The 121,896-nt window shown below is 41.1% G+C and overlaps 1 protein-coding gene across 1 annotated transcript; it reads left to right on the top strand.

Moving 5' to 3' along the window:
- Nucleotides 1-1,778: 1,778 nt before the first annotated feature.
- Nucleotides 1,779-59,371, top strand: FAM199X (family with sequence similarity 199, X-linked). The gene is made up of 6 exons (XM_059679624.1): nt 1,779-2,312; nt 13,720-13,939; nt 48,872-49,021; nt 49,267-49,428; nt 50,917-51,177; nt 53,248-59,371. The coding sequence occupies exons 1-6, from the start codon at nt 2,116-2,118 to the stop codon at nt 53,416-53,418; spliced, it is 1,161 nt and encodes a 386-aa protein (XP_059535607.1). The 5' UTR covers nt 1,779-2,115; the 3' UTR covers nt 53,419-59,371.
- Nucleotides 59,372-121,896: the final 62,525 nt, after the last annotated feature.

Raw genomic sequence — 121,896 nt, 5'->3', positions numbered from 1 at the left:
GAAGAGATCAACCAATGAATTTGTATGCATATATGAATAACCCATGGTGAAGACCTGGGGAGGGGGGCCAGCTGGGAGAGGTCAATGGGGGAAAAAGAGGACATATGTAATACTTTCAACAATACAGATTAAAAAAGAGAGATACTAGAAACTGTGTTTATTCTGTTAGGTTGATGATTTGCATGGGAAGCTGTCCGATCAGAAGAAATGATCGGCCTTCCCGAGATTAAGTATATCTGATGATTTATTGAGAGATTATGTGTGCCCTTACTGTAAATGGATGGCCTCTGGCGCCATTTCAAATGCCAACAAGAATCCCAATTTGGGGTGTGGTGGAGAAGGAAACTTGATTTAGTGTGAACAGCTTGACAGTAACATAGCATGGCTGTGAAACAGCACTGCAATAGAACGCCTCCATAACGTTACAGCGTGGCTGCTGTGAAAACAGCATGGTCTCTAAAGCCAGGGAGAAGTCTGTAGCGCTTCAGCTTCAGCAACTCAATTACAATCTTCAGTCTTCAGGGGAAAGCACTCAAGATCCTGAGGGGAGCGGGCTATATAGAAAGAAGTCCCGCCCTCTGGTCCCTGATTGGTCAAAATAGAGTTTCTCTGATTGGTCAAACTGCAAAGCTCTGATTGGATGGGGAAAGCCACAGGCCTATTGGTTGAAATAGGATCCCAGGAACTCCTTTATAAGGACTAGCTCAGCGGGCAGAATGTGCAGGCAGGAAGTTTAGTGGTGCCCAGTCAGGCAGTGTAGCACAGAGCCTTCTCTGCGAAGTACAATTTGAGTGGGAGGCCCCTGTGCAGAAATGGCTGCAAGGCTCTGCTTTTATTTATTTATTTTTTTTAAATCGTAGCCCAGATCACCATAAGGAGCCATTCTTAGATCTCAGGGTTCATATACTTTTATATGGAAATGTGCTTCTTTTTACAAAATAGATAATTTTGAAAATTGTGTTCAGTTGGCAGAATAAGAAATTGGCATCTTGTGTTTTCCTCTGAATATTTTAAAAAATGTATGCACCTAAAATCTGGAACCCCTTGTCTAGAATACAGATAAAAGGAAAAAGAACAGTATGTGACACCTAGTAAATTGATTTGACTTTAACAAGGAAAGCGCCCTTTTTACGAGAGCATTGGCAGGAATACCTGTCTCCTTTGAGAGTCAGGGAAGACTTCACAGAGAAGGTAACGATTTAGCTGGGGCTTTAAGGATTAACAAGGAAGAAATGGCAGGGCATTCCAAGCAGAATACATAATGCAAGCCACAGCACAGAGCACAAAAGAGCTCTACGTGTTCAGCAGCTCTGAGTACCCTGGAGGCTGTTGCCTGTAATTCTCAGGGTTTGGTGAGAATATAGGCAGGGACGATTTTTCCCTGCTTAGCTCATTTTCCCTAAAGCGCATTGCACTGTGCTGGGCACACATCTGCAGGAGCTCAATAAATACTGTTGAATTGGGACAGGGTGATCGAGTGTGCTGGGAACCAGGGTATCAGGATTCTTTCTCACACAACCACAGTGTTACCTTGGCCAAGTCCCTTTTCGAAGGCCTGTGCCTGCGGGTGCCAAGTGGAGGAGGGCGTTGGCCTGAACTGCTGGGCCTTTTAGCGCCTGGAATCCCTGATTGGCCACAGGGAGGGCGGGGTGGGCAGTGCGGCTGCGGCTGCGACTGCGGCTGCGGTGCGACTTGCGGAGGTTCAGTTCCTCCTCCGCTCCAGCAGGGGGCGCGGGGAGCGGCTTCCGGCTGCCCTTCTAGTCCGGGCCGGCGCTGGGCGGACTGCAGCAGTTAGGGGCGGCAAGCGCAGTGGGCGGGCCTGGCGGCGGCGGCGCTGCGCTGACGAGGCCGGGCTGAATAGCAGCGGCACCGGCGACTGAGGCGGCTGCGGAAGCCACAGGGGAACCGACTCGGGGGCCAGAGGGTTGTGGCCGGGAGCAGCCTCCTCGTGCGGCGCCGCACTCCCGGGGCAGCGGCGGGCGTTTAGCATCAGGTGAACTGCGGCGGGCACACCCAGGCGCGGCGGCGACGGCGGACAGTTTAGAGTGGGGGCAGGGGCGGACGTGCGAGCAGACCGGGACCAGAGAGGTAGCCCGCGCTCGGCCATCTCCAGCCATGTCTGACGAGGCGTCGGCCACCACTTCGTACGAGAAGTTTCTGACCCCTGAGGAACCCTTCCCGCTTCTGGGACCCCCTCGCGGGGTGGGCACCTGCCCGAGCGAGGAGCCGGGCTGCCTGGACATCAGTGACTTCGGCTGCCAGCTGTCCTCTTGCCATCGTACCGACCCGCTCCTTCGCTTCCACACTAACAGGTATGAACCACGGCCGGGGACAGGGTTGACTGCCCACATCCGCGCCTCAAGTCTGGGACCTCTGGTTCGCCCCCGAGCTTCGCGCTCCGCCCAGGGTCTGCACTTCCATTCGCCCCTCCCCCATCTTTCTCTGCGATTAGTGTGCTTGCCCGGGCCCCTTCCCGCTTCCCCTCCCGCTTTTCACCCCTGCCCTCCCGATTTTCCTTGGCCGGCATTTTACTCTCCCCATTCATCTTCTGATTGTAGCTGCTCCTCCTTCTCTCTCCCTCCCCCCATCTGTCCCCTGAGAATCCCAGACCCCCACCTTTGATTTTTAGCTGCTCCCCTGTTTCCTTTCACCCGCAAACGTTTAACCCCTTCCATTTCTGACAAGTGGGTTTCAGGTTTCAGATGGCGCAAAATTAATCCCCGGATCTTTTGAAAGGTGGCACTTTTAAAGCTATCTTATTTTTCCCAATTTTTAACCTGTCTCACAACTATATCCCCCCCCCCCCATTTTGTAGTGAAGCTCTAGGAAACCAGACAGTTTTTTCTCTCTCCTTTATGAACTCTGCCTTCGCGCTTTAGGCCCTTCCAAAATGTATAAGCTTAAATCTGGAAGATTCCTTCATGTAGCACACGCCTTGATTTGCTCCCCGTTGGAAGGATGGAACGAGGCTTTGGAAAGGCTTGCTTAATACAAATTTATTCAGGGGGTGCGTCCTTTAACTAGTTTTATTAGAAAAGACTACTTTGGAGAATTCTCTAAAGCAGGCATTTAAGTATTATACGGAATGGTGGGGATTTGAAGATGTTTTACACGTGGCCCCGACCTTTGATATAGGTGGATGTTTGAGATACATACACAAAGGCCTGGGAGGGTGTGTGGAGAAAAAGGAGAGGAGTTCAGCTATAGAAAATACTGGAGTTGAATTAAGGAGTCTAGTTTTGATTTCTGATGCAGTTTATAATATGAGCATGAAAAATCCTTTCACATTTTAATGTCTTTTGTATGTTCCTGGCCATCTCTTAAAACAGTCTACAGATTTATTGAGCTTCTACCAGATACAAGGAATGTACTGGTATAAAACATGATTCTTACCTAAAAGAAAGTTGTCTGGAAGCAGGGTACTATAGTTAAGCAACCATCCAGAACATCAGTACAACATAATTGAAAAGGAAATGCTGGTAAACTGAGGCCCAGAGGGAAAAGACTGAGTTCAAGGTCATAAAACTGAGTTAGGCAAAACTAGGGACACTCTTTTGGAGCCAGTGCTAAAACTTGGAACAGAGTTATTGGCTCCAGTGTAATAAATGGTTGTTAGAGTTTCTTAGACTAACTCACAGAAGCCTATTTAACCCATGCAGTAACTTTAACATTAATATCACATATGCATGAAATCTAGTGTGCTTAGAATTTTGGGCATTCTAAAATAGTGTGAAAATAGTGTGAAATAATACTTTTGGACATATTTGCATTTTGCAACATTGGATCAAGTTAAATACACGGAAAAGTGAAATGATTTCAGAATTATCTTACTCTGATAATGAGGGCAAGGGAATGTAGGGACAGAGGCTGAGGGCAAGCACTGCCAAAATGGACTGGGGTGATGGGGGAGTGAAGCAAGGAGAACAGTACATTCCCTACAGCTTTCTCCTCCCCATTTTTTCCTTGTGTTTTTCTATCCCTTTTCTTAGAGACCATGGTAAAAGCAAGGTTGTTTTGCACAATGGGGCAGTGAAGATGGAGGGGGAAGTTCCTGTTCAGCCCTACTTTTTCCAAGTCAAGCATTTTTTTTCCTAGTTACTGCCTGCTTTTTAAAAACCTCCCTCTCCTCCCCCGCTTTTTGCAAGGCTTGGAATGGCAGTAGGAGATCTAATATATCTTTCTCCGTATTCTTTTCAGTAGAGATTAGGGAAAGTAGAATTAGCAATACTTACAGCAGATGATGTTTCTGCCTTGGGCTACCTTTTTAAATCTTTTCTCCTTCTTGAATGTTCTGCCTTCTTACCCCTCCCAATGATGGTGTTTGAGAGGACCATATGCTTCCAGTCATTTCTTTTCAGGGAGAAGCAAACAGCTAAATCATATAGATCGGTAAAGTTTAGGAAGTTCTTTTATTTTGGAGTTTTATGTGTCACTTTTTTTATTCACATCACATGATTCACCAATTTGAGCAACAATCCAAAAAACATATCTGTATAGTTGAGTACAGATATTCTGCTTTGGGTTTAGTCATTATAAAAAAATTTTTATTGAAAGTAGAAAGCATGTCAGTGGGTAGACACTTGATTTACCTTTATTTTGCTTGTTTCTTGTTGCCTGTTAAAAAAACTGGAGAGTGTTTAAATAATGCTGTTGATAAGGGCCTTAGGATGATGACATTTCTACGCCTGTTCATTTATTGGATTCTGGGCACCATTACTTATGATCCCTAAGGTTGAATGTTTGTAGTGTTCATGTTAGAGTCACCTGTTATTTAGGTTGGTGTGTCACTGGTCTAAGTTTAGTGGAAAGTAACACATAAACACAGCCAGTTTCCTAAGAATTTATACTTTTCTAGTAGTATGTTAGGATTTTATGGCTAAGTGGGGTTTGTCTGAAATTTTGGGAGAATAAAATAAATTTCAAAAAACAAATATTTTTAAATTGAAATGTCAATATGGAATACACACACACACACACACACACACACACATATATAGTGTTAAAGACATGTTTTTGGTTTTGGGGACAGCATTTTTCTGATGTAGTTGTGGGTTTTGTCTTAGTAGTTGTCCACCACAACCTCTACTATAAAAAAGGATGTCATTTAGCAAAGTACATTAGTACTTTGACATTGAGAATTTGTGAAAGGCCTGTGGGAGGACAGTGCCTCACATGCTATTGGCAGGATAGGAAATGAACTGTTGTATAAAGCAGTTATCAGTTATGTGAACTTAGAGCCTTGTTTTTAGTCACAGTAACCAGAAAAACCCCAAGACTACTGTGCACTTTTTGTATCACCCGTAGTTTTCCTATCTCAATATAGAAATAGAGGTGCAGAAGAGCTGTGAGTTGCAGGTGGGAGAACCATGTTCCATGAACAGAGAGAGGCAAGAGGAATTTGGTTTGGGGACTTGAGACAAGTTAAAAATGGGGCTAAGGCTTTAGAAAACTATCCAGGCCAGAAATGTAGATTTGGGAGCAATCAGAATAGAAATTCCAGTAGCGTGACACGAGTGGAACTGTGGGTTACAAAGGTTGAGACAGAAGATAAAACTTTTCAATAAATTTAGGGAAAGGAAGGAGAGGAGATTTGGTAATATTTGAAAGACTAAAGCGAAGATTTTTTTGGCTTTGTTTAGTTTTTCTTTTCCAGGAATAGAGATTTTAGCTCCTTAGGAGCAGCTCACAGGAAAGAGAAATTGAAAAGAAAAAAGAGTATGGTAGGAGACGGATGAGATGAACTCAGAAGCCAAAGTGGAAGAAATAGCCCTAAAAATGACCTGGAATGTTTTTATTTTCAAGACTGTAGAGGGGGTAGGAGGGATGTGTAATGATCCCAAGGCAATTGAGGTCACTTAGAGGAGAGTTAGGGGGGTTGTACCATCTTCTCTAACTTGTGACTTGGGCTCCAGAGGAGTAGCCCAGGTCAGGGTTGCTCTATGGGGGATTCTGGCATGGAGTTAGTGATGAATACTCATTATATTAGGGGATTGTACCCTGGGAATGAATGGCATAGATTTGGAATGACTTTCATTAGCCTCACAGTAGGACTTACTCCACAGTGCTCATTGACTGGATTTTCATCCTGAGAGGTAATGATTAGGTCTACCTCTAAAATGTGTATATGGTTCACCTGCTTTTCTGAATTTTACCAAAATGCCATTGAAAGTCCTTTGTGTATTCTTAGTGAAAAAGCCTTGCAGATAAATTTTCTTGGCTTTATTGTTTTTTAAATTAAAAGTTGGGCAGCGAACCTAGTTGTTGAGTTAAATCCCATTTTATTGAGATTTTTTTCCATGCCTTTCTTTTACGGTGTGGAGAAAGTCTCCTTTGTGAATAATTTTATGGTTATAGGTAGGCTATCAGTTTTAGGTAGCTTTCTCTTGGAATAATGTAAAGGCTTTATAAACTTGAATGGTTCACTGCTGAGTGCATGCATACAGTGATCATTTGTTACACATTTAAAACTGACAGAACAGTCTTAAAGAATCACACAAATGTTTATTATGAAAGCTCATGATAGAAGATTGTGGGCATATACAAAACTGTATGTAATACCCTTTGTAATACTTTAAGCAATAAAACAATTTAAAAAAATAAATTAAATTAAAAAAAACTATAGACCAGTGGCCAGCAAATTGTGGCTTGCAAGCCACATGAGCCTCTTTGGCCCCTTGAGTGTGGCTCTTCCACAAAATACCACGTGCGGGCGCACATGTACAGTGCGATTGAAACTTCGTGGCCCATGCGCAGAAGTTGGTATTTTGTGGAAGAGCCACACTCAAGGGGCCAAAGCCGCATGTGGCTCGCGAGCCGCAGTTTGCAGACCACTGGTATAGACCATTTGTGATACTTTTCACTAAAGATAACTTAACATTTTGATGTGACTTTTAATGTTCTTTTTATGTACAAATATAATTTTTTATTTTTATTTTTTCTTTATTGATTAAGGTTTTACATATGTGTCCTTATCCCCCCATTGCCCCCCCCCAAACCTGTTCATGCCCTCACCCCCCTTGTGTCTGTGTCCATTGGTTAGGCTTATATGCATGCATACAAGTCCTTTGGTTGATCTCTCCCCCTTACCCCCACCCTCCCCTACCTTTCCTCTGAGGTTTAAGCATCTAATCGATGCTTCTCTGTCTCTGGATCTGGTTTTGTTCATCAGTTTATGTTGTTCATTATAATCCACAAATGAATGAAATCATGTGATATTTATCTTTCTCTGACTTAGGATGAGGCCAAATATATCATTTGTGACCAGGTTATTTGCACTTATATTAATATATATATTTTTATTGATTTTTTACAGAGAGGAAGGGAGAGAGATAGTCAGAAACATCGATGAGAGAGAAACATCGATCAGCTGCCTCCTGCCCACCCCCCACTGGGGATGTGCCCGCAACCAATCTACATGCCCTTGACTGGAATCGAACCTAGGACCCTTCAGTCCGCAGGCCTACGCTCTATCCACTGAGCCAAACCGGTTACGGCTATTTGCACTTATATTGTGAATGTTTTCCTTTTCAGTAAATAGTCGGAAAATAAGATTTTTAATGGTTATAAAAACACCTATTTAATTGTTCCCCATGCTTGGAGTAATTTATTTTCCCTTTTTTGGCTATTGTAATACTGTTTAGACATGTTTGCACATACATCTTGTTTCAAAATTTCTATTTGGGAAAGGGGATAGATTCCTAGATAACTGAGTCAAAAGGAATGAACATTTTTTCTTTTTTGAAATTAATTTCTTATTGCTTAAAGTACTACATATGTCTCCTTTTCCCCCTATCATCCCCTCCCTGGCCACTCCCACCCCCCAGGATAAGCCCCCACTGCCCCAGTGTCCATGTCCATTGATTATGCTAATATGCGTGCATACAGGTCCTTTAGTTGATCTCTTACATCCCTCCCCCACCCTCCCCTGCCTTCCCTCTGAGGTTGGACAGTACCTTCTGTGCTTCTCTGTCTCTGGATCCATTTTTGTTCATCAGTCTATGTTGTTCATCATATTCCACAAATGAGTGAGATTATATGTATAATCTGTTTCACTGATATAAAATACTTTACCTTTAGCTCAGTGGAAAAGGTGCCATAGAATTTGCTGGATTGCCTGAATTTTGTAAATTAAGAGCTTTGGAATTAAGGTTAGTCATACAAAATAAGAGGGAGGAGTTAAAAAATGAAAAATACAATTCAAGAAAAAACTGGATTTAATGAATGAGAAACAACCTAATCAGAGGTAAATAATAGGCTTTTCTTCAGAAGTCATTATTTTAGTACCTTATTAGTATCTGATATACTAAACCATTATTTTAAGAATTAATTCCCTAGGGTGCTGCCAAAGCAATGAAGATTATCCCGTTACTAGTATACAGCTACTGGAAATTTACAAAAGAAAACATATTTGTAGATTTTAAGACCCAAAAAGAAAAAAGAAAGAAATTATAACCCTGCAACAAATATTATTACAAATGAAATGTTAATATCCTTAATGCATAAAGAACTCTTTAAAAAATCAATAAGGAAAACATTAACACAGAGAAAAACACTGTAGCAAAATAGCTAATAAATATTTTTAATTTTGATCTTTCCAGTAATCAAAGAATTAAAAATTGATGTAAAAATATTTTCTCCCATCAGGTAAAAATTTTAAAAATGGAAATTCCAGTGCTGCTAAAGTTGTGGTGAAATGACCACTTTTATATACTGCTTTGGGGAGTGTAAATCAGTGCAGCCTTTCAGAATGGTATTTAACTAAGTATACTATGGTCTTTAAAGTGTTTATATTCTGTGACTCAGTACTTTCCTTCCATGTAATCTATCCTGAGAGATTATATATTTGGTTAAATAATTATAAACAAAATGTTTTATCTCAGTATTATTTGTAATACCAAAAAAATCGAACAGCTTAAGTATATATTACTGAAGGAATAAGATTAAATAAACTATGATACATTTAATCAATGGGATATTGTATAGGCTTTCAAATGTTTTCAAGTAATATACATGGGGATATGTTCACTATATAATGTTAAGTGAAAGAAAGCTGGTTACTAAAGTGTATGCAGAATGTTGACTCTGTGAAAAAAAAATATATTCATGCAGAAAAAGTACCAAAATATTATGGACTAGAGCATCAGTGGGGTCCCTCGGCCTGGCCTGTGGGGATCAGGTCGAAACCGGCACTCCAACATCCTCTAAGGGGTCCCAGATTGCGAGAGAGTGGTTCTCAGGTGATGTACCCTGGAATCGGGCTCCCTCCTCTCTGGTTCCAGGTCCATCACCCGAGAACCACAGTTGCCAAGTCACCGCAGTTCAGCAGCTCCTGCATTGAGCGTCTGCCCCCTGGTGATTATTGCTTATCATAGCTACGGGTTGGATAGTTGGGTGGTCGCTTAGGCTCTTATATATAGACTAGAGGCCCGGTGCACAAAAATTTGTGCACTCGGGGGGGGGGAGGAGTGGGGGTGGTGGTCCCTCAGCCCGGCCTGTGTGCTCTTGCAGTCTGGGACCCCTCAGGAGATAACGACCTGCTGGCTTAGGCCTGCTCCCGGGTGGCAGAGGGCAGGCCTAATCCCTAGGTGCAGCCCCTGGTCGGGCTCAGAGCAGGGCCGATTGGGGAGTTGGGGCGCCGCCCCCTGTCACGCACAGAGCAGGGCCCATCAGGGGGTTGGGGAGCTCCCACAAGTCACACACAGAACAGGGCCCATCAGGGGGTTGGGGAGCTCCCCCCTGTCACGCACAGAGCAAGGCCCATCAGGGGGTTGAGGAGCTCCCCCCTGACACTCACAGAGTAGGGCCGATAGGGGAATTGGGGCACCGCCCCCTGTCATACACAGAGCAGGGCAGATCAGGGGGTTGGGCCGCCGCCCTCTATCACCCACAGAGCAGGGCCAATCAGAGGGTTGGAGCGCCGCCACTGTCACACTCAGGTCAGGGCCGATGGGGAGGTTATGGCTCTACCCCGTCACACACAGAGCAGGGCCCGTGGGGTGGGGGGGTTGGGGCACCACACCCTGTCACACACAGAGCTGCAGGGCAATCAGGGGGTTGGGGCGCCTTCCCCTGTCACAAACAGAGCAGGGCAGATAGGGAGGTTGTGGCCCCACCCCCTGTCACACACAGAGCTGCAGGGTGATCAGGGGGGTTGGGCGCTGCCCCCTGTCATGCTGATCCCGGTGCCGGGAGGCCTCGTGGCTCCGCTGATCCCGGTGCTGGGAGGCATATTACCCTTTTACTATATAGGATAGAGACCTGGTGCACATGTGGGGGCCGGCTGGTTTTCCCTGAAGGGTGTCCTGGATCAGGGTGGGGGTCCCCACTGGGGTTCCTGGCCAGCCTGGGTGAGGGGATGATGGCTATTTGCAGCTGGTCACACACCCTTCAGGGTGGGGGTCCCCACTGGGGTGCCTGGCCAGTCTGGGTGAGGGGCTGAGGGCTGTTTTCAGGCTGGCGGGTGACTGAAGCTCCCAACCGCTCCTTTTTTTCTTTTTTTTAAAATTCTGGGCCAGCTTTAGCTCTGAGGCTCCAGCTCTTAGGCCTCTGCTGCCGAAAGCAGGTATCTGGTTTGTTTTCGGTTCTATAATCGAAACTCTGTATCACTTCCAGCTCTGAGATCCCGGCTCGCTGAAAGCCGGTTTCTGGGGTTTTGTTTAGCTTCTATATTTGTAACATAGTTGCTTAGAGTTGCAGCTCAGAGGCCAGCAAGGCAGGCAGGGAACGTTGGAGTCCTCCGTCACTGAAGCAAGCAAGCCTCATGTTCAGTTTAAGCTGCCTGGCTGCCGGCCGCCATCTTGGCTGGCAGTTAATTTGCATATCGCCCTGATTAGCCAATGGGAAGGGTAGCGGTCGTACGCTAATTACCATGTTTCTCTTTTATTAGGTAGGATTAGTTAATGCTGGGTATTATCCTATATAATAAAAGCTTAATATGCTAATTGCCCAGTTGTCAGTTCAGCCAATCAAAGTGTAATATGCTAATGATATGCTAAGGCTGCTCAGATGCTCCAACTGGTAGGTTAGCTTGCTGCTGGGGTCCGGCTGATCAGGACTGAGTGAGACAGGTCGGACATGCCCTGGAGCCCTGCCATGGTCCCTCTCCAGCTGGCCAACCTTCCGCATCCCTCCCCGCTCCAGTCGTGCACTAGTGGGGTCCCTCGGCCTGGCCTGCACCCTCTCGCAATCTGGGACCCCTCGGGGGATGTTGGAGAGCCGGTTTTGGCCTGCTCCCGCAGGCCAGACTGAGGGACCCCACTGGTGTACGAATTCATGCACCGGGTCCCTAGCTGGTTATAAGCAACACTTTTTTTTAAAGACTTTTATAGATTTTAGAGAGGAAGGGAGAGGGAGAGAGATAGAAACATCAATGATGAGGGAGAATCATGGATTGGCTGCCTCCTGCATGCCCCCCACTGGGGATCAAGCCCGAAACCTGGGCATGTGCCCTGACTGGGAATTGAACTGTGACCTCCCGGTTCATGGGTTGACTCTAAACCACTGAGCCACGCCGGCTAGGCATATAAGAAACACTTTTGAGCTTCTACCTGTGTACTTTGTTGGTGCTTTTCTCTGCCTTGCAATGGCTACCATCTTCCTTTAATGATAATAATAGCTGCCATGTATCGAGCACTTTTTATGTCTGCTAAGCGTTTTGTATGCATTTTTCACCATAGCTGCATTTAAAAAATAAGGACACAGGCTTGGAGAGGGTGTTTTTGCTTAAAATCAAACAGCAGGCAAGTGACAGAGCAAGAATTTAAACTCAGTTTGACTCCAGAGCTTACTCACAACCAGTATGCAATATGTTTTGCTTATGGATGAAGGTTTTACTTTATCCCTAACTTAAATGCATTTTTTCTTTTAAAATACTGTATTATAAAAATTTTCAGACAGATACATAGAGACTAATGTAATGTACCCAATATATCCATCACCCAGTGTAATAGTTATTCACATATGGCAGTGTGCTTTATTAATACCCCTACTCATTTATCAATCCCTTCCTTATGTTGAGACAAATTCCTGACATATTTCATTCATAAATATTTTAATACTAGAGACCCAGTGCACGAAATTAGTGCACTTGGGGAGGGGGTGTCCCTCAGCCCGGCCTGTGCCCTCTCACAGTCTGGGAGCCCCATGATTGATTGCCCCAAAGAGGGAGGCCCTGCCCACCTGGACAGGACTCCGCAATGGATCACCCCCATAGAGCGGGGCCCTGGCCACCCATCACAGCGCCACCGTGAGGTAGCCTGGGCCTCCCTTTTTGGGGCGATTGATCGCGCCCCACAGAGGGAGGCCCCACCCACTTGCTGCAGCCCGTTGGTCAGTGGCCTGGGCCTCCCTCTTTGGGGCAATTGTGGAGCCCCCCGATTGATCAGTCGCCCCACCCACGGGTGGCCTGGGCCTCCCTCTGCAGGGCGATCATGCGATCAATTGTGCCCCGCAGAGGGAAGCCCTGTTCACCTGCTGCAGCCAACCAGTCAGTGGCCTGGGCCCCCTCTTTGGGCGATCATGGAGCAATGGCTGGGCTCTTGACCAGTTGCATCGCACCCACCTTGGCTGGCCTGGGTCCAGTGGGTGTCATAGCATCGTCGTCTGGAAGGTTGTCCAGAGGGTTGTTCTGCTGTTCGGTTGTTTGGTCGATTTGCATATTATGCTTTTATTATAGACTAGAGGCCTGGTGCACAAATTTCACTCAGCCCAGCCTGCCCCTTCTCACAGTCTGGGAGCCCTCAGGGGATGTCCTACTGATGGCTTAAGCCCATTCCCCACAGGGAGTGGGCCTAAGCCGCAGTCTGGCCTCCCTCTGTGGGAGCTGACTGGCCGATGAGAGGAAGGCACCGCCCCATCACGCCTCTGCTGCTGCCACTGCCGGCCATGAGGCTGCCTGAGCTTTGGTCATCGCAGCCACTGTGGCTTGCCTGAGCCTCACCTGGCCCTCATTGCCTGAGCCTCGGGCCCTCAAAATGGCAGTGGCCATCGGCGGCTTGCCTGAGCCACGGACCGGCCCTGGGCAAGCGGCAGCAGCCATTGGGAGTGCTCATAGCCATTGCCGCCATGTGGGGAATACAGGCTGCCCTCTGCCAGGCCCTGCCTTCCCCGCCCCCATCCCCACTGCTGCTTGCCTGAGCCCTGGGCCAGCCCTGGGCAAGTGGCAGTGGCCATCAGTAGCTTGCTGGAGCCCCAGGCTGGCCCTGGGCAAGCTGCAGCAGCCATCGGGAGTGCTTACAGCCGCTGCTGCCATGTGGGAAGTACAGGCCGCCCTCTGCCGGGTCCCACCTCCCCTGCTGCTGTCCCCGCTGCCACTTGCCCAGGGCTGGCCCCGGGCAAATGGCAGCGCCTATTGGTGGCTTGCCAGAGCCCTGGTTCGGCCCTGGCAAGCGGCAGCAGCCATCGGCGGCTTGCTGGAGCCCCGGATCGGCCCTGGGCAAGTGGCAGCCACCATCGCATCCCCAACGCTGGAAGTCCCTGCCCACCCGCTGTGCACGCAGCCTGTTGATTGGTCGTTACTGTGATGGCATCCCAACCAATTTGAATATTACCCTATTATTAAATAGATGTAGCCTTAAAAGATAAGGGCTCTTTTGAAAATAATCACAATGTCATTATCATACCTAAAATATACCCCCATTTCTCATAAATCTATTATTAATATCTTTAAATTGGGTAGATTCTGTAATTCCTGTTGTGATTTCTTTTGTTCCTTTTTTTAAGGTGGAACTTAACTTCTTGTGGAACAAGTGTTGCCAGCTCAGAATGCAGTGAGGAGCTGTTTTCATCAGTTTCTGTTGGAGATCAAGATGATTGCTATTCCCTGTTAGACGATCAAGACTTCACTTCTTTTGATTTATTTCCTGAGGGGAGTGTCTGCAGTGATGTCTCTTCTTCTATTAGCACATACTGGGATTGGTCAGACAGTGAGTTTGAATGGCAGGTAGGTTTTTTTCCCCCCTTAAATTGCCATCATTACTTCCTAAGTAGAAGTATGAATTTCTGTTGTGATATTTTCATCTCTACCTCAAAACAAATTTCTCCAGTGTTTATCCAATCATACAGATTCTCTGACAACATTAAGAATTTGATGAAATATGTATCCTATATTTTTGTTGATGTACCTTTTAGGCTTCTGATGCTGCTAATATCCTTTTGTAGATTTTCAAGTAATTTAATACTTGTAAGATGTTCCCATTATTATGTATCTTCAGTACCTTTCTATGCATGAATCTAGCAAATTTACTCTTCCTACATTATAATAGCTTTCATGTCCTTATAGGCATAATATCCTTATATCAGGGTCATGTTATATATCTAAGGTCACAAATCACTGTTATCATAATACATAATTTTGAATCATGTTATCAGAAATATAATTTCTCATTTTGCATTCTCTTTGTAGAGTTGCTTTTTTCCTGGTAGTGTTTTTTTTTTCCTCCTTGTAAAATGGCTTTGTGGCAAATTGTTTGGAAATGATGCCTGTGATAATGAGTACAATCTATCAGAAAATGTAGGTTGTGCTATTGCAGCATCCATTTTCTGATTGTAAAAGACAATAATGTTTAAAGAAGCTTTCCTTACATACTGCACATGTTATATTCAACAGATAACTTGAATGCTTAATGTGTTTGAAAGCCATCTAAATACTTGAAGTTGTTATTCCAAAAAGGAATGAAATATTACTTTTTTTTCAAACAAATTTTTATTAAAATAATATAGGATGACATAAAATTAAAACTTAAGAGTTTCCAATTTTAATTCTGCTGTGGTTAGCACTTTTAAGAGCTTGTGCAGATACAAGTACGTTTGCATAGCATTAAATCATACTTCAGCCACTGTTTGAACCTGTGCTTTTTTCAACTAACATATATCAGTCTTTCTAATAGCTGCATCATAATTTAATAAATTTCCTAATGGATATTTAGATTGGTTTCAGGTTTTTTCTTGTTATAAAAAATGCTACATTGAAATTTAAGAATTTTTGAAGAGGACAGAAATAATCCACAACTGTGTTTTTATGTTTTATACTAGAGGCCCAGTGCATGAAAATTCATGCACTGGAATGGGGGTTCCTTCAGCCCGGCCTGCTCTCTCACAGCCCGGGAGCCCTCAGGGGCAGGAGGCAACCCGGTGATCAGGGGAAGGCAACGCCCCCATCACACCTCTGCTGCTGCCACTGCTGGCAGTGCAAGCCTTGGCCAGCCCTGGTTACCTGAGCCTCGGGCGGTCCTGGGCGGCTGGGCAGCCGACATCTGAGGTTTGTCTGCACCTCGGGCCGGCCCTGGGCAGCTGGGGAGCTGAGGGAACTGTAGGACTCCGGAGGCATGCACGGGGCAAGGTCCTAGGGGCGCTGAGGGGACTGGGCGCTGCCATCTTTGAGGGCGTGACAGTCAATTAGCATTCCCTCCTTATTGGCTGTGGGTGCCACCATCTTTGAGGGTGGGGCAGTCAATTAACATATTCCCTCATTGGCTGTGGGTGCCACCATCTTTGCGACGGCGTGAGGGTCAATTAGTATATTCCCTCTTTATTAGATAGGATAATTTCAAAGGCTTCTATTTTATATGTATTTATAAGTATGATTTGGATGAAAATTATAATTTTTTAAACTTAAAAATTGAGACAAAACTCACCATTTAAATAATTTACAGTGTGTATTTCAGCAATTTTTAATATATTCACAATGTTTTGCAGTCATCACCACCAATTCTAGAACATTTCCATCACCCCAAAAAGAAATCCATACCTCTTAAGAGATTGTCCAATTCCCCCAGGCCTCATCACCTAGCATTCACTAATCTACTTTCTCTATGAACTTGCCTTTCTGAATATTTCATATAAATGGACTCAGATATGTAGCCTTTTGTTTCTGAATTCTTTTACTTAACGTGTTTTCATGGTTCGTCCGTATTGTAGCATGTAACAGTACTTCATTTCTATCTTAGTCAGCTCAAATTGCTATAACAAATACCATAGCCTGGGTGGCTTAAACAACAAACATTTATTTCTGCAGTTCTGGAGGCTAGAAGACTGAGATCAGAATGCCAACATAGTCAGGTTCTGGTGAGAGCCCTCTTTCTGGTTTGCAGATGGCTTCCTTTTTCTGTCTTCATGTGGTAGGGGGAGAGAGAAAAGCGTCAGACCACACGTAAGCTGTGATCTCTTTATCCCTTTATAAAGTCACCATTCCCATCATGGGCACTCCACCCTCATGAATTATATAAACCTAGTTACCTCCCAAAACCTCACCTTCAAATAGTATCACATTTGTGATTAGGGCTTCAAGATACAGAGTTTGAGGGGAGGCACACAAACATTTAGTCCATAGCAATTTCTTTCTATGGCTGAATTTCTTTCTATGGCTGATTGTATGGATATACCACATTTTGTTTATCCATTTATCAGCTGATGGACATTTGAGTTGTTTCTACATTTGGGCTGCTATGAACATTCAGATATAAGTTTTTATATTGATGTATATTTTTAATTCTCTTAGATATACACTTAGGAGTGCAATTGCTGAGTCATGTGATGACTATGTTTAACTTTTTGAGGAACTGCCAAAATGTTTTCCAAAGTGGCTGTACCATTTTCGCCAGTAATTACATTCATGTCCCACTTGACAAGGATATGTTTTGAGAAATGCATTCTTAGGTGATTTTGTTGTGTGGACATCATAGAGTGCGCTTACACAAACCTAGATGGACCTGGTATAACCTACTACACACCTAGGCCAATGGCTGGCAAACTGCGGCTCGTGAGTCACATGCGGCTCTTTGGCCCCTTGAGTGTGGCTCTTCCACAAAATACCACATGCAGACGTGTACGTACAGTGTGATTGAAACTTAGTGGCCCATGCACAGAAGTCAGTTTTCGGCCCGGGCGAGTTTATTTTGCAGAAGTGGGGGGTGTCAGTCCTTCGGGCGACGGGAGACGCCGCCGGCGCAGGCGAGCCTCGGGATATGCAGCGCAGGGGAGGCACATGCGATTCATGCACGAGTTGAGTGAGCCAGTCAGTCATCAGTCTCATTGTGCAGTGGTTAGTGTTAGTCGTATCCGCAAATCGTGCGTGGGTGACAAAAGTACCTACTCGAAGCATAAAATTACCTGTATTTTTCCAACCAGCTGCAAATCCTACAGGTATTTTTTGTCATCAATTTAAGAATAGACGAAACAAGTATACAAGACGAGTGTGGATGGGAGAGTTGGAAGGGGTCGACCTCAACGAACGTGCCTCAATCAGATTGAGGATGTTTTTAGCAAAGGCCAGCTTAGGAGTACCCTAATTAAGTTAATAACAATGTACCTACCTATATAGTTTAAGTTTAAAAAATTTGGCTCTCAAAAGAAATTTCAATCATTGTACTATTGATATTTGGCTCAACAGTTTGCTGACCACTGACCTAGGCTATATGGGACAGCCTATTCCTCCTAGGCTACCAGCCTATAAAACATTTTACTTTATAAAACAACACAAGATTAAATCTACCAAAGACAAAATAATGCAATCAAGATGCATGATAGACACATGATGATAGACACATATTACTGCTGCTGGAGTAATATGACACACTGTTTGACAGCACCCTTTTTTTAAAACTATGTATTTTTTATTTATTTCAGAGAGGAAGGGACAAGGAGAGGGATAGAAATATCAATGATGAGAGAGAATCATCGAATGGCTGCCTCCTGCATGCCCCCCACTGGGGATCAAGCCCGCAACCCTGGCATGTGCCCTGACTGGGAATCGAACCGGACTTCCTGGTTCATAGATTGACACTCAACCACTGAGCCCCGTGGGCTGGGCGACAACAAATTTTTTTTTAACAAACTTTTTTTAATAAGTAGCAAGTACTCTAAAATTCTATATAATAAACGGCTAATATGCAAATCAACCAAACAGCGGAACAACTGGTTGCTATGATGCGCACTGACCACCAGGGGGAAGATACTCAATGCAGGAGCTGTCCACTGGTGGTGAGTGCACTCCCACAGGGTGAACTTCACTCAGCCAGAAGCTGGGCTCACAGCTGGGAAGCTCAGCGGTGATGGCAGGAGCCTCTCCTGCCTCCATGGCAGTGCTAAGGATGGTCAGTGCGCATCATAGCAACCAGTTGTTCTGCTGTTTGGTCGATTTGCATGTTACCCTTTTATTATACAGGATGGGACCACCCTCACTGAAACATAATGTGGCACATGACTATATGAAAATTCCAATTTCTCCACATCCTTGGAGACAACACTTGGTATTGTTTGTCTTTGGGTATAGCCATCCTATTGTAAAGTGGTATCTCATTGTGTGTTTTTTTCTTTAAATATATTTTATTGATTTTTTACAGAGAGGAAGGGAGAGAGATAGAGAGTTAGAAACATCAATGAGAGAGAAACATCGATCAGCTGCCTCCTGCACATCTCCTACTGGGGATGTGCCCGCAACCCAGGTACATGGCCTTGACCGGAATCGAACCTGGGACCTTTCAGTCCGCAGGCCGATGCTGTATCCACTGAGCCAAACCGATTTCGGCTCTCATTGTGGTTTTAATTTGCATTTCCTTAATGACTAATGATGTTGAGCATCCTTTCATATGCTTATTGGCCATTTGTATATCTTTTTGGAAAAATGTATATGCAAACCTATTGTCCTTTTTTAAATTTTTATTTTTTATTGTTTTATATAAAGTTTTACATATGTCTCCTTCTCCCCACCCCCCATTGACCCCTCCCTAGCCATTCCCATCCCAAGCAAGCCCCCAGGGCCCCAGTGTCTGTGTCCATTGGTTATGCTAATATGCATGCATACAATTCTTTTGGTTGCTCTCTAACTCCACCCACCTCCCCTGCCGTTTGTCTCTGGATCTATTTTTGTTCATCAAATTATGTTATCATTATATGCCACATATACATCAGATCATGTATATTTATCTTTCTCCAACTGGTTTGTTTTGCTTAGCATAATGCTTTCCAGTTCCATCCATGCTGTTGCAAATGGTAAAAGTTCCTTCTTTTTTATAGTGGGATAATATTCCATTGTATACATGACCACAATTTTTTAATCCATTCATCTGCTGATGGACACTTAGGTTGTTTCCAAATCTTAGCTATTGTAAATTGTGCTGCTATGAACATAGGGGTACGTATATCCTTTCTGATTGGTGTTTCTGGTTTCTTGGGATATATTCCTAGAAGTGGGATCACTGAGTTAAATGGGAGTTCCATTTTTAATTTTTGAGAAAACTCCATACTGTCTTCCACAGTGGCTGCCCCAGTCTGCATTCCCACCAGCAGTGCACAAGGATTCCTTTTTCTCCATATCCTGGCCAGCACTTGTTTGTTGATTTGTTGATGTTAGCCATTCTGACAGGTGTGAGATGGTATCTCATTGTTGTTTTGATTTGCATCTCTCAGATGATTAGTGACTTTGAGCATGTTTTCCTATGTCTCTCGGCCTTCTGTATGTCCTCTTGTGAAAAATGTCTGTATAGATCAGCCGTGGGCAAACTACGGCCCGCGGGCCGGATCCGGCCCGTTTGAAATGAATAAAACTAAAAAAAAAAAAAAAAAAAAGACCGTGTACCCTTTTATGTAATGATGTTTACTTTGAATTTATATTAGGTCACACAAACACTCCATCCATGCTTTTGTTCAGGCCCTCCGGTCCAGTTTAAGAACCCATTGTGGCCCTCGAGTCAAAAAGTTTGCCCACCCCTGGTATAGATCCTTTGCCCATTTTTTGATTGGATTGTTTACCTTCCTTTTGTTAAGTTGTATGAGTTCTCTGTAAATTTTGGAGATTAAACCATTATGTGAAATAGCATTAACAAATATGTTCTCCCATGCAGTGGGATTTCTTGTTGTTTTGTTGATCATTTCTTTCGCTGTGCAGAAGCTTTTTATTTTGATGTAGTCCAATTTGTTTATTTTCTCCTTAGTCTCTATTGCCCTAGGACAGTGATGGCGAACCTATGACACGCGTGTCAGAGGTGACACATGAACTCATTTTTTTGGTTGATTTTTTTTGTTAAATGGCATTTAAATATATAAAATAAATATCAAAATTATAAATCTTTGTTTTACTATGGTTGCAAATATCAAAAAATTTCTGTATGTGACACAGCACCAGAGTTAAGTTAGGGTTTTTCAAAATGCTGACACGCTGAGCTCAAAAGGTCGCCATCACTGCCCTAGGAGCTGTATCGGTAAAGATATTGCTACGACATATGTCTGCTATTTTGCTGCCTATGGAGTTTTGTAGGATTTTTATGGTTTCCTGTCTTGCATTTAAGTCCTTTAGCCATTTTGAGTTTGTTTTTGTGTATGGTGTAATTTGGTGATCTAGTTTTATTTTCTTGCATGTATCTGACCAAATTTCCCAGCACCATTTATTGCAGAGACTGTCTTTACTCCATTGTATGCTCTTGCTTTCTTTGTCAAATATTAATTGAGCATAATGGCTTGGGTCAATTTCTGGGTTCTCTGTTCTGCTCCATTGGTCTATATGTCTGTTCTTGTACCAGCACCAGGCAGTTTCGAGAACCTTGATTTGGTAATATAGCTTGATATCTGGTAATGTGATCCCTCCAACTTTGTTCTTCTTTCTCAGGATTGCTGTGGCTATTCAGGGTCTTTTTTTATTCCCGGTGAATTTTTGGATAGTTTATTCTAAATTTTTGAAATATGCCATTGGTATTTTAATAGGGATTGCATTGAATCTGTAGATTGCTTTGGGTAGTATGGACATTTTAATGATGTTGATTCTACCAATCCCTGAACATGGTATGTTCTTCCATTTGTTTATGTCTTCCTCTATCTCTTTTTTCAATGTCCTGTAGTTTTCCGGGTACAGGTCTTTTACCTCCTTAGTTAAATTTATTCCGAGGTATCTTAAATTTTTTGGTGCTATGGTAAATAGGATTGTTTTTTAATTTTTCTTTCAGTAAGTTCATTATTGGTGTATAAAAAAGCTATAGGTTTCTCGGTGTGAATTTTGTATCCTGCTACATTGCCAAATTCATTTATTAGGTCTAGTAGTTTTTTGATGGAGTCTTTGGGGTTTTCTATTTATAGTATCATGTCATCTGCGAATAAGGACAGTTTTACTTCTTTTCCAATTTGCATGCCTTTTATGTCTTCTTGTTTGATCGCTCTGGCTACCACTTCCAGTAATATATTGAATAGGAGTGGTGAGAGTGGGCATCCCTGTCTTGTTCTTAGGGGAAATGAATTTAATTTTTGCCCATTGAGTATGATGTTGGCTGTAGGTTTGTCGTATAAGGCTTTTATTATGTTGAGGTATGATCCCTCTTTTCCCACTTTGCTGAGAGTTTTTATGAAGAAAGCATGTTGGATTTTGTCATGCTTTTTCTGCATTGATTGATATGATTATGTGATCTTTGTCTCTCGATTTGTTTATGTGATGTATCACATTTATTGATTTGCAGATATTGTACCATCCTTGCATCCCTGGGATAAATCCTACTTGGTCATGGTGTATGATCTTTCTAATGTAATGCTGAATTCGTTTTGCTAGAATTTTGTTGAGGATTTTAGCATCTATGTTCATCAAGGATATTGGCCTGTACTCCTCTTTTTTTGTGGTGTCTTTATCTGGTTTTAGGATTAGGGTACTGCTGGCTTCATAGAAAGAACTTGGAAGTGTTCCTTCCTCTTGAATTTTTTGGAATAGTCTAAGGAGGATAGGTTTCAGTTCTTCTTGGAATGCATGGTAGAACTCCCATATAAAGCCATCTGGACTAGGGCTTTTGTTTGCTGGAAGATTTTTGATCACTGATTCAATTTCTTTGGTAGTTATCAGCCTATTCAGGTTTTTTTTTAATTATTCCTGATTGAGTTTTGGGAGTTTGTATTTTTCTAAGAATATGTCCATTTCGTCTATGTTGTCCATTTTGTTGGAATAGAGTTGTTGATAGTATTTTTTCATAATCGTTTGTATTTCTATGGGATCAGTTGTTAGTTCACCTCTTTCATTTCTGATTTTGTTTATTTGGGTCCTTTCTCTTTGCTTCTTGTTGAGCCTGGCTTGTGGTTCATCAATCTTGTTTATCCTTTCAAAGAACCAGCTCTCGGTTTTTGATCTTGTGTATTGTTTTTCTGGTCTCTATTGCTTATTTCTGCTCTGATATTTATTATTTCCTTCCTTCTGCTTACTCTGGGCTTTTACTCTAGGCTTTTCTTGTTACTCTAACTCTTTGAGTTGTAGGGTTAGATAATTTATTACCTTTTTTCCTTGTGTTTTTGAGGTAGGCCTGTAGAGCTATGAAATTCCCTCTCAAGACTGCTTTCACTGTGTCCCATAGATTTTGGATTGTTGTGTTTTCATTTTCATTTGTAGCCATGATGCTTTTTATTTCTTCTTTGTTCTCTTTGATAACACAATCATTGTTTAATAGCATGCTGTTTAGCCTCCTGGTGTTTGTTTTTTTTCATAGTTTTTATTGTAGTTTATTTCTAATTTTATGCCATTGTGATCTGAGAAGATGCTTGATATGATTTTTGACTTCTTTAATTTGAAGAGACTTTGCTTGTGTGCCAATATGCGGTTTATCTTTGAAAATGACCCATGTGGACTTGAGAAGAACGTATATTCTGTGGCTTTGGTGCTATGGTAAGCATCACATTCTGAAGATGTCAATTATTCCATCTGATATAGTGAGTCATTTAGGATTGATGTTTCTTTCTTGATTTTTTGTTTAGAGGATTTGTCCAGTGGTGTTAGTGGGCTATTACAGTCCCCTAGTATGACTGTATTACTGTCAATCTCCCCCTTGATATCTTCCAGAAGATTTTTAATGTATTTGTGCTCCTGTATTGCATGCATATATGTTTACCAGAGTTATATCTTCTTGTTGAATTATTTCTTTTAGCATTATGAAGTTGTCTTCCTTATCTCTTGTTATGGCCTTCACTTTGAGGTCTAATTTGTCAGATATAAGTATTGCTCCCCTGCTTTTTTTTTCATTTCCATTTTCCTGAAAAAAACCTTTCTCCATCCCTTCCCCATCAGTCTGTCTGAGTCCTTTGTTCTGAGGTGGGTCTCCTGTAGACGGAGGATATATGGGACAAGTTTTCCTATGCAATCAGCTACCCTATGTCTTTTGATTGGGGCATTTAATCCATTTACATTTAAAGTTATTGATAGGTACTTGTCGCCATTTTTGTTCTTTATGCCTGTGTTCCTTTTTCCCTTCCTTGTATTCTTTTTATAACAGATCCTTTAGCATTTCTTGCATTGCTGGCTTGGTGATAATAAACTCCCTTAGTCCTTTTTTTGTTTGTTTATGAAGCTGTTGATTTCACCCTCAACTTTGATTGATAGCCTTGCTGGGTACAGTATTCTTTGATTCAGACCCTTCCTTTGCATGACTTTTTATATTTCATTCCATTCCCTTCTAGCCTGATGTGTTTCTGTTGAGAAATCCATTGCTAGTCTGATGGGAGATCCCTTGTAGGTAACTTTCTGTCTCTCTCTGGCAGCCTTTAGGATTCTTACTTTGTCGTTGGTGTTTACCAATGTAATTATGATGTGTCTTGTTGGCTTTTTTGGGTTCATCTTGATTGGGACTCTGGGCTTCTTGGACTTGTGTGAGTTTTTTCTTCCCTATATCAGAGAAGTTTTCAGTCATTATTTCTTCAAATAGGTTTTCTAATCCTTGTTCAGCTTCCTCTCCTTATGCCCCCCCTATTATGCAGATGTTGTTTCCTTTCATGTTGTCCCAAAGTTCTCTTCGGCTCTCCTCCTGTCTTTTAATCTCAAATTGTTTATTTGCGATTATTCTTATTTCTTGAGGTAGCCTTGTATGCTATAAATTTGCCTCTTAGGACTGCTTTCACTTATCCCATACATTTTGGGTTGTGTTTTCATTTTTATTTGTCTCAAGTTATCTTTTCATTTCTTTTTTGATCTCATTATTTACGCATTAATTGTTTATTACCATGTTATTTAGCCTCTTTGTATGTTTTTTAGGTTTATATTTTTTTCCTTGTAAATGAATTTTGTTTTCATACCATGGTGGTCAAAGAAGATGCTTGATATAATTTGTCTTTTTAAATTTATTGAAACTTATTTTGTTGCTTAACATGTGGTTTTTCCTGAAAAATATTTCATGTTCACCTGAAAGGGATGCATATTCTGTGGCTTTCAGGTGAAATGCTCTGAAAATTTCAATCAAATCTTAATATGTCATTTAAGGCTACTCTTCCATTGTTTATTTTGTTTTTGTTTTTGTTTAAATATATTTTATTGATTTTTTATAGAGAGGAAGGGAGAGGGAAGGAGAGTTAGAAACATCGATGAGAGAGAAACATCGATCAGCTGCCTCCTGCACACCTCCTACTGGGGATGTGCCTGCAACCAAGGTACACGCCCTTGACTGGAATCGAACCTGGGATCTTTCAGTCCTCAGGCCAACACTCTATCCACGGAGCCAAACTGGTTAGGTCTATGCTTTCATTGTTGGTGGTCAGTGCATGTCATAGCGAGCGTTTGAGCATCATTAGCATATCATAGGCATATTACGCTTTGATTGTTTGAACATCCGATTGGTCGACTGGACACTTAGCATATTAGGCTTTTATTATATAGGTAACCAGACAGGCATGAGGTGATATCTCATTGTGGTTTTAATCTACATCTCTCTGATGATTAGTGACTCTGAGCATTTTTTCATATGTCTATTGGCCATCGGTATGTTCTCTTTGGAGAAGTGTCTATTTAGGTCCTTTGCCCATTTTTTAATTGGATTGTTTGTCTTCCTTTTGTTGAGTAGTATAATACGTTCTTTATATATTTTGGAAATTAATACCTTATAAGATGTATCATTGGTAAATATAAGGTTTCCCCCCAAAATGTATACAAACTTTGATTACAAAGTCAGTGTTTATTAACATACAGTTGATTTTCAAAATTTAAGAGAATCTTAATTCATCAGAAATGAATAATTTTTTTGTCAATGCCTGTTTTCAAACTGATGACTGTTCTGGTCCAGGCACTGCTGATAATGTGAAGCAAACATCCAAAGCATTTTGTTTGGTATTTGTGCATCCTCAATTCGACCACTGTTTTGTACTATAAACTTTTTTATGTACCCCCCCCCTTAAAAGTCTAGTGGATACATTTTCTGTGTTCAAATCTTAGTCTGGATTCACCTATTATTTCAAAACAGTCAAACCTAAAAAGTGAAAATCAAGTGAGTTATCAGCTATTAAAATGTATATATACTTTGAATAAATATAAAGGCAGTGCTTGTACTTCAACTGCGTTTTTGAACTTCCAGTAGCATTTTAGGATATATTCCTTTGTTCAAAGCTTATTCGGGCTGAAAAGAAAGAAACATCAGTTGAGCTACCAGCTGTTAAAGTGTGTATACAGATTTTTGGGTCACTGCTGTGACCTGCACGGTGAGGTTCAGGATCTGAAGGAGGGGCCGACACACAAATTAGAATTCTAAACAAAAATATGAATTATTAAGGGGTGGGGGACAGATGGAGCCTCTTTCTTGAAGAGACACACAGAGTCCTGGCTTAGTCCTCTTTTATTCAGTTTTAGATACACATCTTCTCAGGCAGGCACGTAGCAGACACACAGTCTTAAAGGTCAGTAAAGATCAGTAAGGTCCAGTAAACATTTACTTGGAGGCTATCAGGTCAGGAAATTGCTTCGAGCCATGGCAGTCTCAACACAAACAATTGGTGCCTAGCGTAAGCCCTGCTAATGCTCAAGGTCCATTGGCCTCCCGCGTTGGTGCAGGCTCATGACAGTGTTGGCATGCAGTGGCTTCCCCACATCTCCCCCTTTTTGCTTTCTCAATAACTCTTGAAAAGTGTATGCTGTCTGTAGGGCTCAAGTCCTTCCAAGACTCTTCAATCCATATCTGCAGACATCCCCCACTTCATCTCCGGACTATTTGTCATCTGTCTTGTATTCCTTCCATTCCTTATCTTCATCGTGTTGCTTGGGGCTACTGCTATCTGTGGCTGGAGTAGTAATCTGTCTGGGGCCACGGGTACAAGTTAAGGCTCCAGGTGTAAGGTCCTTATTAGTTTGGTTCATTTCCTTCCACGGCTCCATGTTGGAGCCCGATGTTCCTTGCAGGAATCCACAGGGGCTTGGAGGAGTTTTCTGGAAATAAACAAGCATACTCTCGACCAAAGGTTAATAAAGGGTTGGGTTCTTTCCATAAACCAGACTCAGGATCCTTCCATTTGATCAAACCATTTTCCTTTGGCTTACTATGTCACAAAATTTAAATTCCATTGGTGTCTTGCCATCACCGTTACAAGTAAAAATACTTAAGGTAATTAAGGCTTTGTGTAGTCTACCTACAGGAGATTTCTCCAGCATCACTATTCCCCCTTTTTATTTTTCAAGTTGGGATTTAGCCACTGATGTTGGCACTCTATAATTGCTTATCCTTGGGAATTGTATGCTATTCCTGTAATGTGCTGAATTTTCCATATTTTACAGAATTGTTTGAAATGACAACTTGTGTATGTAGGTCCATTATCAGTTTTAATGAATTTTAGAATTCCCATGACCGCGAAAGCAGCTAGGCAATGATTGATGACCTATTTAACCATTTCTCCTGTAGATGCAGTGGCCCATAGAACCTTTGAAAAGGTATCTACAGAGACATGCAATGCCCCAGGGCATCTAAAAGGAGTATAATGTGTTACATCCATTTGCCAGATATGGTCCCTTATCAATCCTCAACGGTAATTCCTGTATTAGGCCTTTGAAGTAGATGTAACATACAAGTGGGACATTCCTTGATAATCTGTTTTGCCTGCTATTGAGTGATTGAAAATTGTTTGGACAACATTTTGGCAGGCTGATGTAAAAGCTGATGAGATTCTGTGGCCTATTAGAATAAAGCAACTAACTGATCGGCATATGCACTTCCTTTCGTTAAAGGACCAGGCAGGGTGGTATGAGCCCTAATGTGAGTAATATAAAAGCGATATTGTCTTTGCTGTACAATTTGCTATACCTGTTTAAATAGCATAAGTAGACTTTGGTCACAGCCATTTTGATCGAGTAGTTTCAATTCTGTTTACCACGCCAGCAGCATAGGCAGAATTAGAAATAATATTAAGAGGCTTTTGGAAATCCTGCAGTGCAGCCTTGATAGCTTCTAATTCAATTCTTTGCACAGAAGTGTGACTGGTCTGGATGACTTGATCTGAATCAATTGCATGATAAGGCACTTTATCATTAGATGAACTATCAGTAAAAACAGTTAATGCTCCAGGAATAGGTTCCTGTCTAGTATTTTTTGGTATAACAATAGGGGTGTAATATAAAAACTATAGTAATTTGTTTATTAGTGGGTGACAACTAAGTTCCCCCGAATATTTATTTCAATTTGCCAATTCAAATAAGTTTGAAATAAGGTTTATTTTCTAACTTCATTGTCCTTGGGTATGGACAGTCTGCTATCAGTCTTCCTGAATACATTTACATAAGCTATTTACCCTCTGTTTAGAGAGGCAAAATGCAAATAATTTACTTTGAACACATTGCGTACCGCATAGAAATCTCTAAGACATACACCAGGGACCGGACGTTTTTGTGCAAACTGCACGTTATTTAAATCATCATAACTACAGATCATAATGCACTTTAGATGTTGTTTTTCAATAATTATAACATTTTTATTTACAAAAACAATTAAACAATTAAAGTTCCTAGTACTTTTTTAACGTATGGTACTGTGTAAAACATTTTCCTCTATGAAGAGGGACCAAACAAAATTTACATAAGTATCTAGATTCGCTCCTTTTTCCATGGGCAGCACAAACTCTGCAGGCTCTCGTAGGAAATTTTTTCTTTCCACTCGCTGGAATACACATAGGTTCATGCTGCTTCATATCACCTGACAACCTTTTGTGTGGATCTTTACGAGGTGCTCTCCTTGCACCCTCAGGGGAAGGGCTGGACAGATTTGTCTCTGGTTCCAGAGAGCCTTCATTATTGTCATCCGTTATCCAGTCTCTCGCCACCGATAGCAGAAACTGTTTATACTTCATTTTTGCTTGTGGATTGAGGACATTGTACACTCTAAATGAATTGAAAAGTCCACAGTTTATAAGGTACAGCACTACTTTTTTTGTCCATGTCATCATTTTCCTTAGAATGGAACAACACGAAAGGAATTGATCCGCACGGTCAACGCCTTTCATGTGGGCATTGTATTCCTTAATGCAGATAGGTTTTACAATATTCTCTCCCATTTTTCTATTTTTTTTTCCTGTTGTCAAGACAGAAGTGTCATGGATTGTTGATATCATTTGGACAACCTGCTTGTCTTTCCACGCTAGGAGAAGAATATCGCCTTTTCTGGAAAATATTATGTCACCTTTCTTCATTCTTGATGTTTTCATTTTCAAATTTGGCGGTAAACCTCTACTCTCCCTAATAGTCCCACAGACTCTAGTTTTGTTCTGTAGCAGCAATTCAGCAGTAGATGTAGCATTGTAATAATTATCCTGGTAAATATGGTGCCATATGCCAAGATAGGGTCCAAGGACTGAAAGAACAGTTTCTTGCAATTTCCTTCCTTCAGCAGTGTATATCTCCATATTGCAGATATAGCCGGTGTCACTCTCGCACACCATCCAAACAAGTAAACCGTATTTTGTTATTTTCGCTGGGTTGTACGTGCAAAATTTTAAACGTCCTCTCCATGGAATCATTCCCTTGTCCAAAGACAACAGTTGCTTTGGTTTGTATATTGTTCGAAATTTATGCAGGAAATAATCCAGCACAGGTTGGATCTTGAAAAGTCTCCCCGAGAGACTGTCCATTTTGGCGTTATCATTGAAATGCCAGAATGTCCATATTTGCTCAAATCTATGGCGACTCATTGTCTGTGGAAATACAGGGGTATATATCAAAGGATCTGTTGACCTATAATCTTTCAAGCTATCTTTTCTTGTTTGACCCATCAGAATAATTAGGCCAAGGAATTTCTTGATGTCCTTCTGTGTAACCAGAGACCACTTTAGGGCTCTAGAGGGTGTTTTGCATTTCATTGCAGTTTGATCGTGATAGTTGGACAGTTCTTTGCACAACATCTCAAACAATTCATCACCAAAAAAGAGATTGGTCACAGAGGGTACAGAGTCACACTGAGACAGAAATGTAGTGACCCCAGCATGACCTTCAAACATTTGTAAGCATGGTAGTGTGTCAATTTCAGACCAACAATTATCAGTAGCTTCCCCAGTGTCGGAATCACTTGAAAGCACTGCCACCTTGCACTTCCTTACAGGTCTAATAATTTCACTGTCAGTAGAATCAGTAGAATCGTCTCCGGAATCATCAAAATAGTCATCCGCATCTTCGATCTCACTAGGAATATCTGATAAATTATCGTTAAATACTTCCGGAAGTGTATCTGTTTCGTTGGTTTCCTTCCTTTTTCTGAGAGAGGGCATTTCTAAAAGCGCCAGGAACTTGAAGACGAAGACTATTCCAATGACCAAAATACAATGTAACTGCAATGCTTTATGGGTTCATGCAATTATATAGTTTTTTGTAGATTGACCTGCACGGTTTCCACCAATGAGATTGCTTCATTCGATGTGGACTGTGCAGCGCCAGCACAGCCAAGGGTGTCTCTGAGTTGGGGGGGGGGGGGGGTGAAAGGATTAAGGAAAGACAGACAAGAGAATAATAGCTGGGTCTTGGTGGGACGCTGCTCCCTGAAGAGGAGACAATGCCAGCGCCCACAAGCCGTGTCTTTATTTTATAGCAGATGCCACGAGGCAAAGTAGGGGCGTGATCACGTTGTTTACAGCATTCTCGTGAGTCTCAACCTCACTTAACTACATGCACCCTAACTCTATCACAAGGCACATGGGGCTACGTGTTCGGACCATAGGTTCAATCTTACAACCATAGCCGGTGGCTATGATTGTGCTGGGAGGGCCTTGCCCTCCAGCTAGGACTTGCACGTGTCAGTGAGAGGACCCTGTCCTTTCATTAGTCCGAGGCTTGAACCTGGCCAAAACACTGTAACCGCGCCCCACAGTGGACAAGACAGTGTATTGACATCTAAGGTCCATAACAGATGGTGCGCGAAACACGAGAAAACTCCTGAGCCGTAAGCAATGTGTTAAGTGTTCTTGATGTAGGGAAGATAGGATTTACTAGATGGCCCCACACTGCTTGGCATCTGTATTTTCTAGATGGTTGTAAATTGCTGTTTCATGCTGTATTTGCCATCTCACTGCTTGAGTGAGGCAAGCCACAAAGTCAGAAAATAATTCCGTAGGTCCCTGCATACACTTAATAAAAGCTTTCTCAGGATTCCCTAAGTATATTAAAATAAGTTTTTAATTCTCCTGTAGAGATTTTTAGATAAGGTTTTAACCAATTAATTTCCCCTAATAATTTCTGAAAGTCATTCAGGATCTTAAGGCAATTTTTTTTGTATTTTATTTTTTGAGGCCTAATAAATTGATATTCAATATGGTTCCTAGATATTTGAAGGGCATTTCTTTCTGTACCTTTTCCAGAGCATTCTTTAAGCCCTATTTAGGGATTTTCTTTTCTAATTGGATAAACATTGCTAAAGTCTACTTTTCCTGTGGCTTGCCATAAGTCATTACATTAAAGACTTTTATTTTTAAACAGAGCAACCAACTTGGTTGCCTTTCAGAAAAGCAGGTAGGAGAAAGACATGCTGGCCAATATTGCAATGCATACATCTCAACTGAAAGTAACTTTCTTTTTACTTATGGTGTCTCATTAATGGTGAGATTTAATGCTTGAATAAAAATTCTTAATTTGTTTTGTAAGTAGTAGTGGAAGATATTTTTTCTTTTTTTTTTTTTTAATTTTATTGCTTACAGTCTTACAAAGGGTATTACATATGTGTCCCTTTTTTTTCCCCCGCCCTTGACAATCCCCTGGCCTCCCCTACCCCCCAGTGTCTTATGTCCATTGGTTATGCTTATATGTATGCATACAAGTCCTTTGGTTGATCTCTTACACCCCTCCATCCTGCCCCCCACCCCTCCCCGGCCTTCCCGCTACAGTTTGACAACCTGTTTGAGGCTGCTCTGCCTCTGTATCTATTATTGTTCAAAAGTTTATAATGGTCTCTATTATCCATGAATGAGTGAGATCATGTCGTATTTTTCCTTCATTGACTGGCTTATTTCACTTAGCATAATGCTCTCCAGTTCCATCCATGCCGTTGCAAATGGTAAGAGTTCCTTCCTTTTTACAGCAGCATAGTATTCCATCGTGTAGATGTACCACAGTTTTCTAATCCATTTATCTACTGATGGGCACTTAGGCTGTTTCCAGATTCTAGCTATGGTGAATTGTGCTGCTATGAACATATGGGTGCATATATCCTTTCTGATTGTTGTTTCTGGTTTCTTGGGATATATTCCTAGAAGTGGGATCACAGGGTCAAATGGGAGTTCCATTTGTAGTTTTTTGAGGAAACTCCATACTGTCTTCCATAGTGGCTGCACCAGTCTGCATTCCCACCAGCAGTGCACGAGTGTTCCTTTTTCTCCACATCCTCTCCAGCACTTGTCGTTTGTTGATTTGTTGATGATAGCCAGTCTGACAGGTGTGAGATGGTACCTCATTGTTGTTTTGATTTGCATCTCTCGGATGATTAGTGACTTTGAGCATGTTTTCATATGTCTGTTGGCTTTCTGAATGTCTTCTTTTGAAAGGTGTCTATTTAGGTCCTTTGCCCATTTTTTGATTGGATTGTTTATCTTCCTTTTGTTAAGTTGTATGAGTTCCCTATAAATTTTGGAGATTAGGCCCTTATCAGATATGACATTGGCAAATATGTTTTCCTATGCAGTGGGTTTTCTCGTTGTTTTGTTGATTGTTTCTTTTGCTGTGCAGAAGCTTTTTATTTTGATGTAGGCCCATTTGTTCATTTTCTCTTTAGTTTCAAGTGCCCTAGGAGCTATATCAGTGAAGAAATTGCTTCGGCATATGTCTGAGATTTTGTTACCTTTGGCTTCTTCTAGAATTTTTATGGTTTCATGTCGTACATTTAAGTCCTTAATCCATTTTGAGTATATTTTTGTGTATGGTGTAAGTTGGTGATCCAGTTTCATTTTCTTGCATATATCTGTCCAATTTTCCCAACACCATTTATTGAAGAGACTATCTTGGCTCCATTGTATGTTCTTGCCTCCTTTGTCAAATATTAATTGAGCATATTGGTTCGGGCCAATTTCTGGGCTCTCTATTCTATTCCATTGATCTATATGCCTGTTCTTGTGCCAGTACCAGGCAGTTTTGAGAACAGTGGCTTTGTAGTACATCTTGATATCTGGAATTGAGATCCCACCTACTTTGTTCTTTTTCAGGATCGCTGCAGCTATTCCGGGTCTTTTTTTATTCCAGATGAATTTTTGGAGAGTTCGTTCTAGATCTGTGAAGTATGCCGTTGGTATTTTAATGGGAAGTGCATTGAATTTATAGATTGCTTTGGGTAGTACAGACATTTTAATGATGTTGATTCTACCAATCCATGAACACGGTATGTTCTTCCATCTGTTTATGAGTAGTGGAAGATATTTTTTCCACTTTTTCTCCTCTTTAAGCTAAATTTATTTCTAAACAGCATTTTTTTTGGCTAGTGCTCATTTGCATATATATGCAAATTTAATTTGGACTTTACTAGAACCAGTTGCTCATAAAATATTGGCTTCTCATATAAATGAGTTTATATGAGACCTTGATTATATTGTGAAAAGCTAACTTATTAGGTAATTAAAGGAGACACCTTTATTGAAAAAGCAAAGTAAGCAAACTTATACATTTGACCCATGAAGTATAGATGCCACCTCACCCCCCCCCAGCTAATCTGAAGAGCAGGCTGGGTGGGGGTCTGAGGCATTATGTATGCTCCTGTCTTAAAAGTCCCCTGCTGAATATTCTGGTTTTGGTTGAGAAGTATTTAGTAACCTTCTCCTGCTAAGCTTAGAGGCTGAAACCTGTATAACATTTAAAATACATGTCTATAAATAGAACAGTTATTAATTTTTATTTGACAAAGCTTCTTAAGTGATTTCAAGTATATTAGATCGGCCTAATTTAGTTAAAAACAAACAAACACGTGTTTTTCTTTTTTTTCTTTTTTAAGGAGAATAAAACCTTGAATCATTCCAGGGCCCTTGAAATGTCCCAAAGCTATCTCAACTTGGAAAGACTATCAAGTATACATAACCCAAAGATTATATTACACACTTTTTGTAATTATTCTAAAAGACATCAGTTAAACTTAAAACAGTTTTAATATTAAAAATTTGGTTTAGACTATAAAATTTGTTTGAGACTATAAAATTAATTCTCTTTTTTTAATGAGGCCAATAAAATATTATATCCTGGGGTGAAATTTTACCACATGTAGTACACAGATACACATACACATAAAGACTATATTTTCTTCCCTTGGTCACGTGCCTTCTCTTAAGCTAGCCCTTTTCTCTTCATGAACTATTAACTTTTTCAGAGAAAACACAAGAATTATTTTCCTCAAAAGTGAATTTTCATACTTCATACATTCTGTTATTATAACCATATAATTTCTCCCAACTTACTTTGAACTTTTAACTCTTAGAAGACTCAAATTTTAGGTGGCAAGTTAAGTACTTAGCATTTCTCAGATTAGTAACATATTCATATTTTAAGAAATATTTTAAATAAAATACAAGACATATTCATTAATAGATTAAAATCTATCCTCTAGATTTTTCATATGAGGCAAACAGATTAATTAATGTTTCAGTATTCTGTCATTTCAAAATATCTAGATATTTAATAATTTGTATTATTTAATTTAGCAAACTCCAAAGTTTTAAGTTATCAAAGACTTTAGAAAACTATGTTTGGGCATATATAATTACCACTGAAAAAGCTTTATCATATATCCTTTATTTTATATTTATTTTGCCTTAACAACTTTGAGATTTTAAAGCCAATTATTATTATCCAAGGCATTTTCCGTGGCAAATTCTATAACAGACATAACTCACTGGCTTTCAGTGGCTTTAATGTTAAAGTACTGTTTTATTTTCTTTTTCTTCATAAAAACAGAAGTGCCCCAGGACCTGGGAATCAACCTTGGAATGTGATCCATTATTATTCAAGAACTTCCCATTATCATAGAAACATTAACCTTGTTTCCCAAATCCAGCCTGTATATTTTCCTGTTGTCATTTTTACCATCTTTCAAAGAAAAACTTTCTGGGGCGTGTTTTATAGCATTCCTGAAAAGATGGGGTTTAAGCCAAGAGGCCACCCAAAATCAGGAGGGGCGTGCCTTCTCTTAAGCTAGCCCTTTTCTCTTCATGGGTATAGAAGTCCCAGACTTGTCCCCAAATTGTGAAAAATGGCTCATCTATTTAAATTTCAAATGATGAACTGGGAAACAAAAACGTGGAGAATGAGACTTTTAAGAACATTCACAAGAGTGGGCGCCCATTTTACAGTTACCTCCCTTTGGGGAATCTTTCTAGGACCTGTTCTATTGGCCAGTTGTACCACTCATATTCTCTCTTTCCCCACCCCCACATCCTGTTTGCTCTGGAGAAATTCAGTAATGGTCTGGCCACCTACTGTTTCTTTTTTTATGAAAAAAAATCAGGGATGCTTAATAGACTAACAATAAACAAATTAAACCAAACAACAAAGACAGAAGACAGATAAAACAACAATCAACAGACAACCACACATAACATAGAGACAAGACTTAATAAACCAGGGTTCTTTTTTTTTATCTTTAACTTCTTTATTGGTTAGGGTATTACAAATGTGTCCTCATCCCCCCATTAACCCCCAACCCCCCCACCCCACTCATGCTCTCATCCCCCTGTTGTCCCTGTCCATTGGTTTGGCTTATATGCATGCATACAAGTCCTTTAGTTGATCTCTTCCCCTTACCCCCACCCTCCCCTGCCTTCCCTCTGAGGATTGATAGTCTGATCTCTGTTTCTCTGTCTTTGGGACTGTCCCTGTTCATCAGTCTATGTTGTTCTCTATATTCCACAAATGAGTGAGATCATGTGGTATTTATCTTTCTCTGACTGGCTAATTTCACTTAGCATAATGCTCTCCAGTTCCATCCATGCTGTTGCAAATGGCAAGAGTTCCCTCTTTTTTACCGCAGCTTAGTATTCCATTGTGTAGATGTACCACAGTTTTTTAATCCACTCATCTGCAGATAGGCACTTAGGCTGTTTCCAAATCTTAGCTATGGTGAATTGAGCTGCTATGAACATAGGGGTGCATATATCCTTTCTGATTGGTGTTTCTGGTTTCTTGGGATATATTCCTAGAAGTGGGATCACAGGGTCAAATGGCAGTTCCATTTTTAGTTTTTTGAGGAAACTCCATACTGTTCTCCACAGTGGCTGCACCAGTCTGCATTCCCACCAGCAGTGCAGAAGAGTTCCTTTTTCTCCACATCCTCTCCAACACTTGTTGTTTGTTGATTTGTTGATGATAGCCAGTCTGGCAGGTGTGAAATGATACTGCATTGTTGTTTTGATTTGTATCTCTCGTATAATTAGTGACTTTGAGCATGTTTTCATATGTCTCTTGGCTTTCTGTATGTCCTCTTTCGAAAAGTGTCTATCTAGGTCCATTGTCCATTTTTTTATTGGATTGTTTATCTTCCTATTGTTAAGTTGCATGAGTTCCCTGTAATTGTTGGAGATTAAACCCTTATCGGTGATATCATTGGCAAATATGTTCTCCCATGCAGTGGGCCTTCTTGTTTTTTTGTTGATGGTTTACTTTGCTGTGCAAAAGCTTTTTATTTTGATGTAGTCCCATTTGTTTATTTTCTCTTTAGTTTCCATTGCCCTAGGAGCAGTATCAGAGAAGAAATTCCTTTGGCATATGTTTGCGATTTCACTGCCTGTGGATTCCTCTAGTATTTTTATGGTTTCCCGTCTTACGTTTAAGTCTTTTATCCATTTTGAGTTTATTTTTGTGTATGGTGTGAGTTGGTGGTCTAATTTCATCTTTTTGCATGTATCTGTCCAATTTTCCCAACACCATTTATTGAAGAGACTGTCTTGACTCCATTGTATGCTCTTGCCTCCTTTGTCGAATATTAATTGGGCATAGTGGTTTGGGTCGATTTCTGGGTTCTCTATTCTATTCCATTGATCTATATGTCTGTTCTTGTGCCAGTACCAAGCTGTTTTAAGAACAGTGGCTTTGTAATACAGCTTGATATCTGGTATTGAGATCCCACCTACTTTGTTCTTCTTTCTCAGGATTGCTGCAGCTATTCGAGGTCTTTTTTTATTCCAGATGAATTTTTGGAAGGTTCGTTCTAGATCTGTGAAATATGCCGTTGGTAATTTAATGGGGATTGCACTGAATGTATAGATTCCTTTGGGTAGTATGGACATTTTGATGATGTTGATTCTACCAATCCATGAACACGGTATGTTCTTCCATCTGTTTATGTCTTCCTCTATCTCTTTTTTCAGTGTCCTGTAGTTTTTCGCATATAAGTCTTCTACCTCCTTAGTCAAGTTTATTCCTAGGTATCTTAATTTTTTTGGTGCGATGGTAAATGGGATTGCTTTTTTAGTCTCACTTTCTCTAAGTGCACTATTGGTGTAAAGAAATGCCATCGATTTCTTGGCATTAATTTTGTATCTTGCTACATTGCTGAGTTCATTTATTACGTCTAATAATTTTTAATGGTGTCTTTAGGGTTCTCTACGTTCAGTATCATGTCATCTGCAAATAAGGACAGTTTTACTTCTTTTCCAATTTGGATTCCTTTTATTTCTTCTTCTTGTCTGATTGCAACAGCTAGTACTTCCAGTACTATGTTGAACAGGAGTGGTGAGAGTGGGCATCCCTGACTTGTTCCTGTTCTTAAGGGAAATGGTTTTAGTTTTTGCCCATTGAGTAAGATGTTGGCTGTGGGTTTCTCATATATGGCTTTTATTATGTTGAGGTATGATCCTTCTATTCCTACCTTGCTGAGAGTTTTTATCAAGAAAGTGTGTTGGATTTTGTCAAATGCTTTTTCTGCATCAATTGATATGACTATGTGGTTTTTATCTCTCAATTTGCTTATGTGATGTATTACGTTTATTGATTTGTGGATATTGTATCATCCTTGCATCCCTGGGATAAATCCTACTTGGTCATGGTGTATGATCTTTCTGATGTACTGATGTATCCGATTTGCTAGGATTTTGTTGAGGATTTTGGCTTTTATGTTCATGAGGGATATTAGCCTGTAATTCTCTTTCATTGTGTTGTCTTTATCTGGTTTCGGTATTAGGGTGATGCTGGCTTCATAGAATGAGGTTGGAAGTGTTCCTTCCTCTTGAATTTTTTGGAATAGTCTGAGGAGGATAGGTTTTAGTTCTTCCTTAAATGTTTGGTAAAACTCCCCTGTGAAGCCATCTGGTCCCGGGCTTTTGTTTGCTGGATGCTTTTTGATGACTGCTTCAATTTCTTCCATAGTTATTGGCCTATTGAGATTTTTAGATTCTTCCTGATTAGGTTTTGGAAGGTGGTATTTTTCTAGGAATATGTCCATTTCCTCCAGGTTGTCTAGTTTGTTGGAGTAGAGTTGTTCATAGTATTTTTTAACAATCCTTTGTATTTCTGTGGGGTCTGTTGTTATTTCTCCTCTTTCGTTTCTGATTTTGTTTATTTGGGTCCTCTCTGTTTCTTAGTGAGCCTGGCTAGAGGTTCATCACTCTTGTTTATCCTTTCAAAGAACCAGCTCTTGGTTTTGTTGATCTTTTGTGTTGTTTTTTTGGTCTCTATTTCATTTATCTCCGCTCTGATCTTTATTATTTCCTTCCTTTTGCTTACACTGGGCTTTTGTTGTTGCTCTCTTTCTAAGTCTTTGAGTTGTAGGGTTAGGTAATTTATTATCACTGTTTCTTGTTTTTGCAGTAGGCTTGTAGAACTATGAACTTCCCTCTCAAGACTGCTTTTGCTGTGTCCCATAGGTTTTGGATTGTGGTGTCTTCATTGTTGTTTGTTGCCATGATGTTTTTTATTTCTTCTTTGATCTCTCTGGTAACCCAGTCATTGTTTAATAGCATGCTATTTAGTCTCCATGTGTTTGATTTTTTTGGATTGTTTTTATTGTAGTTGATTTCCAGTTTTATGCCATTGTGACCTGAGAAGATGCTAAATATGATTTCTGTCTTCTTGAATTTGAAGAGACTTTGTCTGTGATTCAATATATGGTCTATCTTTGAAAATGACCCATGTGCACTTGAGAAGAATGTATATTCTGTGGCTTTGGGGTGAAATGTTCTGAAGATGTCAATTAATTCCATCTGATCTAGCGAGTCATTTAGGATTGATGTTTCTTTGCTGATTTTCTGTTTAGAGGATTTGTCCAATGGTGATAGTGGGGTGTTAAAGTCCCCTACTATGATTGTATTGCTGTCAATCTCTTCCTTGATCTCCTCCAGAAGTTTTCTTATGTATTTGGGTGCTCCTATATTGGGTGTGTATATGTTTACCAGAATTATTTCTTCTTGTTGGATTGCTCCCTTTAGTATTATGAAGTGGCCTTCCTTATCTCTTTTTATGTCTTTCACTTTGAGATCTAATTTGTCAGATATAAGTATTGCTACCCCATTTTTTTTTCATTCCCATTCTCCTGAGAAAGCTTTTTCCATCCCTTCACCATCAGTCTGTGTGCATATTTTTTTATGAGGTGGGTTTCCTCTAGACAGCAGATATATGGGTCATGTTTTCTTATCCACTCAGTTACCCTATGTCTTTTGATTGGGCATTTAAGCCATTTACATTTAAAGTTATTATTGATAGATACTTGTTTGTTGCCATTTTTATTCTTTACCCTTTTCCTTCTTTGTTTCCTATTTTTTCTTCTTACAGCAGAACCTTTAGCATTTCTTGCATTGCTGGTGGTAATAAACTCCTGTAGTCCTTTTTGTCTGTGAAGCTCTTGATTTCACCTTCAATTTTGATTGATAGCCTTGCTGGGTACAGTATTCTTGGATTCGGACCCTTGCTTTGCATGACTTTGTATATTTTATTCCATTCCCTTCTTGCCTGATGTGTTTCTGTTGAGAAATCCATCGCTAGTCTGATGGGAGATCCTTTGTAAGTAACTTTCTGTCTCTCTCTGGCCACTTTTAAGATTCTTGCTTTGTCGTTGGTGTTTGCCATTTTAATTATAATGTGTCTTGGTGTCGATCTTTTGGGGTTCATCTTGTTTGGGACTCTGTGAGCTTCTTGGATTTGTGTGAGTTTTTTCTTCCCTATATCAGGGAAGTTTTCTGTCATTATTTTTTCAAACAAGTTTTCTATTCCTTGCTCAGTTTCCTCTCCTTCTGGCACCCCTGTTATGCGGATGTTATTTCATTTCATGTTGTCCCAAAGTTCTCTTAGACTCTCCTCCTGCTTTTTAATTTTTTTTTTCTAGAAGCTGCTCTGCTTGGGAATTTTTTCCTACCTTGTCTTCTAGCTCACTGATGCGGTCCTCTGCTTCTTCTAGTCTACTGTTGATGCTTTCTATTGAGTTCTTTATAGCAGTGATGTCATTTTTCATTCGTCTTGGTTCTTCTTCATTTCCTCTTGGCTCTTACACATATTGTTGAATTTGTCTTCCATTCTTTTCATCCACCTTATGACCATTTCTCTGAATTCTTTCTATGACAGGTTGCTTGCCTCCATTTTGTTTACTTCCTTTTCTGGTGATGCCTGTTTTTCTTTCATATGCGGGCTGTTTCTTTGTCTCCCCATAATCTCTCTTCTCCAAGTGTTTGGTTATGTAGTTCTCTCTCTGCTTAACAAGACATAACCCAAAGAGAACAATGCATGAATGTACTCACGGCACTGAAAACCCCAATATAAGCAACCACCTGAGAAAAGATAATTAGGGCTCAGAGTTCTTTTCATAGATCTTTCAGATGTTTTGCATTGCCTGGGACTTATAGTAAGAATGCAGCCCAGAGGCCTCCCAGTTGGGGTCCCAGTGAACACCCACAGCCTGTTATTTATAGGTCTTATCATATTCTGTTCTCCATAGCATTGACTGGCATCTAAAGTCGTTTTAGCTAAAATCTGCCAGTCACAAGGCATCATATGATAATTTTCAGGCAAAGCATTGAGTCCTTTTGTAAACGGACTGTCAGCCCCATTTTCTCTAGTTGATGAGCCTTCCCACGCCACAGTTGGAAGATCGGGGGCCTTAGGTATTATAGGCTTTGCAGGCTCTACTTCAGGAGGAGGAGGGTGTGCTGGAAAATCCTCCTGGTGTTTTGTAGGCTTTTGATCCTCAATATGAAGTGGGCAATATACAGCTCAAACAAGAGCCCACATAGTTAAAGATGACAAGGGCACTTGTTTTCCTTGAGCCTGATTTTTCCTTAAATTCCTACCTACTTGTTTCCTGAGATCAAGGTCTAATGTTCTAGCATCAGGGAACCAAGGATTATACTCTATGATAATATGCAAAAACTGTAAGAAAATACTTTCTGATGCTTTAATTCCTTTATCTTTGAGCATGCAAGCTAGAAGTCTGCAATAATGTTTTTCCCCTTTACTCGAATTCTTCCTCATTATAACCTGGCTAATTCCAGAAACATCCACGTCTACTGACAGTCTGGGACTCCGAAGCAGGCACAGGCTTTGTGTGCCAGTGAGTTTCCACTTTTTCTTTTTTACTTCGTTTTTCGCTCAGGTGAATCTTCTCCTTCACTTCCTGTTCAGGTGCCAATTGCTGTGACCTGCACGCCAAGGTTCAGGATCTGAAGTAGGGTTCTACACCCAAATTAGAATTCTAAATAAAAATATGAATTATTAAGGAGTGGGGGACAGATGGAGCCTCTTTCTTGAAGAGACACACAGAGTCCTGGCTTAGTCCTCTTTTATTCAGTTTTAGATACACATCTTGCCCTCAGGCAGGCATATAGCAGGCACATAGTTTCAAAGGTCAGTAAAGATCAGTAAGGTCCAGTAAACATTTACTTGGAGGCTATCAAATCAGGAAATTGCTTCAAGCCACCTCAGTCTCAACACAAACAATTGGTGCCTAGTATAAGCCCTGCTAACGCTCAAGGTCCATTGGCCTCCCACGTTCCTTGGGGCAGGCTCATGACAGTGTTGGCATGCGGTAGCTTCCCACAAGACACCCTGTATGTTCTGCCTTACAGTGAGTTCCCTTTTTATTTTGTTGATGGTTTCTTTTGCTGTGCAGAAGCTTTTAATTTGATGTAGTCCCATTTGTTTATTTTTTCCTTTGTTTTCCTTGCTCTTGGAGATGTATTGGAAAACATATTGCTACAAGAGATGTCTGAGATTTTGCTGCCTATGATTTTCATCATTTCTGGATGTACATTTAAGTCTGTTATCCATTTTGAGTTTATTATTGTATACTAGAGGCCTGGTTCATGAAAATTCATGCACCGGAGGGGGTGTCCCTCAGCCCGGCCTGCCCCTTCTCACAGTCCCAGAGCCCTTGGGGGCGGGAAGCAACCCGGCGATCAGGGGAAGGTGATGCCTCCATCACACCTCTGCTGCTGCCACTGCTGGCAGCGCAAGCCTCGGCCAGCCCTGGTTACCTGAGCCTTGGGCTGGCCCTGGGCTTGCCTGTGCCTCGGGCTGGCCCTGGGCTGCTGGGGGGCTGAGGGGATTGGGGGACTCTGAAGGCAGGCACCCCAGCGGGCCTGAGGGGACTGGGCGCTGCCATCTTGTGGCTGTGGGCACCGCCATCTTTGTGATGGTGTGAGGGTCAATTAGCATATTCCCACTTTATTAGATACGATGGTATAAGTTGGTCTTGTTTCATTTTTTGCATGTAACCTATCCAATTTTCCCACACAATTTATGGAAAAGACTGTCTACTCTATTGTATGCTCTTGTCACCTTGTCAAATGTTAATTGACCATAAAAGTGTGGATTTATTCTGGGCTCTCTGTTCTGTTCCATTGGTCTATATGCCTTTTCTTATGCCAGTAGTAGGCTGTTTTGATTACAAAGTCTTATAGTATAGTTTGATATTACGTATTGTGACACCTCGAACTGTCTTCTTCTTTCTCAAGATCACGCTGTGTTTAATCACCCTGGTTTTGTATAAGGTTTGAAATCAGGAAGTGTGAGTTCTCCCACTTCGTTCTTTTTTAACAACATTGTTTTGACTACTGGAGGTCCCTTTCGCAATTCCCTGTCAGTGTTAGTGTTATGTTGTCCATTTCTGCAAAAAGGGCAGTTTGAATTTTGATAGGAATTGCATTGAATCTGTAGATCAATTTGGGGAGTATTGCCATTTTTTTTTTATATTTTATTGATTTTTTACAGAGAGGAAGGGAGAGGGATAGAGAGTTAGAAACATCGATGAGAGAGAAACATCGACCAGCTGCCTCCTGCACACTCCCCACTGGGGATGTGCCCGCAACCAAGGCACATGCCCTTGACCGGAATCGAACCTGGGACCCTTGAGTCCGCAGGTCGACGCTCTATCCACTGAGCCAAACCGGTTAGGGCGAGTATTGCCATTTTAATAGTATTAAATATTCCTGTCTATCGACATGGGATGGAATGTCTTATTTAGGTCTTCGTTAGTTTGTTACAATGCTCTTTTGTAGTTTTTCGTGTCCAAAACTTGTACTTCCTTGGTTCAGTTTATTCCTAAATATTTCATTCTTTTGATGTAGTTGTAAATGGATTTTTTTCCTATTTTTAGATTGATTATTTCTAACGTATAGAAATACAACTGAATTTTTGTTTCTATTTTATATCCTGCAACTTTGCTGAACTCATTTGTTAGCTTTAATAGTTTATTGTTTTCTCTGTAAATTCTTTAGGGTTTTCTATATTTTAGATCATGTTATCTGTGAATAGAGGTAGTTTTTCTTCCTTTCTAATCTGGATAGATTTTTTTTTCTCTTGCTTAATTGCCCTGGCTAGATCTCTAGTACAGTGTTGAATATTAGTAGCAAAAACTGGCATCCTTTTCTTTTTTCCAATCTTAGGGGAAAAGCTTTCAGTCATTTTTTCACCATTGAGTATAATGTTAACTATAGATTTTTCATAAATATCCTTTAACATATTGAGAGATTTCTCTTTTGTTCCTGTTTGTTCAGTTTTTATCTGAAAGGATATTAGATTTTTGTCAAATGCTTTTTTTTGCATCTATTGAAATGATCATGCAGTTTCTCTCCTTCATTCTATTAATATTATATACAACATTGAGTGATTTTTATATGTTGACTTACACTTGCATTCCTGGAATTAATTCTAATTGGTCATGGTATTATAAACCTTTTAACGTGCTGCTGGATTTTATTTGCTAGTATTTTGTTGAGGATTTTTGCATCTGTATTCATAGGGGACTGTAGTTTTCTTGTGATGGCGTTGGCCTTGTAAAATGAGTTAGGAAGTGTTCCCTTTTCTTCTGCATAAAATATTGTAATAAGATTTTCTCATTTAACGTATAAACTTTCTCATAATCTTAATAATGAGTTTTTTTGTTGTTGTTGTTGTTTTTTTTTTGTTTTTTTTTAAAATATATTTTATTGATTTTTTACAGAGAGGAGGGGAGAGAGAGATAGAGAGTTAGAAACATCGATCAGCTGCCTCCTGCACATCTCCTACTGGGGATGTGCCCGCAACCAAGGTACATGCCCTTGACCGGAATCGAACCTGGGACCTTTCAGTCCGCAGGCCGACGCTCTATCCACTGAGCCAAACCGGTTTCGGCAATGAGTTTTTTTTTAATGACTACATAATATTCCTGGTACTAGATGTGCCATTCCCCTGTGTACATGTGTTTAATTTTTTTTCTCTCTTAAGGTAACATAGAAGTGAGTATCTTTGTGTGGGTAACTTTTTATTCTTCATTTTTTTAGCTCACACTTTGTATTTAAAATTAGACTTTAAGGATTCTTAATAAAATGTCAGGTAGAGTACTGATAATTCAGAGAAACAGTTTTCTGTTTATTTCATGTGACTTATTTAGAGTTCTTATAATGTTGCAAAGTGGTAAGCATTTTTAAATTGCTGACTTCTTCATTCATTTTCTTAGTTAGAGTGGAGATCTGTCCTCAATCACTCACTGTTAATGTACATGAATGACTAGAATGCTGGAACAAAATCAGGCCTGCCTTAGTAATGTGTTTTCCACTTATGAAATTGGAGTGTGGGTACTCTGTTGCCATGGATATTTGCTATTTAAATATGTTGAAAGGTTTAAAATGTTCTCTTGTTTTTGTAGGACTTCATAATGATGAGTAGTAAATTATCCAGGAAGATAATAAAAAATTATGTGTTAGGATTAAAATAGACTAAAAATTGTTGACTGCAGTTTAAAAATTCGTGTTACTTCTGTTGTGATTAAAAACTGCCTCTGTTTAAATCTTTCTTTTAACAGATGTTTCAGTTACCATTAAAGTAAATATAAATGATTCATAGATTCTGGGAAGATAATGCTAACAACTTAATAAGGCATAATTTTAACCATGAATGAAGTAGCATCTTAGCATTTGAAATAGCCTCAAAGCATTCTGCTTTGCTGATTGTTTGCTTGCAGTCCTTTCATTATTAAAGACATATGTGATTAGTTTTAAAGAGTGTGTGATTCAGCTGTCACACTTGAAACCTAGTGTGCAATTTGAAATTACATATCAGCTATTACAGAAATGAGCTTACTGAAAAAATTTTGCTGCATACTACAATAAATAATGGCAGAAGTTTGATTTAATTCTTATGTGTCATAATTACTGATTATAATATAAATATATCAGATATTGTTATCTATGGAAAATATGGGATGAGAATTACTAAGCATTTTTATCCTGAAACGTACTATCAGGTATAAAATGGAAAATTGCTGACCTAATAATATACAGAGCTCATACAATTCATTGTCATGTACATCTGCTGCTCTCATATCTCCAATTGATTACTCCACATTTCCACTTGGATGACATTTTTTTTTTATTTTTTTATTTTTACAGTCTGTTTGAGGCAGCTCTGCCTCTGTATCTATTTTTGTTCATAAGTTTATAATGGTCTTTATTATCCATAAATGAATGAGATCATGTGGTATTTTTCCTTCATTGACTGGCTTATTTCACTTAGCATAATGCTCTCCAGTTCCATCCATGCCGTTGCAAATGGTAAGAGTTCCTTCTTTTTTACAGCAGCATAGTATTCCATCGTGTAGATGTACCACAGTTTTCTAATCCATTTATCTACTGATGGGCACTTAGGATGTTTCCAGATCTTAGCTATGGTGAATTGTGCTATGAACATATGGGTGCATATATCCTTTCTGATTGGTGTTTCTGATTTCTTGGGATATATTCATTGGATGACATTATTTCATGCAAACCTGTTATCTGATGCTGAGCCCTTGATCAGTAATGAAACTTTCAATTATAGCATTTCTTTGGAAAAAAAGGACTGTTTTGTGACTTGTTTTAGAGTGTAGTGAAAAATGACTATTATCATTTCAAAGGACACTTGTACTTACTTCTCTCGTTTTCACTGCACACTCTTCATATCTCAAATTGTATTCTCTCATCCTAAATACCTGCAAGGCAAGAGATCTTTGCATAATTGAAAACACTGGACTTGTGTCCTACTCTGAACATCATTTTCCTTATTTGTAAAAAATGAAGGTGTTAAACTAGAAGATCTATAACATTGCTTCAGGTGTCTCACTCTAAAAATTGAGGTGTTTAAGAACATCACCCTGTATGGGTGGTATGCCAATTTTCTTCTTTTCTCACATTGGTCATCTATTATCCTAGTCCATTTAATTGTAAACAGCCTTGTAAGTAGTTTTTTATTTGAAATTTTCTGTTCTAATTTTTCTTTCCATTTAAAAAAAATATATATTTTATTGATTTTTTTACAGAGAGGAAGGGAGAGGGATAGAGAGTTAGAAACATCGATGAGAGAGAAACATCGATCAGCTGCCTCCTGCACACCCCTTACTGGGGATGTGCCCGTAACCAAGGTACATGTCCTTGACTGGAATCGAACCTGGGACCCTTGAGTCCGCAGGCCAACTTTCTATCCACCTGAGCCAAACCGGTTAGGGCTCTTTCCATTTTTGCTAATCTTAGTACAGGCCTAGGTCAAACAAGAGCTTATTTCCAGTCTTTCTTCATTTTGTTTTATCCCCATGTTGCTTTATGACTTATCTTCCCTCAAGACCAGTTTCATCAAGTTACTTTTAAAAAAAATAAATAAATCGTTATTGTTGAAAGTATTACATATGTCCCTCTTTTTCCCCCATTGACCCCCTCCATCATCAATTTACTTCTATTTAGAAAGTGTTTTTGGCTCAATTCCACATATCATACAAGTTTCTGTTTATTCTAGTAACTTTCAGATCCCTAGCACAATTTTCTGTTTTAATCATATTGGTGTCCTTAACCTCATCCTATGTTCTTTCCATCTGTTTTACTAAATTATTCTCCTTACCTGAATGCCTTTTTCTTTAACCCCTTCTGCCATTCTGAGAGATTAGCTTGTGAAACTTAACTTGGCCACTTCAGTAGTATATGGTATTCTCTGAGGTTTTGTGTAAACTTTCAACAATCCTTGAGATAGTGGCATTAATCATAACTTATACAGAAGATTCTGAGGCTAGTGAGCAGTGGAACTGGGATTTGAATTTTGTTTGGGATCTTTTTACTTCTCCTTAAAAAAAATGGCCAAAGAACCCCAACAAACACATAAACAGAGTTAATGACACAAATTTAAGTGCTCAACATAATCTGGCACCTAGCATGTACCAGTATTTGTTAAATATTTAGATGGACATTTTTGTTACCGTTTGAGAGTTCCTTGCTCTACTTAATTTATCAAAGGAGCTTGAAGTAGGGAAGCCCTTCATCTGAAGAGCATCTCATTTTTGTTTAGGAACCCTGGGGAGATCTTTCATGAAATCTTTCAAAGGGATAATAGTAAAACATTTTCTTTTTTTACATTAAAGGCTGAAAAAGAGATGGCCTTTGTGTGTATATTCAGTAATCATCCGTTCATGATAGTGAATAGATATTTTTAGGGCTAAGACTGAGCAATACAAGCAGTGTTAATGAGATTTTAAAGGACATCATACTAATTGTTGGAAGTTACTCATGCACTTGGATTATCAATGACTGTCAAAGTGAAAATGTGGTTTTTAAGAGTAGTAGCTAATAGACAGTTTCCTTATAAAAATTGAGGTCACTGTGCATAGTGATCAACTCTATTTTTTGGCTTCATTCCCCTCTTCTATGTGATTGACTCCCCAGTGCTTAACCCCCTTGTAGCGCTCTTTAATCCTGCAACTTCAACTCACTGCTAGATCTTTCCATTGGTGACCTGTCATCTCAAACCTAACATTCATAATTTGCTATGTTTTATAATTGTATGTATAATTGTGTGTTTATGTTATTGTATTATGTTCACAAGCATGAAGTTCTTGTGTGAGGATCATAGCTTACATTCCTTTGAATCCCCTGTACCTATTATAGTGCTTTGGGTATTATAGGAAACCAAATGCATGTGATTACAGTAATTTCATGGCAAGAGTAGCTTTTTTCTTTTGGTAACTTCAAAAACCTGGTTGGTATTCATCCAGAGTTCAGATATAATTGCAAAGTCTATAGAATCAGACAATAACAAGAAGGTTCTGTTTTGTATCTTGTAAAAACAAGAGCATTATCTTTGAAAGTTATATACTCCTTGTAGAAAATTTTTTTATCTGTTTGATGAATGACTTAAACACATTTATTTAAAATTAAATCCTTTCTTAGTTTTGGAGGTAATGGATATATGTTTATTACCTTGATTGTGTGATAGTTTCAGGCTATATGCATATGTCCAAACTCATCAAATTGTATACATTAAATATGTTACACTTCTTTGTATATTAGTTATAAATCAATAAAGCTTTTAAAATTCATTTTAACTGACTATTAATAGGCAATACAAAATTAAAGCACTTATTTTTGCTGTTCATCTCACTTTAAACTGGTTTGATTTTCTGTGTATTAGGCTTGCTTACATTTCTCCTTTACCTACACATTATCTCTGACCTTTTTATTCCCCCTAATTTTTCTTTTATAATACTTCTGGTTTTTACTTTTTTAAAAATATATTTTATTGATTTTTTTACAGAGAGGAAGGGAGAGGCATAGAGAGTTAGAAACATCGATGAGAGAAAAACATCGATCAGCTGCCTTCTGCACACCCCCTACTGGGGATGTGCCCGCAACCAAGTACATGCCCTTGACCGGAATTGAACCTGGGGACCCTTCAGTCTGCAGGCCAATGCTCTATCCACTGAGCCAAAACGGTTAGGGCAATACTTCTGGTTTTTAAAGTGTTCTGCTTTATATTAAGGGCATATTTTAATTGTTTTGAGGTTGTTAATACAGACTTGAGGACAAGGACCGACCATGATTTATTTGTCTTTATATTGGCACTGTGTCTAGCACAGTATCTGGCAAAGAGCCATTTAATGGCAGATCACTCAGGTCTCCTGAGATATGGAGACCAGTGCTCCTTTCTCATTATGCTATGTGGACCATAGCCTACATTCGCATTCTGAATTAAAAACCTTAATGATGATTGACTCTTAAGTTAGCACTTTGACAGGTCTTGATTATGATTTTAAACTTTTGGAAAATATCATTGAGTAAGTGACTATATACAAAGAGTATATTGATGTTGCTACACTGTCTAAAATAGGAGTGAATCAGAATTAATGTCTTCTGATTCTGTATTTGTCATGACTTTGATTAAAGTAATTTTTAATAAAAATAAAATATGTTGTGGTATTTAAAATGTATTTTTAAAATATTTTGCTTTCTCTACCCCCTTCTTCTTATTTTTATAAAGTTACCGGGAAGTGACATTGCCAGTGGGAGTGATGTGCTTTCTGATGTCATACCCAGTATTCCAAGTTCACCTTGCCTGCTTCCTAAAAAGAAAAACAAGCACAGGAATTTAGACGAACTTCCTTGGAGTTCAATGTCAAATGATGAACAGGTAGAGATCTTGGCATTTTAATTAAAAGCATGTATGTGGAGACTATATGAAGCTCAATTTATTGCCTGTTTAAAGTCACAGGGTAAATATGGATTGCATAGTGAATCTGAATTTTAGCTATAACTAATTGTTTTTTAGGGAACAAATTAACATTAAGTGCTTTGATATTTAAAATATAATAAATGACATACTAGACAATCAGGTTTTGACATTGATCTTGTTTATTATAATTTTTTATCACATAGGTGGAATATATTGAGTATCTGAGTCGCAAAGTCAGTACTGAGATGGGTCTTCGGGAGCAACTTGATATTATTAAAATAATTGATCCTTCTGCTCAAATCTCCCCTACAGACAGTGAGTTTATTATTGAACTTAACTGTCTCACAGATGAAAAACTGAAGCAGGTATGTAAAAAAAAATATAGATTGTTCAGCTATAGAAAATATCATTGTTTTGTAGCATGTATATGTGAATAATATGTAAATACATAGATAATTAGCTAAAAATCATTATTATTTTCATACATAATGAAAATAATGATTATTGAGAGTTATACTTGCATGAACATCTGAACTGAAGGATTTGAGTAGTCTTATGGAGTAATTGAGCTTGGCTAGGGTAAAACATAATTAATTTTCCCTTATGCTATTTTGAAATACACATTTCTGGTATCTTCTAAGTATAGTCTTTACTGCTCTTTTTCGCTGGCACATAGCTAAATGAATACTTCTGTTCTACTTTTTTTGACATTTGTCATTATTTATGAAACATTTTTCTCATTTCAGTATTTCTCTCAACAAACATTATAATGTTCTATGTTCAATCCCCATTTTCATTAGTATGGTAAATTGATACCTTGCATTTGAAGGCAGCTACTGTGTGCCCCTAGGTAAGATTTATGAAACACCCTAATATTAGATATACTTAGCAATTTACTTAAATCATCTCTAGTGGAAATCTTTTAAAAAATCTCATCTGCCCTGCTGGTGTTGCTCAGTGGTTGAGCATTGACCCAGGAACCAAGAAGTCACCAGGTAGATTCCAGGTCAGACCACATGCCCCAGTTATGGGCTCTATCCCCAATAGGAGTCATGCAGGAGGCAGCCTATCAATGATGTTACTCTTTCATCGATGTTTCCATTTCTCGATCCCTATCCCTTCCTCCCTCTAAAAAATAAATCAATAATAGCATACTTTAAAAAAATATCTATTTTATTTTACTGTTAGTTTCTGTCTCCTGAGTGTTATGATCCTAAATTCTGGATGCCAGTAGCCTTCCATTTATTGATTATATAGGGTGTCCCAAAAACGTATACACACTTTTATATAGATTCGTTTAAATTTTGAAAATTAACTGTATGTTAATAAACATGGAGTTTATAATCATTAAAAGTGTGTATACATTTTTTTGGTACACCCTTTATTTTATGTGCTTTGAAAATCTAACTCCATAATATATATTCTAGAATTTTGAACATTGTCAAGAGGTTTCTTTTTTTCCATATATTCTACCTACAGTGGGGCCTTGACTTAGGAGTTTAATTCGTTCGGGAGACCGAGCTCGTTAAGGAGCTCGTTAACTCAAATTACTCTATCATCTGTTCCCTCGGAGCTCGTTAACTCAAATTACTCTATCATCTGTTCCCTGGTGGTCTAGTGGTTAGGATTCGTCGCTCTCAAATTACTCTATCCACTCAATGCAGAAAATCGGCCAAGAGACAGCTAGTATCTCAAAAAACTCATTAGTCGGGACATTTGTAAGCCAAGGCCCCACTGTATGTATATCTGTAACACTTTTGACAGTTTTTTAAGTACGCCATTCTATTCTCGAGTATTTTGAGGGTAGAACGTCAAGTAACAACACTAACTAGTTTTTATCTGTGCGTTCCAAGGTCAGAAACTATATCAAGGAGCATAGCCCTCGCCAACGGCCTGTAAGAGAGGCCTGGAAGAGAAGCAACTTTAGTTGTGCAAGCACCAGTGGAGTGAGCGGTGCCAGTGCCAGCAGCAGCAGTGCCAGCATGGTCAGTTCAGCAAGCAGCAGCGGGTCCAGTGTTGGAAACTCTGCTTCAAACTCCAGTGCCAACATGAGTCGAGCACACAGTGACAGCAACTTGTCTGCAAGTGCAGCAGAGCGGATTCGGGATTCTAAAGTAAAACATCTAATCAATACAAAACTTTACCTTTCAATATTAACATTAGTACTCCCTCATATAAATTTCTTGAAGAGTTAAATGTATCTTGCTATCTAGATGCCTGGGGGTTGTGGTTTTAATTTTTTTTGTTTTACATTCTTTTATTATGCATATGCATATGCAGATCTGTTTTTTGTACAGTATTTGGTTCTATCAAATAATCATACCAAGGCATTCTATTTGTATTTTTCCCCAAGTCTACAGTGATTTCATGAGGAGGTGGGGTTGGCAAGCAGCTGGTTCTGGTTCAATTGAACAAAGCCCTCTAGATTGAATCTTTTGAAATACTGTTGTGACCCACAGCCATAACACTCAAATTTATCTGATTTTTGTCTCTTTTTTTAAAATATATTTTATTGATTTTTTACAGAGAGAAAGGGAGAGGGATAGAAAGTTAGAAACATTGATGAGAGAGAAACATCGATCAGCTGCCTCCTGCTCACTCCCCACTGGGGATGTACCCGCAACCAAGGTACATGCCCTTGACCAGAATCGAACCCGGGACCCTTGAGTCCACAGGCCAATGCTCTATCCACTGAGCCAAACCCATTAGGGCGATTTTTGTGTCTCTTTTAAGTAAGATAAATTGATGGAAACAATGAGTGAATCTCAGGATTGCAATATTGACTATAACTCACTACTGAGTCTGTCTCCCTATATCACTGATGTTACTGTCTATTAGCTCTCAAGAATATTCTGTCTTTTGTGTATGTTAAATGTTTTTTTAATGTTTTAGTCTTAAGTGTTTCATCTTAGCATAAAAATATAATGTTTTCTCTAATTTATTTCTACTGTTTTCACAGTTGAAAAAAATCTGTGTAATATTATTGAGCATATACAAAATAGGAAATATAAGTATACTAGAGGCCCGGTGCACAAAATTCGTACACAGGTAGCATCCCTATGCCTGGCTGGAGATTGGGGCCGATCAGGTTCCCCGCCTCCCCACCTCCTCCTTCCCTCACCGCCCATGTGCCACCACTGCGTGGTTCCCCTGCCTCCTCGCCTCCCTGCCTCCCTGCCTCTCCACCTCCTCCTTCCCTTGCTCCTTCAGCGCCCTGCTACCACCACTGGTCGCCCGCCATGTTCCGTGCCACCCCCTGGTGATCAGCACATGTCATAGCAAGCAATCAAACTTCTGGTCTCTCAGTAGATAGAACTCCTGAGGGGGACACTTTGCATATTAGCCATAGATATAGATATAGATATATAGATATAGATATGGATATAGATATAGATAAAGATATAGATAGATATATAGATAGATATAGATATAGATAGACATATATACAGATGTATGGTTCTATGATGCTTAGCAGTGGAGTTCAGCTCTTGCAGTGGTGACAGTCTGGAGCCAACTTAAGGATGATAAGGGTATCTTTCTAACTCTTTGGGAACCCAATGGTGACTAGAAGATACACAGTGATTTTTTCTCTGACTTTTACCGAACAGAAACATAGTCAGCTTTGTTGGTTGCCAAGGGATTCCTCTGGATATGTGGTCATTCCTTTTTAGCATTAGTTCACCAGTGACAAGGAATAGAGTACCCAATGGGTTTCTAATGGGCTTTTGGTATTTGCCTAATACGGAAATACATGATTCTTTTCCAGTCATGGTAAAATTGCTAGTGCTTTTGGATGAAAGACAACTTAAAAGCATAAGCATTAGAGATGTCCTTTGCATTTGTGTTTGGTATTGTTCACTATGTGTTCACTCTGCACTGACACCAGTGTACCTTAATTTGATTTCTAAATCTTTTTAATGATTGGTTATCCATAACTAGTTAAAATGATCAAATTTCATCCCCTCCTTATCAGAAGGTTCACTGGTCAAATACATAAAAATAGATTCTTGAGGAAGTATTTTCAAGTCTAAGCCAGTGGCTCACTTACTGGAACCAGGATCATACTGCAAAGGAATTTGAACATCTATAGAAATTCTGAGAATAAAAAATTTGATCCATAAAATACTTTGAAGTGGATATGCCAAAACTAAACTTTACTGATTTAGAAAATTTTATTTTGACAGAAGCGATCCAAGCAGCGGAAGTTGCAGCAGAAGGCCTTACGCAAGAGGCAGCTGAAAGAGCAGAGGCAGGCTCGGAAGGAGCGGCTCAGTGGGCTCTTTCTTAACGAAGAAGTGCTGTCCTTGAAAGTGACTGAGGAAGACCATGAAGCAGATGTAGATGTTTTGATGTAAAAAGGGTGAAGTTATCAACGTTCTTTCCAAGCATTATTTGTTTACATGCATCTTGATCAAGCTTTTGGTTAGGGCTGTGCTGATGTACCATTAATAATTTAGGCCAGTGGTTCTCAGCAGGCGGTCCCTGGATCATCGTCTTCAGCATCACTTGAGAAGTTGTTAGAAATGCATACTATGGGGCCCCACCCCAAACCTAGCGAATCAGAAACCCTGGGGGAGAGGCCTAGCATTGTATTGTAACAAGCACCAGGTTATTTTATCCTGCATGCTAGCTTTAAGAACCACTGATTTAGTAAATGTTGTTTTGACTATTTAAACTTTAGGTTGGTTAAGTAGGCTTTTTCAAATATTAGTAATTTTGAAGTTTAGAAGGTTTCAAGGTACTGCTGACAAGTAGTTTATTATGTCTGTATATGTATATGTGTAGAGATCATAATTCAGTTTCCTTAATGTTATAATTTCTTAGTTTATATTTTCTAAAGGGCCATAGCATAATTCTCAATTTCTTGTGGAAGTCTTTTTTTGAGGTTTTGGGGATGGAATGTGGATTACTATCTACAATAGTGCCTTCATTAGGTTTATTTCTATCTGTTTTCATTCATTGTTAACTCAAAAGTGTAAAACCAGGCCCTATTATCTTTCTTGTTAGGTTTGTTTTTTTCTTTTCACTTTATGTACATTTAGTATCCTTTTTGTAAGTGATGACTACTGAGGAAATAGTGTTACTAACAACTGAATTTTAGACTTGATGCTATGTTCATTAATATTCAAATGAGAAAGCAATGAACAAAATAACCCATTCTACTCTTTCACTGCTTTCTAAAGTTTTAGGCTGTGAAACTGTCTGAAAGGCAGAAAATATCTCTTAAGTTCTTTTTGTGGGTCATTTTTTTTCCAGCACAGCTCTAATTTTTAAATAGTTGGTATAAAAGCTTCTGGCATGTGAACAGGTTAATGTTCAAAATTAACTAAAGGAAACCCTTACAGTTCTGTTAACCTTCCCTATAAATCTTTAAAATACATAGAGCAGTGAGATAATAGGAAAAACCTTAGCTTGTTGGCGGTTAAAATAGAACTAATTTTAAATGTGAAATTATAGTTTCTTTAATGCTTTTATGGAGAGTTTGTTATGAACATTCGCAGTAGTGTGACTCCTTTACTTCTACCACACATCTTTAATCATTCATATGGATTAAAGAAGTTGGAAACTAATACTACTGACAATCAAGCTGCTTTCTGACCTTCATAATTTTTATTTTATTGTACATAACTTTTGAAAGGTAATTGTGATACTATAGGAGTTGCAGTCCATATCTTTAAAGCTAGAGTCAGAGGTTGATGGGAATTTCTACTTTTTTTAACTTATTATACCAAGTAACTTGTTAAGATAAAGATTAATGGCTTAAATTCTTAATTTAAAGTTCTTAATCTAAATATAAAGGCATAACCTTTGCTTACAGTCATGTGTTTTGAAAATTTGATTTCATTTTGGTTCCTTGAAGGTTAAAGAATTGAAACTGAGGATAAAAATTGATATATTGCAGCTTTGCTGAGGCCTGTAACATTTTGAAGACCATTAAATTCATACTTTAAAATGTTACTAAAATTTAAGAAGTGTATATGTGTACTAGTATATGTTTATCAGTTGGAATAGTCTTTCTGACTTTCCTCTTACCTCCTCTTTGGTGCTCCTAACCAGCCGAGAGGGCCCAACGAGAGTTTGGGGATAGACCCAAGAATACTCTGAGGAAGGTGGAAGGGTCAACCTCCTTGTGTTTTCCTTTTCAAGTATAGGGAGAGTAAATGGGGAGAAGAATAAATACAGCTGAATTCTCTATTTGCTCTTAGCAAAAACACATTTCAGAGAATGATTGTTCTCTTCACTCTTCAAGGAAAACAGGCCCGTTTTGGAGACTGCAGAGCAGACTTGATCTGTTAAATACTTGGAAACAGTTTACTTGACAGTGACCAGTAAAAGAAAATCCTAAACAGGGTTGTTATGTAATAAGACCAATTCCTCTACTCTCCCAACAATCACATAGTCTTATTACCTCAGATTTAACGTAGGTCACTATTAAACAAGTTTACCAAAGCACCACAAAGCCAATTTTAAAAGTATATAAAGGTTTGAGAGTTTATGGTAAAGTGTGCCATGAAATTTTGTGTAGATCTGGATGGACTGTCTTTACAGTACTATAAATTAAAGATAACTCATAAAGTTGGTTTGAAGGAGATTGAAATACTTCCTCTGATTAAAACGAAAAAAAGTAACACAACTTGGGTTTGCTTATGATTAAAGAGGGAGATTACAGTGTTCTCCATCCCCCTTCAAAAAAACTCGGGAGAAAAAGACAAAAAGTCTTTGTTAACATGCTATTTTCTTGTTCTGTTTTAATGCCTTATGTAGATAATGTAAGTTTGAATTACTTCTTTCTTGGAATAAGTAATAATTTATTCAATCTGGTATATCTCTGAGTTCAATTCAAAAGAAACCCAGCTCTGTTTTGTTTTTTTTTGTTTGTTTTTTTTCTTTTAAGCCCTAACTAAGCTTTGTTAATGGAGAACATGATAAAGTCCCCTCAGATTTATCTGGAAACATTTTATTAGAGATCTTGTATGTATGTCATTATATCTCGATAAAATGGAAAAAAGAGAAGTCTGTCAGTCCCCACTACAGCTTTTTAAAGTATGAATCTTGAGTTAAACAAAATGGCATGTCTTTTTCTACAGTATTTCAATGGAATTAAAGTAAGGTGGTATAGTTTAAGACATAGTGGAGTGTAAAGGGCTAGTTCATTCTGTCCCAATAAGAACTTAAAGTAACACCTTTTTGCTTTCATAAGACTTGTCTCATTTTTTGTTAAGCTGTGGTGGTTTTGTCCATTTCCTCAGTCTTTATTATTAAGTTAATATTGCTGATGAATTAATCACAGAAACTGACTTATAATTTATGGATTCGGTGGACATCTCATTTTATAGTTTTTAAATGTGCTAAATCCCCTCATAAAGAAAAAATTCAAAGAACCTATAGTATAAAGGTATCCAGATTCTGATGAGCTTTAAAAACTGTGAAATTTATCAAATGTGTTAATATTTAGGCTAAAAATGTTAGTTACTAGTAACTAACAAATATAGAAGTCTTGTTTCTAGATTCTCTAGCAGAGATTTTTGTTCATGGCTCACTCTATATAGCCTCATGTGCCTTAAAGGTGAACTCTACTTTTTTGTCAATATCAAGCTTTTCCAAACTAAGAAATAATCTGAATGTTATAATTAATTTTATAAAATGCCCATGCTGTTGGATATCAGTAAGCAAAGCCATTAAATTGAACCAATAAATTGATAATAACATGTATAAAAAAAAACACCTTCAGATTTTAAATTTCATTTGCCTAACTTTGTTTTGGCCCATCTAGGTCATTGAAGAATATTGAAAGTTATCTAAAACATAGCTTAATGTATTCTTTTATTGCCCCCACTCCCACCCCCTGAAGAATGTCATAAGCCAAAATACTTTTTAAAACCAGATAATTCTTTAATATCTGGAAAGATAATTTTTAATGCAAAAGTACTTCCAGAACAGAGATTATATAGCAAGTTTATTCTTTTGTTAACTTTAGGGATTCTTTGCATTTATTTGTGTAATAGCCGGAACACTCCTCTCTCCTTTAACAAATCACCTTTTAGCACTCCTATCTCCAAGAAAAATGTTTGTTTGGAATTGGAAGGGAGTTATTTAAAGTTAGTTTATAGTTTTAGAGGGTTATTAGGAAAATTCCAAGTTGCATTTAAATAATAGTATTAATGGTAAGCACACTGACATTCAACATGTCTAAACTTAGAGGTAAATTTAATCCTTAAAAAGACTATTAGTTAGAAAATAAGTATTTGTATATACATGGACTGTGGTAACTTTGGATTTGTTTTAAGTCTGACAAAGTAAGATAAATTTTGTCTTTATAATGAAACTATGTTAAATGGGTAAGAAGCATCTGAGAGGTATTTAGACCTAGGCATCTCTGTCAGCATAGTATCTGGAGCATACCTCCTTAGAACGCTTAATTCTTATTTCTTTGGAAAATAATTTACTTATTCCAAAAGGTGTAGAAGGAACTCAAATTCCTCTAATTAGCTGGATATTAAGAGTAAGGAAGTTGCATGGTATAGCTGAAGATCTGAGTTCATTCACTGACAGTTTATTTTCATTTTTTTCTAATAACATTATTCTCAGCCCCCTCACAATTATATTTTAAATTAAGGTTATTAATGTTTTAACCTAGTTCACGTTATGGTAAATTAATTTTTAATTGACATTCATATTGAACTCAGAAAAACTGATTAGGTCTTCTCAGACTTTAATATGTAGTACTTTTTCTTTATTGTCAAGTTTCGATGTTGCATCTTTGGTCAGTGGAATCTATGGAAATATGTGTTCTTTCGTTGTGGTAAGGGATGCGAGTGGAAAAGAGGAGAATTGCTCTAATTATACTTAGGCATTTTGACTATATAAAGATAGTTGTAGACTTAATCTGTATAAATGACAAGTTAATATTTACATATTCTGAATTGTTCTAAGGAACAGTGGCCTGAAACCATGGCTTGTTTTGTGGAGCTGCTTGATCTTTAATGGTAGTTGACCAGTTGGATTTAAGTTGAAGTTTTGGGGTACGTTATCTAGCTCAGGCTTTTAGGAATAGAGCAGACCAGGTCTGCTTCTGTAGTGGATCAATTTAATTTCCTTTTTAAGTACTCTAATTTAGATATAGGTATTATCCATTCTGAATCTTTGTGTTGGGAGTTTTATAAGACTGTTGTCAAAAGCTATTAAGGATAAACACAAGTATATGTGAAGCATTTCACAGATAGTTAAAATTTTCCTTTTTTTGGTTTCAAAGGTTAGTTCTATAGCGTCAATATCATAACCAAAGCAAGTAGGAATTTGACTCATTTGGAGACTCTTCAAGTAGTCTTAAATGGTGTAATATATCAGATTGTTAACCAGGATTTTTTTCCTGTGTTTCTGCTAAATGTATTATTATATTAATGCACTTTTGTATATAACTGTCTTCTGTACGTTCTGTACTTATTACAGTGGGCATAAGATTTTTCCTGAAGCTGTGAGGGAAAAACAATAGGTGTAACACAAGTCATTTCAATTTTGAGTTTCTTCTTGTACTTGAAATTAGTAGTTCAGTATTTAAATCTAAATGAGTATGTATGGTTGTAATGAAAACTGGCAATGTGACAGAACTGTCTTTTGAAACAATATCAGAATGAAAAGCGTTGTTTTGGTTATTAAGAACTCTTGTAATATGTTAATTTTCTATGTACCATGAGTTTTTACAAATTCCAGTGCTGCTGAATCCACTCCTTGTCATATTCCATCCCAGTACACTTATCAAGAGAGAAGAACTGCTCTCAATTTATTTTGCTCACAGTTTGGTTAAGGCTTCATAAACTTTTGTTTTGTAAAAGCCTCAATTTCTCAAATTTCATTGGCAAATTATTTTCTTCTGGAAAGATCAAATTTCTATAGAGATTAGCATTCATAGTAAGTGAAAATTAGGTCTAACTTTTATTTTCAAAAAAATCAGATCTATTTTCCTTATATATTGATCTAGAATCTTTTAAAGTTATAATTATATAAAAGAAATGGCTGTGAGCAGTTTTATATATAGATACAGAAGCAATTCGGCTTTTCAGCAGCAACTTTCTCTCTTGCCACTAGAGGGAGGTGGTTGCTCGCTCCTTCAGAAACGTCTTAGCTGCTTTTTTTTCTTTTTAATTTTAGAGGTTGAAATCAACCTCAGTCTCAAAACTCCTTTTGTGATATTAAATTCTTTCATTTATTAGTCCAAGGTGAGTTAATTAAGCTTGTGTAATAAAGCCTGTCTTATTCATGCTTTTCCATAATCTTCAGTGTTTAATAAATGTTAGATATTACTTGAAACTTTTGTGTGGGTGTGTTTTTTTTGGTGTGTGTGTGGGGTTTTTTTTTTTAGGTATTTTAGAGCTGTGTTGTCCATTATGGTAATTACTAGCTACATGTGGCTATTTAAATAAATTAAAATTTAAAGTTTAGTTCTTTGGTCCCGTTAACAGCACTTCAAGTACCAAATAGCCACATACAGCAAGAGGCTACTACTATAGAGACATATCATCATACCTCCATCATCAAAGATGGTTTATATAGTGACTTTGTTATAATGCAGATTTTAATTCAGTAGGTCAGGGGTCACAGTCTAATATTCTGTAGTTTTAGCAGCTATTCAAGTGATATGAATGCTGCTGATCCATGAACAACATTTTGAGTAGTGAGGGTCAGAACAAAGTTCAGACAATCTACAACACAAGAGCCTCCATGCTCTGATGGGCCCCAATCTACTTTCCAGTTTCATCTTCTATGAATTTTTTCTTTACCCCACACTCAAACCAACTCAATACTATATTTATAGTATTCACCTTATGTGACCCTCAAGGATCATGGTGATTCAAGCCTTTGTTCAGTCCCCTTCCTTTGGGCGTGGACTGGACCTAGTGATTTACTTCTAACTGTTAGAATACAGCAAAAGTGATGGGATGTCACTTCTGTCATTAAATTACAGAAAACTATGACAGCTATCTTGCTTGTACTTGTACTCTCGTCTTCTCAGTTACTCTGACGAAATAAGCTGCCATGCTGTGACATTCTCTGTGGAGATGCCCACTTGGCAAGGAACTGAGAGACAACAGTCCATGGTATGACAGCCCATGAGGAATTGAATCCTGCCTGCAATTCTTAGTGAGCTAGAAAGTGGATCCTTCCCAGTGGAGCCTGTAGATGACTGCAACCTGGTGAGAGATCTTGAGCTTAAGCACCCATCTAAGTCACGTACAGATTCCTGAACCACAGAAACTGAAATAATCAATGTGTATTGTTTTAAGTTGCTAAAGTTTGGCATAAATTATCATGCAGCAATAGATAAGTAATACATTATTTACTAAATATACCATGAAATGACTTCCTGTTATATCCTTCTCATCAAGCAAAAGAAAACTCAGATGCTGCTTCTTCATTCAGCATTATCTGCTGGATGCCTACTCTATGCGAGGAACACTGTGTTAAGTACGAGGGGATACACAGTAAATAAACAGGCATAGTCTTTGCCATCACACAGCTTATATTCTTTGGCATTGGTTTTCAGCATTTCACAAAAGAGAGAACCAAGATGTGTTTCATTAAAAGAGAGCTATTTTTAATGCCAAGAAAGAAAAAAATAATATAAAGTAATATATGAAAAGCCTTTCCACCTACCTGAGCAGGTATAACTGTTTACAATAGTATTATACAGCAGAAAAGACTAGAGGGGTGCTGGGCAAGAGGGGTGGAGTCATGGATGGAGCAGAAAAGGGGCAGGACTGGAGTGCCCTCTCATTCCAAAGCCCACACTTTTAACCTCTCATAGTAAGTTACATTTTTGCTCATACTGTTGCCTTTTTCTGCCATCTCTGCCTGGAGGAAATCCTGTCCTATCTCTCAAGGCACATTTCAAGTGCAGCCTCCTTTGTGACACCTTCCCTGATTTCATGCTCTCCTTGTCTAACAGATGACAGCCCTCCTGTTGCTGAGATTGGAGATAGGAAGAACCAGGCCTCTGAGAGGTCACAGCAGTGAATTCAAATTTTAACCACATAGAAACCACATTTGGGAGGACATGGGGACACCTCACTGAATAGGAAAAGGGCCTTTTCTATCCAGAAGCTATGGACAATAGGCCACCCTCTGAACATGTGCAGTTGGAAGTGTTCCATGACACAGTGGCTGGGGAGCAGTGTGGAGGGAAGGTGGCAAGAATTCCAGAAAGGCAAAGTCATCTGAGAAGCTTGTTTTAAAGATAAGCTGGTAGTTCACAGTCCCAGATATTGTTGACTGACACTTGCAGTGGAGTCTAGGAATCTGCCCTTTAAACAAGTGCCTCAAGTATTTCTGATGTAAGTGGTCTATGGAGCACTCAGAAATATGGCTCAAAGTAAGGTGATCTGGATCACCTTAGCTACATGTCACCTAGACACTTCTAAAACTTACAATGGACAAGCCCCACCCAGGACCAAAAAAATCAGAATTGTTGGGGAGTGAACCCAGGCTGTAGAGTTTAAAACTCCGCATATTGATCCAATATGCAGCCAGAAGGGTTGAGAGCCAGTGATCTGAATAACAGGAAGTCCTTTTCCTGGGGCCAGGGAGAAGGGAGAATCTGAGAGGCTGAAAATTAAATACATTAAAAATACAAGTATATTTCATTGTGATTTTTCACTTTAATACAATTTATACTTCCATGTTAATTTTTCTTAAGCAATACCTTTGAATCCTTCCGCTATTTGAGGAACTATAAGCAGAATTTAGATCAATTCAATAAACATGCATTACTTGGCAACCATGTATGCTCTCTGGACCCTGCAGTAACTACAAAGATGATCCTAATAATGACACTGTTCCTTGTGTGCTAAGCTGCATGTAAAGCTCATTACTCATATTTTCTCATCTATCTTCACTGCAACCCTATGAGGTAAGTACTATATTGTTCCCATTTTACCGATACATGCATAGAGGCACAGAGAGGTTTAGCAAATAGTTCAGAACACATAGCTAACAGCCACAGAACGGGGATTTGAGCCCCTGCAGTAAGATTCCTGAACCTCCATGGACAATGTGGTAGCCACTATCCACATGGGGCTAGTGAGCACTTGAAATGTAGTCAGTACAAATTGAGATGTTCTGTAAATTTAAGAACACCTGGTTTCAAAAACAGCATGAAAGAATAAAAACATCTCAATAGTATATTATTCATGCAGAAAAGCTAATGTTTTGATATGAGTTAAAATATATGATTACGATTTATCTGTGTCTTTTTACTTTTTTAACATGGCTACCAGAGAATTTAAAATCACTTATGTGGATCACATTGTATTTTCACTGCACAGATCTGCTCCAGTGGCTGCATGCTAAACCACAACTTTTGCTTAAATCACAGATTAAGCAGATAGTTTACACTATAAAGAAGCTTAAAATTCGAGTAGAAACAATATACAAATCAAATATTTCTAAAATTGTATTATAATTAATTGCTACGAAAGAGAAAGGAGAAGACTTTCTAGTGTGTTATGTGGCAGCGAAACTTTTAAACTGGTCCTGAGAAATATTAATAGTGAAGGGGAGGATAAGTGAAAATATGGGTTCATTTGGGAAAAGGCTAGTAATCTAATTTGGAACATATGGTATGCAAGGAGAATAGAAGACAAGGCTGAATAAATAAGTGAGGACCAATTCCTAGCAGGCCTTGAATACCAGGCCAGGAAGTTGGGACACTTGGTTGTTATAGGGATCCATTGACAGGTTTCAAGCAGAGGTGTCATGAAATGACATGGTTTTCAGAATGATTAATACAAGAATAAACTGTTTCATGTACTCACAACTGTAAACCTACTTTTTCCTCACCCTGTGTTTTGCTGCCCAAGAAGATACAATGAGTAAGATACAAAGGGAAAAATATAACTTGACTACATGGAATTATTGAACCAAAAGTGATTAGCATCAGCTTAAACCTTTTAACCCTTATTGATTCTCAACAGAATAAATCTGTAAATGATAATAGTGCTCAATTTTAATTACAGCAAGTGCCACTTTTCAGGGCCTATCAGACATCATGCTGCTCTTTCAACTTCACTTGACATGTACAAAGCAAATCAATGTGGATAGAAAATAGTTGTAATTTAGTCCAGTTTACTAGTGTATCTTTTCACTGCATACAATTGTCCTGGACTTAAATGGTCGTTGTTACATATATCATATACAGAAAACCATGTAGATAACCCTGCTAAAAAAGAAAGATGATCCCAATAGCAGGCACTGCTCTTTCAGAGAAGGTATAGGCCAGGAAGGTGGAGAAGCACAAGCAAATAAGATTTCAGCAGGGAGTGGTCCACAAAATACCTCTTCATTTGGGAATTCAACATGTCTCAATACAGAGCCAGTCCTTATCCAAACTGTCAAGTGGGCAGCATGAGAAAAGGGAGGAAGCCTGGAATAGAATGGTGTCATGGGAGGCAGGTGCAGAGAAAGTTTGAAGAAGAGTGTGTCTTTGTGGACTAGGATGCTATAAACAGATGAGCCTGTAGCTGGAGCACTAGGAAACAGGGTCATTATTCAATGACCTTAGAGCAAAATTAGGCTGCCATATTCATAATGTCTTATAACCGTTTCTACAGTATTTATCCAGAAATTTAATGGAGTCCAGAAACCACCTGCATCAGTATCAGGGACTGAGGGAAAGTGTATTTTTTAAAATGGATTCCCCAACTCCCCCGCCTCACTGCAGACCTACTGAGTTAGAATTTTTTGGAGGTAGGGCCTAGAAAATATGCATTTGAACAGGCTCTCAGATAATTTGGATGCATACAAAAGTTTGAAAACTATTGCCTCACTAGAGCAGAAATCCTTATGTATAGTGCTTGGCACAGTGATGCTTAGTGGAGTATTGCAAAATTTATGAATAATATGAGAGTGATAGACTGAGAAAACTGGGCATACATAAGTAGAGAACATTACCTCATTCACAGAGAAAATTGAGATGTAGTTTCAAGTCTCTCAACTTCCTCCTTGCCTTGTTCCCATTCTAAAGTGGAAGACATTCACTGTATTACCATTACAATATTACCTGTATATTTTTCATAGTTTTCCTTTGACAGATTAAGGAAATTTATGTCTATTGCTAAGAGGTTTTGGGTTTTTTGTTGTTGTTTTTTTGTAAATTAGGAATGGAGGTTGGATTTTTGTCAAATGCCTTTTCTGTATTCATTGAAATGATGAAATGTTTTTTCTTTTTTAGATGTTAATATGGTGATTACACTGATTTTTGAATGCTTAAACTCTGTGTTTCAGCAACTCATAGAGGAACCCAAAAGTTTGCACTGGATAGTCTCAACCAGAGATAATGGCCTAGCTTTGGTCCTAATTTATTTGTTGAAATTATCTCAAAAGTTAAATATTTTAATATTTGTTTTATTGTTGTTTTTGATTTTTAAAAACTGTTTTTTGCTACTAATAGAATCTGGAAAAAAAACTGATTTGGGACAGTATAAAAACAAGTTTTGGGGGGAACTGTTTGCTATACATCTTATAATATGTATCTATTGTATTTCCATTTTGTTAACTCTATGTAAAAGTGAGATTGTCATGTCCATTTTCTGTTAGACTCAGCTTTATTTGTCTGTGCTACAGGAGACAGGTGATTTTCAGACCAAAAGAAATTATCTCAGTAAATTACTCCTAACTGTTACTAAATTCTAGGTACCATGCCCATTTACCATCTAACTACTAGTATTTAGGGAGATAACATCACAATTTATTTGATTTATCCTTTGCTTGTAGGTGACAGCCAGCTCTTCTTAGCCAAGTGATAAGATGTTAGACATACCGGATCAGCTGCTCATGGAAAGTGTACTTAATTATGTAGTATGTGTCTTGCTATACAGTAGCTGATGTCAGTTTGCTCACTCTGTTAAATGGCTCTTCTTTTCCATGGTTGATTGGACTTTAATTTTAGACTAATGAGTAAAGCTACCAGTGAGGAGAGTTTTAGAGTCGCTCCTCCCACTGAAAAAGACTCCACTGGTGAACTTATTTTTTAAATTACCAGGCTTGCTTGTCTTACTATTTTCCATTCCTCTCCTAAGGTCTCCTGTTTATTTAATGCATTGCCAAGGGTAGGATATTTGGCAATGTGTTGCTGTAAATACCCAGTATTATTCTATATAATAAAAACCTAATATGCAAATTGTACCCTCAAGCAGTTGTTCAACCTAGAGTTCAACCGCTCGCTATGATGTGTGCTGACCACCAGGGGGCAGTGCATAACATGGCGGCCATCGGCAATGTGCTGCGACCTCTCCCTAGCTACTTGGGGATGGGGGCGACGGGGACAGAGGTGCAGTGAGAATGCGGGGTGTCTGCTGAGCTCACTCTCACTCCCCCTGCTAACCTCCCCCGGGATGCCAGGGGGGGGTTAGCCAGGAGCCTGCAAGGAGCCCGCCCCAGACCCGCGTGGCCTCTTCTGGGTGAGCTGGGCCACAGTCCCTGGGACTGCAGGGGCTGGTCAGGCTTCTGTGGTCGGTCCGCGCAGGAGCCAGTCTGTGAGGTCAGCCAGGAGAGCGTACACTGCCTTCTGTGCGCCACCGCTGGGTGGCCCAGAGGCTCACACTGTGCCCCAGCACACTGCGCCTCACTGCATCTCCGCGTCGGGACTCAGGCACCGTGACTCAGGCAGGGGGGAGGGTCTCACTGGCCTGGGGGGCCAGGTGCTGCCCAGGGCCCAGAGGTCAGCTGGGACATGCCCTTCCACACCAGACGCTCAAGCTTCGATTGCCAGCCAGGCCTAAAGACTGCACCCATGCATGAGTTTCATTCACTGGGTCTCTAGTCTAATAATAAAGAATAATTTTAAAATTATTTAACAATTTTGTATTTTTCTAGATTGGTAGAAATGTCCTAGAGCTCTTAGTGGTAAGAGCAAAGGAGGAAAATGTACTATAGTTTTCTTATCCAGTTTTTTTTTGTAGGGTAGAAGTGGTAAGTCATAAGGGTGGATGGACAGAAGGGAAACATAATTAAATACTAATAGTAATAGGATTATAATAAGTAGATACATTACTATTATATATTTAGATGACTTAAAATATCTATTATAGAATTACTTTTAATTTTCAGGCACTTCTTTTTTTAAAAAAATATATTTTATTGATTTTTTACAGAGAGGAAGGGAGAGGGATAGAGAGCCAGAAACATCAATGAGAGAGAAACATTGATCAGCTGCCTCCTGCACGCCCCCCACTGGGGATGTGCCCGCAACCAAGGTACATGCCCCTGACCGGAATCGAACCTGGGACCCTTGAGTGCGCAGGCCGACGCTCTATCCACTGAGCCAAACCGGTTCTGGCAATTTTCAGGCACTTCTTAAAAGGAAATACTAACCGTGTAATAATAAGTGTGAGATGAGATCATTCAAAAGGTACCTAGGTACCTGTTAGAGGTGTTCCTAGGGGTAGACAATATATTCTTGTTTTATTTCAGGAGGCAGAGGGGAGGTAGGAGGCAAAAATTGCTATCACCAGTTCTATATAGATGTTGCCATTCATAATTAGGAATGTCACCTATTTTTCTTCCCTCCAGTATAAGTCAAGTATTGATGAATAACAACCAAGCACAAAATCTCATTGGGACACAATAATAAGTATTTATTTTTATATGTCAACTAGAGGCCTGTTGCACAAATTTGTGCATGGGTAGGGTTCAGCCAGCCTGATCAGGGCCTGATCAGGGCTGGGCCAGCGGAGGGTGGGGCCATGGGAGGTTGGCAGGCCCTGCCCCTGATGGGGGTGGGGGGGGCCACGAGAGTTTGGCCGGCTGGCCCCGCCCTCGATCAGGCCTGTTGGCCAGCCACAGTGGGCATCATAGCAACCAGTCATTCCGATCTCTCCGGTCATTCTGGCCATTCTGGTCGCTTGGCTTTTATATATATAGATTAGGGTTGTCTGATCTAGAAAGGTGGATTAGGAAGCTATGCTTCAAGCTATGAATCTGATGGGGATTGGTTCATCACTGATGATTGGTTCTGATCTGCTCCAGGTATGTTCATTCTGGGGCTTAGGATGAAGATGCACTGGCTACCCAGGGTAGGCTGTTCTCCTGGCCACGGCATAGGCACAAGAGGTAAGTGGACAAAGGATCTGTATAAACATTTCTACCCAGATGATCTATAAATCCTCAATAAGGACATGAAAAGTTAATCAACATTATTATTCATTAGGGAAATACAAATCAAATCCATAGTGAGATACTAGTTCACACACACTGGGATTGTTATAATAAAAAAAGTGTTGGTAAAGATGTGAAAAATAGCACACTGCTAGTGGGAATGTGAAATTGTATAGCCACTTTAGAAAATAGCTTCGCAGTTCCTCAAATGGTTAAATGGGGAGTTACCATATGACCCAGCAATTTCACTCAAGATGTATACCTAAGAGACTTAAACATATATCCACACAAAATCTTTTATACAAATGTTCATAGCAGTATTATTCATTATAACTGTGGAAACCCAAATGTCTATCAACTGACAAATGGACAAATCAAATGTAGTATATCACATAATGGAATATTATCTATACTAATAAAAGAGTAATATGCTAATTAGACCAGATAGACCGGACTTCTTCCGGAGATCCTTCGAGACAAAGCCATGGTAGCTGCAAGGGCCAAGGGCTGGCAGCATAGGAGAGGTAGAGGCATGAGAGGGGCCTTGGCGAGGGCCAGTCAAGCACCACGGGCCCTTTCGCAGAGGCAGCGCAGGAGAGGCAATGGTGTGGGAGAGTCCGCGGCACTGGCCAGTCCAGCTCTGTGGCCCCTTCTGTAGAGGCAGTGGGAGAGGGGGCTGCGTGGTCCCAGTCCCAGTGCTGACCCTTCCACAGAGGCAGCCACAGAGGCAGTAGCACAGGCCCGGTCCCAGCAACATGCCCCCAGAGAGGCTGGATGGGGTGCGACCCTCTGTGCCTCAATCTCCCACAGCCCCTCCCCCAGCCGGCCTGGCCCCAGATTGCCCCCCACCCACCAGTGGGAGGAGAGTGGAGCTAGTGCTAAGAAGTGAGAGCCAAAGGCTGGCAGCCATGGCGGCCAGCAGTGGCAGCAGCAGTGGGGTGATGGGGGCAGCACCTTCCCCTGATCGGCCTGGTGACCTCCCTCAGAAGGAGGCCAGACTTCAGTTTAGACCCACTTCCCTTAGGGAATGGGCCTAATCCATCAGTAAGACAACCACTGAGAGCTCCTAGACTGTGAAAGGTGGCAGACCAGGCTGAGGGACCCACCCCCAGTGTACAAATTTTCATGCACCGGGCCTCTAGTAGTAATATAGTCAAGCTCATAATCATAAAATGGAAATCATGGGGTGAGGGTCCCCGCTGGGGGGCTTGGCCAGCCTGCAAACAGCCATCAGCCCCTCACCCAGGCTGGCCAGGTACCCTAGCAGGGACCCCCACCCTTAAAGGGCTGTGGACAGCCTGCAAACAACCATCAGCCCCTCACCCAGGCTGGCCACACCCTCATGGGGTGAGGGTCCCTGCTGGGGGGCTTGGCCAGCCTGCAAACAACCATCACCCACTCACCCAGGCTGGCCAGGCACCCCAGCAGGATCCACCTCCCTGAAGGGGGTGTGGCCAGCCTGAAAACAGCCCTCAGCCCCTCACCCAGGCTGGCCAGGCATCTCAGCAGGACCCCCACCCTAATGCGGGACACCCTTCAGGGCAAACCAGCTGGCCCCTACGCATGCACCAGGCCTCTATCCTATATAATAAAAGGATAATATGCAAATTGACCCTAACAACAGAACGACTAGGAATGACTGGTCACTATGACACACACTGACCACCAAGGGGCAAATGATCAATGCAGGAGATGCCCCCTGGTGGACAGTGCGCTCCCACAGAGGGAGCTCTGCTCAGACACAAGCCAGGCTGATGGCTGCCAGTACAGCAGTGGTGGTGGGAGCCTCTCCTGCCTCCTCAGCAGCGCTAAGGATGTCCGACTGCAGTTTAGGCCTGCTCCCCGCTGGCAAGTGGACATCCCCCAAGGGCTCCCAGGCTGCCAGAGGGATGTCTGACTGCCAGTTTATTCCCAATCCCCCAGAGAGCGGGCCTAATCCAGCAGTTGGTCATATCCCGAGGGGTCCCAGACTGCGAGAGGCCACAGGCCGGGCTGAGGGACACCCCCGAGTGCACAAATTTTTGTGCACCGGGCCTCTAGTCCTATATAATGAAAGGCTAATATGAAAATCGACCAAATGGTGGAATGGCCAGTCACTATGATGCTCACTGACCACGAGGTGGCAGACACTCAACACAGGAGCTGTCCTCTGATGGTCAGTGTACTCCCACAGGAGGAGCGCTGCTCAGTCAGAAGCCAGGCTCATGGCTGGTGAGAACAGTGGCAGTGGCGGGAGCCTCTCCCACCTCTACTGTAGGTAGGTGGTAAGGAGAGAGGGGTCCCAGACTGCGAGAGCCCTGGACTGTGAGAGAGATGCCTGACTGGTGGCTTAGGCCCAATCCCAGCAGGCGGACATCCCCTGAGGAGTCCTGGACTACAAGAGGGCACAGGCTGGGCTGAGGCCCCCACCCCCCCAGTGCATGAATCTCATGTACCGAACCTCTACCTCTAGTATGTAAATAAGAGAGGGGGGAGGAGGAAGAGGGAGAGAGAGAGAGAGAGAGAGAGAGAGAGAGAGAGAGAGAGAGAGAGAGAAATGCACTGTCTTTTAAAGTCTAAGCTCAGAACTGGCACACTGTCACTTCATGAAAGCAAGTCACACGGCTATGCCCAAAGTCAAGGAGTGGTAAAGGACACTTGGCTTTTACTAGGAGAAACTGCAAAATCTCATTACAAAGGATATGGATACAAGGTGGAATAAAGGATTTGTGTCAGTAATTTAATCTACTTCCCCTCCCTAACTTTTATTCCTTTTCTTCTTATTCATATTTATTCATATTCTAGGACTAATTCAAAGACTTTAGAACAGGGGTCCTCAAACTACGGCCCGCGGGCCACATGCAAATACAAATATTGTATTTGTTCCCGTTTTGTTTTTCACTTCAAAATAAGATATGTGCAATGTGCATAGGAATTTGTTCATAGTTTTTTTTTTTTAAACTATAGTCTGGCCCTCCAATGGTCTGAGGGACAGTGAACTAGCCCCCTGTTTAAAAAGTTTGAGGACCCCTGCTTTAGAACAACTGGCCATTACTGTTACTGTATTGTGATAACACAGATACCTGAAAACAACACCTAGATCAAACTTCACATCTTTTTCCTTCCTTTTAAAAATTACATAAAGATCTATGCTCTTAAAATTTTTTTTTATTTGAATGGTATTTTCCTATACTTGGGTTTTCTCTGCAACATCTGGTTAAAATGGGTTAGAATTTTCATTTTTAAAAAGGATAATGTTCTCAAGACACAGCCTCTAGTACAGTGGTTCTCAACCTGTGGGTCGCGACCCGTTTGGTGGTCAAATGACCCTTTCACAGGGGTCACCTAAGACCATCCTGCATATCATATATTTACATTATGATTCATAACAGTAGCAACATTACAGTTATGAAGTAGCAATGAAAATAATTTTATGGTTGGGTCACAACATGAGGAACTGTATTTAAAGGGCCAGAAGGTTGAGAACCACTGCTCTAGTACAATACCAGTTTTTAAGAAATGAAAATAAGTGGTAGTTACCTGCTATACAATATTTTGGACAACTTGGTTGACCCTAATATTTTTCACTATATGAGTTCCACTGGAACTTTAATTGACAAGGCTCTTGCCTACTACTTTAGCCATATCTTTATCCATTCTTCTATTTTCTACAGCTACACTGAATTTCTGTAAATTTTTCAAAAGTGTCAAGTGTTTTCCTACATTGGTAATTTTGCCCACACTGTCCTCTCTGCCGGAAATGCTTTTCCATCTATTCTCATATGTTTAACCCCTGCTCTTCCTTCTCATCTCAACTTAAAACATCACATCTATAGGAAGCCTCTCAGAGAAAAACATTTATACCCCACCAGACATCTCATAAGCTTATAGTCATGGAAGAAGGAATGAATGGAGAGTGGGGATCTCAAAACAGACCCATAAGCGCCCTCTACCATCATGATTAGGAAACACACACTAATTGCCTGCTCTCTGGACTATCAGTGAGAAGTGACTACTTTGGGTTTCAAGGATAACACAATACCTGCTTCTTCCTTAGGATGCCCTGCCCTTCCTAGTCTTTTGCCCTTACTCCTTGAGGTGTAATGGTTCTTAAGACTTTCCCAAGATAGCTGCTTATCATTAAGAAGAGCAGCAAAATGTGCCAGAAAGAAGGGTCAGGTCAGTTTGATTTGTTATTGTGAGGTCTCTTGTCTTGGAAACTCTTGATGTCTTGCTCCTTAGTAGTCAGGGATTTGAGATAATAACTAGGTAATAAGAGTAAAGAATAATGTTAGAGAAATGCAAATAGGGATGAGGGGTGGAGAGCAAAGCATATATGGGAGCAGGACTTGTAATGAGGAAGATCAGGGCATTCTAATTCTGTTGATTTTGGAAGAACTTTTCATTACTTTCTACTGCTTCCAAGTTGTGAAAATTGTCTCAAATTAGCCTTTCAGGTAGAGGTTACAAATTGGCAGTTGCAGGCTGAACCTGGTTCTCAGACTTGTTTTAGTGTTTACAGTGTCAGTAAAACATATTTGAATTAATTGCCAACATTTAAGGATTATATGATTTCATTTACAATTTTTTGAAATTTCTGGATTCTCTTGAAAAAACTGGAAAATTTGGCCACCCAGCCCCACATTCCCATCCAGCAAGTCAGCTGGAGCTGAATACCCTTTGGATGAGACATATAGTTATCCTCTCTCCTTATACTCCGGGGATATGTTCCAAGAACACCAGTGGATGCCTGAAATTGTGGATAGTACTGAACCCTTATTTTACTATGTTTTTTCCTGTACATATGTATCTTTTCACTGAAAGGAAGCACTTTATGACTTCTCTTTGGCATATCTGAATTGCCAGCATCACTACTCCTATACTTTGGGCAATTATTAAGTAAAATAAGGGTTACTTGAACACAAGCACTGTGATACCACAACAGTTGATCTGATAACAGAAAGGGCTACTAAATGACTAATGGGAAGGTAGTGTATACAACGTGGATAAGCTGGACAAAGGAATGAATCACGTCCTAAATGAAACAAAGCAAAAATAACTAGATTTCATCACACTACTCAGAATGGCACACAATTTAAAAATTATGCATTGCTTATTTCTGGAATTTTCTACTTAATATTTTCAGACTGCAGTTGACTGAAATTGTTGGGAAAAAACAGAGGATAAAGGGAGACTACTGTATTCTTTCTAGGTTCTCCATAGTCCCCATCCAGTTTGTTTCCTTCATTTATGTTACCTGCTGGCTCTGTTGGCATTTGAGTTTGCAACCCTTGACTTCTTTTTTAAGTTTTATTATGGGAAATATAAAACATATACAAAAGTGGAATCATAAAATAAACCCCATGCATACATCACTCAGTTTCAACAATTGTCATTCTTAGCCAATCTTGTTGTATGAATGCCCTCACCCATTCTCTAACACACCACTCCCCAACCCATGGATTATTTTAAAGAAAATTCAGACATCTTGCCAATGTATCCATATTTCAGTATGTATCTCTAAAAGATATATCTTTTTAAATAAACAGAACCACAGTATCATTTTACAACCAAAACATGACCAATTCTTTATTGTCATCAATCTTCTCCATGTAATTCACCTAATCTAATTTCCGTTCTCTTTCACTTGGGAGAAATAAGAAATGGGAAGGGTTAGTCTTAGAAAGAGAAATAGGAGTAGAAATATAAACAAGATATTCTGATCTCTACCAAGTAACAGAAGGAACAATTCCTTAGGTCTGTATAACACCTTTGCCCCTTTATACTTTTCTGATTTAAAAAAATGTATTATTTGATTTGGTCCCTAGAAAAACTTTGTATACATGGGGCAGGGTTTTGCTTTTATGATTTTATATGAAACAACATAGATACAGCAGATTAAGTGGCTTGTTTAAATTTCAGAGATAGTAAATAGAGCTTAAAACAAGGACCCAGAATGCCTGAGTCTTAATCAATCAGGTCTCTTTCCATTGTGCCACATGTAAAGGGTGGCATGACAAATTATAATGTGACTAGAGGCCCAGAACATGAAATTTGTGCATGGGTACAGTCCCTAGGTCTGGCCTGCGATCAGGGCCATCTTCCCTGGCTGCTGGCAGCTGACCCTCCTCCTGCCACCACTTACCCTGGTTCCCCATTTGCCATTGGGCAATCGGGTGTGCATGCCAGGGGGGAGAGACTGAGAGGTTGGCTGTTCCCGCCTGCTTGCCAGTCCCACCTCGCCCCCTGCCTCAGGTTGCCCTCTGTGTGTGGGGCGACTGGGGCGAGGGCCTTGGCCTGGCACCACCCGTGTCTGCCACCACCCACCCCTGGTTCCTTGTTCCCCATGGTGATTGGAGCCTGCCCTCTGGGGGAAGGGACTGATTGATTGGCAGGCAGGCCCGGATCAGGCAATGAGGGCCTGCGGGCTAGGAGCAGCTCCTGCATTGAGCATCTGCCCCCTGGTGGTCAGTGCTCGTCATAGCAACTAGTCGTTCTGCCGTTAGGTCAATTTGCATATTATCCTTTTAGTATATAGGATGATAGTAGGTAGTATGGAATAATAGTGAGCATTTCCTGAGTGCTTACTCTGTGGCTAGAGCTTATAGTAGGTCCATAAATTGTTACATTATTTATTCTTCTAGTCAGTTCTCTATTCCAATCTTACAGAGAATGATGCTAAAGACATAGAATTTATGTAACTTTCCAAGAACAAATAGCTGAGAGATGGCAGAGCTAGGATTGAAAGCCAGATTACTCTAACACTGACATCTCATTGTTTTAACACTGTATTAAACTTGACAGAACAAGGGTTTTGTAGTCAGACAGACTTTACTTTAAATCTTAGCTTTTATATACTTTGTGACAATGGGCAACAACTTCCTCCTCTTTAAATGGGAATAACTGCACCCAATTCTTAGGGTTAAAGTGAGAATTTAATAATGTCATCTATTTAAATTATTTAGAATATCACTTGGCACAAAGTAAAGACTCAAGAAATGAGAGCTACCCAAATTGGGGCAGTTTATAGTAACACTATCTCCATCAATGTACCCTTGCAAAAGGAAATTTTATTCCTTCTCTGACCAGCCCCTTAGACTAGTTCTGTCTCATTATCCTCACAATATATGGCTCATGATCACTGTTCCTATATATTTTATGCATGAAATAAAATGAAAGTATCTTTTATATTTTGAAATAAAAGAGCAGTCTAATTCCCATTCTAAAGATTTTAAATATCAAAGGCACAATAGGTTTACTGTGGAATTTCAAAATCCAGCCAGCCACACAAGCTGTATGGCCTCTTGGTTTTTCATCCTATGAGCTAATTTATCAAACACTTAAAAACTAGTACTTCGCATAAACAAATTGAGAGATAAAAATCACATAATCATATCAATTGATGCAGAAAAAGCATTTGACAAAATCCAACACCCTTTCTTGATAAAAACCCTCAGCAAAGTGGGAATAGAGGGATAATATCTCAACATAATAAAAGCTTAAATGACAAACCTACAGCCAACATCATACTTTATGAGCAAAAACTAAAACCATTTCCCCTAAAAACAGGAACAAGACAAGGATGCCCACTCTTACAACTCCTGTTCAACATAGTACTGGAAATGCTAGCCATACCAATTAGACAAGAAAAAGAAGTAAAAGGCATCCAAATTGCAAAAGAAGAAGTAAAACTGTTATTCACAGATGACATGATATTGTACATAGAAAACCCTAAATACTCAATCAAAAAACTATTAGACTTAATAAATGAATTAGGCAATGTAGCAGGATACAAAATTAACACAAAGAAATCTATGGAGAAACCAAGATGGCGGCATAGGTAAACACCGGAGTTTGCTGCCTCGAACAACCACTTCAAAAATACAACTAAAAGACGGAATGGACATCATCCAGAACCACAGGAAGGCTGGCTGAGTGGAAAATTTACAACTAGAAGGAAAGAGAAAAGCATACCGAGACTCAGAGGAGGCACAGTGCAGAAGTAAAATACTAAGGTGCGGAGGCGCATGCAGAGAGGGCTGGTGGCTGAGGGCGCAGTTGTCGTTTTTAATCGGGAGGGAGTCTCAGGCTCTGAGCTCCAGTTCCCGGAGAGTCTCTGGGGACCAAGACTCATACAGGAGAAGCGGGACTGTCTGGCATCAGTCGAAACTCAAGGGCAGCTTTCTCTCGGAGGGGCTTGCAGCGATTACTGGGACATTGAGAAGCAGAGCCTCTGAGAGTAGCCATAACTGCTAGCCCCGCCCTGTTGATCCCGTGGGACCGGCCCTGACCAAGCCCTGCAGGGAGGCTTTTGCTGGATAGCCTAAGGCAGAGGCTAGATTAGCACCTCCCTAGAGATCCAGGAGCCAATGTACCCAGAGGTCAGAGTGGGACCATCCAGTTTGCAGCTCCATGGAACCATGAAGGATGTACTCAGGGGGCAGACTCAGTGACCACCAAAGCCCTATTGAAGCAAGTCTTACCCAGGAGGGGTGTCTCCAGCACAGAAGTTCTCCCACTGCAGACACAGCTGATTCTCACAGCCAATTGGCCTGGAGGTCAATTCCTCCCAGTGATACCAACAACAATCAAGGCTTAACTACAACAAGACTGTGCACAAAGACCACAAGGGAGTGCACCAAGAGTGTCCTCCTCAGGTAATTGGGGAGGCTGAACCACTGGGCCCTAGTGGACACTTAGCACAGAAAACCACTTTATCAACAGAGGGAAGCATAAAAAATGCAGAGACATAGCCAGTTTGGCTCAGTGGATAGAGTGTCGGCCTGCGGACTCAAGGGACCAAGGGTTCGATTCTGGTCAGGGGCATGTGCCTTGGTTGAGGGCACATCCCCAGTGGGGAGTGTGCAGGAGGCAGCTTATTGATGTTTCTCTCTCATTGATGTTTCTAGTTCTCTATCCCTTTCCCTTCCTCTCTGTAAAAAATAAATAAAATATATTTTTTAAAAATGCGGAGACAAAGAAAAAGGACACAAAAGACAGAAATGGAGGAAAGCAAACTACTGGATATAGAGTTCAAAACCACACTTTTAAGGTTTTTCAAGAATTTTCTAGAAACTGCCGATAAACTTAATGAGACCTACCAGAAATCTAATGAAACCCTCGAGGTTGTGATAAAGGACCAACTAGAAATTAAGCATACACTGACTGAAATAAATAATATTATACAGAATCCCAACAGCAGACTAGAGGATCGAAAGAATCAAGTCAACGATTTGAAATACGAAGAAGCAAAAAACACCCAACCAGAAAAGCAAAATAAAAAAAGAATCCAAAAAAAAAAAAAAAAAAAAAAAAAAAAAAAAAAAAAAGAATCCAAAAATACGAAGATAGTGTAAGGAGCCTCTGGGACAGCTTCAAGCATACCAACATCCGAATTATGGGGGTGCCAGAAGAAGAGAGAGAGCAAGATACTGAAAACCTATTTGAAGAAATAATGACAGAAAACTTCACCTACCTGGTGAAAGAAATAGACTTACAAGTCCAGGAAGTGCAGAGAACCCCAAACAAAAGGAATCCAAAGAGGACCACACCAAGACACATCATAATTAAAATGCCAAAAGCAAAAGACAAAGAGAGAATCTTAAAAGCAGCAAGAGAAAGAAAGTCAGTTACCTACAAGGGAATACCCATACGACTGTCAGCTGATTTCTCAAAAGAAACTTTGCAGGCCAGAAGGGAATGGCAAGAAATATTCAAAGTGGTGAATACCAAGAACCTACAACCAAGATTACTTTATCCAGCAAAGCTATCATTCAGAATTGAAGGTCAGATAAAGAGCTTCACAGATAAGAAAAAGCTAAAGGAGTTGATCACCACCAAACCAGTATTATATGAAACTAGGGGCCCGGTGCACGAAATTCGTGCACTGGGGGGTGGGAGGTGTCCCTCAGCCCAGCCTGCCCCCTCTCACATACTGGGAGCCCTCAGGGGATGTCCTATTGATGGCTTAGGCCTGCTCCCAGCTCCCTTTGGGGAGCCGGCCTAAGCCGCAGTCTGGCCTCCCTTTGTGGGAGGTGACCGGGCTGATCAGGGGAAGGCACCAGCCCCATCACCCTGCTGCTGCAGCTACTGCCAGTCACTGCAGCCAGCAAGGTTTTTTTCATCAACACGGACTCCAGTCCCGTCACCAGGAAAAAATGACAACTTTTTTAGGCATTTTCAAGATGTGTCTTTCATATAATAATAATTTCTTTATTATTTTTTATCCTCACCTGAGGATATGTTTCCATTGATTTTTAGAGAATGTGAAAGAGAAAGGGAAAGACAGAGAGAAACATCAAAATGAGAGGAACACTTTGATTGGCTGCCACCTGCATGAGCCCTGACCTGGGCCCCGGCCAGGGAGGAGCCTGCAACCTAGGTACATGCCCTTGGTCAGAATTGAACCCAGACCCTGCCATCGGCAGGCCGAGGCAGTATCCACTAAGCCAAAGTGGCTAGGGCAGGATATGACATTTCTTAGCCCTCCAGCAGCGGACCTTCGTTTTTTTCACCAGGAGTGTGGTGAAAAACCCTAGATCACCGTTTTGGATTCTTATTACCCAAGTTACTAAGAATATTACTGGTGGCATACAGGGAGCTTAACCAATGAGCGGTCAGAAAAGGTGCTTCCTCTGTAGTTCACACCAATCTGCGGCTTGGCACCCCACCCACCCCCGCCCCAGGCTTGACGCCTCTGGCCCAGGCTTCACGCCTGGGCAGGGGAACCCCATCTCCCCCAATCATGGGCTCCACCCTTGCCCAGGCCTGACCTCTTGGCCAGAGGCGTTGACCCCCATCACCCTCCGATTGCCAGATTGGCCCCTTTCCCAGGCCTGATGCCTCTGCCAGAGGTATAAGGCCTGGGCAGGGGACCCCCATCTCCCTCCCATAGCTGGCTCCACCCCCCTCCCAGGCCTGATGCCTCTGGCCCAGGTGCCAGGCTTGAGCAGGGGACCCGCACACCCCTCCAATTGACGTCTCCACCCCCCGCCCAGGCCTGATGCCTGGGCCAAAGGCGTTGACCCCCATCACCCTCCAATTGCAGGATCAGCCCCTTGCCCAGGCCTGATGCCTCTGCCAGCGGCGTCAGGCCTGGGCAGGGGACCCTCATTTCCCCCATCACTGGCTCTGCCCCTGGCCCAGGCCTGATGCCTCTGGCCCAGGATTCAGGCCTGTGCAGGGGACCCCAGCCCCCTCCGATTGCTGGCTCTGCCCCCCGCCCAGGCCTGATGCCTCGGCCAGAGGAGTTGACCCTCATCACCCTCCGATCCCCGGATCGGCCCTTTGCCCAGGCCTGAGGCCTCCGGCAGATATGTCAGGCCTGGGCAGGGGACCCCCAGCTCCCACCATCCCTGGCTCCGCACCTGCTACCCACAATCTCTGGCACCACCCCTGCCCAGACCTAAGGCCTCTGGTGGAGGCATTAGTCCTGGGCAGGAGACCCCCAGCTCCCCGGGATCTCCTGCTCTGTCCCGGCCTAGACCTAATGCCTCTGGCCAAGGCATTGGGCCTGGGCAGGGGACCCCCAGCTGCCCAGGATCGCTGACTCCGCCCCACAATGGCTGGTTCCGCCCCTTCCCAGGCCCAATGCCTCTGGCTGAGGCATTAGTCCTGGGCAGGGGACCCCCAGCTCCCTGCGATTGCAGGCTCTGCCCCTGCCCAGGCCTAATGCCTCTGGCCAAGGTGTTAGTTCTGGGCAGGGGACCCCCAGCTCCCCGGATTGCAGGCTTTAGGCCTGGGCAAGGGACCCCTAGCTCCCTGGACTGCCAGGAGAGCGGGTTGGGAGCGTGACTGCAGGCGGATGTCGCAGCTGCCCTGCAAGCCCGGGTCTGCCGGCGGGAGTGGGTTGGTGGCGTGACTGTGGGCGGAAGCTGCAGCCGCCCCGCCAGCCCTGGTCTGCCAGTGGGAGAGCTGGTTGGGGTCTTGGCCAGTAGGGAACAGCTGCAGTCACACCCTGCCAGCCCTGGGTTGGGTCGCCCGCCATCCAGGTCACAGATAGCAGGCCTGGATGGCGGAGGGGCAGGCAGGATGGCGCTGTCCCATCCTGCCTGCAGTATGCAAATTAGCCGCCATCTTTGTTGGCGGTTAACTGCCATCTTAGTTGGCAGTTAATTTGCATATCACCGTGATTAGCCAATGGGAAGGGTAGCGGTTGTACACCAATTACCATGTTTCTCTTTTATTAGATAGGATGCTGAAAGGTATCCTTTAAGAAGAGGAAGAAGAAGAAGAAGGTAAAGATACAAATTATGAACAACAAATCCACATCTATCAACAAGTGAACCTGTAAATCAGGTGAATAATCTGATGAACAGAATGAACTGGTGATTATAATAGAATCAGGGGCATAGAAAGGGAGTGGACTGACTATTCTAGGGGGGGAAAGGGGTGAGGGGGATGCGGGAAGAGACTGGACAAAAATTGTGCACCTATGGATGAGGACAGTGGGTGGGAAGTAAGGGAGGAGGGTGGGGTGGGAACTGGGTGGAGGGGAGTTATGTGGGGAAAAAAGAGGAACAAATGTAATAATCTGAACAATAAAGATTTAATAAAAAAAAGAAATCTATGGGTTTTTTTTATACATCAATAATGAACTTACTGAAAGAATAATTTAAAAAACAATCCCATTTATCATTGCACCAAAAAAATTAAGATACCTAGGAATAAACTTAACTAAGGAGGTAAAAGACCTGTACTCAGAAAACTACAGGACGTTGAAAAAAGAGATAGAGGAAGACATAAACAAATGGAAGAATATACCATGTTCATGGATTGGTAGAATCAACACCAATAAAATGTCCATACTATCCAAAGCAATCTACAGAGTCAGGACAATCCCCGTTAAAATATAAGTGGCATATTTCACAGACCTAGAACAAAATCTCCAAAAATTCATTTCGAATAATAATAATAATAATAATAAACCCGAATAGCAACAGCAATCCTGGGAAAGAAGAACAAAGTAGGAGGGATCTCAATACCAGATATCTAGCTATATTACCTGTTAGGTCGGAGAGAGCCCAGGATCAGATACATGCAGACATGTGATGAGACAATGGACTTCCCCTGGGATTTCTCACAGATCAACGTGCCAGACACAGATACCAGCTTCTTCTCCCTGAATCCACATACCCCCACACAGATACGGACTTCTTCTGAATACCCCCGCCCATCCCCTGCAGCAGAGAATTCCTCAGCTCATGTCCCCGCCCCTCACCCAACTGCAGTATAAAAAAAGTGCCCCCCTCCCTGTTGGCGTGAATCCACGTGCCCTGTCCTGGGGGTACGTGGGTCTCCCGGGGACGCAGAATAAACCTTTTCCTTTCTTTTCTGATTCACTGGACTCTATTTCTTGCGCCGCCTCCTGAGCCACCTAACCTAACATTTGGTGCCTTGAAACCCGGGTGGCGCGAGCACTCCCTTTGGCCGGCCCTCCACGGCTCGGGGTGCCCGCCTTTCCCTCCTCGTGGCTCTGGACCCACCAGGACCTCATCTCTTCAGCTCAGCAACTTTTCCCAGTTCGGCAGCATCAGCGGTGAGTCCCGCCCCGCCCCCGTGCCGGTCCCATGTGGCCGCCCGCCCGCCGGCATCTCTGTCCGTAAACCGTGGCCACGTCAGAGATTGCCTCTCCGGACCCTTCCAGGAAGGCTCCTCCGGACCTGGGCGGGTAGCAGGGACGCCTCTACCCCGCCCATGGTTCCTCCGTCGGTCCGTCCGTAGCGTGGGTTAAACCGCTGGGACGCCAGCCTTTAGCCCCGCTACAGGCCCCGGGGATCGAGCACAGAGGGAATCCAAATTCCAAACCTGACCTGAGCACACCTCTAGGGTGCCGGCTCGCCGATCTGGCTAAACACAGGGCCTATTCCGGACCTGCGTCCATGGCCTCAGTATGGAATTGGGACCCTGACTTTGCCGTCACACCAATCTCAGTAATTTCTGCCAGCGAACTGGGAAATTTGCCCAAGTCTCTCTCTCTCAGTCTCTCTCTCAGCCTCTCTCCATCTCTCTGCGTTCCCCGTCCCTCCCCCAAAGTTCCTTCCACCATCTCTCCTCGCTCCGCCCTTCCTCCTCCCTCCGGGCTGTCCCTGAGCCGTGCCGCTCCCCGCACCGCTGAGCCCGCGGTGTGTGTGGTGCATGTGGGGGTGGGTTCATGTGCTGTGTGTGGGTGGCGGAGCGCCATAATCATCATCATCGTCTCCGTGCTCTCCCCCCCCCCCCTTCACCAGAGGCCACCACAAATTCCCCCAGCGTAAGCCGCCGCTCTCCCACCGGCCTCCTGCCCCTGTCCATCAACACCCTCTCTCCTCCTCCTCCTCCCTGCTGGACCCTCCTCCAGCCACGCCTTCTTCCACCTCCTGACCCCGCCTCCCCTCTTCTGCCCGCCCCACTGCGGCCGAAACTCAAACCGCCTTCTACAACCCCAGTCCCTGCACGCCTCCCTCCGCCGCTGCGCAGTCGGTCCGTCCGCGCACCGCCGCAGCCGCTAACGCCTTAGCCGCTGCGGGAGCTGGAAACTCAAGTCCCCTGCCGCCCCTGCCTGCTTTCCCAGTCGGTACACACACGCGTCCATAGGCTCTACCTTCCTTCTGTCCTTCCTCCTCCATTCTGCCCCTGGGAGGTTGCGGCTTTTAAACTCAACTGCTGATACCTCTCCCAAGCCCACCCAGGCCACCTCTCCCGCGCTCTCCCCTTCCGTTACAGGCCTGCCTTAGTAACCTGTACCCCACGCAGTGCCCTCTGTAAGGTCTAACCGCCCGCCTTCCTCTGTGCGCTCCGCCACCATGACTGCCAGCACTTTAGTTCACAGGTGGCCGGCCAGTTCCCTTTGCGAGAGTTTGCAGCTGTGCTATCTTCAGACCCTCTTAACAAGAAGCTCCCTTCTCCCCTAGAGCCCAAATCCTAAGAACGTCAGCTCCAAAACAGCCTCTTCCATGTCTGCACCCATTCTACCCCTGCCATAGTCCCGTCAGGAACTGAGGGCATAGTCTGAATCTATGCCCCCCACTCTCTAACCCAACCTTTAAGGTCTTTATTGGTCCTCAGACCCAGGTCCGAGATCGAGTGAAAAATGGCCTTGAAGGTTCTTAATGCCCTGGAGGAGCAGGCACAGTCAGAATGGGAGGCCTGCCTTCCACAGGAGGTAGACCTGCAGACATGCCTTAGTTGTGGCCCTGAGGTTGACGGCAGCCGCCATGGCCCTAAGGGGGCTGTGAGCGGTGGGGGTGCAACGAAAGGAACGCCACCGGAGAATGCTTCAAATGCGGAAATGAAGGCCACTGGGCAATGCAGTGCTCCGACCAAGCCCTGCCCGGTGTGAGGTCAAAATGGTCACTGGAAGAGTGACTGTCCCTGGAAAAGTGGTGGGCCCTTTACGTCTCAGCGTGAAAGGACCACCCTTCCAGGAGGCCATGACGCACCGCCACTGGCCATGCTGGGACTGGCTGAAGACTGAAGACGCCCAGCCTTGATGACCCCATCATCCTCGCCATGCTCAGGGCTGCACTGAAGGCCACAGGTCACCTTCCCGGTTGACACGGGGGCTGCCTTCTCTGTCCTGCCCTCCTTTTTAGGGCCCCTTTATCCTTCCAAGATCTCGGACATGGGTACTGACGGCAAATCCACCTGCCCTCTGGCCACCGGACCCCTTCCCTGCCTCCTTGATGATAGCATGCCCCATGCCCCTGTCAGGACGAGACATCCTCACCATCCTAGTGGCCACTCTGCAGCTCACTCTGAGCCCTTCAGCTTCTCTGCTCATCCCACTCCTGGCCCCCTCCCTTTACAGGGACGCGGATCCCCCACTGCCATGCATCCCGTCATGGGGCCCTGTTGTCCCAGACCACGTAGCCTAGCTCAGTCGTCGCCTACCTCAGTCTTCGCTGTGAACGCCTTTTCTCCCTCTCTCCGCCACGACTGTCCCCTCCTCTGAACTGAAAACTGCTCTGACCTCGCCCCATCCCCCTTCACCCTTCCCAAAGGAAAAAATGCGGCAGTTTTAAAATCCAAGCGGCTAGAGGCCTGGGAACAGGCTGCGCGACCTGCTCCCTCCCTCTCCCCGCCTTTTCTCCAGCCTCCAGGTCCCTGGCTTCCACTGCTCCTTCCATTTTCCCTTGGATATCAGCACATTCTAACATTTCCTCCCACTTTCGCTGCAATACCTACCTCTCAGGCTCACCGAGTGCCTCCCACCATCCCCGAAGAAGATTCGGCGACACCATCCAGGACCGGATGACCCATCATTCCTCACAGGCTCTTACCTGGCAAGGGACCCTCCAATTTTGCTCAGGTTTTTCATATTTTCAGGTGAAACAGACACAGAATGATGAGGGAGTCATCAATTCTACTGTCTGGATGGGAAATCCTCTAGTGTCACTCTCTATTTACGAACCCTGGACCTACTCCTATGCCCACTCTCATCAACACAACTTTCCATCTACTCTCTGACATCAGTCCCTCCTCCTCTACATCCTGCTGGATTTCTGTCACTGGCTCGAACCCTCGTCATAGCCACTCAATTCCAACCTATTGAACCATCTAACTAAACTCTCTCTAGAAATTCGCAGCTCCTGGCCGGACCTCCTGCCCATGGCCCTGACCAAACTCCGGCTACACCAAGGAGCCCCATTTTCTTGAGCCCTTTTGACTCTTCTTGCTCAACCACCGTCTTCTTACTGATCCCCCTCCCCTGGGTACGTATCTCCCATATCTGTCTTTAACCAGGCAATTGCCCCGAGAACATGAGAACAGGTTTCTGCCCAAGCCAGAGCCGACCGACCAGGACTCCCAAGACCAGCCCTTCACCCTGGTGACTTGGTCCTCCTTAAGAACCTACAACCACAAGCCTTGGAGCCTAGGTGGATGGGACTTCACACTGTAATCCTCACAGCCCCCACTGCGGCCAAGCTGCTTGGCGACCCCAGCTTGACGACCTGTCCTGCCACCACCTCTCCAGACTCAAGAGGAACCCGGAGCAACATGACATCTATAAATGTGAGGTGTTGGGCCCCACTAAGGTCCGCCTTAGTCGCCCTCCCCCCCCTTCTTCTCCTCCCGGCCCTGAGAAACCTACACCCACCCCCACCCGCTTATGTGTGGAGGTTCAAGGTCCGTGAAACCTACTACCAGAATGGCAAACAAGTCACCCGGCAGGTCTTTGCTGGCTGCCGTCCCACTCAGGACTTCTCCAAGAACCCAAGGGAAAGGTGAATTTCAGCCTCCCGTGGCTGGCATTCCCCTTTGGGAACCCGAAACTCCAGAGCCCATCCTGCCCCCAGGGATATGCCAGCAGACCAGTAATCCGGTAACCGGAGGGCGAGTCACGTGGAATTGCACCCAGAACTACACTGCATCCAGCCCCACCAAGGCCAGCCCAGGTACCTTCTTTTGGTGCAAAGGCACCTTAAGGAACTTCATGAACTCCTCTGACCCCGGGCCTTGCTTCGTGGTCACAGTAGTTCCCCAACTAACCTTGTATGGAGAGTCGGAGCTCGCCTGGCTGCTCCCTCCATCCCACCCCTGGACACACTGGGCTGCCTTCCTCACTGTCAGGTTAGGGGTGAGTATCGCTACCTTGGTAGGCCTCACTGGGGGGCCCTCGGGAACAGTCTGGTCACTGCTCAGTACTTTAATGACAAGCTCCAGTTAGCCCTGGAGTCTACTACCGCCTCTTTTAGCCTCCCTACAGCAGCAAGTAACATCAATAGCCCAGGAAGCCCTACAGAACCAGCTCGCCTCAGACCTTCTGACTGCAGAAAAAGGAGGAACCTGTATATTCCTTCAGGAAGAATGCTGTTACTACATCGAGCCGGAGTAGTGGAGCAAAACGTAAACGTACAGACCCTGACTAAGCTGAGTGAAGAACTACATGCAGGACACTTCCAGGACAACTCTCCTTCCGGCTGGTTCCAAAGCCCCTTAGCCACCTGGGTCCTACCCATGATAGGGCCCCTGATTCTCATCTGTGTCTTTTTTCTCCTAGCCCCCTGCCTCGTCAAGTTCATCTGCTCCCAGATCGCAGAGATGTCACGAGTGACTGTGAATCAGCTCCTGCTCCATCCCTACGCTCGGCTGCCCTCCGACCTGCCTCTGCCTAACCCTGGCCTTTAAACGCCCCCCCCCACCTCCATCACCCTTAGCCAGCTGGAAGCAGTCAGAATGAGTCTCTGTCCCTTATCACCAAAAGGCCGGGATGTTAGGTCGGAGAGAGCCCAGGATCAGATACATGCAGACATGTGATGAGACAATGGACTTCCCCTGGGATTTCTCACAGATCAACGTGCCAGACACAGATACCAGCTTCTTCTCCCTGAATCCACATACCCCCACACAGATACGGACTTCTTCTGAATACCCCCGCCCATCCCCTGCAGCAGAGAATTCCTCAGCTCATGTCCCCGCCCCTCACCCAACTGCAGTATAAAAAAAGTGCCCCCCTCCCTGTTGGCGTGAATCCACGTGCCCTGTCCTGGGGGTACGTGGGTCTCCCGGGGACGCAGAATAAACCTTTTCCTTTCTTTTCTGATTCACTGGACTCTATTTCTTGCGCCGCCTCCTGAGCCACCTAACCTAACATTACCAAGCCACTGTTCTCAAAACTGCCTGGTACTGGCACAAGAACAGACATATAGATCAATGGTACAGAACATAGAACCCAGAAATCGACCCAAGCCATTATGCTCAATTAATGTTTGACAAAGGAGGCAAGAACATACAATGGAGTCAAGACAGTCTCTTCAAAAAATGGTGTTGGGGAAATTGGACAGATAAATGCAAAAAAAAAAAAAATGAAACTAGACCACTAACTTACACCATGCACAAAAATAAACTCAAAATAGGTAAAGGACTTAAAGGTAAGACAGAAAACCATAAAAATCTTAGAGGAATCCGCAGGCAGCAAAATATGAGACGTATGTCGTAGCGATATTTTTACCGAGACAGCTCCTAGTCTAGCGGATCTAAGTGCTTGTGGATGTCTCTGGTGTTTGGATTAAACCAGTGACTGATTTATTGACCGCAACTTCCACAATGAGTTTCAGCAGTAGGTCTCCTTTGTTGAGATCTTTCCAGTGGTGGTGTTGGGCTACATCAACTGGAGTGAAATACCAACGCTGGCAATAGTCAAAGTCTGGCCCAGTGCTGCAAGGCTCTTGCTCTATTGGTTGCGGCTCCGTTAAGTGGCTTTCTCACTTCTCAGCATGCACTCAGTACCACTTCCTCTTGTGTACCAGAGCTACAGTGAGAGCATTTATTCCTGACATGAAATCTATTGTCCTGTTCCAGCCACCGTCCACAGAGATCAACCTGTGTGGGCGAAGAGGCGCGTGGGCTCATGGGAAATGTAGTCTGATTCCCGCTTTCAATTAGCTAGCTAGGTGCTTCCTCAGGAGTTCTGAGGTGAAAGCCAGCACACTCTTTTAATTTTGAGTGGTCTGGGCTACAGGCGACATTTAGGACAGACTTTCTCGCCAGGTAGGAAAACAAGTGGGAGTTCTATGATTATGAAAAAATATATTCTTCTCATGGTTTTAAAACAGAAAGAAAGGAATAAGATGCTTCCCTTTCTCTCTATTTTATATCATGGACTGCTTTCATTTTAGAAGGGAGAATTTGATCAGCATCCAAGAGGTGCTGCAGAATGCCATGATCACCAACAGACCCTCACTACCAAATCCAATGAAAAAGACTATACATGAGCTACTTGTTATCATTCAATTTGTTACAGCACAGAGGGAGGGAAGAGAAAATAAACTTTAGAATAAGAAAAATATACCGTATCATTTTACTATAGTGAAAGGATTTTGAGTATTGGCTATTTGAACACCTTGTTGTCTTGATTACATCTCTAGATGGAATGTACAGCTGTTCCAGACAATCACAATAACACCCATTAACATTAAGTAGATCCACTTCTCTGTTAGCAAAGTTCTTGAATCAGAGTCAGCATCGCCAGAATTGTGAGGGTAACCAGCTCAGGTATGATTATATACATTCACTTAAAAATGAGAAATCCTTTGATAAAGGCCCAAATTTAGAGATTAAAAGGGAATTCCCACTCAAACTGGCAGTAAAGGGATGAAAAAAGGTATTTCATGGAAATTTAAAAAACCAATGCTTATACCAGTCATTTCCCAGCATGACTATATTCATAACATTACTGTGTATTGCTAGAGATTGAGCAAAAGCCAAAGTTCTACTGAAAATAATGTTTTAAAACTAATAGGCCTGGACTCCTTTCCCCACCTGCTGGTTTTTCTTTCTCTCCTAGCAATTTTACATGAAGACAGCATGAAAACAAAGGTCTGCTTTTGTTCAATAACTGCTTATTCTGGAACAGTTCAGGGGGTCATCTCTTGGATGTTGAAGGTGCCAAATACACTTGATGTCTGACTGTCCACCTCTGTGCTGGGGATGCTATAATAATAGGTTCGCTTGGCCTGGGGGTATGAAAATAAAGAGCCTTTTTCTCATCTTAATGTAGTCTCTGAACCAGAATGGTTCCTATTCTATCACCTCCACAACATAGAGGGCAGTGATAGAATTTGGAGAGTATGGATGTATGTTTGACCACCACTTTCCCTTAAAGTCTCGTGAGTAGACTCTTAGAAAGTTTCCCTTAGAGTCCATGGCTGTTGAATCCTTGGCATGAAAAGAACATGGCCTTGCCTGGAAATAGTTTTTTTCACTGGAGACTCACCCTTCCTCATCTTGTACATGTATGTGCTCCCAATGGAGCAGGGTGGGAGTGAAGATGTTGGGAGGAGGAGATGTGGAAGTAAAATTTGTGGTCAGTGTAAACCCGCCATGATTACTTGGAGAACTTTGTGATGTGCATAGCCTATTGATCACTCAAGGCTATGTATGACATGAAAGGAGGTCTCCTTATGCTTGAATGGCATTCCCTTAGCTATTTCCATGCATACTTTACTTATCCCACTTGTCACTCACAACCAATATATTGTTAACTTGTGTTTTTATTGAAAATGCAATGTAACTTACAATAACAATAGGCACTGAAATTTTCATTTACTAAGCTCATTTAACAAATTACTTTTGATGTGCTATGCAGTTTATATAAGGCAGAAAAATACTTTGGAAAACTGTCTTGAACATCATACTTCAGTGAAAGGGACCTGGGAAATTACCACCAACAACAGGGGCCCATGCCACATTTACTGGAGCAAGAGCAATGGGAACCACAGGTTGTGGGTGTAGCACAGGCATCATGGGTGGCCCATGTGGCAGGGGTGGCCCATGTGGCAGGGGTGGCCCATGTGGCAGGGGTCGCCCATGTGGCAGGGGTGGCCCAGGTGGCAGGGGTGGCCCTGGTTGCATAATTGGAAACGGCACCAGAGGAACACATCTCAATGCAGGCTCTAAAACAGCGATGGCCGCATAGGGCCCATTATAGATTGCACCTCCAGGGGGGGCCATGGCGTTGCGGACCATATTTCTGTACATCATTTCCCTGTATTCTCTTCTCCACTTGGTCCTTCGATTCCGAAACCAAACCTTGAGTGAGAGGGAAAAAAGGGATTGATTTAGTATATTGAAAAGTTAATATCATAATAGAAAACACACAACATGCCACTCTGCCATTGAGATTTTACACTGCATCAGGAGAAGCTATTTCTTTATTGCTAAAATAACTCAGGGAAGTAAACAGCACACCTTCTCCTTCAGCTAACTCTTAATGAGCCTTGCCTGGTCCAAAGCTTGGCACATTGCTTTTCTCTCTTCTCTTTAGTATTTGTCTCTCTTCTTTTTAGTATTCCTTAGTGGTTTTTTTTTCTAGGTCTTTGATACAGTTATAACTGACGAACTGCACCAGGGTTCTGCTGTTAATGCTGTTTGGTAATAGGGTAAAGAAACATTGGACCATCAGCTGTCCAGCTGCCTCCAACCTCTTCTCCCCAGGAATAGTGTCACCCTGGTTGAAGTAGAGGAGGGTGAAGTTCAGCATGACATAAAGGTGTCATGCTGATTAAAGTCATACGTAGGGAAGCCATTTCCTATTCAAAAAGTCCATCTTCAGTCTGGGCTGCTTTTCTGTACATCACTGACAGATGTGCAGCATGTTTCCATCACTGCACTCATGCATGCACAAGCTACTAAGCCATCTGAATACACACACACACACACACACACACACACATTGCCCTTTTAGACAGAAGTGTTCTTTCAATGATGTTTAAGGGATCATTCTTTCTCTGACACTTCTTAAGAATTAAATAGGTGGTATGTAAGGGAGGCTTGATCATGGGGTCCTAGGGACTTTGTGGCTTGTCTTGCTGGGACTTGAGAGTTGCTAAACACTGCCTTGATATTTTAGCCATTAGTGTTAAGGAAAAGTTTAGCCTAACTGAATCCAAATTCACTAAACTCAAAATCCCTTTCCCCAGATAAGAGATTGGGCATCTCATGGTCACCACTGACAATTTTGTATACTACAATCTGCCCTACCTTCCAGTCACTCCTAGGCTCATGCCAAGGTCAGCTCATTTGTCTCTAGGTATAGTTTCAGGATCTTAGATGGGCAGGGGCTGCTGTTACCCAGACTGGTGTGGTGCCCTAGGCTCTACCAGTTCCATTTCTTAACCAGGGCATCCTGATTCCCATCATTCCAATTATGCATTTTAGGAAGATATTCATCAACAATGTGGGGTTAGAGATCACAAGAGGCTCCTCCCTAAGTGCTAGCCAACTATTAAGAAAGAAACAGACCAAAAGCTGACAATTAGACTTTACTGTCCTTTTAGCATACTAGTTAATGGGGTTTCCAGCGCATTCAATTTTTTTGGAAGTTTCCAAGCTGCAAAATTTAAGTGAGACAAAGGGCTTCTTCTCTCCACCTAATGCCACCTTTTCTCTCTCCCACCTTAGGATTTGGATCCCTTTGTTGCAAGAATGTATAGTCTGAAGGCCAGTGTAATAATGCTCACTTTGAAATGATTCAAAAGTACCTGCTGTCAAACCTTTCTAAACATAAGCAAAGCCCACATCTGGCAAATTCTGGTATGGGTTGCTATTAGGTCCATATTCCCAATATTAGTTTCATAAAACAGGTTACTCTATTTGAATAAAAGAGAGCAGGACAGTGTCTATTAAGTTTCTTGAGGGAAATTCATGTCACAGAGTTTGGAATTATATGAGAACAGATTTTTTTCCTTACTTGTGTTTCTTGGATCATTTTTTTCTTCAGAAATTCATTGAGAGGACTTGTGAACACAGGGAGGGAGAAAAGCAACCCACCGAGCCTTGTCTTTCTTTTCCCCTGAGTTTACTTTGCCTGAGGAAGTGGAGGATTCATCCTCCCTACCTGAGAGCCTGAGTGATAGTCCAGCCTGTGGTACTATGATGCCAGCACTCGGTGGCTCGGTGGGGCCTGATTTGCTGGGCTGCTTTTCTGTACATCACTGACAGATGTGCAGCATGTTTCCATGCATGCACAAGCTACTAAGCCATTTGTATACACACAGTGAATAATTATAAAGACAATGTTTATTAAAATACATTTCATTTTCCAAATTGAGTTATCAACCGTTAAAGAGTGTATACATTTTTTGTATATATATAGTTTTTTGATGTAGCTATGGTTTTCTCTGACCTCAAATAGTTGCTTTTTTTGATCCCATGACCTACACATTAGTAATCACTGCCTGAGTAAATGAAAAATATTTTAAATTAATACAGGTAAGAATCTGGACTGAAGTGAGAGCACCCTACAACCAATAAAATTCCAGAAAACCCACCTCTACATTTTCAAAATAATACCACCAAAAAGGAAAAGAAAAAATCTTGTATGTTAAAACTTTCTTACTTCTGCATTTGGTAGTTTCATAAACTTGAATTTGTGTAGCATCTGCAATGCATATATTTGAATGTATACAGTTCTTCTCTACCTTTTCACTCCTTCTTAGGCCACTGGAACTTTGTTCAAAATTGTTCTTTTTCAACAAAATAGATGAACAAACAAAACTGAAACAGACTCATAGACACTGAGAGCAAACTCGGGGTTGCCAGAGGGGAGCGGGGTTGGGGGAGTGGGTGAAAAAGGTGAAGGGACTAAGGACAACAAATTGATATTTCAAAGTAGTCATGGAGATGTAAGTAAAGCATAGAAAATATAGTCAATAATATTGTGATAATTATGTATGGTGCCAGTTGGGGTACTGGAAATGTCAGGGGGGAACACTTTGTAAAGTATATGATTGTCTAACCCCTAAGCTGTACACCTGAAACTAGTACAAAATAAAATTGAAAGAAAGATTTAACTGGTAGGAGACTGGCTTCAGAGACTCCTCTTGGAGACACACTTCAGGGATTCACTCAAAGGAGCAGGCCCCAGAGGTTCCAAGAGGTTTCCCTAAATTCATGTGTATGCTGACACCAAACTGAAAGGGAAGCTGTTGCTATTTTCCTGACTGCATCTGTCTCTGGAGGAACAGATGATCAAAAAACCCATCCCCAATGACACAGGCAGACTGAAATCAGACCTGAAATCCAGCCTACACAACCTACAAGGAGGTGGCACTTTAATGCTAGCCTTGGTCTTTTCTCAATTTCTATATGGGAGACTTGTTGGCTGGGATGGGATGTGGAAACAGGGAAGCAGATAATGGATTTGGAGTGGAGAAAGGGGACCAGTTTGAAACAACTGTGAGGAAGAAAGGAGATGGAATGGATCTGAGAGCTCTGAGATGAAGGGAAATGGATGAAACTTAAGGAAGGGAGTAGGAGAAACCTTCTTGGCTAGAAGAGAGCCAGGGACCTGAGGCTGCATGGCACTGGGCCTGGCCGGGGGACCACAGGCCGTGCCCACCACCCTGGTGCTGGGCTGAGGGACCTCAGGCTGTGGGCCCTGCCCCTGGTCGGGGAACCTGATGGTGTGCTGGGCGACCTGAGGCTGCGCTCCCTGCCCAGCACAGCCCGAGGAGCGTGAGGTTGGCCAGGTCTGGATCTCACCCAATGGGGGTGGGGCCAGCTGGGTCTGGGTCTCTCGCAATTTTGAGGTGCCATGGGTGGGCGGGGACTTGACTCTGGGTCCCTGGGCACACCCCAGACTCTGACAGGAGGAAGATTTTCATATACATTTTACTACTTTTCTTTCATCCCTGACACTTCAGTTATAGAGAAAGGGCAAATAGCAATATTAAAATATTTCCTCTAATTAATCCCCTTTTAATGTGGACAAATTTCGTGCATCTGGTCACTAGTATTCTATAACTAATTTTTTTGCAACTTTTCCTTATAGTCATACCAGCCTTTTGCCATTTCTGGGCAGGAAATCTCTATGAGTTTACTTGTAAACTTTTCATTATATATATAATAAAAGGGTAATATGCAAGTCAACTGAACGGTGGAACGACTGGTAACTATGATGGGCACTGACCACCAGGGGGCAGATGCTCAACACAGCAGCTTCCCCCTGGTGGTCAGTGCGCTCCCACAGGGGAGTGCTGCGCAGCGAGAAGCCCTGAGCCAGGCTTACAGCTGGTGAGCACAGTGGCAGAGGTGGGAAATGTCTGACTGTGGCTTAGGTCCGCTCCAGTCAGACATCCCCCGAGGGCTCCCGGACTGCTAAAGGGCACAGGCAGGGCTGAGGACACCTCACCCCCCACCCTTCACCCCCAGTGCACAAATGTTGTGCACCGGGCCTCTAGTACAGTGATGGCGAACCTTTTGAGCTCGGCGTGTCAGCATTTTGAAAAACCCTAACTTAACTCTGGTGCCGTGTCACATATAGACATTTTTTGATATTTGCAACCATAGTAAAACAAAGATGTATATTTTCGATATTTATTTTATATATTTAAATGCCATTTAACAAAGAAAAATCAACCAAAAAATGAGTGTCATAGGTTTGCCATCACTGCTCTAGTATATTTCTAAAAGAGACTCTTAATTTACATACTTCTACATTAAAGTTTTTAAAACTATTTATTTTTTAAATTTATTTTCTTGTAAAGGGTGAGAGGATGGGGCAGTGAGTCTAGCAGAGAGTGAATGCAGCCTTACCAGGTGCTTGTTCTCTTCAGGCCGTCAGTGGATGGATGCTGCCCACTGACATGTGGGGAGCTGTCTGCTTTTCTCAACAGATTCAAATACTAATCTCTCCCAGAAATCTCACAGTCACACCCAGAGTTAGTGTTTCAGCAGCTAAATGGCTATCCAGTGGTACAATCAAGTTGAAATATTAAATTGACCAGATTATTCTTCAGAGTTTTCTCAATTGCTTATAGTTTCTGTAAATAGATGCTTTGGAACTCTGATGAGATTTAGATTCATTTATCAGGCAAAACTTTCTCACAAATAATGGTATAGTCCCTCCTACAGTTGTATGATGTCTATTTTTTTTTTAAGAGAGGGAGGGAGAGAGAGTGCCAGAGAAACATCAATGTGAGAGAGATTCCTCAATTAGTTGCCTCTCTTACATGACCCATGTGAGGATGGAACTTGTGACCTGGTACACGGAACAACACTCCAACCAACTGAGCCACACAGGCCCCTCTTTTTATTAATAGGCCTTTAGGGTTAGAGAAATGGGGGTGAGAGAGAGAGAGGTTGATTTTTTTAACTCATTTTTGCCTACATTCCTTGATTATTGCTTGGGCACTGGCCATGAACTGACTCTGTAACAGTGACACATCTGCACCATGCTCTGGCCAACTGAGCTGCCTGGCCAGATCACTTTTTTTCCCCAAAATATTTTTTTACTTTAATGAAGCTGGTACAGACCATGCCCATTGAAAAAGTCACATCCCTGGCTGAAATGTACAAATAAAATTAAAAAAGAGCAGAAAAGAAATTGAAAGAAAGAATTATAAGAACAAAAAATTTTATGGGAAATATATTTTTATAACTAAACATGAATGTTATAAACCCGGAAAATGAAAAATAATCATAGTGTAACTTTTAAAAATCAGGAAACAAAAGAAGTGATAGGAGAAAATGCATAAATGTTAATACTCTCATCTTTCTTAGTAAGAATTAATTCTACTAGCTAAAAACTATAACATGTAGCTTTTAAAAATCTCCAGCCACTTAATTCTCATTCTCTCTCTCTCCCTTCCTCCCTCCCACCCTCCCTTCCCTTTCTTTTCTCTGTTCTTAAAGGAATATTTTATTATATGTCGTGGTAAAGACACATTTATTTAAAATTCAACAATTCTTCCCATTTCACAATAATTTTTTTGTTTTGAATTCAAATAAAAGTAAATTATTAAATGGAATATGTTTTAATATAAAGAGTATCTCATTTTTACAAAATATTTATAGCTATCCTTTAACTGTATACATATACACAATATAATACAGAATAAAATATGTACATATATACATAAAAATTAAAAATTATTTATTTTTTGTTTTCTTTTTAAAGATAGTTTTCTAAAGCTTGCAAACCTTTTCCCATTACCAACATAATTACTGTATTTTGGCAATGTTTTCAGGCTAACATTAAAGTCTTCCAAAAAATTAAAATTTAAGGCTGACTCTCTTTACACTGTTTTGAAAAAAACACTTAAAAACAGGAGGACTAGTTACTTGTACTTTTAAGCTACACACCCTCCCCATCTCAGTTTAAATATACATTAGTTACATAGTATGTTCTGTGTGTGAATTACTCTCTCATGCCAATGTCTAAGTATTTATAAATCCACTCATTTAGCCTGGTTTTAAATATTTTTTAATTATTTTTTTGTTTTTTGTTATTCCTCACCCAAGGATATTTTTCCATTGGTTTTTAGGGAGATTGGAAGAGAGAGGGAAAGACAGAGAGAAACATCAATGTGAGAGAAACACATCGATTGGTTGCCTCCTACAGGAGCCCGGACCAGGAAGGGCAATGCTCTATCCACTGAGCCAAACCGGCTAGGGCTGGTTTTAAATATTTTAAATAATTTATTACAGTTGAAACTTCTTATAACCTAGCTCTTCAGCGCATTAATTTTAATATTTCCCAGGTGGGACTGAGCCCAATATGATTCTACACAGAAATATTTCTTTAGGGAGGGCTAACATCCTTCCTAAAGGATACCAGTGTTAGAAGGTGAACTTTATTTATTGGTGTGTGTGTGTGTGTGTGTGTGTGTGTGTGTGTGTGTGTTATTTTCCCCCCTTTAGGAAATTATTTTCTCTGTTAATGAGCAATTTTCATAAACTCGAGCTTACTTATTCCATTTTTAGTCCTCAAAGCGCTCAATGTTCAGGACTTATTTGCTAAAATAGAAAAGACAACAAAATACACCAACTTGAGAATTAATGTACAGGACAAAACCTAAAGCATGTTTTACAACGGCTGCCATGCCAACTGTTTTTGTAAGATTCACTGACCTGTACTCTCTTTGCAGTCAAATTCAGGTGTCTCGCAATCTGCTCTCTGTGGGGGAAAATTGCAAATGTTCAGTATTTGGAGTTGTGGATAAAATAAAATATATCATGTACATTATTTCTATCCCCTCCGCCCAGTGCAATTGTCTCTAATGCAGCTTGAGGCTTGCTTTAAGGAGAATTTTCCGATGGATAACTTGTCTGTTAAATAAGATAGGAAAAGGGAATATAATAGTGTGTTTGTTAGTTAAATATAACTCAATCAAATTTTCTGTTTGTGGAACAGCAGAAAACAATCCTGGAAATCTTCTCATGGGAAGTCCCTCGGTAAAAATAAAAACAACACCTTTAAAGTGGCGTTTTTAACCAGATTATTTGTTTATTATAAAAGGGAGCCTAAACTCTCAAGGAGAAACTCCAAACCATTTTCCTGGGAGCATCAAGAGAAATTCTATTTTGCTCTTTGGTGGGTGAAGGCTGAATACAGAGGAACCAGAAAGGGCGCCCCTAAACTTCACACCAACAACCCTCCCGGTGGCGGGGCGTTACTGGCTGGGGTGAGGCAGTGGCGCGCTCTCGTGTAACGAAATATAAGGTTGCAAAAAACAAAAGTTATCACGATAAATACTTTCATGCAATATTCAAATTATAAAAATTACGCAAAAATCAATGATAAGCACAATACCAAAATTTGAAATAAAAGCAGGATTAATTAGATTCCGCCTTACTCTCTTCACTCAAGTACTGCTCCGGTTTCCACAACCCCGAAAGCCTTGTAGACAACGGACCAACACCAGAAAGCAAGGGCAGACCCCAGCACCCATGAGCCCCTTTAGTGGCTTTTGGTTCAGAAGAGGTGGGAAAGGGTCCTGAGGAAGAGCCTAAGGTTCCCCAGTATGAGCCCGAGCCCCCCCTGGAGAACAGTGCCTCCCGAACAAGCCACTCACCGTGCGAAAATGTCGGGATACTGACAGCGACGGAATAAGTTCTCCAGCTCTCGCCGCTGCAACGCGGTGAACACGGTTCGGTAGCGGCGCGGATTCCTCCCCGCGACTTGTGGACCAGCCTCGGCTGGGGGGGCAGGCTCCATTTGCTGCTGCTGGAACTCCTGGCCGCCGCCGCCGCCGGCGACTCCCCCGCCGCCGCCAACGCCCTCACCATCGCCGCCAACGCCCTCACCATCGCCCCCACCGCCGTCCGGACGGGCTTCGTTGTTCAAGAGCCTGGGCTCTCCCACGCCAAGGTTGTTCTGCGCTGCGGCTCCACGCTCAGGTTCAGACCCTGTACCCTCCTGGTCTCCCCCTGTTTCGGTAGGCGGCACATCTAAGGAGGGGTGTAAGCAAAAGGGAGTGACCAGGGTGTTGGCGCCCACGGTGGTGGGCTGGCGGCGGCAAGGGGCCGTTGTGGAGGAGTAGTGGCGGCTGCCTCGCAGCACCCTGCCCACGTCCCGCCCAGGGAAATCCCTCTCCTCGAGTTCACAGAACGGTTTTTCCGTCTAGGCACTCACCACGCAGTTCTTCGTCATCACAGCAATTGCCCCCTAAATAAGATCTCATGTCTAGAGAGCTGTTGATGAAATCTCGAGCTTCTGCAGAGTCTGCGTTGGTGCTCCTGCGATCCCCGGGTCCAAATGAGGCTCTAGCCGCAGCATCTAGTCGTGAGCTGCCGACTCAATGTAAAAATGTACATTGTTGCCTTCTGAAAGTTCAAAATGTTTGCGCTCGCGCCATCCAGACTCCGTACCTCTCTCCGTGATTGTGGAAACAGAGGGGGTAGCCCTCGCAGACCGGGTGTTTCAATAAAATAGGGCGGCGAGAGTGTACAAGAGTGGTGCTTGAGTGAAAAACGGCGATTCCAATTTGCAGCTTAACTGACTACTTCCAACTCAGACCAAGTGTTTGATCGGAGGAATGGGCTCGCTGGACTGTGAAAGCCGTGTTGTGAGGCGGGAGGAGGGAAAGAATTCGCAGTAGTTTTCGGAGCTCTTGGAGAAGTGTCTAGTGAATATTCCTCCGCCCACCCCTCCAAGTGGTGCAGCCAGCGAACGCGCGGGACTCCCTTGCTTTCGAAAAGAGAAGTAAGGTGGAGGAAAGCGTGGAGCCCTCAGCAGCCAAGTACGCTGAAGCGAAGTTATTAGTAAATTTTGTACTGGGCTCTAGCGCGACTCTCCCCTTCCAGAAACTGGTGAGCCATTTATAGGACTGTCTGGGCTGAAAAACCGCGCCCAACTCGCATATCGAGCTAGTGGTTAAGATGAAATGATTAGCTTGGAGGCTGATGGCACAGGGTTTTTAAAATCAGTTTCCGTGCATTTTGGGAGCCAGGGTCTAGGGGTGGGTTTGGAGGAGCAGATGCGTGTTGCAGGAAACCCCACGTGCCTCCCGAGAAAGCTCCAAGGACTTCAGATTTTTAGTAATGAACCCTCGTCAGAATGCGAGTGTAGAAACCTGCCAAATGCTTAGTGCATCCAAGAATGCATGCTGCATGGTGGGGTGGGGGTGGGGGGTGGGGGGTGGGGGTGGGGGTGGGGGGCGGGGGCGCCTTCTTTCAACCTGGCGCATGTAACATTTGCTGAGCTAGATCGCTGCGCTCTTTACTGCAAAGTAGACCTGGAAAGCGTTTTCGCCTTCACTACCACCTCTTCCCCTCCCCTTCCCTTTTTGTAGAATTATTTACTGAATAAAATAAAAGCCAGGCTACCATTGAAGACTCCTAAGGTTCTTCAATGCCCTTCATATTATAAGAATAACTCCTAATAATGGGCCCTCTGCTTGGCACTGTAAATAATTTCTCTTACCTTTGTCTTTTTTTAAAATTTTTTTAAATTTTTTTTTCTCCTCCCCGTCCCCCGTCCCCCGCCCCTTTTACCCACACATGCAAAACTAAGCTCCAGGAAAGTCTGGCAACTTGCCCATGGTCATAATTTTTTAAAATTATATTTTACAACGGTGTTGGTATAAAGGTAAATATAATATGGGCTTCATTATATTATTTTTTATTTTGATTTCAAAAGAAATTAACAAATGTTCATGGGTTCCTAAAAGTCGTAGTTACTGTGACTACTGTGCCTAATGGAGAAGTCCAGAGGGCGGTGAGTAGGAAACTAGCAAATAGATGGTTGGATGACCAATTCACTTTATTTTTTATTTTTTTAATTTATCTTTATTGTTGAAAGTATTACAGATGTTCTCCTTTTCTCCCATATTGACCCTCTCCACCCCCCACGCCTACCCCCTGGCCCATGGCATTTTATACACCAATAATGAACTCTCAAAAGGGGAAACTAAAAAAAAAAAAAAAAAAAAATCCTATTTACCATTGCAACCAATTCACTTTCAAAAAGATGTCAACCCCACAGCACCTCTCTGACTTTAATCAAGATGTTTCTGCAGGCTGGCTCTTGCTGAGTTCCACAGGTTTCCCTCTCCTTTTGGCTAGATACCTGGTGAACAATTTTGACCTGGATTGAGATATTACATAAGAGAATCATGCAGGTTTTAAGCATGGTGTGCAGTGGCCAGCTAGTACGTTGGTAACAGCTCAGGTGTGTTCTGTCACATCTTAGATTTCCATGGTTTTTGTACTGTACTGTTTTGTAAGTCTCAGTCAGTCATGTCTCCCTCACAAACCTGGATACCAGCCATGGTAATGTTTACTTAACGTATTTACTTAAATTGATTCACTTTTTGAAAACCTTAAATACCTAACTGAACTTCATCCTAGACAAAACTAGCTATGAATTCAAGGGTTTGACAAATGATATACCAGATTTATGTGAGGTAGAGCATGGCAATAGTTGAGAGCGGGGACTCTGAAGCCAGACTGCTGGTGACTAAATCCTTGCTAGCTGGCTAATCTTGTGAGTTGTTTATTCTCCCTGAGCCTTAGTTTTCTCATCTGTAAAATGGGAATAACTATTGCTAACTACTTAATGGGGTTGTTGTGAGGATTAATTGAAATTATTACTATAGCTAACATTTGGCTAATTCTTACTATGTGTCAAATATTGTTCACAGTGCTTTCTGTATATTAACACATTTAATTTGATAATAGCCCTATGGAGGTAGATACTGCTACTGGTATTATCCTCATTTTATGGATGACCTTATTGAGTCACAGAGAGGTTAAGTAACTTGCCTAAAGGTACCTAGCTAGTAAGTGTTGGGCCTAGGATTTGAATCTTTCTAGAATGATGCTTTGTTGAGATAACATGCTCAATAATGGTAGCTATTATGATTTTTAAAAATTAAATATACTATACTGTCAGTTCTAGTATATTCACAATGTTGTGCTGCCATCACTGTTATCTAATTCCAGAACATTTTCATCATCCTATAAAGAAAGTCTGTACCCATTAGCAGTCATTTCCTAGTCCCTCTCACTTCTTACAGCCACTGGTAAACACTAATGTACTTTTTATCTTTGTGGAATTACATGTTCTGGATATTTCATATAATTGAAATCATGGAACATATGGCCACTTGTGTCTGATTTCTTTCACTTAGCATTGTGGTTTTGAGGTTCATCCATGTTCTACCAGTACCTCATTCCTTTATATGGCTGAATAATATTCCATTGTACAGGTATACCGTGTTTTGTTTATCCATTCACCAGCTGATGGGCATTTTAGTCATTTATACTGTTTGGTGATTGTTTTGAACATTCAAAAAAGTTTTGTCTGAATATGGTTTTAATTCTTTTGGGTATGTATTAGGAATGGAGCTACTGGATCATTTGCTAATTCTATGTTTAATTTTTTGTGGAAGCGCCAAACTGTTTTCAACAGCAGATATATATACCATTTTACATTCCTATCAGCAATGTATAAGGATTCCAATTTATCTACATTCTTGCCAACACTTATTTTCTATTTTTTAAAAAAATTATAGCCATCTTGATAAGTGTCAAGTGTTATCATTGTGGTATTCATTTGCATTTTTCTAATGACCATTGATATTGAGTATCTTTTAATTTGTTTGTTGATCATTTGTATATTTTTGAGGAATGTCTGTTCAAATATTTTCCCCAGTTATTAATTGGGTGTTTGTTTTTTTGTTATAGAGTTGTAAGAGTTCTTTTTATATTCTGGATACTAGACTCTTTATGATTTACAAATAGTCCCTTCCATTCTGTAAGTTTTCTTTTCACTTTCTTTTTTTTCTTTTGATCTTTATTGTTGAAAGTGTTACATAGGTCCTCCTTTCCCCCCATTAATCTCTTTCAGCCCACTCCCATTCCCTCCCCCACCCCAGGCTGTCACCATCCCATTGTCTGTGTCCAGGGGTTATGCATATATGTATATAAGTTCATTGATTGATCTCTTCCCACCCACCCTTCCCTGCCTCCCCTCTTTTCACTTTCTTAATAGTGTCCCTTTATGTTTACAATCACAAGCCTACCCTTATGTGGCTTTGGAGTTCAAATGAACACTATCAGCATAGTCCAATTCAGTCCTGGTAGCAAACCCAGACTTGTGGCAAAAGCAAATCTCATCCTTTCCTTTCTGGAGGGGTCTCACAGTTAAAGTCCTATCAATTTAAAAGCCACATTAGCACAAACAAAAAATAAATCTGTAGATCTCTACAGACTTATTATCAGATGCAAACTATTTTAAAATGTGTTTAACATGTTTAAATAAATAAGAGGATATACAAACACAAGGGATACATAACTAAATATCAATAAGAAACAAAGGATTTCGAGAAGCGGAACTAAAAGATTAATTCATTTTTTTCTTTTTTATTGTGGCAAAATACACATAATGTAAAATTTACCATAATAACTATTTAGAGTGTATAATTCAGTGGCATTTAGTACAATGATATGCAATCATCCTCACTATCTAGTTCCAGAACATTTTCATCATTTAAAAAGGTAACTTTTACCCATTAAATTAATGGACTTATACAATATGTGTTTTTTTTGTGTCTAGCTTCTTTCACTTTGCATAATGTTGTCTAAGTTCATCCACATTGTGGCATAAATCAGTACTTCATTTCCACTTACTTGGAGGCATTAGGTACCAGCCTCCAGGAGCTAAGTGCCAGGATAATCTGGAGCTGATGTTTTACACAGAGGCTTAGAGTAGCCTAGTTGTGGCTTTGGCACTGCCAACACCAAGATGGCACACTTACCTTCCTTCTCCTTGCTGAAGGCCAACTGGCTGATGTAGGCTTAGACCTGAGGAGTCCTGCAAGGCAACGATCCCTTTGTGAAGGAGCTAATAATTTATAAACTGAAGCAATCTTCAGATGGTTTTTAAGGATCTTTGGAGTCAAGAGAGCTGTAATATTATGGAAGTTTCATTCTTATTTATTTATTTAGTATTTTTTAATATGATGTTTTTTTAAATCTTTATTGTTGAAAGTATTACATAGGTCCTCCTTTTTCTCTCATTAATCTCTTCCAGCCTGCTCCCGTTCTCCACCTCCTCCCACCCTCACCACCCCATTGTCTGTATCCATGGGTTACGCATATATGCATACAAGTTCATTGGTTGATCTCTTCCCACCGACCCTCTCTTGTCTTCTATCTGAGGTTCAACAGTCTGTTCATGCCTCTATGACTCTGGGTCTATTTTTGATTATCAATTTATTTGGTTTATTAGATTCCACATATGAGTGAGATCATGTGATACTTATCTTTCTCTGCCTGGGCTTATTTCACTCAGCACAATACTCTCCAGGTCCATCCATGCTATTGCAAATAGTAAGAGTTCTGTCCTTTTTTATTGCCGTGTAGTATTCCATTGTGTAACTATACCATAGTTTTTTTATCCACTCATCTGCTGATGGGCACTTAGGCTGTTTCCAAGTTTTAGCTATTGTAAATTGTGCTGCTATGAACATAGGGGTGCATATTCGTTCTTATAGATTAATTTTTACTGCAAGTAAGGGTCACTTTTCCCAGGTGTTGCCAGTGGTGAGAAAGGAGTGGAGGGGCTTTCTGGTCATTAAGACTGATATGAAGAGTGTGGTGGCTTTTGATGAAATGCCAGTGAGGAGATGTCTGTTTTTGTTAACTAGCATTAATAAGTTATTCATTCATGTCAGAAGCCAAAACTTGGGCTTTTTAAAAAATAGGCATTACTTCTTAGAGATGTAAGGGGCATATCGTGGCTTCTTATACTTACCTTTGGGAGGACTACAGGCTCTTGAGACTGTGTCTTCACTGACAAAGTGAGAGGAAAACTCACTGAAGCTATTTGCACACCTAGTTCTAGCATTTAGAGAGGACAGGAGGGAAGGAAAGACAGCTTATAAATATCTGCAACTGCTGGTGATTTTATGTGGCAATAAAGTGACTGATTTTTTGCATTTCATATCCTATCTTAGAACACCACAGACCCTCAGGTTTATTTCATGAGACTAAATCATTTGTACACAAAATCTCATCCAGAGTCTGGGCCTCTTTGCATAACCGGAAGTCAAGGATAAAATTCCATGATTTTTTCTTTCGATTCTGCCTAATATCTTTGCACATCATGACCAAAAACTTATAGAATGACTGTTGTTAATAGCTACAAGTGAAGATGCAGGAATCCAACACCACTCCTAAGGATTTCTTTAATCTATATAGGGCAGCCTGGGCTCAAGTCTGGACTCCTACAGAAGGAAACTTTTCATGATCTTTTTTTTAAATATATTCTTTTTAATATATTTTATTGATTTTTCACAGAGAGGAAGGGAGAGAGATAGACAGTTAGAAACATCGATGAGCGAGAAACATCGATCAGCTGCCTCCTGCACATCCCCTACCAGGGATGTGTCCGCAACCCAGGTACATGCCCTTGACCGGAATCGAACCTGGGACCTTTCAGTCCACAGGCCGACGCTCTATCCACTGAGCCAAACCGGTTCCGGCTCATGATCTTTTTGATACTTGCTATGATCTGGGAAAGTAATTTGCTTTTGGTCCACCTTATGATGAAAGAAAATTGCAATGTGCCCATTACCATTGTCTTCCAGCTATTTCAAGTTCTAGTTCAATTCCCACCATTTATAGGCTGTCTTCCCATCCCACCCAACCTGTACTATTCTCATTATCTTCCAAGCTCTTACGGCACTTGCAGTCTGAAGTATTCATTTGATTCTCATTACCTGAGTGCGTTACCTTTAATTTATGCAGATACGAATGCACAAATGTGTTGGTATGCATATGTTTCGATATCTCAACTAGATTGTAAAATCCTTACACTTAATACATTTCTTAGTGTTCCCCCAATCAATTCTGAGTACATAGTGGGAAATCAGTAAGGATTTGTTGAATGGTTATTAAATATGAAGAATATGAATAGGGGTGGCTAGTCTTGCCCAAGGACAAGACTCAGCAGACTTTTACTAGCTTAGCCTGTCCAGTGTAGCCTCCATCCTCTCATTTACCTCCCAGCACATCTAGCATTCCCAAGGGACAAACCCTGAGGTGGAAAAGTTCTTCCTAGGAAGGGTCTGGGACTTACCTGATGGTCTTAGATGTGGTTTGAGAAACTAGTCTCTCTGTCTAGAGCACTGTCTGAGGAGGCCTTCAGAACTCTTTTTTTTTTTAAAAAAATATATATTTTATTGATTTTTTACAGAGAGGAAGGGAGAGAGATAGAGAGCTAGAAACATCGATGAGAGAGAAACATCGATCAGCTGCCTCCTGCACATCCCCCACTGGGGGTATGCCCGCAACCCAGGTACATGCCCTTGACCGGAATCGAACCTGGGACCTTTCAGTCCGCAGGCCGACGCTCTATCCACCGAGCCAAACCAGTTTCGGCCATGCAGAACTCTTGTCTCTTTAGAGAAAGCTTTTCCATCCTGTCCCTTGATCCTTCTTTTTTTTTGCTTTGTTTTGTTTTGTTAATCCTCACCTGAGGGTATTTTTCCATTGATTTTTAGAGAGAGTGGAAGGGAGAGGTAGAGACAGAGAGAGAAATATTGATGTGAGAGAGACACATCAATTGGTTGCCTCCTGCATGCACCCTGACCAGGGCCAGGGATTGAGCCTGCAACCAAGGTACATGCCCTTGACCGGAATTGAACCCTCGACCCTTCAGTTCATGGGCTGACATTCTACCCACTGAGCCATACTGACTAGGGCTCTTTATCCTTTTTCACTGTTATCATCTTTTTCTTTCATACCATCTCTGTGTATGTGAGTGTGTATGTGAGTGTATGAGTGTGTTTAACTCAGTCCAGTAATGCATACAAGGAAAACAGAGGTGAACAAGACATGGAGAGAAAGAAAATATAGGATATTTAAAAAAATATGTTTGTATTGATTTAGAGAGAGAGAGGAAAGGATAATAGATCAGTGGGTGCCAGGAATTAGGGAATTATGAAAGGGTAATACCAACCAGTTTCTTTGGGGTGACAGAACAGCTTTGTATCTGGATTGTCACAATGATTACATGGATCTATATAAGTGAAAAAATGTCATAGAACTACACACATGCGCGTGTGTGCACGCGCACGCGCACACACACACAAACACACACACTCTGAATCCAATTAAGTTCTTAACACAGTGTTTGACAACCATAGGTGATTTTGCCCCCACTCAAGAGGACATTTGGCAATGTCTGGAGATATCTTTAATTGTGAAAACTGAGGGGAAGTGGTGCTACTGGCATGTAGTGGGTAGAGATCAGGGAAGCTACTAAACAGCCTATAATGCAAAGGACAGCCCCCCCACGCCTGCAACAAAGACTTATTCCATTCAAAATAATAATATTGCCAAGATTGAGAAACCCTAAGTTCGTCAAACTATTTAATAATAAAAAGTTATACTAATTACTACTACTGCTATGATGACAACTATTATTACTACTGCTGCTGCTGCTACTACTACTACAACCTTTCAATGACTTCCCATTGCTCTGAAAATAAAACTCAAACTCCTAAACATATATTTCAAAACCCAATTTTATTTTCACAACTTAGTAGCTGTGCAAACTTGGGTAACTTAATCTCTCTAATTCTCAGTTTTCTCATTTATAAATTGGAAATAATAATGCTGAAATAATTACATAAACTAATATTCATAAAAGCATTCTTTAAATTAGGAACTGCTATACAAATGTGAAAAATTATTATCACTTTTCAGTTCTGGTTCCCATATCTTCCATAGCTTGTCTCCAGCCAAACTGAACTATTTGCTGGCCCGCAAATATGCTCTTTCTGTCTCACCTTCATTTGGTGATATCTGCCTAGACTCTTTCCCCCATCTCTGAACTCTACCCATTGAAATTATTCCCATAAATAATTCATGCACAAAAATGCACTGATTATAAAATAGAGGGGAAAATATTATGTTTAACATTAGAGAAAGTGGTCAAGAAAATTGTTATAGATCTAGCATAGTGCCTGAAACCTATTCATTCATTCATTCATTCATTCACTCATTCAACTAATATTTATTGAGCATCCAATAAGTCAGGCACTTTGCTTGACACTGAAACACAATAGTGTATATGGTTGGCAATAAGTATTGGTAGAATGATTGAATGAAAGAATGGATGAACAAATAACAGACTAGTATTGGACAATCATTTGCAAAGCTTTAACTTTTTTTAAAGGTAGGAAATACTTGTGACATAATAATAGATGAGTAGAATAAAATATCAGATAGTTAAAATGGAATGTAGTACTTGTAAAAATATAGAAAAATTAAAGTAATCATTATTATCTCTGGAGGATAAACAAAGTTATGGGTGAGCTTATTTTATTTTATATTAGTTTTGGCTTATTTTACTTTCCAAATTGATAAACTTCCTGGTTTGTAAACCAACAATCTTTCATTGCCTTTGTAATTAGAAGAGAAAGGTATTTATTTTTAAAAGTAAAAAACAACTCATAACAATATTTCAAATTATCTCACATTTCACCTCCTTCATGTTTCCATATTTGTCCTGAATGTGACTTAACTCTTCTTTGAGCTTCCATATGATTACTTTGATCTCCTCTCTTCTGGCATTTGCCTTGTTCAACTTTATATTAAAATATCATATATTTTTGCCCTGGTCAGTGTGGTTCAGTTGGTTGAATGCACTGAAAGGTCGCCTGTTTGATTCCTGGTCAGAGCACATGTCCAGGTTGCGGGCTCAGGGTGCATGTGGGAAGCACCCGATAGATGTTTCTCTCTCACATCCATGTTTCTCTCACTATAATTTTGTCACTTAAGGAAGTTATGTGAATGGAATCCTATATAATAAAGAGCTAATATGCAAATGGTCATCACACCCTCATGCCTCATGCTGTGACGGCTCAGACACTCAACACTGGGGAGAGAGGTTTGGGGACTAGTCAGGCAAAAATGAGCTCACGAGAGGAATGGGGACCAGCCAGGCTGCAGCCTGAGAGAGGGAGAAGCCACCCGCCCCGTGGTCCCGGGTGCCAGCACCTAGGGCTGCACCTGCGGACCAGGAGAGGGACAAGCCACACACCCTATGGTCCCGGGCACCAGAAGCTGTGCCTGCACCTGTGGCCCGGGAGAGGGGCAAGCTGCCTGCCCTGCAGTCTCAGATGCCTGCAACTGTGGCCCGGATGAAGCCGCCCACCCATGGTCCCCTGCGGCTGCGGATAGCCCGGGCGAAGCTGGCCCTGGTCCTGGGTGCCTGCAACTGGCTGGAGGAGGGAATCCTGGGTCCTGGGTGTGGGGCAAGGCAAAGGCAGTTAGGGGCGATCAGGCCAGCAGGGGATCAGTTGAGGGGAGATTGGGCTGGTAGGGGAGCAGTTAGGGGTGATCAGGCAGGCAGGCAGGCAAGTAGTTAGGAGCCAGTGGCTCCGGATTGCAAGAGGCAGTCGGACATCCACTGAGGGGTCCCGGATTGGAGAGGGTGCAGGCTGGGCTAAGGGACACCCCCCTCCTCCTGTGCATGAATTTTATGCACTGGGCCTTTATTCATACATATATAACATTTGGCACAGGCATCTTTTCTTCATTCAATATAATTCCCTTGAAATCTATTTCAGGTTGTTGCGTATATCAATAGTTTATTCCTTTTTATTCCTTAGTAGTGTTGCTAACCACTTACCTGTTACAGACTTTTGGGTTGCTTCTAGTTTTTTATTATTATGAAAAAAAGCTGCTGTGAACACTCATGTATAGGTTTTTGTGTGGACATTAGTTTTATTTCTTTGCTATAAACCAAGTATGTTATTTCTGGATCTTATGGTGTTGTGTGTTTAGTGTTGTTGTTGTTTTTTTTTAATCTTTGCCAGAGGATATGCTTGTATTGATTTGAGAGAGAGGGAGAGAGAGAAACATCAGTTGGTTGCCTCCTGCATGTGCCCCATCTGGGGATCGAACCCACAACCTAAGTATGGGAATTGAACCTGCAACCTCCTTTTGGTCTACAGGAGGATGCTCCAACCAACTGAGTCACCTGACCAGGGCTATGTTTAGTTTTAAAATAAATTGAAAAACAAATTTTTTTGGATGGCTGTACAATTTTACATTCTTACCAACAGCATTATTAGAGTTTCTTTGCATCTGCACCAACATATGATGTTGTCACTTTTTTTTCTGATAGGTATACAGTGACATCTAATTAAGAAAATTTGCATTTTTCTAATGGATGATGATGTTGGACATCTTTTCATGTGCTTACTTTCTATCTACAGGATGTCTCAAAAATGTATACACACTTCAAATAATTATTAATTCCAATGAGTTAAATCTGAAAAGAAAGAAACATCACTTGAGCTATCAGCTATAAAGTGTGTACACATTTTGGGATACACATGTATGTATCCTCTTTGATGCATGTCTGTGAATGTTTTTGTCCATATTCTAAATGGAGTTTTTGTTTTCCCTGTTGAGTTTTCTGATAGTTCTTTATATATTATAGATTCCTTTTTGAAAAAAATTAAGTATACAGTGGAATATTATTCAGCAATAAAAAATGAAATCTTGCCATTTGTGACAACATGGATGGACTTAGAGGGTATTATGCTAAGCGAAATAAGTCAGACAGAGAAGGACAAATACTGTATGATTTTTATTATATGTGGAGTTAAAAAATATATTCTAGGTTGTCAGTTATGTGGTTTGTAAATATTTTCTTCTTGTCTCTTATCTGTAGCTTATCTTTACTTCCTCTTAATAAAGTATTTGAAAGAGCAGTTTTAAAAAATGTTTATTTTTATAGTTTTATTAAGATGTAATTGATATACAGCCCTGTATAAGTTTAAGGTGTACAGCATCATTACATACATATATTGTGAAATGATCACAAAATGTTTAATATCCATCTCCTTATATAATTACAAAAATTTTTCCTTTGTGACAAGAAATTTTAGGATATATTTTCTTAGCAATTTTCAAACACACTATACAGCACTGGTAACTGTAGTCATTATGTTGTACATTACATCTCAGTACTTATTTATCTTATAATTGGAAGTTTGTAAGTCTTATGCCCTTAACCAATGAAAAGTTCTTAATTTTGATGAGGCCCAATTCATCAATTTTCCTCCTATGGTTCATCTTATATTTAAAAACTCTGCTTAGTCTCAGATCCTGAAGACTTTCTCCTCGTTTTTTCTAAAATCTTTTATTGATATACAGTTTTATGGTATACATTTAAGACTGTGATTATTTTGAGTTGATTTCTATATAAGGTGTGAATTTTGAGTTGAGGTTCGTCCTTTTGCCTGCGAATGTCCAATTGCTGCAGCACCGTTTGAATTTTGTACCTTTTTCAAAACTCTGTTGAGCAAATTTGTGTGGGTCTATATCTAGATTCTCTATTCTGTTTCTCTTATCTATGTGTTTGTCCCTCTGCTAAAACCACATAGTCTTGATTACTGTAGTTATGTCTTGAAATCATGTGGCTTGATTGCTCCTATTTTATTATGCAAAATTGTTTGTCCTAGTCTAGCTCCTTTGCATTTCCATGTAAAGTTTAGAATAATCTTGTCTATATTAAAAAAAATTCCAGACATTTTGATAAGGATTGCATTAAAGCTCTATATCAATTTGGGGGAAATTGACATCTTTACCATATTGAATCTTCAAATTCATGAACACTATGTCTCTCATTGGAGGGTTTGAAGTAGGATAGGAACATGATTTGATGCATATTATATGAAAATTTTACTGGTTAATGTATGGAGAAAGAATTTTTGAATGTGGAACCTGTAGAGGCAGGGAGATAAGTTAGGAGGCTATTGCCTCCTAATGATGATAATGGAGGTGGAGAGAAGAAACTCGTTTTGAGATCTATCTTTTATTTATTTATTAAATTTTATTTTCTTGTTTAAAGTATTACAAATAGTAGTACATATGTCTCCTTTTTTCCTCATTGACCTTCCCCCAGCTTCCCCTACCCACTGGCACATGTCCTTACCGCCCCTCCCAAGTGTCTTGTGTCCATTGGCTATGCTTATATGCATGCATATAAGTCCTTTGATTGATCTCTTACCCCTCTCTTCAACACCCCCCAGCCTTCCCTCTGTAATTTGACAGTCTGTTTGATGCTTCTCTGCCTCTGTATCTATCTTTTTGTTCATTAGGTTATAATGTTCTTTATTATCCATAAATGAGTGAGATCATGTGGTATTTTTCTTTCACTGCCTGTCTTATTTCTTTTTTTAAAAAATATATATTTTATTGTTTTTTTTTTATAGAGAGGAAGGAAGAGGGTAGAGAGTTAGAAACATCAATGAGAGAGAAACATCGATCAGCTGCCTCCTGCACACCCCCCACTGGGGATGTGCCCGCAACCAAGGTACATGCCCTTGCCCGGAATCAAACCTGGGACCCTTCAGTCCATAGGCCAATGCTCTATCCACTGAGCCAAAGCGATCAGGGCAGCCTGTCTTATTTCGCTTAGCATAATGCTCTCCAGTTCCATCCATGCTGTTGCAAATGGTAAGAATTCCTTCTTTTTTTATAGCAGCGTAGTATTCCAATGTGTATATGTACCATAGTTTTCTAATCCACTCATCTACTGATGGGCATTTAGGCTGTTTCCAAATCTTAGCTATTGTAAATTGTGCTGCTATGAACATTGGGGTGCATATATCCTTTCTGATTGGTGTTTCTAGCTTCTTGGGATATAGACCTAGAATGGTATTACTGGGTCAAATGGAAGTTCCATTTTAAAATTTTTGAGGAAATGCCATACTGTTTTTCACAATGGCTGCACCAGTCTGCATTCCCACCAGCAGTGCATGAGGGTTCTTTTTTCTCCACATCCTCTCCGGCACTTGTCATTTGTTGATTTGTTGATGATAGCCATTCTGACAGGTTTGAGGTGGTACCTCATTGTTGTTTTGATTTGCATCTCTCAGATTAGTGACTTTGAACATGTTTTCATGTGTCTCTTGGCTTTCTGAATGTCCTCTTTTGAAAAGTGTCTATTTAGGTCCTTTGCCCATTTTTTGATTGTGTCATTTATCTTCCATTTGTTAAGTTGTATGAGTTCCCTGTAAATGTTGGAGATTAAACCCTTATCGGAGATAACATTGGCAAATATGTTCTCCCATGCAGTGGGCTTTCTTGTTGTTTTGTTGATGGTTTATTTTGCTGTGCAGGAGCTTTTTATTTTGATGTAGTCCCATTTGTTTATTTTCTCCTTAGTCTCTCTTGCCCTAGGATCTGTGTCTGTAAAGATATTGCTATGACATATGTCTGCAATTTTGCTGCCTATGGAGTCTTGTAGGGTTTTTATGGTTTCTCGTCTTACATTCAAGTCCTTTAGCCATTTTGACTTTGTTTTTGTGTATGGTGTAAGTTGGTGATCTAGTTTCATTTTTTTTTGCATGTATCTGATCAAATTTCCCAGCACCATTTATTAAAGAGACTGTTTTGACTCCATTGTATGCTCTTGCCTCCTTTGTCAAATATTAATTGAGTATAATGGCTTGGGTCAATTTCTGGATCCTCTATTCTGTTCCATTGGTCTATATGTCTGTTCTTGTGCCAGTATCAGGCAGTTTTGAGAACCGTGGCTTGGTAATATAGTTTGATATCTGGTATTGTGATCCCTCCAACTCTGTTCTTCTTTCTCAGGACAGCTGTGGCTATTCGGGGTCTTTTATTATTCCAGATGAATTTTTGGAGAGTTTGTTCTAGATCTTTGAAATATGCCATTGATATTTTAATAGGCATTGCATTGAATCTATAGATTGCTTTAGGACCTAAATCAATCTATAGATTCAATGCAATGCCTATTAAAATACAGTGGTTCTCAACCTTCCTAATGCTGCGACCCTTTAATACAGTTCCTCATGTCGTGGTGACCCCCTGCCATAAAATTATTTTCGTTGCTACTTCATAACTGCAATTTTGCTACTGTTATGAATCGTAATGTAAATATCTTATATGCAGGATGTATTTTCATTGTTCGCAACCCACAGGTTGAGAACTGCTGCTTTAGGTAGTATGGACATTTTAATGATGTTGGTTCTACCAATCCATGAACATGGGATGTTCTTCCATTTATTTATGTCTTCTTCTATCTCTTTTTTCAATGTTCTGTAGTTTTCTGAGTACAGGTCTTTCATGTCCTTGGTAAAGTTTATTCCTAGGTATCTTAGTTTTTTTTTTTCCAATCTTTAATTTCTTTATTGATTAAGGTATTACATATGTGTCCTTATCCCCCCATTAACTCCCAATCCCCTTTACTCACGCTCTCATCCTCCTGTTGTCTGTGTCCATTGGTTGGGCTTATATGCATGCATACAAGCCCTTTGGCTGATCTCTCCCCCTTACCACCACCCTCCCCTACTTTCCCTCTGAGGTTTGACAGTCTTATAGCTGCTTCTCTGTCTTTGGATCTGTTTTTGTTCATCAGTTTATGTTGTTCATCATATTCCATAAATGAGTGTGATTATATGGTATTTATCTTTCTCTGGCTGGCTTATTTCACTTGGCACAGCGATTCTCAACCTGTGGGTCGTGACCCCTTTGGGGGGTCGAACGACCATTTCACAGGGGTTGCCTAAGACCACCGGAAAACACATATATAATTACTTATTGTTTTTGTGATTAATCACTATGCTTTAATTATGTTCAATTTGTAACAATGAAAATACATCCTGCATATCAGATATTTACATTATGATTCATAACAGTAGCAAAATTACAGTTATGAAGTAGCAACGAAAATAATTTTATGGTTGGGGGTCACCACAACATGAGGAACTGTATTTAAAGGGCCAGAAGGTTGAGAACCACTGACTTAGCATAATGCTCTCCAGTTTCATACATGCTGTTGCAAATGGCAAGAATTCCTTCTTTTTTATGGCAGCATAGTATTCCATTGTGTATGTACCACAGTTCTTTAATCCACTCATCTGCTGATGGGTACTTAGGCTGTTTCCAAATCTTAGCTATGGTGAATTGTGCTGCTATTAACATAGGGGTGCATATGTCCTTTCTGATTGGTGTTTCTAGCTTCTTGGGATATAGTCCTAGAAGTGAGATCACAGGGTCAAATGGGAGTTCCATTTTTAGTTTTTTTTAAAAAATATATTTTATTGATTTTTTACAGAGAGAAAGGGAGAGAGATAGAGAGCTAGAAACATCGATGAGAGAGAAACATCGATCAGCTGCCTCCTGCACATCTCCTACTGGGGATGTGCCCGCAACCTAGGTACATGCCCTTGACCGGAATCGAACCTGGGACCTTTCAGTCCACAGGCTGACGCTCTATCCACTGAGCCCAACCGGTTTCGGCCATTTTTAGTTTTTTGAGACTGGTGCTGCATTTCCACCAGCAGTGCAAAAGGGTACCTTTTTTTCCTGCATCCTCTCCAACACTTGTTGTTTATTGATTTGTTGATGATAGCCATTCTGACAGGTGTGAGATGATACCGCATTGTCGTTTTGATTTGCATTTCTCCTATAATTAGGGACTTTGAGCATGTTTTCATATGTCTCTTGGCCTTCCTTCTGTCTTCCTTCAAAAATTATCTATTTAGGTCCATTGCCCATTTTTTGACCGGATTGTTTATCTTCCTTTGGTTAAGTCGTATGAGTTCCCTCTAAATGTTGGAGATTAAACCCTTATCAGTGATAACATTAGCAAATATGTTCTCCCATGCAGTGGGTCTTCTTGTTGTTTGGTTGATGGTTTCCTTTGCTGTGAAAAAGCTTTTTATTTTGATGTAGTCCCACTTGTTTATTTTCTGTTTAGTTTCCATTGCCCTAGGAGCAGTATCAGTGAAGAAATTCTTTTGTCATATGTCTGCGATTTCGCTGCCTGTGGATTCCTCTAATATTTTTATGGTTTCCCGTCTTATGTTTAAGTCCTTTATCCATTTTGAGTTTATTTTTGTGTATGGTGTGAGTTGGTGGTCTAGTTTCATCTTTTTTCATGTATCTGTCCAATTTTACCAACACCATTTATTGAAGAGACTGTCTTGACTCCATTGTATGCTCTTCCCTCCTTTGTTGAATATTAATTGGACATAGTGGTTTGGGTTGATTTCTGGGTTCTCTATTCTATTCCATTGATCTATATGTCTGTTCTTGTGCCAGTACCAGGCAGTTTTGAGAACAGTGGCTTTGTAATACAGCTTGATATCTGGTATTGAGATCCCACCTACTTTGTTCTTCTTTCTCAGGATTGCTGTAGCTATTCAGGGTCTATTTTTATTCCAGATGGATTTTTGGAAAGTTTTTTCTACGTCTATGAAATATGCCATTGGTATTTTAATGGGGGTTGCATTGAATATTCAGATTCCTTTGGGTAGTATGGACATTTTGATGATGATGATTCTACCAATCCATGAACACGGTATGTTCTTCCATCTGTTTATGTCTTCCTCTATCTCTTTTTTCAGTGTTCTGTAGTTTTTCGCATATAAGTCTTTTACCTCCTTAGTCAAGTTTATTCCTAGGTATCTTACTTTTTTTGGTGCGATGGTAAATGGGATTGCTTTTTTAGTTTCTCTTTCTGTAAGTTCACTATTGGTGTAAATAAATGCCATAGATTTCTTGGCATTAATTTTGTATCCTGCTACATTGCCAAATTCATTTATTAAGTCTAATTATTTTTTGATGTAGTCTTTAGGGTTTTCTATGTACAGTATAATGTCATCTGCAAATAAGGACAGTTTTACTTCTTTTCCAATTTGGATTCCTTTTATTTCTTCTTCTTGTCTGATTGCAACAGCTAGTACTTCCAGTACTATGTTGAACAGGAGTGGTGAGATTAGGCATCCCTGTCTTGTTCCTGTTCTAAGGGAAAATGGTTTTAGTTTTTGTCCATTGAGTAAGATGTTGGCTGTGGGTTTGTCATATATGGCTTTTATTATGTTGAGGAATGATGCGTCTATTCTACCGTGATGAGAGTTTTTATCAAGAAAGGGTGTTGGATTTTGTCAAATGCTTTTTCTGCATCAATTGATATGACTATGTGTTTTTTATCTCTCAATTTATTTATGTGATGTATCACATTTATTGATTTGTGGATATTGTACTATCCTTGCATCCCCGGGATAAATCCTACTTGGTCATGGTGTATGATCGTTCTGATGTATTGCTGGATCCAATTTACTAGAATTTTGTTGAGTATTTTGGCATCTATGTTCATGAGGGATATTGGCCTATAATTCTCTTTCATTGTGTTGTCTTTATCTGGTTTTGGTATTAAGGTAATGCTGGCTTCATAGAATGTGCTTGGAAGTGTTCCTTCCTCTTGATTTTTTGGAATAGTCTGAGGAGGATAGGTTTTAGTTTTTCCTTTAACGTTTGGTATAACTCCCCTGTGAAGCCGTCTGGCCCTAGGCTTTTGATTGCTGAGAGCTTTTTGAATACTGCTTCAATTTCTTCCAGAGTTATTGGCCATTGAGATTTTTAGAATCTTTCTGATTGAGTTTTGTAAGGTTGTATTTTTGTAGGACTATGTCCATTTCCTACAGGTTGTCTAGTTTGTTGGAATAGAGTTGTTCATAGTATTTTTTAATAATCCTTTGAATTTCTGTGGGGTCTTGTTATTTCTGATTTTGTTTATTTGAGTCCTCTCTCTTTGCTTCTTGGTGAGCCTGGCTAGAGGTTCATCAATCTTGTTTATCCTTTCAGAGAACCAGCTCTTGGTTTCATTGATCTTTTGTATTGTGTTTTTGGTCTCTATGTCATTTATTTGTGCTCTGATTTTTATTATCTCCTTCCTTCTGCCCACTCTGGGCTTTTCTTGTTGCTTTATTTCTCATTCTTTGAGTTGTAGCGTTAGATGATTTACTACCATTTTTCCTTGTTTTTTTTTTTTTTTTTTTTTTTTTTTTTTTTTTTTTTTTTTTTTTTTTTGAGGCAGGCCTGAAGAGCTATAATCTTCCCTCTCAGGACTGCTTTCATTGTGTCCCATAGATTTTGGATTGTTGTGTTTTTATTGTCATTAGTTTCCAGGATGTTTTTAATTTCTTCTTTGATCTCATTGGTAACCTAATCATTATTTAGTAGCATGCTATTCAGCTTTCAAGTGTTTGAGTTTTGGGATTGTTTTTATTGTAGTTTATTTCTAATATTATGCCATTGTGGTCTGAGAAGATGCTGGTATGATTTCAATCTTCTTGAATTTGGGGAGACTTTGCTTGTGACCCAATATGTGGTCTATTTTTGAAAATGTCCTATGTGCACTTGAGAAGAACGTATATTCCATGGCTTTGGGGTGAAATGTTCTGAAGATGTCAATTAAGTCCATCTGATCTAGTGAGTCATTTAGAATTGCTGTTTCTTTGCTGATTTTTTGTCTAGAGGATTTATCCAGTGATGTCAGTGGTATGTTTAAGTCCCCTACTATGATTTTATTGTTTTCAATCTCTCCCTTGATATTTTCCAGGAGTTTTTTTTTTAATGTATTTGGGTGCTCCTGCATTGGGTGCATATATGTTTATCAGGGTTATATCCTCTTGTTGTATCTATCCCTTTAGTATTATGAAGTGGCCTTCCTTATCTCTTTTATGGCACTCACTTTGAGGTCTATTTTGTCAGATATAAGCATTGCTATGCCAGCTTTTTTTGTTTTTTATTTCCATTTGCCTGAAAGATATTTTTCCATCCCTTCACTTTCAGTCTGTGTGAATCCCTTGCTCTGAGATGGGTCTCTTATACATAGCATATATATGGGTCGTGTCTTTTTATCCATTCAGCCACTTGATGTCTTTTGATTAGAGCATTTAGTCCGTTTACGTTTAAAGTTATCATTGAAAGGTACTTGTTTGTAGTCATTTCTATTTTTGTGCCTATCTTTGGGCTGATGGGAAACTCAGCCCCGAAGACCTGCTCAGGTTTCTACAGAGTAGGGAGAATGTGGACCTAGTCCCTAAATAAGTGTGAGCCACCTTTCCCTCTTCCTGGCTTCAGAATGTGTGTGCACCTTTGTTCATTACAGGCAGGCTAGACCAACTCCTAAGAAGTCAAAGGTGGTCTGACCCAGAGACTTGCCCCTCCCCAGTAGGCCTGCCATGGTGACTGGGATTTCCACTGTGTGGTACTCCTGGGAATGTGGGGTCCTCAAATATTGGTCACATGAGGGCCATTTTTTTTTTACCATTTTAAATACCACCAATACCATCATTTACTAAATGTTTTCCTTTAAATTGATTTCAAATGGAACACTCTTTTAAAAATGTTTCTGCATAGCTTTTTATTTTGGATTACTGAGGTGGTATTATTTTATTTTATTGATTTTTTTGGTTATTGTTGCTTTCAGTTCTGTTTTATTTATTTTTAAAATATATTTTTATTGATTTCAGAGAGGAAAGGAGAGGGCGAGATAGAAACATAAATGATGAGCAAGAATCATTGATTGCCTGCTGCCAGCAGGCCCCTACTGAGGATTAAGCCCACAATCTGGGCATTTGCCTTGACCTGGAATTGAACTGTGACCTCTTGGTTCATAGGTTGACGTGCAACCATAGAGTTACGCCTACTGGACATCTTTTTATTATTTTTTCAATTACAGTGGGTATTCAATATTATATTAGTTTCAGGTGTAAGCATAGTGGTTAGAGAATTACATATTTTATGAAGTGATCCCCCAATAATTCTAGTACCCATCTAGTACTGTACATAGCTTAAAGTATTGTTGACTATATTCCCTATGCTATACTTTATATCTACATGTTTGTTTTGTAACTGCCAATTTATATTTCTTAATCCTTCACCATTTTTACAGTCCTCAACCTCCTCTCATCCCGCAATCCTCAGTTTGTTCTCTATATCTATAAGTCTGTTTCTATTTTGTTTGTTCATTTATTGTGTTCTTTAGATTCCACATATAAGTGAAATCACATAGTGTTTGTCTTTGTCTGACTTATTTCACTGACCATAATAGCCTCTAGGTCCATGAATGCTGTCACAAATGATAAGGTTTCATTCTTTTTTATGGCTGAGTAATATTTCATTATATATAAGTACCACCACTTTTTCATTCACTCATCTACTAATGGACACTTGGGCTGCTTGCATATCTTGGTTATCTATATATGTAAAAGTCTAAGTGACCATTAGACCCTTCAACCAGTAGCTATGATGTGCACTGACCACCAGAGGGCAGATGCTCAATGCACAGGCATGGGTACATGGAACAGACTGATGAATCCCAGAGTTAAGAAGGGAGGGGGCAGGGCGGGAAGAGTTTAATTGAAGATCTTATATGCATATTAGAGACCTGGTGCACAGATTCATGCACCAGTGGGTCCCTCATCCTGGCCTGTGGGAATCAGGCCATATCCGTGCACTGGGCCTCCAACATCCTCCTAGGGGTCCTGGATTGAAAGAGGGCACAGGCCAGGCCAAAGGACCCCACCAGTGCACAAATTTGTGCACCAAGCCTCTAGTTATAAATAAGGCTGTAATGAACATACAGATACATATATTCTTTTTTTTAATTAAATCTTTATTGTTCAGATTATTACATTTGTTCCTCTTTTTTCCCCCCATAACTCCCCTCCTCCTAGTTCCCACCCCACCCTCCGCTCTCACTCCCCACCCACTGTCCTCTTCCATAGGTGCACAATTTTTGTCCAGTCTCTTTCCACATCTCCCACACCCCTTTCCCCCCCAAGAACAGTCAGTCCATTCCCTTTCTATGTCCCTGATTCTATTATGATCACCAGATTATTTATTCACTTGATTTTTATTTATTTATTTATTTATTTATTTTAAAATATATTTTATTGATTTTTTACAGAGAGGAAGGGAGAGAGATAGAGAGTTAGAAACATCGATGAGAGAGAATCATCGATCAGCTGCCTCCTGCACATCTCCTACTGGGGATATGCCCGCAACCCAGGTACATGCCCTTAACCGGAACCGAACCTGGGACCTCTCAGTCCGCAGGCCAACGCTCCATCCACTGAGCCAAACCGGTTTCGGCTATTCACTTGATTTTTAGATTCACTTGTTGATAGATGCATATTTGTTGTTCATAATTTGTATCTTTACCTTTTCCTTCTTCTTCCTCTTCTTAAAGGATACCTTTCAGCATTTCATATAATACTGGTTTGGTGGTGATGAACTCCTTTAGCTTTTCCTTATCTGTGAAGCTCTTTAGCTGACCTTCAGTTCTGAATGATAGCTTTGCTGGATAAAGTAATCTTGGTTGTAGGTTCTTGGTATTCATCACTTTGAATATTTCTTGCCATTCCCTTCTGGCCTGCAAAGTTTCTGTTGAGAAATCAGCTGACAGTCGTATGGGTATTCCCTTGTAGGTAACTCGGTTTCTTTCTCTTGCTGCTTTTAAGATTCTCTCATTGTCTTTTGCTCTTGGCATTTTAATTATGATGTGTCTTGGTGTGGTCCTCTTTGGATTCCTTTTGTTTGGGGTTCTCTGCACTTCCTGGACCTGTAAGTCTATTTCTTTCACCAGGTGAGGGAAGTTTTCTGTCATTATTTCTTCAAATAGGTTTTCAATATCTTGCTCTCTCTCATCTTCTGGCACCTCTATAATTCTGATGTTGGTACGCTTGAAGCTGTCCCAGAGGCTCCTTACACTATCTTCGTATTTTCGGATTCTTTTTTCATTTTGATTTTCCGGTTGGGTGTTTTTTGCTTCTTCGTGTTTTGAATCTTTGACTTGATTCTTGCGCTCCTCTGGTCTGCTGTTGGGTGTCTGTATAATATTCTTTATTTCAGTCAGTGTATGCTTAATTTCTAGTTGGTTCTTTATCATAACATCGAGGGTCTCATTAGATTTCTTGAGGATCTCACTACATTTATCAGCGGTCTCACCAGTCTTTTCGAGGGCCTTACTAAGTTTATCAGCAGCTTCTAGACAGTTCTTGAGAGACCTTAAAAGTGTGGTTTTGAGCTCTATATCTTCCATTTCTGACATTTGCGTCCTGTTTCTTTGTCTCTGCATTTTTTTATCTTTTCTTGGTGCACCCCCTAGTGGTCTTTGTGTGCAGTCTTGTAGTTAAATCTTGATTGTTGTCGGTAATACCAGGGGTGATTTGACCTCCAGGCTAACTGGCTATGAGAGTCAGCTGTGTCTGCAGTGGGAGAGCTTCTGTGCTGGATCTCTAGGGCGGTGCTAATCTAGCCTTTGCCTGAGGCGATCCGGCAAATGGTTCTGGGCAGGGCTTGGGTGGGGCGGGTCCCTGGGGATCTACAGGGCGGGCGGAGCGAGCAGTTATGGCTGCTCTCAGTTCCGTCCCTAGGGGCTCTGCCTCTCAGAGTCCCAGCAACTGCTGCAAACCTCGGAGAGAAAGCTGCCTTTGAGTTCTGACCGAAGCCAGACAGTCCCGCTTCTCCTGTTTGAGTCTGGGTCCCTAGAGACTTGGCCGGATCTGGAGCTCAGAGTCTGAAACTCCCTCCCGATTGAAAACAACAACCGCGCCCTCCGCCGCCAGCCTGCTCCTCGCGCACTCCGCACCTGAGTATTTCACTTCAGCACTGCGCCTCCTCTGAGTCTGGGTATGATATTCTCTTTCCTCCTAGTTGTAGAATTTCCACTCAGCCAGCCTTCCTGTGGTTCTGGATGATGTCTGTTCTGTCCTTTAGTTATAACTCTGAAGTGGTTGTTCGAGGCAGCAATCTCAGGCGTTAACCTGTGCCGCCATCTTGGTTTTCTCTATATTCTTTTTTTTAAATTAAATATTTATTGTTCAGATTATTACAGTTGTTCCTCTTTTTCCCCCCCATAGCTCCCCTCCACCTGGTTCCCACCCCACCCTCTGCCCTTACCCTCCCCTCCCCCCCATTCTCCTCATCCATAGGTGTATGATTTTTGCCCAGGCTCTTCCTGTCCCTCCACACTCCTTTCCCCCTTGAGAATAGTCAGTCCACTCCCTTTCTATGCTCCTGATTCTATTCTATTCACCAGTTTATTCTGTTCATCAGATTATTTGTTCACTTGATTTTTAGATTCACTTGTTAATAGATGTGGATTTGTTGTTCATAATTTGCATCTTTACCTTTTCCTTCTTCTTCCTCTTCTTAAAGAATACCTTTCAGCATTTCATATAATACTGGTTTGGTAGTGATGAACTCCTTTAGTTTTTTCTCATCTGTGAAGCTCTTTATCTGACCTTTAATTCTGAATGATAGCTTTGCTGGATAAAGTAATCTTGGTTGTAGGTTCTTGGTATTCATCACTTTGAATATTTCTTGCCACTCCCTTCTGGCCTGCATAGTTTCTGTTGAGAAATCAGCTGACAGTCGTATGGGTACTCCCTTGTAGGTAACTGACTTTTTATTCTCTTGCTGCTTTTAAGATTCTCTCTTTGTCTTTTGCTCTTGGCATTTTAATTATGATGTGTCTTGGTGTGGTCCTCTTTGGATTCCTTTTGTTTGGGGTTCTCTGTGCTTCCTGGACTTGTAAGTCTATTTCTTTCACCAGGTAGGGGAAGTTTTCTGTCATTATTTCTTCAAATAGGTTTTCAATATCTTGCTCTCTCTCTTCTTCTGGCACCCCCATAATTCAGATGTTGGTACATTTGAAGTTGTCCCAGAGGATCCTTACACTATCTTCGTATTTTTGGATTCTTTTTGCTTTTTGCTTTTCCGGTTGGGTGTTTTTTGCTTCTTCGTATTTCAAATCTTTGACTTGATTCTTGCGATCCTCTAGTCTGCTGTTGGAATTTTGTATAATATTCTTTATTTCATTCAGTGTGTGCTTAATTTCTAGTTGGTCCTTTTTCATATCCTCGAGGGTCTCACTAGATTTCTTGAGGGTCTCACTAAATTTATCAGTGGTTTCACTAGACTTATTGAGAGTCTTACTAAATTTATTGGCAGTTTCTAGAAAATTCTTGAAAAACCTTAAAAGGGTGGTTTTGAACTCTATATCCAGTAGTTTGTTTTCCTCCAGTTCTGTCATTTGTGACTTGTTTCTTTATCTCTGCATTTTTTATGCTTCCCTGTGTTGATAGAGTGGCTTTCTGTGCTAGGTGTCCTATAGGGCCCAGTGGCTCAGCCTCCCCAATTACCTGAGGTGG

The sequence above is a fragment of the Myotis daubentonii genome, chromosome X, assembly GCF_963259705.1.
Source record: "Myotis daubentonii chromosome X, mMyoDau2.1, whole genome shotgun sequence".
In the NCBI taxonomy this organism is placed as follows: Eukaryota; Metazoa; Chordata; class Mammalia; order Chiroptera; family Vespertilionidae; genus Myotis; species Myotis daubentonii.
The sequence above is the reverse complement of the archived record's forward strand: the minus strand, read 5'-3'. Positions and strand labels throughout refer to the sequence as shown.

Bases quoted from the DNA above. Each gene is read 5' to 3' on its own strand.
- FAM199X (XM_059679624.1), top strand. From the start codon at position 2,116: ATGTCTGACGAGGCGTCGGCCACCACTTCGTACGAGAAGTTTCTGACC. The intron at 2,313-13,719 runs GTATGAACCACG...CCTTTTTTTAAG, and splicing joins CTTCGCTTCCACACTAACAG to GTGGAACTTAACTTCTTGTG. The intron at 51,178-53,247 runs GTAAAACATCTA...TTATTTTGACAG, and splicing joins AGCGGATTCGGGATTCTAAA to AAGCGATCCAAGCAGCGGAA.